Source organism: Cryptomeria japonica, chromosome 1 (assembly GCF_030272615.1).
Source record: "Cryptomeria japonica chromosome 1, Sugi_1.0, whole genome shotgun sequence".
Lineage (NCBI taxonomy): Eukaryota > Viridiplantae > Streptophyta > Pinopsida > Cupressales > Cupressaceae > Cryptomeria > Cryptomeria japonica.
The window spans coordinates 369668044-369812222 of NC_081405.1; the positions used below are offsets into that span (position 1 = coordinate 369668044).

Here is a 144179-nt window from a genome sequence, read left to right on the forward strand (position 1 = left end):
TCAAGTTAAACATTACATACATATACCCAATACATAACAATAGATCAAGCATAAAAAAATAAACCAATATTATATAATCAATTATTTTAATATTAGGATTTCAATTATAATTTCATCATATAATCTTATTAGTACAAGATTTAATTCAATTTAATTAATGAATCCTAAAAACATCCTTTATAAATATAAAATTAGGACAAGCATGATAACATAAACAAAAAAAAAAAACATTACAATAGACAAACATGACACCAAGTGGTATACATAGTTTGCACCTACTTTATGGATTTATTACAATTTAGTATTTGCATTCTTATTAAGTATACTTCTAATTCATGCATTTGTGGTACTAAAGCCATTATGCTTAATGACTTAGATATTCCATCTTTGTGTGTGTATTCTTTTGTGATATTATTTATAATACTACATACATATAATAAATGTTACACACGATCGAGACACTTCATGAGAATCAAAAGTATATGCATTAGATGATTTATGAGTATATGCATTAGTTGATTTATGAGACAACTAACAATACTCATAATAATAATATCATGTAACGTGTTTTTCATATGTTATTTGGTTCTCCATACCAATCTTAATAACTAAGATGCAAAGAAGAATTTAAAGGAAAATTTAAGCTTCATTAGTTAGGGTCCTTCATTATTATTTCTATGTATGGCATAAACACATTTGGTTTGATTATTATCGATGGAAATGGAAAACCTTTAGAAGTTCTAATTAATATTATGTATTTGTGTTGTTATTACTTTTGATTGTTTTTCATATGGAAGTAGTTTAAATAGTTTGTAGTTTCATTTTCAATTGATTTTAGGATAGAGGTTGTTGGTTTCAACACTAATATTTAGATGATTTACATGTTTATATGCCCATTTATTCTTACAATCACTATCCTTCACCTAGGTGCCCTCATTATGACACCCTTGACCATATGTAGTCCCACTCTTTCATTACCCATAGATGTACATGTCCGCACTCTTATTTGTTATATTATAACTTATAATGTTTACATGCTTGTATATTATATTTTACATGGCATATCTTGGGGCTTACATGTTATCTTTATAATTATTTTCTTCTTCATTCTACTCATTAGGGGCAACATTAGGGTTATCTTGATTTCCTTTTATGCACTTTCACATTTACATCTCATTTTCTTCTTATATATGTGCCACACAATGTCAACGATGACACTTGTTTCATGATTGTTAGGTTTTCCATGATGATATATTTTCTCCTTTCTTCCAATTCTTTGCATCTTTACATGCAACCGACTGAAGATGTATATATTATCATTCATGTTCCTTCATATTTTATGATTGGAGCAATACACTTCATGCTATTTTAGTTTCATAATTATGGCTACAATGATTCTCCAACGGTTCTACATCACATTCTCATAGTTAAAGTGGCTTGATCCACATGGTACATTGACTTTGTTTGGTTATAATGACTTGTAGAAGTCCCACACAATTTGTTGATACTAAAAGCATGGTTACAATGAGCCACCTAGGGATTTACCTCATCCTTTTATTTATCAAAGGACTGACTTAATGTCGTGTTTACATTTATTTTTTGCACCTACTTCAAGATTGTTGATATTGCTAAATAATTATGCTAGTGCTAGCTTTTAAATGATTGTTAGATGCCACTCATTGAATTTATTTGACTTTTGCATGTTTCAAGGTAGAGTGCTCATTACAAGAAGAATGCATTAAAGATATATTCTTGTGTATATCACTTTTATTAGTATAAAATGTATCTTCATGGTAGTCCGCAAGCAAGTTTGGGGGAAAATGTGATGGTGAAAAGTGCATACCTCACACTTTCCCATTTAATTTTGGCTTACTCTGACTTGATTTATTTTTTTATACAATGACTAGAATATAAATGGCATATTTATTGTAAACGTTGGCAAAATACTTGTCTTCATCTAGCCTAACTTCCTACAACCTAAAAACCTAGATTGAACTTATAGATTACTTATTTCTCACCTTGGTTTGAATTCACAACATGAAAATTGAACCTAGTTGAATACCCAGACATGAATGAAGCCTTGGTTTGAATTCACAACATGAAATTGAAACCAGTTCAATTCTACAACATAAAATCAAACCTAGTCCAATTCCATAACATGACTTCAACTCCACTACTTTTTAAATTGGGCCAATGCTATCACTTTCCAATTAGTGATTACTTGTTAACTTGAGCACAAAACATTTCAAATTGTATTAAAGAGTGTTGCAAAAAAGGACAAGCTCTAATTGACTAGAATCATCTAGGAATAATCAAGCATTTCTTACACACATCAAGATGAATCATTTGAAAAGTATTGTGCTAACATTTAACATCAAACATTTCAATAACACATGACTAGGCATATTGCATGATTTCTTTGTCTTTGATTATAGTTGACAAGTTGTTGGTGTGCCTAAGGGTTTGGCCAAGAGAGGATACACCTTGACTAGCAAGCTCCTTTAAGATGCTTATCAACACCACTAATATCTTTTTTTTAGATGCAAACATCAAGGCAAAATAATTTTATAGATTTTTAAATCTTTTATATTGATTTTGGGCACATAAGATCAATTAAGTAAAATCTTTTTTAATTTTGTAATATACTTTTTGATTTTATAATATAAAATTGACCTATAATTTTAAATAGTTTTTTTTTTTTGATTTAAAGATTACCATCTAATAGATTCTACAAACTTACCACATTAATTAACCATTTTACACCATCTACACATTCACAAATTTAATACTATATACTTGAAATATTTATTTGAATTCCACACATTTCTTATAGCATTTGAGCATGGATTCTCAATCTCAACCATCGGCTAGGGTAAATTTAATATCATGTTTATTTAATTAATTTATGTAATACATTTCTTTTCTTTCAACTACTCAATTGGGAATGTAAACATATACCGTTTTAATTTGGTGAACGCCAAATTAAAACGCGTGCAAGCTGTTGACAAGCATGAGGCTTTAAACTACTTAGTTGGAATTTGCTCTTTAGAAATGTCTCCCTGTAATCTTTCAGTTTGATCAAGTTAGCCTGCTTGAAACTGAAACTGAAATCCACGAGCACGCTTCTTGTTTTCGAATTGCATTGGCCCACAAACATATGATAGACCCATCTTCATTTTTTCAATTCTTGCAGACGAACGCTAGTTGATCCGAAACAGATGTGGTTTAAAGCAAATAAAGAGCGAGCTCTCTTTTTACGATGTGTCGCTTCAATGACCCAGACATCAAATGTTTGTAGATAGCTAATGCCGCGTAGACAATCAGGGTAAGTACACTGCTATAGCTGAGCAAAATTTTAAGGTCAGTTAAATCTCACTCCACGAAATATTGCATTAAGCGAGAAATTTCTTTAATTGGTTCTTGGGGCACTAAGTTTCCGAGATCATGCACTATAAATTGGAGCATTCGATGTGTTCAAGGAGAAAACATATTGCAGAATTGTGGGAATGAGATGAAACAGAGATTGCTGCAGAGTTCAACTAATCTTTGTTAGCAGACTCGATTGAGTATTGTGGGTTTTGCTGACCTGTGGGTTTTGCTGACTATTTACCTCGTGAAATAGCATTTTTAATCAAATAGGTGGGTAATTTGAGAAAAGAATTATATACCTCGACTTTAGGTTAGTGAAATGCCTTTTGATTATCACAAGGTGGGGTACAAGTGCTGGTCTTACTAGGTTGGACAATTGGAACAAATGGGCACAACAAGGTCAGACAGGTTTTGATCATTTTCTGCATTGAGTGGAGCTAGACCTATCAGAAGGTGTGTGGGCCTTTGCGATTTATCAAACGGTGTGTGCTAGATCAAGAAGCTACTGCGCTAAAAGAGGATCGTTTAATGCGGTTTTGTCATAGCCAGGCAAGTTTGGATCGGGCCTAAGTGGAGTTTTGAATGCTAAATCAAGCACTAAGTGGGATTCATTTGTGTATGTGTTTTTTGGCTTTGCTATGTGATGAGCTCAGTTGAATCTATTTCAGGGGCGAATTTAGGCCTGCGGTATCAGTGAAAAATTAATCTAGTTTTAGTGATGGGTCTCAATCCAGCTGATTTAAGAGGGGATGCCCCTGATTCGACCATGGTCAGAGAAGCTCCGTTGGAAGGTAATGATGCTGGTGCCCAAGAGTTAGGATCCTCTGCTTGGAGGGGCGATGGATCTCTTGCTAGAGGAAGCGGATATCCCGTAAAGCGGTTTCCTCACACAGATAACCAGAAAACTGATTCAAACGGGTTACATTCAGACAGTAATAGCATGCAGTCTGGGTGGAGGAGCAAATCTCATTTGTTCAAAAGTAAAGGAGAGAAAGGTGATGGTGGTTGTTTTAGTTTGAAACGAAGATCGTTGGTTTTAAGCATATTGATATCCATAGTTGTAGCATGTTTTCTGATAGAGACGATGCTACAGAACTCCATGTCAGTTCTTTTTAGGCATACAGAATTCTTTCCAGGTCTTACAGGGGAAGTCCTTGGCAGATTTGGAGAGAGAAGGCCGTTAGCTGAACAGTTATTGTTTGGGGCGCATGTTAGATTTGTTCCATCGAAGCTTGAAGAACGATTCATGAGTCATAGAAGCATTGATGAATTGCGTGAGCAAATGAGAAATCCCAACCGTCCTCCACAACTAGCAATAGTAAGTATGCTTGGTTTCTGGCTTTGTATGTTCTATGTTTAGGAAATAAATGAGCAGTTTGCATGCCAAAGGTGTAAGATTCACCTCTATTCTAAAGAGTCCCTACTCTCACCGGAACTAGCAAAATCAAGTGGAAGCTTAACATTTCAATGTGTCATAGTCTTGAGCTGATTGAAATAGTTGCTGCAAGTCTAGCTTGGCAGAATTCAAGATGTAGTTATACAAAGTTGACAGAAGACGTCACAATCAAGACACTTTATCAGGATACTTTATCAGGACAATCTTTGGATTTTTATACAGAACGTCACAATCAATACACTTTATCAGGATAATCTTTGGATTAGAAACTTAGCTTGACAGAATTTATAAAGAATCATCATAGGAAACATAGGATCCTGTATTTTACTTTTTGAAAGGATCTGATTGAAAAAGCAAGATAGCCCTGTAATACAGAAATTCATGTTGTAGTAAATACACTTAGAGGGGAGCTATAAAATAATACATTATCCGCCTTTGTTTTCTGTGCAAAGCATGTTAGAAATGAGTTTCGCATACAACATGCAATGAAATGATCTGTTATTTCCTTACAGAAAGTGACATTGATGTTTCCATGTAAATAGTTTCTTCTTAAAAGCATGGAATGGTTTCTGCAATAATCTAGCGGCATATGATGTCAGAGATAGCTTACAACTTGTATCTTGTTATGACAAGTTTTTTGTTATGTCTATAATCATACAAACAAGAGTCTAATAATTAGAATGATAAAATAAAAATAGAATATTGGCAATTCTATTTAGACCTAGGGGTCTGTGATCCATCAGCTGCTATACTTGCTAAACCAACATATCAAGGGAAGAGTTATGACTCTTATGACTTCTACAAACCTCATAGGTAAGACCCCCCTTAAGGTTGGCTACATTGACATCCAATGCCAACAATTTTTGTATAGTGGCTTGCACATGTTTCCACTTCCATGATAGGCTCCCCCAAGTTTCTAGGATGGGGACGACAGGACGTGTTAGTAGTATGAGGTTTTTTTTTGGACATTTTTAAGGGGACGACTATTAAAAAAATAGGGAAATTAAAAAAAATATAAAGACATTTCAAATATTCATATCATAATTTTGACAAAGCATCCATCATAGACACTATAGAAGTTTAATGCATAACATCAGACATGAATTGAGATTTCACATGAGAATTGACAAACAAATTAACAAAATTTAAATGCTTTCAATGTCAATGTGCATACATGCTATATAAGAATTATAACAAAATGACCAAAGGCCGCAAGTTTCAACTATAAAATCACAAAAATGTAGAAAATATATGACTGCCCCTAATCAGCAGATGCATTTGTTAGGTTTGTAACAAAATTGGAGCTTGAGTCTGGGTCACTACCACTATGAGGGGCTGCCTCAAACAATAGAACACCAACAAATCCCTTTTGTGTCTCCTCATCAATTTGTATAGCATCTTTTGGATCAACATTCCAATTTGAGGTTGGAGTTTGGCAATATTGAGGGGATTGTCGATCTTGTAGCAGCAAGGCACTATGTATGGCCACCAACTTCTTTGATTGTCTAGAGCTAGGGTTGTTCTTCTTGATTGACTCGATGAAGCTATATGTGGACTGATTCCTCTTTGTAGTAAAGGAACTAACAACATATGAGAGGAGATGAGTGGCAAGTATTCTCAAGTTAAGTGCATCCTTGCCATGCCACATCTACCATCCAATAGGGTCAATTTAACCTAATGTAGCTCTATCCATCCTTGCCTTTGGTTTTGTGCAAGGCTGGACCACAAAGATTGACAAATGCAAGCCATGTGTGCGAAGTAAACCAAATTTTTCATAAGTGTACAATTTTCAAAGGGCCTTCTTGAGCTCTTTTTTCACCTCTTCATCATGAAGTGGAGGCACTCTTCCAGGCTTAGTTACATATTATTTGGGATTTAGAGAATAGGCTGCCATGTGAAGTAGGATGTTCATTGTGTTCCACTATCGCATCACAATGGGCTTTATATGCTCCTCATGAAATTTCAAAGTAGAATCCCTGTGATGAATTGTTTGCTTCATCTTCCCAAACATGTTATCAATGGTCTCATAAATGGCTAGGTTTCACACTTTTTCCTTCCTAATGTAGCTCTATCCATCCTTACCTTTGGTTTTGTGCAAGGCTGGACCACAAAGATTGACAAATGCAAGCCATGTGTGCGAAGTAAAGCAAATTTTTCCTAAGTGTACAATTTTCAAAGGGCCTTCATGAGCTCTTTTTTCACCTCTTCATCATGAAGTGGAGGCACTCTTCCAGGCTTAGCTACATATTATTTGGGATTTAGAGAATAGGCTGCCATGTGAAGTAGGATGTTCGTTGTGTTCCACTATCGCATCACAATGGGCCTTAGATGCTCCTCATAAAATTTCAAGGTAGGATCCCTGTAATGAATTGTTTGCTTCATCTTCCCAAACATGTTATCAATGGTCGCATAAATGGCTAGGTTTCACACTTTTTCCTTTAGGTGTGCTTGCCTTTGACCATCTACCCCACTTTGAATTAACCACCATTAATTGTAAAGCCTTACAAACCTCAAGCATCCTGTCTAACAAAATGAAATAGTTGGATTTCTAGTATCCATTGACTTGAGGAATTCCTTCCTTGAAAAAGTCCTTAATGAAGCAAGTGAAGTGTGATGGTTGCAAATGAACATTTGCACATCTCTAGCCTTGACCTTGTTAAATTTTGATCAGTTTTAGCAAGCAGGTAATTTTCAATTTTTATGAGTACTTAGATCACAATCTGATATCAGTGGAGACTATGTGAATATATGAAATCCGAACCATAAGGAGCAGATGCAAATTTGATCTGTTGAATGTATATTCGAATTAGCTGAGTAACTATATAGGTTCATATTGCTGTGTGTATACCGATGTGCTATGTGTTCTTCAATATGCCAAGTTTACGTGTCTATGAATTCTCTGAATAATATGATCTGCCTGCTGTATATTATTCACGTCCTTTTTCTATTCCTATATATCCTTTCTAAGGAAGACGCATAATACTTGTATACACACCCGATGGCTTTCTTCAGAAAGTCGTGATTCTAGACTAAACCCGATGGCTATCACTAACCTTAATCGGTTGCAAACCGATTCATAAGCACAATCGGAATCATACACAAACCGATAACAAATACAATCGGTCATGTAATATAATTATAATAGCAAATCGGTAAGTACGGATTCAATCATAGCTGATTGGATAATTAATCTGTAAATTAAATACAAGAATAAAAAGCATCAAATGAATTGAATACAAATGTCTAAGGCCGATAGGCCAATTAGACATTTGTGTTAGCTAGGTTGGTTAGAGGAATCCGACCGTAGCTATAATATCATCAACACTCCCTCTTAGCTAGGGAGGAATCCTTCTTAACCTCTATAAGTCAGATCACCTCATCGTGATGACTAACACAATTATCACACATGTGTATGAAAGAAGCTTATTACCTCATCGTGATAACATATCACCTCATCGTGATATTAACCATCATGGCTGCACCCATGGATGGTGTAAGAATAGATATCACCTCATCGTGATATCAACCATCATGGCATATCCATAGATATCACCTCATGTGATATCAACCATTATGGCATATCCATAGATATCACCTCACGTGATATCCACCATTTTGGTTTATCCATAGATATCACCTCACGTAATATCAATCATTATGGTGAGATCGTCACCTCACAATAATGGTGAGATGTACAAGTGTTCATCATTGTGAAATCGTCACTTCACAATGATATTCACCATGGCCCATCCAGAGGGTAAACACACAAGTACTAGAAAATCATCACGGACTCTCTCACGTGATGTTGTCATGGCATCACACACGTGACATCCACCATGAACAATATTGGAGGGTGTAGATAAGGGCTTTCACCTTAAGTCTCTCTCAAAGAGAAATGCATTAACAAGAGTTTACACTTGAAACATCTTATAAAGAGAAGAATACATTAGTATAAAAATATAAATGAATCAATGATGCTGAGACTCAATCTCAGCTAGGGCTTAATTTTCCACCATACCAAGCTTACCTCGAAAGTACACAACTTTATTTTGGGGAGAGGTTTGGTGAGAGTGTTTGCTGTCTGCTCATCAATACTAATGTATCTTAACTGAATAGCATTCGTTTGCACTATGTCTCTAACATAGTGATACTTGATCTCCACATGTTTTGACCTATCATGGAATGCAAGGTTGGAGTCTGCATCACTCCAAGCTCACCAAGTATCATGAAGCTTAATCCCATGAATCATAGTCCTCTGACTGCTATAATTTCCTGATCACTAGAGAAACCATCTTGACATGGTCTACTCCCTGTGAACCAATATGACCAAGATCCTCGGATGTCAACTGAAGCAGATCCTTTGATGTCAACTGAAGCAGATCCTTTGATGTCAACTGAAGCAGATCCTCTAGCTGCTCCCTCTGTCACGGAAGCATGCCCTGCTCACATGGTCCCAATTATGGAAGGTATCTTGCTCCAAGAGACTCTCATCATCTGGCACATGATTATTTGTTCAATGATCACAACATTGTTCATAGGAGCAGTTTCATGTACACAAATGTACTTGTCTGATTTCACAGTAACATGAGTTAATGTAATAAACTGTAGATTTATCCCCAGGCTCCATATGTTGGTGATCTTGCCCTTTCTTTTGCAGCAGTATCTAGCTTTATAAGACTCCTGGTAGCCAAAATTGCTTCAAGGACCAGCTCAAGAGATACTTTGGCAAACAGTATTCGGGTGGCAATGGAGGCAGTATCCCTCGCTTCTTTGATGAGTATTTAGTATCAGATTCAGGCATGGAAATTCATTATATATGGCGCAGGTGAACAACAACAGAGAATGCTTTGTAACAACCACGTTGTATGGAGCTTTGGAATACTGGTCCATGGTACTCTTGCCATGTGTTGGTAAATGGAATATGAGTAAACCAATAACAACATTTCCTAATTCTCCGTTATGATTACCAAGAATTGTCGGCTTCTCAAGGGACTTATATCTATGAACGCCTTCTTTTCATCAGTAATATCTTGCCTTCAGATTCCATTCTGTCGAACCTACTCCTGGAGGCTTGCCCGTGTGTGTTATTACCGTCCACATTGATATTCCTTTTGACCTAGCAAGCACACCAATATATAATTCTGACAAGCAACTGGAAATCAATGGTCACAGAGAGTGAACTCCCATTATGGATATCGATGACCCACCAATCAATATAATATGTGTATAGATTACAGTCTTATAATCACTTGGATTGCAACTTCCAATTATCGCCGCATGATCAGTTACAGACTCCACTAACTATCAGTGTTTGGATACCCACCTTGACTCTCCGCAGAGGATATCTTTGGCAACGCACTTATATTTGATGATTGTCTGCGGTCTCAATTCTACATAGATTCATAACATACAGTTCCCCCTTTCAGACTGTTTCAGATAAGACGATATAACTTGTGTTCCCAGGTGCAAGCAACAGAGCCCTGGAGACGATGGTAGTCTGATTCACTGCTTATTCAATTGGCTTAATTGTTGTTGGTGTCCCCTAACATGCATGTGCCTGGTATGCAATCCTCTGATGTCGATGGTGATATTCGTGGCCTGCTGCCTATAACTATCTCGTCCTTATTTCCTTAGCACCTCTTTCTTGATCTATTTGATATACTAATGAACCGATGCTTTAAAACTCCGACTTTGCCTGTCAAAGCTAAGGCAATGACTATTCATGTCGGCTTGTCCTTATATCAGCGTATCGTTCTGTAACTCCTACTTTGGTCTGTTTCTGCGAATGCTTCAATCCGTACACCGTATATTTCTACCCAATTTTCAACTTCATTCACGGGTCAGGAATAATCAGCACCGCCAATATAGACCAAGGCCGCACTCAATGGTTTCGTCAGGAAGATGTCCGTGCTTGTGAGATATTTAATCCAAATACCATTCAATTCTTTGCAAATTAAATACCAAACATTAGAAGTGGCACATCCACATCTTAGTTATTCCCAGTAGAGAAGTCTGATTTTCCCCACCAATTATTATGTTCCATGGCAATAAGAAGGAAGCCCCGATTCCAATATTATTATTTATTATATTCACCCAGCTTAGCAGATTTAACATCTGGCAGTCTTAATTAATCTCCACAACGATATTAATCAACCAACCTTTCAATATCACAAAGGCTCAAGTGTTCACACCTCCGGCAAAGAATATCTTTCAAACAATTTATCACTCAGTAACAGAAAATAATAATCGGCCAATACACGAGCTAATCCCACGACTCTAGGAAATATTGCAGTATTATAAGGTTGCCAATCTTTTATATTACTCCACATCTGCAAATGTCTTTGTTTCTGATGTTCATATTGGGATGGTCAATTTCCTTTAATGATCGATTCCCTGTTCTCTTCCGTTAGATGTTCCCGGGTTTTGTACCCGCTCTGATATCATGTTAAATTTTGATCAGTTTTAGCAAGCAGGTAATTTTCAATTTTTATGAGTACTTAGATCACAATCTGTTATCAGTGGATACTATGTGAATATATGAAATCCGAACCATAAGGAGCAGATGCAAATTCAATCTGTTGAATGTATAGTCAAATTAGCTGAGTGACTATATAGGTTCGTTTTGCTGTGTATATAGGTTCGTTTGGCTTTCTTCAGAAAGTCGTGATTCTAGACTAAACCCGATGGCTATCACTAACCCTAATTGGTTGCAAACCGATTCATTAAGACAAACCGATAACAAATACAATCGGTCATGTAATATAATTATAATAGCAAATCGGTAAGTATGGATTCAATCATAGTTGATTGGATAATTGATCTGTAAATTAAATACAAGAATAAAAAGCATCAAATGAATTGAATACAAATGTCTAAGGCCGATAGGCCAATTAGACATTTGGGTTAGCTAGGTTGGTCAGAGGAATCCAACCGTAGATTAATATCATCAACAGACCTCGCCTTCACTCAATTATCTTCCCAATGTCCTTCAAGGTATTGTTCAATCCGTGAATACAAAATGGGGTCAAAAAATGTGCTTATAAGCACCCTCCACCATCAAGCCAGCTAACTTACACACACGGGCTGAATTGTCACTACCTATAAAACGTTAGATGCTCCAACCATTTCTATGGTTCTTTCAAAATTTGAAATTGGAAGTTTGCAATCTTCCTCTTTGCTGAACAATCAATAGCTCTTAGAAAATAAGAGCCAGCTGAACTTGTGACAATAATATCGATGAGTGATGGATATTTGATATTAGTCCACCCATCCATGATGATGGAGCATCCGTCCCTTATCTGAGTTTGTCTCATCTCTTCCATCAACACTCACCTTGGAATATTCTCTATGAAAGAGCATGGTGTGTAGCTTATGTTCTTCAGGTGGGACAAATGAGGGACCAACAACTATCACATCTTTGAACATTTGTTTAAAACTGGGTGAACCTGCCACATGAAATGGTATTGCAAAAGCATATAAATACTTAGCAATAGAAGAATCAGCCACATCTTATGATTGTATGTTAACCATATTTGCAACACTAGTAGTTCTCTTTTCCCCCTGTTAGTAGTAGAACCCTCTCCTCCTTGAATTCTAACAGCCATGGACCATGTAGGCAATGACACACTAGGTTGCAAACTCTCCAATGGGATTCTCTTTTTTTTTGCCTCCCTTCCATATGCAATCTAGTTGCCTCAGCCTTCTCTACTGAAGTTATAGTTTCACTAACTTTCACCCTTGTCTACCTATCCACAAAAGATGACAATAAACTCCAGTATAGCTGCCCCTGTAGTCTATTTTGAACAAACGACATAGCCATTTAGTGTCCCCCTCAAAGTTGTGTCTTATCTTTGTTTATTTGTGATGCAAATTGTAAGAGAGGTTTCTTGGGGTTAAATGAGCCTTTTCAATAGGTTTTGAGGAGTGTAATGTTCCCACTTCGAAATATAATTTAATAATAAATAATGATAATAATATTAAAATACAAAAGAATGAAAATAAAATTTAAATTAAAATATAAAATAATATAGTTAAATATAATTAAAATTTAATTAAGTTAATGAATGGTCAAAAGACATGGAAGGAAAAGTTGTGACTCCCTCAAACATAATTTATAAAAGGGAGAAGAGAACCTCATTTGAGAAGGGGGAGAATTTGGGAATCAGAAGTGCAGATCTGATTTAATAAGAAGGGCAGATCTGAATGTGAAAGGTTGTGTCCCTTTCAAAGGGCAGAAATAATGAAGAGTTGCATTCTTCCAAAAGCTGCTAATGATGAAAGGGTGTGTCTCTTGCCAAAGGGCATATATGATGAAGAGGTGTGACCTCTCCCCCACATTGGAGTATATAAAGTGGAGGAGTTTTCATTTGAGAAGGAAGGATCCATGGAATTAAACAAAATATCTGAAGCATTAAAAGCAGATTTAGGAGCAGACCTAAATCAGAATTATAAGAAAATCTGGAAGAATGATATGAACAATTATCAAAGAGATCAGAACACATACAAATCTGCAAACAATAATAAAGTAGGCATCAAAGGACAAGAAGAGCAAACATTAAATCAATAACTAGAGAATCAGACCTGATAGAATAGAAAGGATTCTCATACACATATATATATCTGAGTATAGGCAGCAGATCAGATTGATATAAACAGGCTAACAGCAGACTTGTGTATATAAAGAGGGAAACAACATTGAATTGAATCTGTCCAAATTACCACAGCAGACCAAAAATACATAACCTGCAATAATTCTACAAGTATATTAGGCAAGATTTAGTGTCCTCCCAAAAGGGGACATTACAAGGAGTTTGGAAGGACATTCAAATGGGTTTGTATTTGCTGGCCCTGCTACACTCCCATTCCTTGAAGAACACCCAGTGGTGTTCATACTTGTATGAGTTCTAACTCTACATTTTTTTTGCTTTTGAATTTCAACCTCGTCACTAATCACTGCTGGTCATGATTTTTTTCCTTAAGAATTTAAAAGAGATCTGCAAGTTTAAATAGAAGAAAAATAAAATCAGAATGCCCTTCCTATGTATTAAAAAAATTGAAAAAATATTCAATAAATTTGAAAGAACAAATTTTCGAGGAGAAGTTTACCTCAAATGTAGTGGATTTGATGTCCTAGTGCTTTCTTTCAGCTATTGTTCTCACCCTTTTTTCACTGTTGCTCTTCTCATGCTGCTCTTCTACACAAGTTTGGAAATGTTAAAATGAGATATTTTTTTCGTTTTTGGTTGTTTTGAAGGATGGATTAGGTTTATATGTTATTTAAAGGGGTGTGGGGTCCTTTTGAGTCATTTGGGACAGTCCTGTGTCATAGGGGATGGCTTGCTGTCCCCGAATGTGCCCTGTCCAATCTGAGACATTCTAGAAACGTTTTACCTTTCTTTTTGGAAGGGGATGGATGATTGCTTTTTAGACTAACTACAACAAAGATGAAGTCTTGCACAAGAAGTTTGGAGTGGACATTTTTTTAGGAGGAAATTTTAATCAGATCAGGGGCTGGACATAGTTTATCTGAGCCGCAACCATAAAGCATAAAGTTGTTCGAGGCAGAGAAAAATCTGGTAGTCCTCCCCGGGACTGCTAGGTTTGTACCTTTGAGCCCCTCATTTGTTGGTATTATGGATGACTTCGTCATTTGTTGCATTGGTTTTGTCATTGATGTCAACACTTATCTTTCTGGAGGTCTACATTGTTGATTTGGCACTTTGGTTATATCGGTTTGTTGAACCGGCACATTGTGGTCCCGGTGTGGATATTGGCTTATGCACAGTCACCGGTACATGTTTCACCGGCAGCTCAGGAAGTTGATGATGACTTGTTATCATCTGGAGATCATTTGGTTATGTCGAAGACATGGATTGGATGTTTGCATTTGGTGTTTTGCGTATTGGATTGATCGGGTTCACATGTTTGCCTTAACCGACAGATAGGTCTAGGTTATGAACCGGCATATGATATCATGTTCCAGATCAGCACAACACGATTTGGAAATGATTTATTGATTGGATAATGTGTAAATGTATTGAGGCCGACATATTGTATTGCACCAAGGCCTATTTTGTAATTGATTTAAATGTAATATCTTTTAGGAGCCGACCTAATGATGAAGTCTTAGGTTTTGTATAAATAATTGTAAGATCTTATTTGCAAGAAGTATGCGTACATGTTGAGATCATTGTGAAGAGCGAAAATTAGTAGATCCTTGTGCGAATCACACAGATATCATCTAAAAGTTGAAGGAAGGTTGTTAAAGGTTATGAAGGTGTTTGGTCCTCATGCTCAGAGCTTAAACCGGTACTGAATCCAGCATTGAAGATGTTAAATTGAAGCAGTACATTGTTATTGGATTTAACCATCCAATTGTTTAGTTAGTGTGACTCTTATTTTGTGATTGAGCAGTGAGCTCTAGGCGGTTGGCCTTTTTGCATGTGCAGACCCCATTATTGTATTCACTTACTATCTGTAGTAGTATCATCTGATTGTGGGTAAGGTTTCCCACTGTGGTTTTTCCCCTTACAGGGTTTCCACATCAAAATCTCTGTGTCATGTTTTGTGGATGTTGTTTTCCTTTCTGTTTCATGCATTAAGTTGTACCGGTATTAATATAACTGTTAATCTGTTTTACCGGCACTAAGTTTTAAGTTGGAATAATTTGTTTTGGGTTGCAATTTATTGACAACTAATTCACCCCCCCCTCTTAGTTGTCCTTCCCGGTTCCTAACATCGTTTACGTGTAGGTCAAAATAATAGTAACTATGCTTCTTTGTAGTGGATTTGCTAGGGTGTTTTTAAATTTCAAACATTCATTTCTTAAGTATACCCTGATCTGAGGGAGTCTTGTTCTAGATGCTTAGACATAAAGATTCAGAGATAGAGGAAGGGAATCTTCAATAGTCCTAACTCCTAAGTAAGCTTTTGTGGGACTGAAAGCCTTTTTGAGAATGGAGGTGTGATCTGTGATGATCCAGGAAAGATGGTACACCACTAGGAGAAATCACTTCTGAAGGTTCAAGCTCATAAATGCATCCTAGGATCCAGCAGGATGAAATTGTCGGTTCTACTAGGGGAGGGGTTCAAAATCATTGGTTCTCTAAAGGGGTGGCTCCAAAACCATCAGCCTGCTGAAAGGTGTGGTTCATTTTGATGACAAAATGAGAATGTGAAGTGAACACGTAGATGTTTGCTTGAGGAGAACCCAATTCTAGTTCTAGAGTCTTCCTAGGCTTGGGGAGAACCCGCCAGTATCTATCTAAAATTTTAAGGACATAAGAGCCAGATTGGATCAATTGGAGGCATTTCATAATGAACAAGAGTAGCATGCAGGAACAAGAGTGCAGCACAAGGAAGGAGTTCTAGGCAGATTACACAACTTGTATGGCTGAAGTATGCAATGGCTCCAATTGATCAAATCTGGCGTCCTTATGTCCTTAAATAGATACTGGAGGATTCTCCCCATGTATAGAAGACTCTAGAACTAGAATTGGAAGAGCAAATATCTAATTGTTTGCTTCAAATTCTCGTTTTTGTCATTAAAATAGAATTTCACCTTTCAGCAGATTGGTGGTTTTGTAACCAGTGTTTTATGGAAGTGATGGTCTTGTAACACATGGAGTGATTTTTTCATGCTTGAAATTGTTTCAACATTCCAAGTAAGCTTGAAATATGTGCATTTGCCACTTCCAACAGTTTCCCTCATCTTGAGGTTTCTGGGATAAGATTGTGTCTCTCTATGGTTTGATTTATGTCTGTTCTTGTTCGCTATCATCCTTCCACTTTGAACGGACACTTTTAACTCTTAATGGATGAGGAACTCTTAATGGATGAGGAATTCTGCTATCACTTGAATGAAGTTCAAGTATCATTGCATGAATTCAAATTTATTTTGACTGCTAATCTAAGTTCCCATCTTAACATTATCCTAATGCACATCCTTTTATCCCAAATCAAAATTTTATCATTCAAATCAAATCTCAACCAATCTAACACACACCTCATCCAAACCAAATCTCATAATCCAAAATAAATCATCTTTCATCTGATCTAAATCAAATCCATCTTCAAAGTCAATATTTTCATGTACAGATCAGTCTTCATCATCATCATCATAATACTTATGAACGAAATTATTCTTTGAATGAGCCTTATGCTGATTGTTCCTTATTGTAATAATATTAACACAAGAATAATAATGCTAAAGGAAATCACAATGACACAACTAATTAATGAATAAACTGTATTCTAATCAAGGAATAAAGGAAGTACCAAAATACATTATAGGCTTGTGCTTGTATAAAACAAGGTAATCCAGAAAAGGTAGTAACTGACTAAGGTTCAACACCCACAATAGATGGAGCTAACTAAAGCTAGACACGCCTAACAGGTGGAGCTAACTAGTGATAGGAGTTTAAGTCAACTAGGACTAGAAAAGTGGCAATCAGATGCACAAGACATAAGCATGTAACTGATTGACTTGCTAACTAGAGAAGTGGCAATCAAGTGCATAAGATTTGGGATCATTCTGATCTATTTTGGAAAGTTTGGAGTCAAAGTTGTAAAAAATTGTCAAAGTTGCTAAAAATTGTCACTATGGCAACAAAAGTTGTCAAAGTTGCTAAAAGTTGTCAATATTGTTTTAATTGTTCAAATGTGGTTAAATGGCAGTTGGAGAAGTTGTGTAATGATGAAAAATGTATAAATATATCCTCCAACTCGAATAACAAGGTTGGAGAAGGATTGAATGGAAAAAGACTTCTTTTGCATATTTTTACCTTCTATTTCTGTGTGTAAAAGTCTGATTTTTAATTGGTATGGACTTGTAAGGACTAGAACAGGTCTGAAACTTATATAGATAGAAATATAATTTAATGTTGGATATTTTTCATTCTTACTGGTACTAAATAAAAGGTTGTTTGATTGGTCTAATAAGCCAATCTTCCTAGGAGCCCTATTTAGAAACTAGGGTTTCAAGTTTTTGAAAAAACTCCATAAGTTTTGTTTCCACCATTGGATCTTGATGAAAAATTGAGGAAACGTCTATATCTAGGTTATATTCAATCTCACCGAAGCGATTGGCTTAGTTATATTTTTTGTGAATGTTATTAATGACTGTTCTTTGCATTTCACAGTGGGATAGTCTTAAAAACCTAGTTTCACGAGGGTTTGTTGAATCAATGTTTTATTTTGGATGTTCTCAAGTTAAAACTTGTTTGAATATATCTATAAGGTATTGTAGAAGACGTGTAATGCCTGCCCTTGGATGGGTTGAAACAAGATCAATAAAAAATGCTCTTCATGGGCCTAAAGAAAAGTTTTTCATTTGAAAGTCTTACAAGAATGTACCGTTTTGGTAAGATTTGAACAGTGTTTGTTGTCATTTGATCAAACATTGACACAACTAACTGAGTGAGCTTATCCTAATTAGGTGCATGTAAAGCATTATAGTAATAAAGTAAATACAAAAATAAATAATGCTCCAACAGTAACGCTAATTGTTATTGCACTGCAAATGATTCAACTTTTATGTCTTTGAATTGAAGAAATATATAGGTCTTATTTCCTTGTCCTTTTCATTGGTCTTTTTGACCTTTTGGAATCTCGTTTAAAGGGTGCCCTCTGTTTTGTCTCATTTGGATTTTTTTAGTATATTTTTACTAGGCCAAATTGGGTAACCTTTTCCTATCATTATATCCTGTTTATTTGAGCAACTGTTTGACTTAGTGCTCGATGTGACACAACTCTCCTTGTTTATATAGCATTTGATTATAATCTCAAAAGAGGAAAGCGTTAAAGGTCTAGTTAATTTACTTTATACTTGTTAAATATCGAAAACTGGGGCTATAATAATGAATATGTGCTTACATTAGAGTCAAAGTTGATGTTCTTGGCAATTGTGGCATTAATAAATTTTTCATACCTTTTCTCTTGTTGGTTAATTTTCATTGACATTTCTTTTCCTTTCGTTAGGAGAATGTAATTTGTGAACATTTTCCTCTTATGATGTGCATCTGTTGAACTCACATTAGAAAGCTCACTTCATTTTCAGGTTTCTCCAAATCTCGAAAAAGAACCTTCATCTCTTATGTTAATAACTATTACAAAAGGTCTTCAGGTGTTGGGATATCATCTTCAGGTGTGTATGTTTTGATTCTTGTTTTATGACATTGCTATAGTGGCAATTGGACCAGACATGTGATGCATGCTATTTTTATAATCAGGGTGATTGAGTCAGCATTGTTTTTACAGATCTAACTTATAAGTAAAATTACCTTTATAAATTAATTGACAGAGTTTTGATTTGACAAGTGAAATCTTACTCAACAATATTTGCAAGATCCACTACTATTCTTTATAATATATGATGAAACCAGTGCAGTTTTACAATTCAGTGAAGGCCATGTCATTGAGCTAAATCTAACCATGCCAGTATCATAGTTCTATTATTATTTTGAAAGTAGCATTCTTATTAAAGATTGAGAGATGTTGCTAAAACTTTTGTGCTTGAATATTTGTGAGTGATGGTGAGAACAGAGACACATTAGTTCTCAAACAATAAAATCTTTGCAACTTTTGTTGAAGTTTTAATGTAAGATAATGAAAAGAATGAGCATTATTAGTTGTTCAAATTATATGAATAGAATTGAAGATGCTTAAATCAGATGTTTTTCATCTTTGAACAGGTTTATGCATTTGAAGAAGGGCCTTTGCATTCTGTTTGGGAAGAAATGGGTTGTCATGTCAGCCTTCTAGATCTTAATTCCACGAAGGGTTTTACTGTTGATTGGTCAAAGTGAGCTTCTTGCTAACTTTTTCTCTAGTCATTTTAGCTATATGAAATTATAGTGTGATATACATAGTACATACACATGTACATGCTAGTTTGGACTTGGAGTAACTAACTGCCATGATAGTGTCATATGTTCTCAAATTTTTTTACTTTATGTAGTATTTTCTAATCAATTATTGTATTCTATTTTTCTTGGAGAACTCCACATTTTTTTCCTACAATTTGGAATTATAGAAATCTGCCTACCCTATTGTAGCACTTGTTGAGTTATTAGTTTTCAAGCTTGGCACAAGATAACGATTAATCATTATATGTTATAAGTTGAGCCCTAGTCAGTGACTTAGAAATTGAGTGTGTCTATGTACCTTATCAATATGCAAGCAAGCCTAGGGGTATGGGGTTGGTAGTGTTGTATTGCCTAATTTTCAATATGTAGTACATATCATAGATGCAAAAATCTACAAAAAACTGTTTAACTCCCAATTTATCACGAGTCATTTATGGCCACGATTTAATCTCCAAAAAACTCTTGGGCAAGTTTATTGAAAAAATCGAGGTGATTTATTGGAAAAAATCGCAAAAATTTGGGCCAAAAGAGTTATTGCCGAGTAAGAGTTTTTCATCTTGGCACATATACATAATAATTATAGAAGCAATAGTTGATAGTAATCAAATATCCTAGAGAAAGCATGTGCTAATGCAAAATTCGTTTTTGTACAAACCCAAAAAATTTCCAATTCTAACTTTAAAGCATGTTTCTTCTCCTTTGTATTGAATCTCCTTTGTTATATCTGCAATTTTTTAGGTGCCACGACCATGTTGTTCCTAGTTCTATGTTTGCATCATATCCATGGATGGTAAACTAGGCATTTGTTTGCATTATAAGGTGACTATAAATAAACACTTCGACTGTTAAAACAGATTCTTGTTATCTTGGTTTTTGGCTCAAGTCTAAACAATTGAGAAAGCACACAACCATTTCAGTAGGTTTAATCAGAGATACAAGTGAGTTCTAGGAAAGCCTATACATCATTTGTTAACATCAATGGTTTCTTAGGGTCTAGAGACTATAGTTTCAAATCCATCACAACTTGTATAATATTCCCCAATTTCAATGGTGCCACAACCATTCTTTGCCCGAGTTCTATGTTTACATGATCTACATGGATGGTAAAGTATGGTTTTGTTTATGTTATAAGGTGATGAATATAAATAAACACCAACCATTTTTTTGGTTAGATGAGTACTTTTGAACTTTGGTCATATTTGGAAGTGAATTCTAGGAAACAATTCTTGTTAACACCAACAATTTCTTATGCTTCATGGATTCATCGTACGTGTCCTTGTTGGTGTACGTTTTATCATTCACTGAACATTAGAATAAAATGTCAAGGACACTCTACCCTCTCTTGAACAAAATCATTACGTGTACCAAGATTGCAAAGAAAGACCACATGGCGACTCCAAGGTTTATGTGTGAACGGGCGACTTTATGTTGGATAGTTTCCTTGGTTATGTATGCTGAAATACAAGGGAGACTTACACTCAACTAATATTGATCACAAGATGGGACTAGATGAATATAACAATAAATGTTCTCTCTATCTCTTTTTTTTTTGGATTTCAAAAAAAGTATTAATGGATAGGGTTTTAGAAGTTCTATACTACTCCTAAGAACTTGGGAGATGGTAAAGATTATGTGAAACCTATAACAATACTCTGCTTCACCACACTAAGGACCAACTAAACAAAGTAGGTGCAATCTTCTAAGGTTGTGCTTGAAATTTTTAGACTATGAATGATACCATCCAATTAACAATATTCATCCACAGTAGAAGTTAAGCATCCACGATATAAGCTCAGGCTAACTTTACACATTGAATAAACTTCATCTATTCAAAGAAAGCATGAGCAATTGTTTCACCAACCTATACTATCAAATCCTTCATTTATTTAACAACTTTGAAAGCAAATTACTCTAAATAAAACTGTTCTATGTTGAAGAAAGATATGTAACTATGCAACCATATGATAATAATAAGGCTTCAAAGCAAACTGCAAATGAACTTGTATTATCAAAATAGCTCTAAGCAACAATTTGCTAAATCTCTCCACAACACAATGAAATGAGAGAATGAGAGTTTCTGAAAACAAATGAAAGGTCGAGATCGATCTAAGATCAATGTCTGAGATTAAGACAACACAACCCTAGATAGAGTTTCCCAAAATAAAACCAGAGACAAATGCATGCTAGACAAGTGGCGGGAGGAGCTATCTTTTAGGAAGGCGCATCCTTATCCTCTTGAGTGGCAGTATGTTTGATGAATCTGGACACAATCGGGCTGACCTCCTCCATTGTGACATGTGGCAGCATATTGACCTTGAATTCCAATCCATCCAATTCATCTGGATACACAGCAAAAGCAATCTCCCACTCCAATTCTTGTCTTTGGAAGGCATCCCGGATGCACAAGAAATTTGATACCTTAGTCAAATTCTGCTTCAGGACTGGTCCAACGATGGTGAAGAAAACCTTCTGAGTTTTGAGCTTTAGACTTTCCAACTGCAATCATTTTCTCGGATGGTCTCTTTCTCAAGTACATCCGTAGCTACAAGGAAAATCTTATTCTGAATCTCTCTTATTTGTTCCTCAACTCTGATACCATCAGCCTTCACTTTTTCTAAGACTTCGCTTCGTGCAACCAATGCCCAATGCCATGTGTTAAAATCGTATGCAGCTCTTGCTGCAATTATCTTTCCATCAATCAATTCTTGTTTAGAAATGCCTTTCAACATTTTGAGGCACGAGATAATTCTGTCCTGAACATCCTGAAGGTCAGCTCATGCTTCTACCATGCTCACAATTCTAGAGAGTAAAGAGGAGGTTTGCCCGTACATTAGCATCAATCTGTCCACGAATGTGGCTGCTTCTTCTCTTTTGCTTGCCATCCATTCTTTAGTCTCTCTTGCTGTCACTTTTTCTTGTTCAAAATTTTCAATTGCTTCCTGTGAAGATTTCAAAAGTGTAGCTATTGCATTGCCTTGGTTAAATGGCTTGGTCAAGTACTGAATGTATTCCTTTAGGCGTTCAATTTCCTTCTTGTATTCTCTCTTCTTTCCTACCTCTTTGTCGAGTATCGCCTTCATGGAAGCGATTGAATTGTCCAAGTCTTCCACCTCTTGACCCTTTGTAGTTGGTCGCAAGTCAAAAGTGGTAATTTCACACTCCTGATGAGTGATATCTTCTTTTGACTTGTCCACTTTTGGTACAACAATTTGGATTGTTTGACAACCTGTTTCATATCTCTAGATTGTGGAAAACTTCTTGGCTGGCTTCTTTGTAGCAACCTTTTCTTACCTATCCAAGAAATCGGCCGTGTCATCTTCTTCCTTTACTACTTCCATAGGTACCTTTATCTTCAACCTTTCCTTCAACCAATCAGGAATTGTAGGTTGTTCAATGCCTTTCTCTTCCTAATTACTTTCTTCACATGGAATATCCTAACCTCCTCGAAGAGCGGAAATCATTCCCTCCTAAAATTCATCGCCCAAAATATCCATTTCATTATCCGATTTCAATATTTTCATATCTGTAGGAGATGATGGTTCTTCTTCCTCCTACTGGATTGACATCACATTTCCCTCATGGATTGGAGAGGGAATTTTCAATTCTGCCAATGGATCATCCTCAATAGTCAATAATCGTTCACATTCTTGGATGTTGCAAAATGGGATGGCTTTAATCTTTGCTTCTTTTGAACAGGTTGGTCAACCTTCTTTCCTTTTCTTGTCGAAAAGCCCTCAATTGCTTCCTTCCTTTTCTGAGAGTTGATACTTAATTCGCTCGACATTTTGGGATGCTTCGGCATTCGAAGAATATGACTCTATTTCACCCATCAAGTTATAAGTGAGGGTCAAGTTTCTTCGCTTTAGCACTTGGACTTGTTGATCAACCCACCAATGTGAATACTTAACTGGCCGCATCAAGGTGGTTAGATCTGCAAGCTTTGGTTTTGACCATCGTACAGGAGGAAGAGGCCTATTCTCATCAAAGCGCGACTGAACATATTCTCCATCATCCTCTAATTGATCAGGCACACGGAAAAGCTCGGTTATTCTGATCAAGCTTACTGGCAATCTAGACCATAGTCTTTTCTTGATGTCATACTCGTCTACAACATTCGCCCAAAAATCTTCCAAATCAATCCTATGTATTTTTCTCCATTCATCGACCCAATATGATTGTGTGGATCGAAATCAGCCCTGGATCGGTAAAGTGTGAATGGATACCATTGCATCTCCAATTTGGCGCTCTCAGCCGCCTGTGTTATTGGACAACACTCCAGCATATTTCCAATGAAAAATGGAAAGGAAATAGCAACCTTTTGCTTTGTTCTTTGGAAGCCTTGATATGTTTCTAATTGCCTCAGAACTTCTAGCAAGATCATTCTATTAGTGGGATAGATTGGAAGTCGATAAGGACATCCGATAAATCCCTGGACTCTTATGTATGTGAATCTTGGAAACTGGATAAACTAGGATCCATACTTGCTTATGAAACTTTTGGCTTCCTGAGTGAGCCTCTGATGGGATACTCCTTGCAATAATCTAGTGATATACGTAAAAAACACATCATTTACCCACTTGAAGTGGGCCTTCTCGGTAAGCTGCAATTGCGGATAGCAGTCGTAGGACTTAAATTCATTTTCACGATTGCCTACTATGCCTTTACAAATTAATTCGGTGTATCTATAGTTTCTTGCCTGTAGATAGACAATGTAGGAACTCATGTAAAAGGACTTCGTCCTTTCCAAATTCTTCAGTTGCTCATTCAGGTTGTCGTTGATTATCCTAGACCAATTGAACATTTTGACTCCAGAGGTGATCTCGTCGATAAAATAATACATCCATGTTTCAAATGGCTCACCTTGAGGGCTGCCCATTACTCTATACAGCAGTAAAATGATATCACCATATTCCTCCTTGAAGTCATTCGAAGCAATTTCTTTGGCACTTTCTTGAGGCTGGGCCTTGGCTTCTCTAGCCATGACTTATTGACATTTGTCATGCAGAGCTCAAGCTGGTCTTCATAGAGTCTCCTAGTTTCTTCTTTAGTTTTATAGGAAGTCCGGTTGTAATTTGTAATTTGATATAGGAAGCAGACTTCATTTGAGTTTTTCTTGAAGGTCCTCCTTTGGTTGTCATCAACCTTTGAAAGTATATTTTTGTTTGAAAATCTGCCTTTAATTCTGAAAATTCTCTCTTTAACTCAGAAAAAGCACTTTATTCTCCTGGAAATTATGTCCTTCAACTCAGAAATTTCACTTTATCTTAAAAAATTCACCTCGAAAATTCACTTTATCTTCAAAATCCTCCTTCAAAAATCTATCTTTTGAAACCTCGAGAGAGAAAAACCTTCAAACTTCAATCCTCAACTTGAGAATGAATTGGAAAGGACAAGTCAAATTGATATAGAGTTGGAGGAGTTCGATTTTTAGAAACTTCATGTTTTTTGTTTTTTTGTTTTATGTTTTTCCTTAGGTTCATCGAACTTGGACTTGTTTTATTTCTTCCAAAATAGAAACTTAATCTTCCTTTGAGCGAGTTGGCATAGAACCTTGTAGATCCTTCTCTTGAATTTGAATTTTTTTCCAAGTGTTGGATATTTCGAAAATTTCTTCGAAGTGTTGGAAAAATACAAGAATATTCAAAGAGTTGAGTTTATTTTTCCAACCTTTTCAAACTTGATCACCTTCCAATTATGGCGAATTTTCATTTTATCCATGGCAAACTTATTATTCCTCGTGTCATTTTCTCTCTTTTGGCCAATTTGACAACTTTGTCATGCCATTTAACTTCTCCCTTATGGTGGACTTCATGAATGTTGTGTCACTTCTTTTAGTTGGGCGGACTTTGCTCTTGTTTGGACATCTTCATGACGGACTTAAACTTCATCATGTCATGGGCGGACTTGGAGTGTTCTTTGCCATCTTTTCTCTAGTCATGGTGGACTTGGCCAACCCCTTGCCATTCCCTACCTTGGCGGACTTGTCTTCATGTTGGACATTGTTTTTCATACCTAGGCGGACTTCATGGGCCTTTGGACAATTTGAATTTAGCCCTTCTAACCTTGAACATTGTTAGGCCATAGTGCATGGCGGACTTGATAGCTTGTTTGCATATGATAGGGCGGACTTGGCTTATGTCTTGCCATTCATATGGGCGGACTTCATACATCCTTTGCACTTACCTTGGCGGACTTTGAGGTTCTTGTGCCATGTCAAATTCATCAAGTGTTTGGGCGGACTTTGTCATTGCCAAGCCATGCTTGAGGGTGGACTTTACCTTGGTTTGGACATTGTCTTCTTTCTAGCTGGGCAGACTTTGCTGCTGTTTGGACATTGTCTTTGTGCTAGGGCAGACTTCAAGACCTTCATGCCATCCATTCCATATGCTAGGGCGGACTTGATGATTTGTTTGACACTTAACCTTGGCGGACCTTGCACATGATCTGCCATCTTTACCTTTGGCATGGCGGACTTCAAGGTTTTTCGTGTCATGTTCTAAGTGTTTAGGGCGGACCTTGCCAGCCCCATGCCATGTTCCTTGCATCTTGTCATGGCGGACCTTAGCCCTGGCTGGTCATGTTGTCATCAAACTGTCGGGCGGACTTTATGATCTTTGTGCCAATTTTGGTTTTCTTCCATTGACACTTAACCTTGGATTTAGATCTCGGTCATAAAAATCTGTGAGCCATTCTGGAGATCATCAACAATGCTTGGTGCAAGTTTATTTTGTTGTTGGTTGATGATTTCTCAAGTAAAATATGGGTATACTTTTTGAAGAAAAAAGTCTATTGCAAGGAATATCTTTTTCAAGTTCAATGCATTGGTTGAAAATCAAAAAGTTAAGAAGATCAAGACCTTGAGGTCTGCTAATGGGGGTTAGTTCACTTCCAAGCGATTTTGAGACTGTTGTGAGAGGGTAGGCATTCAAAGACAGTTCGATGCACCTTACACCCCTCAACAAAATGAGGTGGTTGTTAAGAGAAACACAACCATCATGAAGATGAATATATGCATGATTCACAAATATGATGTGATGTGTTGCATAGATATTCAAGTGAAGCAGTGAATATGGCAGAATATCTCCTAAACAAAAGTATGTGTAATGTTCAGTAGGATGTCACAAATGTAGAATTATAACCTGGGCGCAAACCAATGGTAACACATGCTTTGTTTTTGGTTCTTGATAGCAAACCATTAAACTAGGCTCTAAGAGCTTAAGATATTTCTTTACGAGGTGCAGTGAGCAATCTATGGACTCATTAATATTCTCACTGACATACTCGTAGTTAATTGGGATGTTGATGTTAAAGAAACAAACGCTTTCTTTGATTGTAACTAACAAGCTGTAATTGAACAGTTTGGAACTAGTGTTCTAACTCCTTTGTAAGATGAAAGCTCTAGAAATTTTTATACTTATCATATTCTCAAGTGTGTTTGCCCTTGGTTGAGATCTCTCTTGCAATATTGGTATTTCAAAGATGAAGAGCTGAGTTGACTTCAATTGCGATTCCAAATGTGGTTGCTTTGGCTCAAGTCTCAAGTCACTTAACAATGGAGTTCAAAGTGGTAATATTTCACTATTTAGGATGCATAGGAAGGTAACCTTCTATTCTCTTGACCTTGGTGGGCAAGGGACCAAATTGTTGGTTTAGACAAGTATGTTCATTTTGCAGCTCTACTCTCTTGTTTGACCTTTTTAAGGTGTTTGAACCATAATTATGCAAAATTGAAAGGTAAACTGTCCCTTGCCCAATTCAAAACAAGTAAACCAATTCAGGAGAAATCTCCTTATATTATATTTATAAAATATTAGTAGACAATATAATGAAAGCCAAATATAATAAAATCATAAATTGTCAATACAATTGCTCAAATTCTAATCCATAATCCTTTTTGTGTACATTTATGTTTGGTCGTTCATAATTTATCAGTACTAATTACTGATTACTATTTACTAATTACTAATTACTAATTGCTAATTACTAATTACTGGTTGTGTACTAACTACTAATTCATGATTATTACTGATTACTAATCAGTAGTCGATTACATCATACATTAATTTAAAAATAATAAATAAACATTTATATGGTTCTCCTATGATAAAAGAATACTAACCAAAACAAAATGAATGATAATCAAAAGACTATCTGAATTCACGATAACAAAAAGGGATAAGCAGCAGTTAAGGAGGGGAGGACGTGATTTTCATTACATCCACGCCTCTTCCCAAGGGACCCTCTTATCATATTTAAGGGAAGCCCGATACCTCTCACGGGGAGGGGAGGAGGAAAAATAAGAGAGGAGGATATACGGTAACAAGAAAATAAAATCAGCCATGGAGGTTAGAGGAATATACAGCGATTGCAAGCAAGGAAATTCTTAAGGCTGCCAGCAGAGATGAATAGTAGCCAGCAGTGACAGGTAAGCACTAAACTGACTTCTGACTTAACATTAGAATGTAACAGTCAGTAATATATATATATATATAACTGATATATGTTAAAATCTTATTCGTATATCATTAAATACAACTGTTGTGTGTAATCTGAATAAAATGGATGGCATCAATATGATATTAATCTAAGAGGGAAATTATACATAATTATTTAAGCAGCATTAAAGTGACAATACTGTCAGACATAACATAGATATATCTGTACATAATCTCAGGAATACATAATACAATCAGATCCAGATTACATAAATTATGGTAATACTGTAAATTCTTAAAATAAAAAAATAACAGACTGATTATAGTGAGATAATGACAATAAGTGGTTAATACTAATGCAAAGTAACACTAACAGAAAACTTTGATGATAATCCAATACACAGCACTTTGTAATGTAATGTAAAATGGTAATCATGTCAGAAATATCTGATTATCATAATGTGATAAATTGAATAAGTATAATGAATGACTAATTGTAAATGAGGGACTCTCTCTTGAGTACGCCACTCCATAGTGGATGCCTAACAACTGCCACATGGAGCCAAGAGAGGTGACGCATCTGCTCTTGGGCTTAAGAAGAGAAGGTGGTTGTGATGAGGGTAACGGCGATAGAACACCTCGCTGGGTACGCCACTCCATGATGGATGCCTAACACCTGCCATATGGAGCCAAGGGGGATATTGCTCTTGGGCCTAGGAGGGATGGTTTCTTGGACACCCTATCCAACTAATGTACTAAAGGAATTGATTTGTAACTGACTTACAAAGTGGCTTTATGTAGTAATTTGATCTCATCTAGGAAATATAATAATTTGATTATATTTAACAATTATGATTCTAACAGTCATTAATATAGCAGATTTGATATCATTTAATATAATTCATATTTCAGTTTTAAGTATTATTTCATATATGTTCTCGAATTTTGTTGCAGGAAAATACTATACAAAGGTACGCCTACAAAATCCAATTACTTATTTATAGATTTGGCCAAGTTTAGGTAACTAATTAGGGGACATTACATAAACTTGAATAGGAGGCTGCCATTTAGGTTGAATATGATGTCCTAATGAAAGATTGTACTTGGGAGTGGCCAAATTGCCTTCAGGTAAATAGCCCATTGGATGCAAATGGCTGTATAAGGTTAAATGTAATGTTGATGGTACTTTAGCCAAGTATGAGGTTCATCTTATTGTAAAAGTCTATTCACATTAAGAATGGATTGATTATGAGGAGGTTTTGCTCCAACAAAGATGGTCACATTTCAATTGCTTCTCTCCATACCAGCTTTAGCTTGGTTAGAAGGTGTATCAAATAGATGTAAAGAATACCTTCTTGAATGTGAATTTGGTCAAGGAGGTCTATATGGTGCACCTTGAAGGATTTTAGGTACCTAGTAGTGATTATATGCTTTTTCAGATCTTAAGTCTTTGTATAGGTGTAAGTAGGCTAGGCTCTAGGAGCTTGGTACATGAAGGTTGATTACCATCTTAAAGATTTTGGATTCAAAAGAAGTCATATTGATCCAAATCCCTAAGTCAAAAGCGATGGTGATAACATTGTGATCCTTGGTGTTGATGTTGATGATATTATTTGGGTGTAGAGTTTTGGCAACATAACCATTTCATTTCATGGATTAAGTCAAGCACACTTTGAAGCTTTTGGAATAGTTTCACATAGTTGATTGTAATCTTTCCACTAGACCTATGGAGGTTGGTTGAAGTTGTCAATCTATGATGACTCATCATTAGTCAATGAGTCACTCTATAGACGATTGGTGGGCAATGCGATATATCTTACATCCACACAATCAAATCTTTGTTTTGTTGATGGCTATCTTACTTCGTTTTTAGCCCAATTAAAGCTTGTGCATTGGTAAACAACAAAACATGTTATGATATGCAGAAAGTACTTTTGACTTTGGCATATGCTTTCAAATGATAGATGACTTTAGGCTGACAAGATATACAAACTTTGATTGGGCTGATTTAGTTGATACCCAAAAATCAACTATTGGCTATATTTTCAAATTAGGCTTAGGAGTTGTTTTTGGTAGATTAAGTTGACACATTGTAGCATTATCTTCTATTGAAGCAGATTGCAAAGCTATTGTTAGTGTGTGTTGTGAAGTAGTATGGCTATGCTGAATTTTAAGTGATTTTCAACTTCTTCAGATTGTCAAGAGTTTTAACCTTGAGTTGCTTAGCCAGATTTCGAATGGTGATGGCACAACTGTGACAATAGTAGATCAATATTTGTGTGTAATGTCCCCAAATTTTAAGGTGACATTTAATTAAATTGATTTTTATCAAGCTATCAAAATATAAATAAAATATTCACACGATGACTTAATATTAATTAATTTAATTAAATAGCAATAAAATAATAAAATGTTTTTATAAGGTCACTTTATTTAATAAAGTTCTCCAGCTGGCTTGATCTTCTAGATGTTTCTTGGAGGGCTTTATAATGAGGTTCTGGGGTTGTAACAAGGGCATGCTTGATTTGATAAAACGTTTTATGATTTGTGGAGATGGAAACCTTCAAAAGTTCGGAGAAGGGTTGGATGAAAACCTAGCTCTTCTTAAGAGGTGGATTCATGACAGAGTCTACATTTGGGCCAAATTTGTTAAGTTTTCGTTTGAAGACAAATTTGTATAAATAAGAGATATTTATAGGTTGAGCTTGTATTTGCGATTGGAGATATTGGCAAATGTTAATAAAGCCATGGCTTTAATATATATTGCGGATGTCATTAAAAGGAAGCCGTTTCAGTAAGAAGGAATAATGTAAGGATTTGGGAATCAAAGATTTATACTTGTGGTGCATATATCTTCCTTAGGTCATGTTGATGTGTTCTTTAGACACCTCTAACACAGAATAAAATATCAAAGTATTTAACCCCCTCTTGAACAAAATCACCTTAGATGCTAAATATATGATCAACTAAGACGACTCCAAGGTTCCTAATGTCAGTTCTTGACGTGTGGGTAACTGAATGGCGAATTTGATTTGCTGTAAACACAAAGGAACTTACACAATTGTTCTAATGGCTTTATGAATGGAAGTAGGTTTGCCACAATTTTCAAATGACTTATGATTTTGCAAGATGAGCACTTGATCTATTTAAAGGGTTTAGAAGTTCTATTCTAATCCTATCTTAAACCTAGAATGCAAGAGATAGTGAATGAGTCAATGAAATTCAACTAGGCTTAGTTTTGTCATACAACGAACAACTCCACACAAGCTAAGTGCAATCTTCTAAGGGAATAAATTGATATTCAAATTCATACTTACAACATCAACACCATCCATTCGATCAATATCAATGTGCAAATAGGAATCAAATTTAAGCTTAGATTAAGTTCCAATTGACCACACAAGGCAAATTTACAATCAGCAAATAGCTAGTGGTATGGATAAAACGAATTTCATATAGATTCATTCAACAATTTCTTTCATTCAACTAAAAATACCTAAAGTAAATTCTAAACTAAATTTGGAGGTAAGAGAACCACACAATGCTTCAAGATCTCATAAAAATCACCAAGTTCAATGATTAAATTCAATATTGGCGGCATATAAGCGACAATTCTCAAAATCTCTCTTTTATAAATGAGAGAAGGGGTTTATATAGAGTCTCAAAATGAAATGAAGGGCCAAGATTCATTTAGAATCAAGGGCGAAGATCATGCCCTAATTAGGGTTTACATCAAAAAGTGGAATCACAAAACTCAAGGAATGAGGTCCAATGAAATGCCGCCTAGTCATCAAGCAAGCTGTCTTCTAGAAGATTCCTTCATTCCTCTCTCTAACTGCATATTCAACGAATTTGGATATAACTAAATTGAGCTCCTCCATTGTGACACTTGGCAAACCATCAAGATGCATTTCGATCATATCCAAGGCATCTGAGCAAGCAATGCAAATATTTTCCCAATCTGGTGCAAGCTTTTGCATGTTGCTGATGTGAATCATGAGGGAAACCAAATCGTTTAGCTGATTCTTCCTGATGGACTCCAACTCTTTGAAGTAAACAAACCTTATCTTTTCCTTCAACCTTCCACATCCAAAGTGTTGGAAGTATGGACATCTTTTGTCCCAATAATTCTTCAATCAATGTGAGAATCTTAAATTGTATCTCTTGGATTGATCCTTCCATCTCCACACATTCATCCTTTGCATGATCAAATATTGATTTCTTTATGGCTAGAGAACAATACCATCCATGGAAATCGTACACATTTCCCATATGAATAACTCCCTCTTGGATCAATGTAGATGTAGGAATTTTTTTCAACACCTTGAGGCGAGGAATAGTTGTCTTGTATTGGTTGCAACTCATCCCATATTCCTTCCAAGTATTTTATTTTGCTTATGAGCAGCGTTGTTTTATCATAGGCTTGGATGAACTAGGCTAGGAAGTCATCTGCTTGCTTTGAAATATCCTCTATCCTTTTTCCAACCTCTTGGTATGTATTCCTCCCATAGTTCCCAAACTCGCCGCTAGTCGTGCGAGTTATCCGAGTCGCCGAGCCGAGCAGACCTCGCCGAGTTTTTGTGACTCGGCCCGATTCATGGAATATGATATATAATTTCATATATATATAATTGTAAAAGTATATAATTTCAAGATTGTGCCGAGTCATTGCCGAGTCGTTGCCGAGTTGTAGCCGAGTCATGAGTCGAGTTGGCCTTGCCGAGCCCGAGCCGAGTCTGAGTCTGGGAACTTTGATTCCTCCATTGCCTCATGATCATTAGGTGATCCATGAGCAATAGCAATAGGTGGAACAAACGTAGGATCCTCATGCCTTAGGGGATTCAACCCTTTAATGTACTCCTTGAGTCTCTTGTTCTCCATCTCTAGCATTTCTTTCTTCTCTTCAACTCTGTTTAATTGTGCCTCAATAGCCTTGGCAGAATCATTTAGTTCCTGAAACTCTTGTTGCTTCATGGATGGCCCAATATCAATTGTGGTAGCTTGGTAATCCATATGAGTGATCATATTTCTAGGCTTATCAATAGTTGGGATAGCCACCTGCACGATGCGTGCTCTTGAATCATCTCTAGTAATCTTAGAGAACTTCTTTGCCTTCTTCTTTTCTTTAGCCTTACCAATCTGGGCTAAGAAGCAACTATATCTTCAACATGATGTACCTCTATTACTTTCTTTTTTTTCCATACTATTCATCAACCAATCAGGAATTGTAGAGAATTCCATCTTATCTTTGAGTTGTTGATCGTCATCAAGTCTTTTCAAGGCTGAAATAAGCTTATCCACTATTCTCTTTTTACTTAAATCTACCACATCATCACCCAAATGGACCTCAAGTTGAATGGTAGGAGATCCTGGTTGCTGTTCTTCATCTTCATGTGGTGCTGATTGTGCTGATGCATGTTCATCTTGATCATTCTCTTGTAGGATCTCTGTATTGAAAACTTGCTCGGATTCATTGTCCTCTCCTAGCATATCATTCTCCTTAAAGGATGAGGAGCTCATGGTAGATTGAGGAGTGCTAGACTTGTGCTTCTTGTGTTTGAATTCTTGACTAACAATCTCCTTACCTTTTGCTTGTGTTCCTCCAAGCATACCCTTTCTTCTTTTAGGAGCTTGACCCTCCTCATCATTGTTTGCTCTTACATTGCTTTTAGTTATTTCAATCGTCATTGAGCAAAGACTCCTCACTCTTCATTCTCTCATAGGTCAAGGTGGTATGTTGTCTCCTTAGCTCATTTATTTGTTTGTCAACCCATTCCCTGGAGCAATCATTTACTTCTCTCATTAAAATATTCAAATCTACCATCTTAGGCTGTGACCACAATTAGGTGATGGAACTGGCTTGTCCCTCTCCTTCGCATATTGAGGATGAATATCCCATCAACCTTCACTTGATCAAGAATCAAGAAGAAGTTACACTTCCTCTTGAAGTCAACTAACATTGGAGACTACATCTTTCTCATAACTCTGAGCTCATCTATAAGATTCACTCAATAGTCCTTGATGTCTATATTATGTGTAAACTTTTCTCCTCTTGCTGTTGAAATTTTCGTAAATGGATCAAAGCGATTCCTTGCCTTGTATATCCCAAGATGGAAGAATTATAGCTCTTCATTACCTGTCTCTGCTGCTGCTCTGGTGGGGCATATCTCCATCATCTTCCCAAGCATTATAGGAAAATTAATACCTTGCCTATGCTTCCCTTTCTGAAAGCAATCAAAGTCCGATAGCTGCCTCACTACCTCAAGCAACACCATCTTGCTGGTCGAATACCTAGGAAGCTTGTATGGTTCAAAAGTGAATCCTTGAATCCTGAGGTATGTGAAGGTAGGAAACTGAATATACCATGATCCGTACTTCTTTACCAATGACATTGCCTCCTTGGACAAACTCCTATGTAATCCCCCTTGTAGCAACCATGTGATGTGCATGGTGAATGCATTGTTCACCCTTCTATATTGTTCTTTCTCATGTAGATGGAGTTGTGGATAGCATTCATACACCTTGTATTGTCCAGGCTTGTTTCCAATTTTGCCCTTGCATATCAATCCTTTGTATACAATTTGCCTTGCCAGCATGTAGACTAGGTAGGAAGTCATGTAGAAAGTCTTCGTTCTCTCCAAACTCCTCAATTGGATGTCCAGGTTGTTGCATATAATCTTAGCCCAATTGATCATCACTATTCCATTTGATATCTTCTCAGTTAAATAGAACATCCATGTTTCGAATAAGGCTCCTTGAGGTGCCCCCATAATCCCGTTGAGTAGAAATATTAGATCGCTATACTCTTTGAAATTTGAATATAGGAGTCACTTAGGTAACTTAGAGTGGTGATGCCTTGTCTCAAGGACCTACTCATTATTGATGAGCATCATACATGCTTTGGATCCTTTCTTGAACATAGCCTGAGCGTCCTCCTTAGTCCTTACTGACTTGTCTTGGTATCTAGGAATTCCAAATGCTTTGGTTATTGACTCCTCGGCTAGGTATGCAAGCACCAATCCCTTAGGTGTTCCGATTGTTCTTGATTGCAAATCATAGTGCCTTGCAAAGTCAACCATAAGCTCGTTGGATTGTATTGATGGTGGGAAACCAGCAGCATGGAAAATTCCACTCTTCATGATGTTGATTGCCAAGGGAGAAGGGTAGCTGGTTCTTTGTTCCATATATCCTTCGCTCCATCCTCTTCCTATACAGGTACACCATGTTAATGTCTCCAACTTTCTTCCACTTGGAAGATATCTGTAACTCCAGATAGTGTCCTTCAAGGAAATTATTCAATTGAGTCTTCCTTGCAGCTATCCCCGCCTTCGACATGGTACCTGTACGAAACGAGAAGTCAATAACATTATAAAAATAATTTTCCAGAATTAACGTAAGTTCTGATTTCGAATAATTTTCAGACTTGTAAGCTCAGTAAAATCAGAAATTCAACATTATGTAACATAAATCCTAAAAATAATGGAGATCTTGATCAAAAGATAAATGTTTTGCCCCAAGAAACCTGAATTTCAGACTTAGGATAAGTTTGACTTTAATGTCTAAAGTCTGAATACGCCCTTCAAAACTCAGAAAATGAGGGAAATTGCAATCAAATATGTTGTCTCAGCTCTGATTTTTGAATATAAATGTCTGAAGATAGGTCTGAAAATCGTGTTCTATTGGCTGGAAATGTTCTTCTTCATAGCGCAATCCAGGTAGTTGATGCGATTTGTGTCTGCTGAAGCTGGAAATGATACATTTCAATCTGAGATAATGGCTGGAAAAGACATCTCAGCAAATAATGATGGCTGGAAACACTGCGACTTCCCCTTGATGCAATGACGCTTTCAATTAGCAATGGCGTCAGCCCTCAATGTCCTACAAAATGTCTCCAAGGATGGTGTTTGATGTTCAATGGTGGTGCAATGTCCTCAACCACCAATGGCGCCTCCCTTCAATGCCCAAAAGATCTCCCAATGGTGGTGCCACTATAGCCTTAGACAAAATCAGACTTCTTCCAGCTACGGTGATTCGTCAACTCTCCTTCCAGCTCTCCAAGCGTTCAATCAGCGACTCAATGATTATTATAATGCTGGAACACGTGTTTTTATTCAGTACTTTGCTTTTCTCTTTCACCACACAGCGAATGTGGGATAAAAAAATGTGTTAACGAGCCATGTACGAAAATTGATTTGCATTGGGACATTAAAACTTAGTCTTATTTTACCTCTTACTTGTCCACCAAATGCAATGGTAGAAAATTGTTGATCCCCATTGGGACTGATTTGTCCCTAAATTTCTCATTCAATTTTGATTTCCAGCCCTTGGTGGAAAAACATGGGCGCCTTTGGGACACTTGATTTCTTAGTTGAATTCACCCCGTCTTGGTAATTATGCTTCAAGTGGAAATTCGATACCCATCTGGACTCATAAATTTGATCCAACCCTTACAAATCAGCCTCAGGTGGAAATTCACATTGCATCGGGTTTTACTTTCTTTTTAAAATTCTCAAAAAGCTTAATCAAATGCCCCTTGGTGGAAAATTGATGTCCATCAGGACTCACTAACTTAGTCAACTTCTAGCAATTTCATCTTAGGTGGAGAATTGACCTCCATCAGGACACAATGCCCATGTTATTTTTCTCATCACTTTCCATTTTCCCCTCAAGTGGAAAATCGAACCTCATTAGGACACTTAACTTTCACCTTAACTTGGTCATTTTACCATCAAGTGGAAAAACATGGGTCATCGGGATTCAGTTTCCTTGTGCATTTTTGCTCTTGTAATCCTGGTGGAAAAACGACCTCCATTGGGACTCACATTCTCCTTTGTTTTATCCTGAGTGGAAATTCTATAGTCATCGGGACTTTCCACAAAAACATCTTCCTTTGCTTGTAAACTTAGTCTTGGAGTAGAAATTTGACCCCCATCAGGACTTTCATGATCCTTAACATCAAATTGGTATCTTCATGCTCAAAATGGTGTGGAAAAATGACCTCCATCGAGACTTTATGAATTTCACCTTTATTGCCCAGTGGAAAAACACCTTCCATCGAGTCTTTGTGATTTATGACTTAACTGCTCGGTGGAAAAATGTTTTCCATCAGAACTAAGTTGATATTTACACTTTAAAAGTGCATACCCATTTTCATTAATTTGTGCATTGGAAATTCTATTTCCATCGGGACTTTTAACATTTTCTCAAAATTTGAGGGGTGGAAAATAGAAGTCTTTGTGCAATTTTGACTTATTTTACCTCCTAGGAGTGCAAAAACGATTCCTATAGGGACTTTTAATACTTTAGCACAAAATTCACGTCAATTTGCAACAATTTTTATCATTTTCGCTCATTTTAAGGCAAGTTGCAACTTAATACAATAGACTGACATTTAGGATCATTTTAACATCTTTTCAACACTTTGATCCTAATGACACCAAAAATAAAAAATTTGACATTGTTTGTATCGTGAAGACCTGGAAGCATGACCATATCCAAAGACAAGACTCAAACATTTAAAGTTCAAAATTGTCACTTGATTGCCCAAAACCCTAAACTAACAAAATCAAAAAGCAGGAAAGAGGGGGTCCTCGTTTGCAATCGGGTGATGTGTGAAAAGGTCACAATAGGTTGTCAAAGGAATATTAGATGTCTAGGTGGAGGCTTAATGAAAATTAAGCAATTATTATTACAAGTCGTGGCTTTCGTTTATCGGCACTCCCTCTATATTGATCACTGAAGGCGGGCTTCAATATTTCTAATGTTAGACAATTCAATCTACGACAACAATATGATTATTTAGAAGTCTTGTCGGGAGGAATTATTTGAAGGAGAGGAGTAATATAAGCGGAGCAAGAGTTATGATAATTGCAAAGGCATCATTAGTGGCTTGTGGAAGGAGAACGGACTGTTACAAAGTTTTTTTGTGAAGAACAAAATTGACCAAGATTAAATATTTCTGAGAAAACAAGGTCGACATAGCTCTACCATGGTCTCCTTCATTACCGCAATTGCTTCTTAAGGATGGTCAGGGCAATGATTCCAGTGGATACTGTTGTGACGTTTTCACACATCTCCCCATTGCAAATGGGGACCCTCACTTTTTTGCTCGTAGGTTAGTTCTTTTGTTTAGCTTTCTTATCTTGGCAATAGTTTCTTTAGTCATTAACCTTTTGCTTGTAAGAAGATGCAGTGCCTTGATTGTCAGAAGGTGGTCAAGTTAGGGAGTCATGTTTCATGTCTAGAGTACATGGTGGAGCAATGTAATTGAGTTTTAGAGATGAGTTAGTGGATAAGTGCAAAATGTTGTTGTCAAGTTAGGAAGGTTGTCAACGGTGTCAATGTTGCAAGGATGTCAAAGAATGAATTCAATGAAGTCATGATCATATAGAGCTTAAGTGGAGCAATCAATCAAGGAATGTGAAGTATTCCTAGAGGTAGATTTCAAGGAAAAGATAAGTGTGGATGAAATTGAAAATTCCATGAAGTGGTGAAATCCACGACCTCATGAAATCCATGACTTGGTGGAATCCCTGACCTTGAGGTGAGGTGCAACAATTTGTCCACAACTTGCTCAAATCCATGACTTGAAAGGCTCAATGATCAAGACAGGTGAGAGGTGGGATGATCAATCTATCCATGACCTTCATAAATCCACGAATTTAATGACTTGATGCCTAAGAGGAGGTGATCAATCTTTCAAGGAATAAGAGAGGATTATGATTTGAGTGACTTAATGCTTGGAGTGGCTATGACAAGGAAAGTTAACATCGAGTTACCCTTGCAGTAGTGTTATCCTTCACTTGGCAAAATCGATGAGTTGGAGAGATGTGATTAAGAATCCCCGACCTTGAGGTGAGGTGCAACAGTTTGTCCACAACTTGCTCAAATCCATGACTTGAAAGGCTCAATGATCAAGACAGGTGAGAGGTGGGATGATCAATCTATCCATGACCTTCATAAATCCACGAATTTAGTGACTTGATGCCTAAGAGGAGGTGATCAATCTTTCAAGGAATAAGAGAGGATTATGATTTGAGTGACTTAATGCTTGGAGTGGCTATGACAAGGAAAGTTAACATCAAGTTACCCTTGCAGTAGTGTTATCCTTCACTTGGCAAAATTGATGAGTTGGAGAGATGTGATTAAGTTTGTCCATGGATCCACGACTTGGTGGAATCCACAACCATAGAGTGAAGTGCTTGATGAAGATGATTCAAAACTTAGAATGATTGTGAGAAGCAATGCAACACCAAATCAACCTCGCAACCATGCTATCTCCCACTTGGTGAAAACAGTGAACTTAAGAGGTGACAATGAGTTTGTCCACAACCTCAAGAAATCCACGTGTAGGCAAAATCCACGCCCAGGGTGAATCCACGACTTGGTGATCTTGAGGTGATGGTGAGCAAAGGTTGCACTTAATTGAATTTAGCCTTATCCTCCAAATTTGCAAGCAAAGGCAATGGTCAACTTAGACAAACAATGAAGCAATCAACTTGAAGTGGAGGTCAATGAGTTTGTCCTTGAGTCACCAAAATCCACTACTCATGGAAATCCTTTACCTGTGAAATCCACGACTTAGGGGTCATGGGAAGCAGTGATGAAGGTAAGTTGCAAGGTCCCAATGTCTTGATGAGCAATAACGAATATGCCTCGAAGTGAATTGGATAGATAAATCAACATGATGAAGGTGAGTGATGAAGATCAACCCATGACTTGAGCACATTCATGACTTGCTAAAATCCCCTCAAGCATGAGAATAGCAAGGTTGATCCATGAAGTCAAGAAGAATCATTGAACTCGCTCAACCCTTGCTTGGAACGAATTGAAGGAAGATCAACATCATACTGAAGATTAAGTCAATTGATCAACTAAGTGATTGAAGTCAGCAAGCTTGTAGAATGATGATGACTATCCTCCACTCACCAAAATCCATGACCATTTGAAATCCACGACCTAGTAGAATCCACGATCTAGCAGAATCCACGACCTGGGAAAATTCATGACTTGGGCAGATTAGACCTAAAAGATGCAAAATCAGAAACTCAATTCAGATCAGACCTTAAAACATTGCAAAACCAGGCATAGAAATCAGAGATCAAGTCACCATTTTACCATCTTTTAGGATGCATATTAGATTGGGGGTTGGTCAAATCTGTCTGTACCATATGTGTTTGATGCTATCCTTGTTTATTTTGCAAGTATTACAAAGGAAGAGGGTGATGGGGCAAGATAAAAGCATTTCAAGGAAGCATTGCAACAAGGAAAGAAACAAGGAAAGAAAGATCTCCACAACACTTCAACAAGGCTAGGAGGCGTGAAGGAGGAAATTGCAACATCAAGGATGAAAGTCAAGACATCAATTCCAGTGCAGATCATGATTAGGGCTAGGGCTTCTCAGCATTGTACAACACTACATGGGGGCCGCCTTACAAACACAAGGAGGATTGAATAATGAAAGAGAGAGGACTTCACATTGGGAGAGATCAAGCTAAGCAAGGAAGCGAATTGCTCTACATGAGGAACACACCAACATTCATCAACATTGCGAGGGAAGAATAAAGACTTATCACACAAGATGAAGATCAACATCATGAAATCACAAACACTTGTGATGAGTTACAAGGAGTAAGCTGTGGTGGTGCCTAGTCATTTTCAACCCAATCACATCATTCCAAGTCAAAGTGTCTAGATTCGATGCACTTGACTCATCTAACGAGGAGGATAACCACCGCATGTGGAGGCACAAAGTTTGATGTACCTAACCTCATCATTCATTGGTCAACATTCAAAGAAGGACATGTGTCCTAAAATGTAATTTTATCATTGGTCAAGCATTAAATGTAATGCAAAGTTAGTTGTAACTAACCCTAATTAGGGTTTTCTCATGTAATCTTGGCCATTAATGTGGATTTGATCTTGGCCATTCGATTGTATTTATAGCACTATATAAGGCTTGCTCTCCTTATTTGTAAAGGTTAATAGAGAATAGTTAGTAGAGTTAGCAACCAGATCATTAGAAGTAGAGTAGAGTAGGAGGAGAAGGCAGAAATTGTTACCAAGCTTGTAAATAAACATCCTTTTCATTGAATTCATGGTGGATAGTGGTGTTTCTTCTACATATTGCATGGTTTCTTGTTATATCCTCATGTTAGATGAAGTTCATTGATTGTGATAGAGTAATGTGTGGATGTTGATAATTCCTTGGTTCATACTATTTGTGGTTGGATGGTTTTCGATCGTAGTGCATAGTTAGCTTGAACATTAAAATGTGCTAAGTTCAATTGTGGATATGCTTGTTCAAGTTTCACCAGTGTATTGGGTATTTGGATAAATGATTAATGATATGAAAACCTTTCAATTCCCTTGGAAGATATCATCAAATTTGTGTAGTTGTTGGCGACATGGCGAAGCAAAGCTCGGTTTAAGGAATGTGTCTGTCCTAGCATGATCCAATGCTATCATTGATCTTAGGAGTAGTGCATCCTTTTTTATCGTTTTTCCAAGACAATGAGATCTCAAGTTCCAGCCGCATTTAAGCAAGAGTTCAAATACAAATGTAAGTCCCCCTTGTGATTCCAAATTTCCAGCAATATCACATTGACCATTGAGCTTATCCACACGTTAAGACTTGACATTTGGAATCTTGGAGTCATCTCGTATGATCTTAAAGTTTAGCATTAGAGGAGATTTTGTTCAAGTGAGGATACGATACTTGGTATTTTATTCTGTTTATGAATTCCATAAAAAACACATCAACAGATACTATATAGGTTCGTGGGCAAGAGAGGGATATCAGCAAAGGTCTGGCTTATATTGGGAGAAGGTTGGAGTTGAGTCGCAGCTGAGGAATTATACATGAATATGCTGTATGTGCCTGGAATAATCTCTGTAATTTATAGCCAGCGACTTTCAACGCTGGGTATTAAACAATTCCATCGAATGTACCTGCCTTCTCAATGCAGGGGTAAAGCCAATATTATTACTGCTAAACATATTAGATTTGTATTGTTATGAGTTTCTGTTGTTTTACAATTATTTATGTTCTCAATGCTTCATATCAATACAAAACTTTTGATTGCATGCATCCAACAACAAATGCAACAAGTCTGCAATTTCTGAAACAATAGACAGTAGTCTGGAAATTTGAAAAGTTCAGAAATAGTTGTTTTTTTGTAGAAATATTGGAGGTTCCTAGTCAGGGATATTATATTGTGCATAATAGCGAGATCATCATGGAGAGGATGAAGCTCTAGTCTTCTTTGCAATTAGCACCCAAATATGTAGGAGCGGGCTCATGCATGCTCCAACATGCATGCGCCAATCTCATTCTCTTGTAGAATTAGATTGCTTTAAGATTAAAAGTCTATGTTTAGAATTTACTTTTGCTCCCCCTCCCTCCCTCCCGCTCCTGCCCCACCCCAACCTCGTTCATCTATAAAGAAAGATAGGGGTGTGACTAAGATATTCATTCTAGTCTTGACTTAGCATACTATATTTCTTCTTAGATTTAATGAGAAGATAGTTGTAGGTTTTAGATGTCAATATTGTGTATGCTTTTGTATATTAGCACATTTAGATATGATTGTTTTGATTGAAGTTTTCATGTTTTGGGGTTAGATGTTTTGAGTACAGATCTGCTCACAATGGCCAGAAAATTTAACATGGTATTAGAGCATGTTATTTGATTTTTTCTAGATCCGTTTATGGAGTTGACTGCTACCTGTGAGAGGGAGTTGTCGGAGGATTTTAGTGGGTGTGGTTCCCTTGCTTCAACAATTGGAGCAATATAAACTTGTGAGAGCTTGTAGGGTGGTGTGCCCTAATTGCCCCAATGATTGGAGTGTAAATCCACACCTATGATGAGTTGTTCATCTAAGTTATTCATGTCTGACTTGTTTAAGCATGTTCTAGAAGCTATAGGTATGACTAGTCTTGGTCTCAAAGAGTGTGATTATCCAAAGGGTGCTTCCAACATTACACCTTGGAGGTGTAGATTTCAGATACTACTAGAGGAGTTCAATCTTTGGAGTTTTGTGGGGATGAAGGTTGTAGCTCCTACCAACCTTGTTTATTTGTTCAAACATTAAAAAATTTGGCCACAGTTACTAGAGGAGTTCAATCTTTGGAGTTTTGTGGGGATGAAGGTTGTAGCTCCTACCAACCTTGTTTATTTGTTCAAACATTAAAAAATTTGGCCACAGTGAAGCAAATCATCCTAGATTGGGGAAGGACCATTTGTTCTCACATCATAGAGAAGAAGAAAACAAAAGAGATGTATGATCTATTGATCACTCTATACCAAAGTTTGAACATTTCTTGCAATATGTTGCTAAAGAACATGCTAGTGGCACACACATGAGCAGTTTAGACATAGTGGCTGCTTATCTTATGAAGGTTATTGAGCTATGAGTTCAACTTTGGCATTAGGGTGGAGATGGAGGATGATGAGTTGGCACCATAAATATAAATGGTTTCTCTCCATCTTGAGACCTATTTGTTTAGGGTGTTTGTACTTAATGAAGCATAGGTGCAAAACTCGTTGTCCAAAATTGCTCATGACTTGTGGAATAGCTTGTCATTGTCTCACAAGTTGCTCACCAATTTTTGGGCGAAAACTCTCTGGAAAAAAAAACTTGGGCACAGTTCTATAACTATCTTTGCTTGAAAAAATTTCCATTTTGTTTATTTCAAATGTGTGTTTTTTGAGCTCAATGTTTGGCTAGGGTTTACAAGCATTTGACTAGGGATTATAGGTGTTTGACTAGGGTTTATAGGCATTTGACTAGGGCTTATAGGTGTTTGACTAGGGTTTATAGGTGTTAAAGAGATTTTTTTTTAACTAAAGGTAAACAAGTTTTTTTGGAAGGGGCCTTGAACCATTTACAACCAAACAACAAAAGCACAACAAGCAACAACTCAAAACTCCCACATGAGAGAGGGTTACAACAAAAATTTTCAAGCCAAGACACAATGTTGCCACAAAGCATTAGCAAAACAAACAACCGAATAGCTATGATCTTTTTTATTTCTTAAGTCAGATTTCCTGATTCTATGGTAAAGTTTCAAGTTTTTATCCAATCCAGGGTTTCTAATCTATAGGATTTATGGCAATTTTTAGAGTTGTGTTGAGATTATAGCACCACCTTTGTACCTTCAGTATCCTTCATTTTGTGCATCTAACAGCTAAATTTAATGACATGGAAGAGCTACAGGGTACTTTCAGGATTTTGTTCATCCATACATATGTAATAAGTAGCAATAGCTTAAGCTTTTGAAGGAATATATACTCTTAATCAATGGTCATTGTATTGTAGATTTTGTATTTTTGGTATAACTTGAACTTCCCAATTTGAAGCAGAGAGGAGTTGTAAATTGTAATAGTATGGCATGTTGCTGGCTTTTGCAGTTTTGAAGGCGTAATTGTGACTTCAATTGAAGCCAAAAAGGCAATATCAAGGTAAGCATCTTTTCAGTTGCTTGGTACATTGTTTGTGCTTTCTTGCTGTTTCGCTATTCTAACTTTTCTTATTTCCTCTCCATTTTATATATCAAATCTCCTAATTAATTTGGAAATCTTTGCGGTATTGTTCTGCTTAAAATATCTGGCATAATCAGCGTTTGGTACAAGTGATTGGTAACAGCTATTATGAATGGACCTTTTTCTTAGGAATTTCCTGATTTAAATTGTGGGAAATGTCTCATAGGCCCATGTTCTGCATTGCAAGACCTTGCGCAAACAAGGGATAATTCAGAATACCATGAAATGTTCGTGTCCAGATCAAGATTGGGGATTAACTGAAAATGTGAAAAAGAAGAAAAAATGCTGTTTTTAAAGAAAATCAAAACCAAATTGCTTGCATGAATTTTGAAATATCTATTTTTTTCATTAATTTTGAGATTGCTGATTGCATAGTTTGACTTCAATGTTTGAATTTGAAAATCAATTACAAAATAAAGTCACAAAGTCAACCTCCAGAATACAGAGTAACAAAATGTCAAAAAGTGAGGGGGGCCAATGAGGTAACTCCGACAAACAAGCAATAATCCTAGTAGCAAGTTTTAAGAGCATATACTTCACTAATGTTGACAAAATAGAGGACTTGGGAGGAAAAACAAGGTAATGCAGTCATTGGCATAGGAATTATTGGAAACATTGTCATAATGAGTGATACAGAAGGAAACGGTATCATCATTGAATGCAGAAGATAAATTGGAAAGGAAAGAAGTCATAGACACAGGAATAAATCTCTAGACTGGAATATGGGTTAGAATTCTGAAATGAAAGCCTAAGGGGGAAGAAAACAGGTTTGGAGCAGAGCCCCAAATATTTGTTTTTTGTCTTGTAGGAAAAGAGCTGTATAAGAACATGTGGTTCACCATAATGAAAGTAGTAATAGGATGTGCAAGATGCGAAGCTGCTGAAGACTCTGCTTGACCTGTTTTGATCAAATATAATACTGCTCCCCCAAATTAAGTCAAACTGTCAAATTTCGTCTGAAATTGCTCTGGAAAAATCTTCAAAATTCACTTAAGAAATGAGTGAAAATACCAAAAATACAGATTTAATAGGTCCAAGAATCCTATTGACTGATTTTTTTGGCATTGACCTATTAAATTAAGAAAACTATTGTTTTTTGGGGGGTAGATTGGCAGTGGGGGCATTTCCTGACTGATTGTGATTTATCATGATTAAATTTCTGCAATTATGACCCAATCTGTGATGGTTTCTGTTGCAGTTGTTGAATCTGCATCTCTTTGCTGTCTACTCTGTTTTCCTTTGTCTTGCATATTCTGCCCTTGCATATTAGTACATTTTTTTTTTTAATTTTCTGCTAAGCTGCTGTAGTTTAACAATGCAAAAATCTTTGAGCACTATTTAACTTGTCTTTCCGCTTTCTACAGTCTGCAAATCATTTGGAATCTATTGGCAAGCGAAATTATCCTACAAAAGCTTAAAGAGAGTGATTTTCCCTCTCCTTTCTTCCTTCCTGTGCCAGAACTCATAGCTCGATGCTTTTTCTTTATTATGGATTCTCTTCTGGGCTGTGTAGGAATGTGCAACACCATTTGCAAGATATTTCTAAGTTGTTTTGAACATCCAAATAATACACTAGAAATATATACACTCAAATCTGCATTTTATTTGCATGAATGTTGCTCATCATGATACCAAATGGCACCAAGGGTCCTCGATTCTGGTGTTGACAATACATACATACCCAAGGTCTGGATAAGTTATGTCAAAAAGTTAACAATAAGAAGGAAACCAGGCTAGTTGTGGCATACAACCATATAAGAAAAAGAAAGAATATGCACATTCATACAAATCCTAAGATTGCTCCATTCATATATTCATATACTTATATACACAATGTACATTCATACCACAACTATAGATGTATACAATGCATATCCTTGGGTGATATATCTCTTACAATACATTTATTCATCTATTTGTCCTCCTTTCCTTTATCTCTCTTTGCAGTATAGAAAAATGCTAATATAGCTTACAAAGATATAGGGACATGTCCCTCTGTTTGTTGTTGTGTCTTATCAGCCGTTAAGAGGTATCACACATTGCCAGATGCTACTGCAATGTACTTCTTGAGTCCTATGGTACGTCTCACTTGTTCTGTTTGGCTTTCGGTTCAATGCTTGCCAACATCCACCTGTGACCTAAACCATTGTCTTGACCTCGGGACAACCTGACTTAGAGTTGTTAAAAGAGAGATACCATTTTCTGCAAAAAGTTTACTAAGATAGATCCTCTGATATCTCAAAGTTTATCTGTTGCCAAATTTTGAAATCCAGGTTATGGTAGTAAATTCTTGTAGGCATTCTTAACCTTCTCATAAGAAGTTTTCTAGTGTAAGATACTCTGTTGAATACATTGCACCAACATTGAGATGCCAATATAGGATTGTTTGGCAGATGCCAGGGTAGTGGGTTTTGCAAAAGTAGGAACTTTCTTGTTGATGTTTAATAGGAGATTTGACAGTATAGAAAAGTCATATTATTTTCTGTACCGAACTCCTTTGCCTATTCATTTGGCTATATTGTGGTTGGAGGCTTGATAATTGATGTTGTTGTGAACCATCTAAGTCATCCATAATGTTGTAGTTCCTAGATAGTTGTAAAAGAGGGTCTTCATATTGTCTATCTAAATCGTTTGTTGCATGGTGATTTGCAGCCAATTCATGTAGTTCTAACATAGAGTTGAAACATCATCATAATTGTTGTGTAATTTCTTTACCTGCTTATCCAATTCTTCCCTTATATTTTTGAGTTCTTTTGTACTTGATCTAACTTCGTTGCCGTGTAATCCTTGACTACTTGATCTATTAGTTGTTTGTATTCCTGTTATCAAATATCAATTTTTCTAGTATTTGCTATACTGCTCTGTCTAAGTGTGTTGTCATGATTATAGAGTGATCGAATTGGAGTTGCAGTTGCTTCTGTTGTGTTAAGTATCTTGCCCATGCTTTCTTTTGTAGTGACATGTTTGTTTATTAAGTCCTGCTTGGCACTGCTGCCAAATGCTTCACTAAGCTCTAACCTTTGCAGTGGAGAAATCATAGTGAAGTCAACAAGCAGTCTTATAGGAGAGTTGATAAATATATTTAGGACCATGGTCATTATTGGAGCTATCTATTTTTGTCTTGCCATGAATTCGCTTATCTCGCTGAAAAGATTACTGAATGGTTGTTTGGCTGGAGTGACTATAGCTTTGCAGTATCTTCTTTCTCCTGTTCTACTTTCTCCTCCCCCGTTTCTTTTTGAAGACCCTTCCCAGTCTCTGTGTCAAGTATTTCATTTGTTGCTGACTGCCTTGTGCGTACTACCTGGTCATCCGCTCCCTTCTCAAGACTCTTGAGTTGTACTTCCTCTTCTACAACTGTTTGCTAGACTGTGTTTGTTGTATGTAGTGGAGATGGCAGTGACGCAAGGTCCTTGGGTTTGTTTTGCGCTTGTGTTTATCGAAAGACTATGTCATTAGCATGTTTGGTTGATAAAATTGCTTCTTCATATAGATTTTGATTCATTTTGTCATGTTGTAAGTTAGTTTCTAGTGTATCTACTTGATGGTTGGTTCTTGTTAATGAAGAGTTTGAACTTGACTTAGTGTTTCTGGTGAGAGATTCAATTCAATACCTACTTCCTTAATGGTTGGTTCTTGTTCACGAAGAGTTTGAACTTGACTTAGCGTTTCTGGTGAGAGGTTCAATTCAATACCTACTTCCTCCATTGCTCAACTTTAGATTGATATGTCAATTTTACATGCTTCCTCCCATTGTGTGGTCACTTGGTTTTTTAGTCTTGTCCTTAGTTCTATTGGAAAAGCTTCAGTAATTTGATTTATAGAGTATGGGCTATTGGATATGAAATCCATCATTGCTTGGAATATGATCTATTTGTTTGTTGTGGTGGCAGCAGGATACGTTTTTGTGACCTTGTGATTTCCCAGCCTTGGAAAGAAACTTGAGTAGTTTTTGAGCATCGAAGACAATTTCTTCTGAGTTTACCTTTTCTTTTGCCTCTTGGCGCTTAGTCATTCTTTTCTATGGTGAAACTGTTGCAAGTGTTTTGTTAGTTTCTTCTTTCTCTTCTGACGAGTTAGCATATTGCACTAACCACTTGTGTGCCTTTTGTTTCTGTTGCTTTGGCTTACTTTGTTATTGCTTTTCCTTCCTTTCCTTTACTGAACATATTTGTAACAAGGTTTATATGGTTTCTTCTAGAGGCGTTCTTTGTGGTGAGAGGGTTGGGTTCTACTAGACTGGGCTCTTCTTCTTGCTGCTTTCATTTCTTCCCTTTCTATTCATACTGTCTTGTGTCTTGCTGCAGTTCTTCTTGAACCACTTGTTTCTTTCATTTTGTATCCTAAATTTCTACCTTTTCTTTTTGCAGTGGGGTGGTTCCACTAGTTGACCCTAGTTTTTCTAATCCTCTCTTCCTTTCTTTGCATCCAGTCGTACCTACTTGCTTTGGTATTCCAATGGTCAATGTAGAGGTTTAGTGTGGAGGTTGGGATTACCAAATCCTCAAACCCATTATTTATTGTGACCCTATGTTGGAACTATATAGAATCTTCATTGCTTCTAAGCATCTCCTTTTTCATCGCATTTGCAGTGACTTTCATCCAATGTTCTAACTTCTAAGTCATTCATACTTTTTGATGCCTCATATTCTTTTACTGCTTCATCATTTTGGCCAAATTTTCCTAAGCTGTTTGAATTAGGGCTATGGACCACTTTGGTTCCTCAATATTGGTGAGTGCTACGTCCATTGAGCATTCACCTAGCTTTGTCCTAGGTTTCCTTCAATTGTAGTCCTTTTGGGGCACTCTCCAAGATGCCTCACACCTTCTCTGTCCTTTTCCTGTACCTTTCCTTTCTTTCTTGCGTCTATTCATCCTTTCTTCTTCTCTCGTCGTCTCATCCATAATCATCTTTTGGCTTCCAACTTCATCATATTCGCAGAAATAATTTCTTTCTCTCTTACTATCACTCTTTGCCTGAAATTTTTTAAGTTATTTTATCAATGTTTGATCCCTTTTTATTCATCCTAAGTTTCAGACTGAAATTTTCTCTGCAGTTGTGTCCTTTTGGATCGCCCTCCATTCCATCACCATCTCCTAGGTGCCTAACCGTCACCGAGTATTAACACCTAGTATGTGCCTCTGCACCCTTCTATCATTATCATATTTGGCAATGATACTCCTTTTTCTTGTAGTATTCCTTACTATGAATTTTTCTTCCAATTTTTGTACTGTTCATCCCATGCAGCAACAAATTGGAATCTTGGCAATGAAACCAATTGTGGACAAGGGTGACATAACAAGAAGGAAACTAGAGTAGTTGTGGCAGGGAAACATATCAGCAAATGAAAGATTATACACAATCATACTCATCATAAGATGCTTCATTCATATACTTTTTATATACAATGTACATTCATACCACAAGCATAGATATATATGTCACATATGCTTGGGTGATATATTTCTTACAATACAGTCATTCATATATATGCCCTTCTTGTTCCCTCCATCTTTCTTTGTGGTATAGCTGGATGCTAATATTATAATATTGTTTAATAAAAATGCAGGGACACATCTCTCTGTTTGTCTTTCAGTTATCAACTATTAAGAGGCATCACATATTGCTGGATGTTACTGCAATGTACTTATTGAGTGTTGCAGTAATTGTGGCTTGTCTTGTTTTTGTTTCTTGCTCCATGGCAGCTAATATTTGTTTTCCATTCACATTGAAACAATCTCTTAATCTAACATTAATTGTTCTCTTTCAATGTCTAGCATCTGGACTCAATGCTACATACTTCCAATCATTTTACCTTGCCATGATTTTAATCATAGTAGGTCTTAAACTAGAGGTCTGAACACCTAGAAATTAATGTGCAATATAATTGTAGAATAGCTTTTTTGATATGGTATGCATTGTGTGTTCCTTTTACAGGGAATTGAGTTTCACAAATCTAGGCATGCTATTTTATTTTTTTCATTATTTAGTATACATTTATAAGTACTAAGTTTGTTTCTAATATATGTAACCAGCTAGCATTTCAAATACACTGCCTTTTTGAGCATCATTCCTCTCTCTGTTTTTAGCAATCATGCAAGGACATAAACGTAATTGTGTTTATTTACAATTGCAGCCTTATGCAAGAGCCTTTTAGCTTGGTACCTGTAATATGGATAATTCAGGAGGATACTCTTGGAAAACGTCTGAGACTTTATACTTCAAATGGCTGGAAGCATATTATTTCGGAGTGGCAGCATACCTTTCAACGAGCAGATGTGGTGGTGTTTCCAGATTATACCCTGGCAGTAAGTGGACAAATTTTTCGGTGTGCATTACCATGAAATGCTAATGGGATCAAAATCTTTTTACAGTTATAATCTCAGTTCCTATATTCTACAAAGTAAAAGATTGCATACAGAGTATGGTGGTGCTTAACTTTTAATTTCTTTTACAGATGATGTACAGTCAGCTTGATACAGGAAACTTCTTTGTAATACCTGGTTCTCCACATGATGCATGGGTTGCAGAAAGGTTCTCCGCATTACATGGAAAAGAGGAATTACGAATGAGTCTAGGACTCAATAAAGAGGATCTTGTTGTGCTTGTGGTTGGTAGTCCTTTCTTCTACAGTGGTTTGTGGTGGGAACATACCATGGCAATACAGGCCCTCCAACCGATAGCATTGAAGTTTATCAAGCATCATCATAAATCATTTAAACTTGTTATCCTGAGCAGGAATTCAACAGGTGGCTATGCTATTGCTTTGCAGGTATGGATTTTCTATATTTGGATAGTTAAAGGCTTGTAACATAAGGGCAATGGCTGTTTCCCATAAAGTTTTTATTTTATTTGTTAATGCGTGTAATGTCTTGCTTTAGATTGATTCATCGAATTCAAGACTATTTTATTGTAAAATGAATATCGTTTCATTTTCCTTGGAAACTTTACTCAGCAGATCTCTTATGCCAGAATAAAGTAGCATATGTTTAGCTTGTTTACATTTGGTTTAAATGACAAATAAAAAATGACACAATCATGACTGCTGAGATGCATTCATAATGTATAAAGAAAATATTACATAATATTTGTTGGTAAGAACGGAAATAAAATACAAAATAGTAATGAGAAGGTGAGCAGCCTCCCAATACCATTTTGCAGTCAACATTAGGTATTATCCAACTAAGAATTATAGTTGCCAAGATATTAAACTCTAAATTGAAATTCCTAATATTAAAAAAATTTGATGCAGGGTCTCAGAAGTTCAGTTTTATACATCATGGTTTCTGTTATTTACCAAGCTGCATTTGATTTAAGGATCTTGGACTAGTGAACCTTGCAAACTTTGTTTTTTCATTCATAGAGACTGCTAAATTCTTGAGATGTAGCTGTGCACCATCTTGAGAAGATGAGGGAGAATTTTTAAAGGCTCATCAATTCTCCCAACTATTCTAGGAACTCAAATGTTCAAGGAAATGCAAACAAGATAAAGTAAAGAAGATGTTGGTTCAATATTTTTCAATGACCACTATACTTATTTTGATAGGGCACAAGTATTTTGGGTGGAGCAGTATCCCAAAAAGATAAAATTTAATGTCGATCGAACAACATGATGGGAGCTTATATGGGAATCATCACCACAGGAGCAAATGGCACCCGAAGACCACAAAAACTTGCAGAGAGCAATGATATTTGATACAAATTTTTGCTATTTAGTTTTCACCCGCTCACCTCCTTTGTAAGCTGGGCACCCTGGAGGCCTGGTTTAAATTTTGTTTTTTCCATTTGGGCACAAAAACTTCTTCAATCATCACAAAAATGGAGCTGGAGACTACTAAGGGAAAATTAGGACCTGGGCAATTGCCAAAATAGTGAGATACCAACTTTTTTATGGGACCATATGGACCCACATCAAAACAATGACACATAAAAAATCCCCTTCAAACCTGTCCTGAAGCCACGAAAATGGGCATGCTTTTGCTGCCCATTGCTTCCCTCTTAAATAGGAATCTTGTTGGCAATTCAATCTGAATATGGATCGAGTCTCCTTCCTCTACATCTTTTTGACATGAAGACATAGGTTGTAAGGCTCACAAAAATGAGGTTATCGAGGTGCTGTATGGTTTATTGTACTTATTTGTGTGAAAGGCCTCAAATATATTTCGTATTCCTATTACACTCACACCTAGAAGTATTATGGGCCTGACATAAAATGCGGATGTCTAGGCTCCAAAGCTTTGACTTTTTTTGCACCAAATTTTCCCACTACAAATTTGCAAATAAGAAATTAATAACTTTATAGATAATTTAAAATTGTTGTAAAAGAACACTATTAATGAGAATATGAAAAGAATTCTATTAATGAGAATATGATTGAACTTGTGAAGGAATATCTTTTTAACCAATCTGTTGGGTCAGTCTCCTTTGTATGCATAGAGGTGAAGAAGACAACCTACGTTGCACCCTTGTAAATCTGCAGCTCTTCAAAAATTGTCTTTGAGGGTGTTGCCATTTGTTGTCCTCTCTATTCATGTGTTGAGGCCCTACCATAGCATCCTCAACAGCTTTAAAGGAGCTGAAAAAGGGTTTAAGTAGTAGGCTATTGCATGTATGGGTTGATGGAGGTGCGTATTCCTAATGATTAATTATCCACCAAGTTGTGTCATATATATATATTTTTTTTTCCATATTAATGTTGTATGGCATCCTACACCATGTTCACAAACTCATGTACATAACCCATTGGATTTTCTCTATTTTCCATGTTTTTAGGACACGGATGTCAGGACACATTTTAGGGACAACAATTGAGCAGGCCATTCTTGTTAAGCACCCAAGGGTGTTAGTATACATTTGGTGATGTTTGTAGCTTCTTCAAACACAATTTTGATCTATCCAATATTGCTTATGTCTTCAAGTAGTATATTCAATGGACATTACAAGGGCTCCAAAAAATTGTTTGGTGCATCTTAAGAAATTTTCTTGCTCTTACGAATGTTAATTGTCCTCACCCAATTCCACGACCATCTCCAACATATTACATAAAGTCTGAGCATTTCTCATTCATGGGAGGCATCAATAGACTTAAAGAACACCAACTGGTCACTTGAAACCAATAGAAAGCTAATCAATGTGTGCTTTCTGCCATATGTCCGCCCATCAAACACAATACTGCAGCGCTTTTCATGCCAAATTTCTTCTTTATATTCCAATATCACCTCATTACTTACTCGAACGATGCCTCACTCAAATAATGCAGGTTAGGTGGTTTGAACCCTTTCCTGTCAATAGAGCATTCACTGACCAGTGACTTCCAATATGTGCTCTTCACATCTTGAAATGGTATGTTATTATATTACCAAAAACTTGCAGCTATCATCCACTCTTCATGTGTGATGTCTCCTATTAGGAGGCTGTTAATTCCTAAAGAGCAACATATATTACTACATATTATATTACATTTATCCAGATTAAATAGTTAAAGTTGCAAATAATACAACTTAATATTGTCATTTCCCTAGTCCTAATCCTAAACCTTTTTAATTCTCACTTCTAGAAGAGGGCATTGGCTTTTCTAGGGCGCTTGACACTACCTCCCTAATATAGCCCAGATGTCAGGAACATCAGTCCATTCACCCTTGGGGCTCCTTCCTTGGAGTGGATTTACTCTGCCCCTCCCTAACAGCACCCATCTCCCTTGGGGAATAGAAGGATTAGAATAGATTTATGACTTAGGACAAAGTTATGGCAATAACACATTGTACTATGGATGTATATTATAACTGTCATACATATTGCACTCTATATTAATATTACTATTAAATTCTGCATAAGAACATTATTGGGCTTCATATATTAAACTTACATGTTAAGCACATTCTCATGCATACCACCAAGAACAAGGATGTTACTGCCTGTAACTTGGTAACAATTCTGATCTGATCTGATCTGATCGATGGTGGTGTCAGTGGATGCTTTTGTTTCCTTTCCTTTATATCTCTCAATGTGAGGGAGAGGTCACACCTCTTAATTATGGATGCCCTTTGGCAAGAGACACACCCTTTCACCATTAGCACCCTTTGAAAGAGTGTAACTCTCCATTACTTCTGCCCTGTGAAAGGGATACAACCTTTCACAATCAGATCTGCATTTCTTATTTAAATCAGATCTGCACTTCTGATTCCCAAATTATTCCCCCTTCAAATGAGTTCTCCTCTCTCTTTTATACCTCATATTTGGGGGAGTCACAACTTATCATTTCATGCCTTTTGACCATTCATTAACTTTAATCAAATTTTAACTATATTGAATTATATTCTTTTATATTTTAATTCATTTTTTATTTTTGTTCTTATGTATTTTAATTTTACTATTATTATTCATTATTAAATTATATTTCAAAGTGGGGACATTACATTGTTCTGCTTCTCTGGTTCCAAGCAGAACCTTCAGGTGAAGGTTGCATTCCAAGAGTATTACAGTCAACAAAAAAGCCCTTCAAATGTGACCTAAGTCATGAAGTTCACCAAATTTTCCTACAAATTCAAAAGAATTGCCAAGCTCAAAAACAAAATTCAGGAACACCTTACAATTTTTACAGAATGTTAGGACTATTATTGAAAATAATTTATTCATTTTCGCAAGGGTTTCTATAAGGTCAAATTATTTAGAGATATGAGAGCAGTCATTATTTACAAAATATTTCACTGCTTATATTGGGTCATGCCAAGGATTCAAGGAGGAGATTATAGCTGCTGTTTACTGGTTGCTGCTGCTGCCATGTTTGCTGCAAGGTTTGATCTCAAGTTTGTTGCTGCTGTTTAAGTTTGGGTGCCTAGTATTTGAATTTGAGCATGAGTTGTTGTTGTTCAATCATGTGTGAAGGGTGCTTATTTCCATCAAACTGATTTCCATTTTCTCTGCTGCCACCACTCCTTCCTCTCCTCCTACTGCTGTTGTCTTTCTACTGCTGCTATTTTTTTCGATTCACAATTTTTAATTGATTTTTTTGGCAAAGGGTAAAAGGCATGTTTTTGAAATTGGCTAAACCTTTGTATACACAAAAACAGAGCCTACAGGCCCAACAAGAGGTTGCCTCACACAAGGCATAAAGGAACAGGACTACACCCTTGCAGAATTAGATTTTGTTTTTGGCTTAATGGTACAAAAGGGTTTTGAAAGGGCTCCCCTCCCTTTTACAGAAAGAAACCAAAAAGACAATAGGACATCAAAACATAAAGGCTTCTTATAGAAGATCGCCAAAAGGAAAAGTCATGTTGCAACAAAGCCACAACACAATGAAGAACAGCAATACTGTAAACTAGAATCAGGACACATAATTACAGAGTTAAGGGCCGCAATTGCCTACCATTTGTCTCTTAGATATTCAAGGTGCTTGACCTTGAATTCCATGGCCTGATCACCAGGAATATTTACCTTACTCATCTTTCTGCTGCAGGTCCTTGTACTAGGCCTCTTTCAAGTCAAATTGACATGGGACTTTAGAGGTTCTTGAAGCATCTTAATGCTTTCGGCACAGTTGTTAATTGTGGGCTTACCAATGTCCACAACTTTCTGAAGGTTTTGCTTAACTGATGACAGCCTGCCTTCCAAAACTCTAATCCTTTCCTCTTGCTTTTCCTTGACTTCCCTAAGTCTACGAATCTTCTCCAACACATTCCAGTCCAGGTGATTGGGATTCACATCAACTTTATCTCTAGTAAGTCTCTGATGTTCATGTAACACAAATTTTCAGATTCAATCTTTTTATCTCCAATAAAAGCACTTCAAAATATTGTGCATAACAATTTCCTTTTCCATCCTAGAAGTTCTATCCCTCAACAACTCAATGATAGAAGACATAAGTAAAACGAATGGAAAACTGACCAACTTATTGTGACAGAAATGATTTAGGAGCATAAAGTGAAAGGAAAAGATACATTAAATCTTCTCGCGTAATATCTTATTTGCAGGGCAACCTCATCCCACAGCTTTGGGAGGACTCTGATATAACTAATATTAGATCTATGATTTGTAATTGAAATATTTGTAGAAGATGGGCAAGACAGCTTAATTGAAGTGTCAAACTGCAAACAAACATGCTGTTTCCTTTTTAAATAGAGTATTTATATGAATATGATTTAGTGAAGATAAAAAATTTCCACTAACAAGCATAAAGTTTGTTGGGGATGTTTACGGAATACCAATTTGTAGGTACCAGAGACATACAATGAAAAGGACTTTAAAGGGTACAAAAGTTAAGCTCTAAGGAAGAAATAGATATTCTGATCTAATTTTTCTTCTAGCTGTTAAGAATAATAACAGATGCATTTGGACTCTGAACATAATCAACAGAAGAAGATGACCATCCTTAGCTTCATGTGTTGTTTCTGTTGAGGTTGCAGTGTTGTTTCCCATTGTGAGGTCCAACAGGTTTCTTTTCTTTCACTGCTTCAAATCCACCACTTGGTTGAACTCCGTGGCCTCCTGGCTGCATGTTCCATTGTTGTCTAGTGCCTGTGGTTTTGATGAAGGATACATCTTTGGAGCTAGGTGACCTTTGTGGGTTTTGGAATTGCTGGACTCTGACTGGTTACTAAGTTATATCTCTATAGCTGCTCTGCACTGAGGATTCTTTGATTTGCTTTTCTCTTGATTGTTCATGTGGCTTTTTTTTTGTAATGCCCCTTTCTAGGATACCTCCGAATTTTGCCTTCAAACAATAATCCTTACTCAAAATGATAATGGCTTTGTCAAAAATTATGAATTTATTATGACATTCAGATTAATAATTCATGGCACAAATCTGAAAATAAATCATATCTTGAAATTCTTTGGAAATGCTTTCAAACCTGCTGAATCAGAGGTTTTCACCCCTAACTCAGCAGTGGCAAGATTAAGGGTTTTCGTCCTTAACTTGCCAAGAGGATTTAAGGGTTTTCGTCCTTAAAACTCTTAGTTCACCTTGGAGGGTCTTCAACCTCCTTGGCTGATCAAGATTTGGGTCTTCGTTCCAAACTTGATATGAGAAATAAGGGTTTTTGTTTTTAAATCTTATTATGAACTTGGGAGGGATTTAGTCCTCCTTATTTGCAAATCACTTTATTAAAATCAAGATTGATTGTTTGATAGATAGATTGATAGATAGATTGATTGTTTGCTTGATTCCCTGATTCCTTGATGATTGATGATTTCCTCTCAAGGAAATGGACTCTTCTTTATACCTTATTGGTGAAAGAGACCACCACCTTTCACCATCTCTGCCCTTGAAGGGGTTACATTTCATCTTTAATTGCTTCCATAAAAACTATTAATTTAATTTTCACTAAATCCTTTTATAGAATCGCTAGCATCTTGTTGTCACCTTTATTTAATTCGTCTATGTTTTAATTTAAGTGGCTGTGATCATGGTATTTGGCAGGTGAATGACAGTCCGCCCTTCCCAAGATTAATTGCCCTCGAGCAATTTTAAACTGGGATGATAAAAATTTTCTGCTCCTTCTCAAGTGGTGTCGTCCATAGGAAGATTCTTCCATTTTACCAAATATTCCAGAGTAACCCTATTTATTAACTTCTTTTCTCTCATGTCAATGATTGCCTCAGGTTCCAAAATTAATTTACGTTCATCATCAAGTAGGGGTAACTTTGGACATGGTGTTATATGTTGACCTAACACCTTTTTGAGGTGAGATATGTGAAAGACGTTATGAATTCAACTGTTTGTTGGTAACTCCAATGCATAAGCAACTTTGCCGATCCTTCTTGTAATCTTATAAGGTCCATAGAATCATGACATGAGTTTTTTGCACCACTTCCCTTGAGTGGGGATTGTTTACAAGGTTGTAACCTTAGTAAAACTAAGTCTCCAACTTCAAATGTTCTTTCAGATCCATGATGATCGACATACATCTTTTGTTGATTTAGGATATTGTTCTAAATTTTCTTTGAGTGTGTTTAAAATGTCCACACGTTGTTGCACTAAGACTCTTGCTACAGGGACTGCTATTTGTAAAAATCAAGTTCCTAAATGATATTGCCTCATAATCATATAGTGCCTTGAGGGAGTCATTCCTATTGACATATGATGGGCTGGAATTGTAGCAATATTCTCCAAGATGTAATCATTTGACCCATGCTGTTTGTTGCCCTCTGACATAGTTTTACAAATATCCTTCAAACCACTTTTCACAATTTTGGCTCGCCCATCCATTTGTGGGTGGTAGTTATTGCTTGGGTTAAGTTCTTTATCGACTAACACAAATGGTTCCTGCCAAAATAAATTGAGGAATTTATCATCTCTGTCACTTATGATGTTTCTGGGTAGTCCATGTAGTTTGAAGATTTCCCTAAAGAAGATATCAGCTACTTGTGGTGCTCTACATTTAGAAGATATGGCATGAAAATGAGCGTACTTAGTCTATCTGCTGCCACAAATATACAATCCTTGTACTTTTGGAAGCCCGGTGAAAGTCCATTGAAATATTCGTCTATTTCTGATTTGTTATTGGTAATGGTTGTAACAGACCGGCTTGAAATGTTTGCTCTATCTTGTTTCTTTGACAAACCATATAGTCCTAATATGATTCAAAATGCTTTGAGGCCATTCTAAGAGAACTTTCCCCCCTCTTGTATGTTTTATAATAGCCTCGATGATCTGCTAATGGAGTATCACGGTATCCCTCAGAATCGTTTCTTTCATTTTTGATCGTGGGATCATATATATTTGGTCTTTGTAGACAATGAGCCCCTCCACCACTTTGTACTTGTCATCTTGTATTTTGCCTTCCAATATATCATTAGCCACTGCATCATTGGCATATTCAGCAAGTATCGAATTTTTCCAATCGGCTTAAATATTTGGTCTTTGTAGACAATGAGCCCCTCCACCACTTTGTACTTGTCATCTTGTATTTTGCCTTCCAATATATCATTAGCGACTGCATCATTGGCATATTCAGCAAGTATCGAATTTTTCTAAGAGAATCGTTTCTTTCATTTTTGATCGTGGGATCATATATATTTGGTCTTTGTAGACAATGAGCCCCTCCACCACTTTGTACTTGTCATCTTGTATTTTGCCTTCCAATATATCATTAGCCACTGCATCATTGGCATATTCAGCAGGTATCGAATTTTTCCAATCGGCATAAATATTCATCATAGAGTGTAAGTGAGGTCTTCGTGACAAAGTATCGACCACACCATTATTCTTTCCCTTCATGTACTCAATATTAAAATTGTAGGCGTACAACTTGCTAACCCACTTCTGCTGTCTATCATTTAAATACCTTTTGTTCAAGAAGAATATCAGACTATTATGGTCGTTCTTAGCAATAAACCTTCCACAAACACGGTATTCTCTAAAGTTGGCTAGTACATGCATAATAGCTAGCATTTTTTTGTCATAAATAGAATAGTTCTTTTCCATTTCCTTAAGCTTCTGATTGTTGAAAGCTAATAATTAATATGGCTCCAATACTTTCTCCTGAAGTATCACATTCTAAGTCAAATGGAATAGAAAAATTTGGAATGGCTAAAACTCAAAAAAAATTAATTCCTTTGTGCTTGTCAAAAGTCCTTTGTGCCTCTTTGCTCAATGGAAAGGCACCTTTCTTAGTTAAATATGTTAATGGGGAAGCTAACCCTAAAAATCCATTGACAAACCTTCTATAAAAATTGCAGAGTTCGAAAAATCTCCTTAATTGTGTTAAAGTTATAGGTTGTGGCCAATCTACTATTGCTATGATTTTCTCTTCATCTACGCTAAATCCTTGGGCATTGATCTTATGCCCTAAATACCAAATTTTAGATACTTTGGCAAATAGGGTATTAGGGATTGTTGGTCAAGTATCTCCAATACCTCATCAATATGATTTAAGTGATCTCGGGTTGCTTATGCGATCCCGATGGTATATTCTTGAGATAGGTCTTGTTTTTAGGTGTGGTGTCTTCCAAATTTAAAACCTTTCGAATATTATCTTTGTAGAGATGATGGTTCAGAAGCTTGGACCAGTCTACTAAGTGATTTTGAGAGTCCTTCAATAAATAAAAACTTTTCTTTTTTTGGTAATATTTGGCACCGTAAGAGATTCTCTGAAATTCTGTTTTATATTCTTTTACTATACTTCGTTGGGTTTTTCTATCAGACCTTTCTATTAGTCTTTGTTTGAAGTCGTGTATGTTACAATTAGATGATGCTCTTGTGTAACTAGCCCATGATGCCACCATTCATGTGCTGTTCCCTCTAAGTGTAGAATGGCAAATTTAATGGCTTCGCCTTCTATTATGGGACTAAGAGAAAGATAAGTATCTAGTTTTTGGATTCATGCTTGTGCAGTGACCTTCCTTGAACCATCAAAAGTGGGGAGAATCATCTTACTTAATCTTTGGTACAAATTTTTGTTGGGTTTTCTATTTTCTCATCTTGAGAAATTTCTTGATCTTGCTTTATGATATTCTCTAAATGGAAATCGTCTTCTAAGGTCTGGATCAAGTCTTGAGTATGCTACTATACATTCATTAAAGTCATTTGCTGCCATGTTTGGTTCTTCTTCTTCTTGTGACTGCTCATCTCTAGGCAAGAATGTAGGCTGTGTTACTCTACGTTGTTTTTCAAATGGAGTTCTATTTTTATTTTCGCAATGGTTTGAATTAACATCTCTTCCATGGGTTTGTGTAGGCCTAAGAGAATTGATTGTATTATTCATATTTTGAATCGTTTGGAGAAGCAATTGTGTTGATTGTTCTTGTTGCTGTAAAGAAGCTTTCAATTCAGTCTCTTGATCTACCTCACGGCCACCCATTTTATTCTTTCTTTTACCTTTAATTTGGCTGTTTGTTCATTGTAATGTTGCCTCTAATTTTTGCCTTTCTCTTTCCAAGCTCTACTGATCTCTTTGGCTCATAAACTTTTTTTTTTGTTTTTGAACCACAGGCTGGCAGGCCTGCTGCTCTAATACCAATTGTAATGTCCACTTGTAGGATATTTCTGAATTTTTCCTTAGAACAATAATTCTTACTCAAAATGATAATGGCTTTGTCAAAATTTTTGAACATATATAATATTCAGATTGATAGTTCATGACATAATTGATAATTCTGAAAATAAATCATATCTTGAAATTCTTTGGAAGTGCTTTCAAATCTGCCGAATCAGATGTTTTCGTCCCTAACTCAGTAGTGGCAAGATTAAGGGTTTTAACTTTTGGTCCTTAACTTGCCAAGAGTGTTTAAGGGTTTTCATCCCTAAAACTCTTAGTTCATCTTGGACGGTTTTTGTCCTTCTTAGCTGATCAAGCTTTGGCTTTTCGTCCAAAACTTGATATGAGAAATAAGGGTTTTCGTCCTTAAATCTCTCTATGAACTTGGGAGGGGTTTCGTCCTCTTTATTTGCAAGTCATTTTCTTAAATTCAAGATTGATTGTTTGATAGATTGATAGATGGATTCATTGCTTGCTTGTTGGATTGCTTGTTTGCTTGATTCCTTGATGAAAGATGATTTACTCTCAAGGAAATGAACTCCTGCATAGCTTATTGGTGAAAGAGTCACCACCTTTCACCATTAGTGCGCTTGCAAGGGTTACAATATTTATAATATCTTTAATTGCTGCTATAAAAACTTTCAATTTAACTTTAACTAAATCCTTTGATAGAATCACTAGTATCTTGGTGCCACCTATAATTGATTTGCCTATGTTATAATTTTAAGGGGTTGTGGTCATGGTGCTTGGTAGGGGCATGACATTTTAATACCTTGTTGTCTTGTGTTTTGTTTCTCCCACCTAAGCTCTCTAATTGAACACTCATGTCTTATTTATGTCTAATGACGGTCAAAGTTTTTTGTTGTCGGCAAAATCCCTAAGTTTTAATACTTGTGTTAGTCTTTGAGGAAGTTGTCACAACCTTTTTGGCCTCCGACAAGGTTATCCTAACCATGCCAAAAGGAATGATATAATGGTAACTTGAGGAAAAGTCCGATTTGTGTTATGTCTTATTGGGGTTATGTGAAAGTCTAGTTTAGTCTTTGTTCAAGTCACAACTTTTATTTCAGCCTTCATAGAGGTTGATAGGGTTCTATAACGAAGCTCAAGTCCGAAGTATTGTGCAATCTTCATGTGGAAATGTTGACGAAGGGGGTTGAAAAGTTCAAGTATCAAATAAGATGGAATGAAGTTCAAAGAATATTGATGGTTTTAAAATCTATTTTGGTGTTCTTAGACGTTTTCATAATCTTGTCAAAAGTTGATATAGTTTTCAAAATTAGCCTCAAGCTCAAGGCATGTTCTGGGAAGATTTGGTTAATGACAAGGAAGTATTTTGGAAGCTCAGGTGATCGCAAGGATGTTTTTGGAGAAAATGGATGGTTTCAAAACCAGCGGTAGAAAGCAACTGAGTTGTTAGAATTGCTTTGATGCCGACAAATGAATTATAACCTTTGGTGGGTGTGAATTTTGAAAGAAACTCTCGTTGGTGTTTAGAAAATCTGTTTGATACAAAATGATGGTGTTAGGGTTTGTAGAAGATTTGAAAATAGGAATCGGAGGTTGAGAAGGTTCTTAGAACCATTCAATTTTTCGCTGAACAAATTCAAATTGGGACAAGTGTCAGTTGGAGGGGAAAGCTCGCATGCACCAACATTGAAACGTCATTAATTACATTCGCAAAGCTCAAGAGCATTAAAAGTTGCCCCATTGAGTAGCAAATTGGCAATTGGTTGCAAAAAGACCCATTTTTACAAGCTGTTGTTGGAGATTTGGTGAGAGTGGTGGAGAAGAGTTATAGATTGGATTCGAGAAGCATTATATGGCAATCTTAGTTTTTCACTAGTGTAGAGTAGATAACTGGGAGTAAAGGTACATATTTTCATTCAATTAGCAGCCTTTAGAGGAAAAATTTACTGTTGTAGAGAACACTTCATGTGTAATTGTGAAATATGGAATTGCATTTTCAAATTCAAGCTTCATTCGGATTTAATTTGTTGCCTTGGGAAGTGTTGTGACCTTTTCACACATCGCCCCATTGCTAACGAGGACCCCCTCTTTTACGACTTTTTGCATTGTTAGGTTAGGGTTTTGGCTGCTTAGTGGGCAATTTTGGGTTTCCTGTGCCAGAGTCTCGGAGTTTTGATCATGCCTAGTGTCATTTAGGGTTTTGAGGTTATAAGATCAAGTGCATGAAAATTGAGATTTTAATGATCCTACTTTTTGTCTAAGTGTTGACCCCTTTTGAGCGTTAACATGTTTTTAAATGTCCTCATCGGTGATTTTAAGTGCTGAGGTATTTTTAGGCCTTTTGGAGTTGTTTTCTCTCTCCTAGAGAATTATTTAGGTCGATTTCACACTTTATCCTGATAGATTTCCTTGTTACGCTCCAATTTCTGATGAATTTGCTTAAGTCCAGTTGAGTTTTATTAAGTTTCAGAGTTTCAAAGTGGTTGAGTGGAAAAATCATCATTTTCCGGAGTAAAATCCATATTCTAAGGGTTAAAAGGTCAAAATTCCATGCTAGAGGTGCTTTTCCCCTCATATTCCTGACTACCCATGGTTTTCCCCTCTCAAAATCCAGACTAGACATGGATTTCTATGGATTTCAGGGGAAATCCATACTTGCTCCATTTTTCCACCACTGTGAATCCATACTAGGGTCGTTTTTCCCCTGGAAGCATTGAAATTTGGCTAAGTGTCAAGATTTATTCTGACTACCCACCTTTTTCCACCAGGGAGGTATGGATAGGTTGCTGATGATGTTTGCATTCATTCCACACCTGGGTCGTTTTTCCACCAGGTATTTGTGACATGATTTGAGGATTTTTGTTCGGATTTTCATCTAGACTCATAGCGATTTTCCACTGGGAGTGCATTTCATAATTTTGAGTCTGGATTTTCATCCAGACTAAGGTCAATTTTCCACCTGAGGGGTATTTTTGGGTGATGACTTAAATTTTGAGTGGAATTTTCATTCCACACTCATATCAATTTTCCCCTAGCCCATTTTTATGCACATTTGATAATTTTTTTGTCTGGATTTTCATCCAGACTAGGATCGATTTTCCCGTAGGGGGGATACTTGGCGATTTTAAGGTGATTTTGTGAGGATTTTTTAATCCTAATGTGAGATTTTGCCAAGATCAAGAGCTCAATGGAATGTACAAATAGAGAGACGAAATGTAGGACAAGAATAAACTGTATTCTCATCAATAGATAAATGATCAATAGATCAATAATTGTTCAATAGTTACATACAATGAATATAAGGCTGCATATATAGGCAAGGCTATATGGATATGTGAGCACACAAACATGACATGTGGCTCAATAAGAAACAAGGGTAGGTAGGAAGTAGGTGTGGGTAGGTAGGAGAAACAATAAAATATTCCACATGAGGTGGACCACCCACCGAAGGTGGAATTATCACTCCACAATAAGTGAATATGATAGAGTAATAACAAGATCACACCATAAAAGGTGGAAATTCTCCTACACATACTATCCCAATGTGGCACAAACACCCAAGTGTCTCATACCCAAACTACTATGAAATGCATCATCCTAAGTAAACTTAAGTAAGGTGTAATAATATCCAACATGAATAATTATTTATATCAACACCCCCCCTTAAGTGCAACTTAGGGGAATGCACTTAAGTCTACAATGCAATTAAGCAATGCAAGATGGGTCCCGGCTACAAGGCCATGTTAGCTACCCATGTACAAATGCAAATGCAATCTCCCTAAAACGGAGAAAGAGAGAAAAACCACATGGGAAAAAACTCCCCCCCAAAAGAGAGATAATGAAAGCACACGATGCTCTCAATGATGAATAAGAGAGAAGAAGAGACCATGAAGCCCCCCCCAAAACGTAAAATCTCCTGCAAAGATGATCCAATGATGTTGACCAAAATACCTCCCCATTAGGAAGAAAGAGAGCCAATGCTGCACCAATAATGTCAAAGTGTGACAAACCAGGTACCAAGTCGATGACGATGAATCACTCGTTGCAACAAAATGAAGATTAGGCATGGAGACAACTTGCTTTGAGCATCATCTAGATATTCGTAAATGACAAAAATATTGGTACAATCAAAGTCTCACGAGAGCCATGCACAAATGTGTACAATCTAAGTCTCAACTGGAGCCATGCACCAAGTCTCACAAGATATTCCTAATCTACGTGTACAAGAGGATTACATCAAATATGTCATCAATGACAAGATACAAAGAGGTGTGACACTTTACGATAGTGCGAGTACAACATTGCTCATGCAAAAGCATACAACATGATATAGTGCAAATTTGGAAACATGAAGATGATGCCACCAAAGAAGCCCTGTAGAATACTGTAGATGAAGATGCCTCTGGTTGGGATGTTGCCAAGCAAAATATAGGAGCAATAGGTCCCCCCCCCCCCCCCCCGGCTGCCGGTTGGAATAAGCAAAAATGGGAACACAATTTTTTCTTGTCACTTCATACTTGTATGCAATAAATTGTATTCTCATCAATAGATAAATGATCAATAGATCAATAGTTGTTCAATAGTTACATACAATGAATATGAGCCTGCATATATAGGCAAGGCTATATGGATATGTGAGCACACAAACATGACATATGTGGCTCAATAAGAAACAAGGGTAGGTAAGAAATAGTTGTGGGTAGGTAGGAGAAACAATAAAATATTCCACATGAGGTGGATCACCCACCGAAGGTGGAATTATCACTCTACAATAAGTGGATATGATAGAGTAATAACAAGATCACACCATAAAAGGTGGAAATTCTCCTACACACACTATCCCAATGTGGCACAAACACCCAAGTGTCTCATACCCAAACTACTATGAAATGCATTATCGTAAGTAAACTTAAATAAGGTGTAATAATATCCAACATGAATAATTATTTACACCAACACCTTACTGGGATTGATTTTCCCCAATTGGCCCATTTTGGTTTAAATTGAAATATTTTAATAAATGAGCCCCATTTTAATTGTTTTTAATAAGAGGCAATGATTATTTAAAAGATGAAAGTAATTAATAAATGATTTGCAATGAACATTTAATGTTTTCAACCTTCTAGAAGCAAGTTAGTTTTACCCAAGCAAGTATAAGAGCAAGTGTTTTATCCTACATTGCTTGTGTGGTGAAATTTGGTGATGAAAGTTAGTTTAAAGGAAGAAGTCCAAGCAATATTTTATTATTAAGTTTGCCAGGTGGATTCCATGCAAAGGCAATTTTCTCCATTGTTGGCAATTTTGGAGTTGGTGTTTTGGTGAAGTGTTAGACTAAAGACTTATTCCTGCATTCCAGCTAGCTGGACAATCCATTCCTTTGCTGCCATTGAGGCTTAGTGACTCCATTGTCTTTAGATTTTCGATTTTGGGAGATAGTGATTTTCCAAGTTTGCTGACTTTGATGGCTAGGCGATTTTCAAGTTTGACGATTTTGTAGAGGTCCGCCATTTTTGCTTGCTGATTGGAATGCCATTGAGACCTCTCCCATGCCACGATTTTGATGAAGTCCGCCATTTTTGGTGTATTTGGTGATTTTGGTGGAGGATAGCGATTTTGGTATTGGTGAACTTCACGATTTTTCCTTGACATCACCATCATTGCTTGCTGTTCTCAGACCATTTTCAGACCTTCATTGGCAGATTGGGGTATGCATTGAAGACATTTTCAGATTTAAGTGTTTGGCGCCATAGCTGGAAAATACGATTTTGATTTGGCAAGTTTTGTGCCTATTTTGGTGAATTTCCTTCACACTTGGTGGCTGCCATTATTCCTACTTGCTGTCATTTGCTTCAGATCTGAGCCTAAACGACATTATCACAGCAAGGTGACCTCCATTGTTGGCTGTACATTCATTTTTCAGACTTAATGTTTTGCCCAGCCAACTGCCATTTTAAGTGATTTGCATTTGGAGGCATTTTTGGAGACATTTTGGGATCATTTTCAGACCATTTTAAGGCTGTTACAGGTCTGCAACTTCGCCATGGCTGCTTGTCCTCAGAAAATTTATTTTTTACCAGCCATACCTATGTTCCCAAAATTGATTTGTTTCATCATGAAGACTGATTTTTATCAAGGTTGTGCACATATTTAGATAATTGCAACATGTTTTGAGAGGTTAATTTATTAGTTGCAGGTTGTCTTCAGATTTGTGACCTCCATTGTTGACTGCGGAAGGTGTCTTCAGACATTAATTTGGTGAAAAAACAATCCTTCACACCTTTCCCTAGTCACTCTTAATTTGGTATTCTCTTTTGCACTATGATTTGCACGAAATTTCCAAGTATAAGGAGGTGTTGATTTCATGAGGGTTTTATACCCTAGTCTTGTCACATTTTGTGTTTAAATTGTTAAGATCTACAAAGAGTGTGGACTATTTTCCTGACTTCATGCTTTAATTTAGCTTAAAATCATTAGGAAGTCAGGAATTCTAGTAAGAATATTGTATTTTTTCCTAAGTTCTAACTTCAAGCTTCGTACAGGTGTGATGTCGAAGTCTAGATTTAAGGAAATAAGAGAACAATAGAAGTTACTAGAGATTGGATTCTATCCAAAATCCAAGATGTCATCCAAATGGAAGGAGATTACGGATACAAACATGCATTTCTTGAGCTTGAACCTGATGCGACAGCGGATGTTCGGAGTCGGAAATCAGATTCGTTCCCCAGCATATGTAAACATTATGAAAAGTGGTATTTTTCAAGCCGCTGGATTTCCACAGTCCATACAATGCAGTGAGCTTATCTTGGAGTGTGCACGATGTTATGATCTTCGCTCGCGAATGATCAAAACTCCTAAGGGCGTTGTCATTGCCTACCTTGTTGAGGATGCTATTGCTGAGGTGTTTGGAATTCCATGCGAAGTAGATATGAAGGATGCAACTAAGGATGAATATGAAGAGCGGTACACGAAGAAGATGGATGCATGTAAGAGTATGATAAACAAAGAGTGGATGATCGAGCCTAGGCTTCATCATTCCAAGGCTCCCAAGACACTCATGTGCATAGACTTCAAAGAGGAATATAGTGACTTAGTATTCCTGCTTAACAGAGTGATGGGGATGCCGCAGGGTGCAATATTTGATGGATGGATGTTCTATTTCATCTAGGATTGTCTTAGAGGGACATTGGTAAATTGGTCTAGAATCATAAGTGACAACTTGGATTTTCAGCTGAGGAATGTAGAGCGGTCCAAGTCATTCGCCATGACTTCCTACTTGGTATACTTGCTTGCATGGTTTGTTTCATACAAAGGATTGATATGCAAAGGTGAAGTCGGCAATGTGCAAGGACAATTCAGGAGTCATGAGTGCTACCCCCAGCTGAACATGTATAGAATTGAAGATTATAAGAGAGTGAATGACGTATTCACAATATACATCACGCGGATGTTGCAAGGCTGAATCCACAGAAGATTGTCCAAGGAGGCAACAGAGCTAGTAGAGAAATATGGATCGTGGTATATTCAGTTTCTCACTTTCATGTACCTTAGGATTTGTGGGTTTCAATTCGAACCCTACAGGCTTCCTAGGTATCCATCCGATAGAATGATCTTGTTGGAAGTGGTGAGATAGCTTCTAGAGTTTGATTCCATTCAGAGAGAGAAGCATAGGACAGGCATGGCATTCCCTATTTTAGTTGGGAAGACATTGGAGGTTTGCCAGTCTGCCTTAGCCGCTAGCACTGTGAGTGAGGAGCTTGCATTCTATCGATTTGCAACCTTCAAGAAAAGAGAAAGATTCGATCTCGATAAGAGAGTTGGAAGGATGAGGGGAGAAAAGTTCATCCACAAGGTAGACATAGAAGATTATTGGGCCAACCTGATGGACTAGCATGCAGTGAAGAGACGAATGTGGTCCAGAATGTCAGTGGATTTCATGAGGAAGTGTGGACTTTTTCTCATTTTTGATCAGGTGTTATATGACAGGGATCATATGCATCCACAGTATGAGAATGAAATGAAGAAGACAATCTTATTGCCTAATTGGTCAAAATCAGAAGAGATTGATCTGAATGTATTGATGAGAGAGGTCTTGAGTTTCTCCCGTACATGGGTAGATATTCAGATGAATAAGTTAGTTGATATGGGTGTTTCCTTCACTTATGAAAAGATGAAGCCGAAAGAATCTCCTTCCGAAGATGATCAGAGGACTATTAGTGATGTCAGGATTCATGTAGATGAAGAGAGTCAAGCTCCCAAGAGAAGGAAAAACATGCCAGGAGGAGTCAAGGCCAGAGGGAAGAAGATTGAGGAGGTGAAGAAGAAGAAACAAAAGACTATCATTCCTCCACCTATCATTCCTTCACGGCCTCTCAGTGTCTCATCAATTAAGATAATTGAAATAACAGAGCAGAATAAGGAAACCGAGCAATGTTCCAACACAGTGATACTACCAGAGAATATTCAGGAGTTACATGCCACAACGACATCTGCACCACCAAATGAGAATGATGATCAGCCGGGATCCCCTACTGTCCTTTTGGAGGTTAGTTTGGGAAATGAGGTATACGATTTGACCAGGAATAATCCTGATGATGATGATGATGTTATCTCGGCATTGAGAAGGCTTGATCGAGAGATGTATCTCGATGATGGTATGGAGATGGCCGCTATTCCTGATTGGCTGATGAGAAGTATGGAAAAGAGTAAGAAAATGATAAAGGTACAACCTATTGATAACATTGATGATTACCTAGCTAGGAGCAATAAGGAGAAAGAACCCAAGAGAGATGAGATTTTGTCGCACATAGCTAGAGATGAGACAGGAATGCGGATTGCGCAGGTTGCTGTTCCTATTAGAGGTGTGACAACGGATATTGCTACTCCTATGGATATCCAGATTACTTTAGTTGCCCTTGGCCGTACATCAAGAGAGCAAGAGTTTCAGGAGGTTGGTGATAACCTTAAGGCGATTAGCGCAAGGTTAGATAGAGTAATTGAAGAGAAGGAGAAGTACAGAGAAGAGAATATCATACTTAGAGAGTATATTGCGGGGATAAGGCGTGAGAATCCCACCCTTATTTCCCCTATTGTAGTTGATCATGGACTACATTCACACTATGAGGCAGCGAGAGATACACTCTTGGAGGTGGAAAAGTGGATTGAGAGTGCAAGAAAGAAGGCGGATGATTTCCTTACTCAGTTTGTCTAGGCATATGATAGGACAATAGGGCTCATGTTTAGAATCCAGTATTTGGAGGGAGTTTGGGAAGAATTCCGGCCTATTCAGGAGAAGACTATTACACGCCTCAAGGCTTTGAAGAAGATTCCTAATTCCACTTTGATCAGAGAGAGCATTGTGCACAGTGGAGACAGATACGATTTCCATGGCTGGTATTGTTCATTGGTTGTGAAGAGATCAACTTATGAGAACGCCCAGTCAAGTTGTATGGAGATGGAGGGATTGATTCAGGACATTCAGATGAAGATCCTTGCCTCAATTGAGTTATTGGGTGTTGATGTTAGTGATGCTAGTGGTTTACACTTAGCCGAATTAAGAGACAAGATGAAATTTATGTATTTTTGTCAGTTAGACTCTTTGAAGAAGAGTCAGATGGATGACTTGGTCTCTTTGTTGATTCATGTTCATAGTTCGCAAAAGCTCATGTCAGATTGGGAGAACACTTTGGACGCTTGCTCGGATTCATTGGATGTGATTGATTTACGGCAGGATACCTTGTCTAGCATTTCGACGGAGGAGTTAGATTCTGTATTGGCTAGATTCTTGGAATATGCTAGGAGAGAGAGAGATGCAGGGAAGAATCTTCTAGAAGATTCTCTATTTGATGACTAGGTATCTTTTTATTGGGCCATATGTTGGTGGCGCCATTTTTGATGTAAACCTTAATTAGGGCAATTCTAGGGTTTTGTTGGCATTATTTTGGCCGTTGATCTTGTATCAATCTTGACCATCCATTTTGTAAGAGACTCTATATATGCCTCCTTGTCTCTCATTTCTAAGAGAGAGTTTTTGTAGAATTGTTGTTATATGCTGCAGCTATTTGAATCTAAATCATTGTTCAATTGTTGGTGATTTTGCTCTTCAAATGTTGTCTTTGCATTCATGGTTCTCAATTCCTCCAAGTTAGATTAAAATTTATTTTCATGTTTGTTAGATTGAGTGAAAGATTTGTTGAATATATTTGTGTGGAATCCTTAATCCATACCACTAGCCTCTTGCCGCTGGTAAGTGCGCCTTGTGTGGTCAAGTGGAAATTTGAGTAAGCTTAACTTCAATTATTATGCAACCTTTGACAAGCATCAACTTGGATGGTGTCAATGTGTGATGGTAATAGTCTGAAAATCCTTAAGTATACCTTAGACGATTGCACTAAGCTCATGTCAATACTTGTTTTTGAGACCTTGCCTAGTTTGATTCCACTGAACTTGTTCATCATTTCCTACATTCTTAGGCTTAGAACAGATTTCCTGAACCCTATTCCTTTTGCCCATTTTTTTAGTAAGAATTAAGTCTAGAGCCATATTGTTAAATCCTAAGTTGTCAGCACACCTATTCCGCATATTTCATGATCGAAGAAGATAATCCTAACATTTGCGTAAGTCCGCAAGTGAACACAACAATTCACATCGACCATTGAGTTACCCACTCGTCAAGCCCTGACATGTAGAAACCTTGGAATCATTTTAGTTGATCTTATCCTTAGCATTTGAGGTGATTTTGTTCAAGAGAGGGTAAATTACCTTGGTATTTTATTCTGAAATGTTATGTGCATAAAAAACACATCAACAGGAAGGTATAACTTGCCTTTGCTGCTATTTATTTCTAGTTAAAATGAAATACAAACATCTAGGGGTATGAACATCTTTCTGGCCTAGAGAGTTCTTTACTTGAGATTGGTGATACAAAGTTGGGGCATGTAGATTTGAATGATTTATGGGAAAGGGTGAATAAAGAAGACATGTCGGGGGAGATGAATCAGTGCAAGTGATTGACTTCCTTGTAGTAGTACGTTGTGTAGAATTAGTGATGGAATGTATGAATCATTACGACCCATAGACAAGGGAAGTGTAAATGGACAATAACAAATCGTTGCCATATTGGATAGGGACGCTTGTAATGTCCCCTACGGGAACCCTACTCAATTTGCAATTTTGCCTGAAATTTCCCTAATTAGGGTTTAGATGATGCTTGGAAATGTGTATTGTTGAATAAGTATCTCAATCTTGAACCTGCAACCAGGTTAGTATCACAAAATAAACATAATATTCAACAATGTACACATAATTTCCATGCTCATGATATTCAAATAATGCCTTTGGAGCTCCATCCAATCAATCCATTGCTAGTGTGAAGTGCTGTGGGAGATCATACAAGGCGCCTTTGAGCCAATCCAACAGTTTCAGGGGCATGGAAGTACAACCCTCTTACTTCCTCCTGCTTAACTCTTTGGAGTTTAGGGGTACGGAAGCACATCCATCATTTGACCTCCCTCTTAACCCAAATGGACCTTTGGCTACTTGCCCTCCTTACATGTACTGTTTCTCCCCTCCACAATAGACCATCTGATTGGTTGGGGTTTTAAAGGATTTGTTCATTTTATCTTATTATGTAAATATACAGATTTAGAAATGTATAATCAGACTTAATACAGCAGAGATGACATTATTAGGATTATATGAAGACTGTTTTGCACATAAATGTATATTTACTCAATGTAGATCGTGCCACCAAAATTAATATGAATACTCAAATTGTTGATAAAATGATATGTATATGTATATCTCTGTCTGAAGGGTACGTGATTGTTTCCCTTGCTGAAAATGCAGATACTTCGATGCTCCTCTTGCCTTGCTTGGAATTTTCTTTAATACTTCTCCATCTGTGGAGGAGAGTGGTGTCTTTTCCACGTGGTGCCTGTTAGTAATGGTAATGACCCTTGGTTCAATGCATCCTTTCACCATAACTAATCCGTCCTTAACTAATGCCAACCAATGCTATCTCATCAGACTGGATATGATTAAAAATCACACATTTAGGCACTTACACAATATTATCGATCAGACACTACTGTCAAATATTGTCTTCTATGTTCCTGTCCCTGAAAGCAGACGATGCAATGTTCAATTAAACTCCATTCGCTGATTAGGTTGTCATGGGGGATTGTCAGATAATGTGATCACTGTAGGGGGCATTACAGGCTATTAAACTTTCTTAATCTTTATAAAAATCTGCTGTTAAACTTATCATTGCTGTTCCATACTGTTGATGTGTTTTTTATGCACTTCGAACACAGAATAAAATACTAATTATTTTATCCTCTCTTGAACAAGGAAACCTTATATGCTAAATGATATGATCAAGTAAGGTAATCCCAAGGTTTCTTTAGTCAGGTCTTGACAATGCAAATGGATAGACTCAGTTGTAATGATGTGATATGCTGGTATCACAAAGGGACTTACGCTTATGAATCGTAGCTGGAACTTGCAAACTAACTTCTCTCAAACAAAGAAAGTTCAAAAGGGATAAAGGGTTTATCAATGTATTTTGGCTCCTAAGCTAGAATTTTAATCTACTTTATAAAACTACATTAGCTTTTAGCGCTTGCAAAGACACTGAAAAGGACTCTGATTGGAATGCCTATGTAATAAAGTTGTATAATTTGACTCTCTTGTATATAATTGATTCCTTGATAATAACGGTAATAAAATTACAAGAGTCAGACGATGGTCATTTAATACCAGGTCAATGTCAAACACTCTTGTTACTTAATTATGATAGAGATTTCCGTTTCTCTCTTTGTTGAGAGAACTCAAGGAAGTGCTTGAATGATGCAAGATTCTTGATGAAAAATAGTTCCTCAAATGTTGTAGCTTGCAAATTTTCTTATTTAGATTCTGTTTTTGATGGATGCATCGCCAAGGGCATTCATTGCTGAACGAATTTTGAATGCATGATTTGGTCCAATTGGCTGTACTTTGTTTTGCAGGCAATTGCTTCTCATCTAAATTTTCCAGATGGAGTTGTTCAGCATTACAGTATGGATGATGATGTAAATGCTATGTTAAGGATAGCGGATATCGTTCTTTATGGATCAGTCCGAGAGGAGCAAGCATTCCCACCGATTCTTATTCGTGCCATGTCGTTTGGACTTCCAGTTGTTGCTCCTAATCTGACTATTATAGAGAAGCATGTAAGAATAAAAGATTCAAAGGATATGAAAGACATGCTGTCATTTTGTTATCGTTTCTCTGTTAATATTTTACTCGTTTTTGTGGTTTCTATATTCATTTTTTTGTGACAGTGAGATAAATATTTTCAGATTGTAGATGGAGAACATGGCCTCATTTTTCCTTCTGGAAACATAAAATTGATGACACGGACAGTTTCTCGTGCAATATCAAATGGTAAATTATCTCACTTGGCACGCAAGATCGCATCTTCTGGCCAGGTGCATGCTAAAGATCTTCTAGCTTCAGAATCTGTTCTTGGTTATGCAAACCTTCTTGAGAAGGTCCTTCAGTTCCCTTCTGAGTCCATGCTTCCTAAACCAATTTCAAGTATCCCAGAGAAAGTGAAAAATGGGTGGCAGTGGGATCTTTTCATAGAACCAAAGTCAGTAAAGGATGATCAAGTTGCTGGAAATATATTTGCAGGGATGGATCAGCCAACTAACTCTAGTATAGTGTTCAGTATTGAAGATCTACTGAAATCAAGGCCAGTTTCCATTGATAGCTCACAATATCAGACCATGACTACAAAAGATGAAATCCCTGGTCCAGTTGACTGGGAAGTGCAGAAGTCCATGGAAATAGTTGAAGAGACTGAGAGGCGAGAGGAGGATGAGGTATAGAATTTGCCTAAGAGAATTCAATACGTACATACATACACTACACAGATGCACACACACACACACACATATATATATATATATATGCTTTTAATATTCTTGAGATATTTTTTTTCCCCAGTTTACAATAGATTGAGTTGTAGAAATGGTATAAACTTAAAGTAGTAACACTGTATTTGTTTTGTAGCTGGAGGAAAGAATGGAGACTCTCAGAGGCACATGGGAAGATGTGTATCGGAATGCAAGGAAGGCCGAGAGAATAAAATTTGAGATTAATGAAAGAGATGAAGGCGAGCTTGAAAGAACTGGCCAATCATTATGCATTTATGAACTTTATTATGGGTCTGGTACCTGGCCTTTCTTGCATACTGGTGCTCTCTACCGTGGATTAAGTCTTGTGAGCTTTCCAAACTTGTACACTCGCATGCCCATTATTTGCTTAAATCTTATTATGTACATCATTTACTTTATAAAATTGGTACATTTTGATCTGTAAAATATGCTTCAATTTATCTACTCTAGTTAAGTGTTATGGTATAGTTTTTGGATGAATTTTCATCTAGATATTACTGTGTTTCTTCTCGCTGCTAAGATTGTTACTCCATTCTTTGTTATCTCCTGGTGGAGAATGTGCTTTGTTGCACTTGAACTTGTCTTGGTTGCATATTGAAGATCATTTAAATGATGGTGAATTCCTTGTTCTTTAAAACAATTGTAGAGTAGTTTATGTTGAAGAATAGGATATATTGAAGGGTGCAGTGTGTTTTACAAAGGTTTATACTTTGGGCACTGAAAAAAAAGTCCTTGGATATTTCTTTCTGCATATTTCTTTTTTGATTCTTGACAGTGTTCGAAATCACTAAATTCTTAACTGGGCCTATTTGATGATAACAGAATTTCAGTTTAGACATTTGTCTCATGTAGCAATGACAAAGTATTGCCATTTTTTTCATTATTACATATATTTTTTCTTTGCAAAGTATTCAAATCTAATTACCATGTAAAATTTGGTTAGTCTGTAGGAGGACGACGGGTAGCAGCAGATGATCTTGAGGCAGCATATCGGCTACTGCTTCTAAATGACAGCTATTATAAAGATGTTCTTTGTGAGATTGGAGGCCTTTTCGCTATTGCAAATAGAATTGATAACATCCACAAGAATCCATGGATTGGCTTTCAATCCTGGCGTGCGACTGGAAGAAAGGTACAAATAGCGGTTGTTAATTTTCTGTGGTAATGGAGTTGCAATTTATACAATATATCACAGAGGCTGGATAGGGCATTGCTTCCACTACATCTTTAGGAAAAGAGAGGAATCATCTCAGTTGAAGGCCTTAATATCAGAAGATAAGATATTCATATAGATTATAAGAAAATGGAGCATAGCATACACCTTAATTGTTCTTTCGTCATTGAATAACTTAGTCATTGCATTTAGAAAACAACAATTGAATTTATTTTTTAACTGAAGTATTCTGCAAGGGTGCATTTGTCATTTCTATAATTTAAGATTTAATAAATACTATAAGTGATACTCCTTCATCGGATGCCATCATGTGATGCATTCTGACATTTGAAATTTAAATAGTCTTGATTGCTTGCCTTTCCCAATCATTGTCGGAGAATCTATGAGGATGAAACATTTCAAGGATCTCCTAATTTGACACCAACCATAGACTTCTCTGGCTGTTAAATGCTGAGATGGTGGTCAATAGTTCTAAGTGACAGCCTTGAATTTATGTAATACTGTTTGAGAACATTCAAAACTTTTATACCAGGGAATATAGTTCTCATTCAATTCCATGTCATGGATTCAATCTTATTAAACCCTATACCTTGAATATCAGAATGTCAATATTAGCCTTGATGGGAATTGATGAAGTCAATATTTCTGCAGATTCAAAATGACAAGAAAAAAAAAACTCAAATTTTTAGGATACAATCAATAAAAACATGTCTGTTCAATCTGTAGATCATTAGAATTATGGTTATTAGCATTTTGAGTTTATGAATGTCAATTCGACCTGGATCACATTTTCTCAGATTTAGTTTCCTCTCTCTTTAAACAGTGGATTCACGAAGAGAGCAATATTTCTTATCTGCTACTCTATGTTCTTATTGAGAGCTTTATGCACTATTTATGGAAGCTTTTGTTTGTGAATTTTGAATCCTTCATTTTGCCTGCAGCCATATTCCACAATTCTCAGGAAAGTGGTATTTGTTTAAATGTGTTTTCTAGAAATGATTTGAGTTCCGTGGGAGTAATTGCCTAAGGTTTGAATCAAATTGCTTGAGAGAGCAAGAGAGAGAGAGAGTCTTACAGTTGCAACTCTGTAGCCCAAGTGCAAAAATGAATAAAAATTATGCTTGCTTTCGACACATACTATTGTTGGTTTCAGGGTTGTTACAATACCAATTATTGCAAGGATCTGCCTTTAATATCTGTATGGCAGCAAAGTTATGGTCGTTGCACATGTGATTTTCATAGCTTGGAGTTGATGTAATTTGATTTCACAATCTCATATGTCTAGCAATCCCCAATCTAGTTGTAAATGTACAAAGCTGAAAAAGGTCTAAATATTTCTGCATTTGTCACATGTTGATTACGGCTAGTTTCAAGGTGGGGGCTAATAACAACTATTACAAGGATGGTTTAATGGAATGAAGTATGCTGTTTGTACATTTCTTGGCCCCTAGAATTTTCATGGCTAGCAATTGATGCGAATTTGGTTTCCCATCTACATGGATCTATTAGCCTTCACTTTTGTTACTTTGTCTATTTCTTAGTCTTAACACATTAAATTCTATTTGGGTCAATAGGTAGTAGGCATAGAATTACTATGCAGCATTGTAAGCTACATATTATGTGTATGTTCCCTGGTGTTTCAGTGCAGGAGATAGTGGGACATATTTCAGGGATGGTGATGGCAGGACATGTTTCCGGGATGGCAATTTTGGGGGCTGGTTGGGTGGTGGTTCATTTTTCAAGATGGTGGAGGGATGGTAGTATTATACACATATGTACTATGTATGTAGGTACACACGTACACATGAATGTATGCATGAATGTATGTATGTCTGCGTGCACGCGTGTGCGTGTTTGCATACATATGTACTTATGTATGTACGTACGTACGTATATACACAAAATTACTTCTAGCATGTTGTTGATTTCATATATATATATATATATATATATATACTTATGTATGTACGTACGTACGTATATACACAAAATTACTTCTAGCATGTTGTTGATTTCATATATATATATATATATACAAAACTACTTCTAGCATGTTATTGATTTCACTTATATATGTATTATACCATACACATATATATACACACACATTTATATGGTATTTGAATGTAATATATATTTACAAAAATTTAATCTAGCATGTTGTTGAGTTCGTTTGCTCTCATCTATTTGCTAACGTTGGAAGTATATCTATACTATGAATTCTAATTAATTTCACTATCAAATCCAATACATGAACTAGATTTAGATGTGTATGTACTTTAATGCATATTCCTTCGTTGTGACTAAAGTTGAATTTTTGTGATCTTACACCAAATTTGAAAGAGCAATATTCCAAGAGTTCACACTGGTTGGAGGATTAACCATTTTATCTCTAAAAAGGATGATAAAAATTTATTAATTATAATTTTCCATTCAAAGGAATTCCTTTCTTGTCTTGGTTTTGTTTAACTTGTAGTTCAAATGGCATGGAACTATAGGTCTCTTTTTGATTGGCAATTTGATTTATGGACATTTGTTGTTGTTTGCATGCAATCAAAGTATCTATTTTTAAAAGTTGGTGGAATTATTTTCATGTTGGGGACACATGGACATCCTTGTGATCTTAGATGTCCTTGGAAGTCTCAAGGATGGCCAAACATCCCATTGGCATTCTGTGCATTCTGGCATCCGTGCTTTTCTCATGCCTTGCAGCAATTGTGGAGCTACTTCTCAATATTGTGGTATTGTTAAATGTTCTAGGTAACATAAATATCCATATCCATTCTCTAGCAAATGCTCCAATAGCAACACAACACACTTTGAAGAGAGATACACTTTTGCAACAAAGATGCTTCAACCAATCAACTTGTGGTTTCTACTAGAGCTCCACCAAGGTCTAGTACATCTTGAAAGATCACAATACCTAACTCATAGATTTACTCATCACATCATCCAATGTGTCATTTTGTAGTGTCCAGACATAGCTATTAGCACGACAAACAAGTTGGCACCCACAAGGCTTATGATAGACCAATTCACATGCTAGCTCATCAAGACATGCTAGCAATTGGTTACACTTAACCATCATCAGAAGATGAGGAACTCATCAAGGAAACAATTCTATTTTTCAAGCACACGGTTCAACTTCCCGACAACCTTTTGATCTCCAAGACATGAATCATTGTAAACTATTCAAACATATCTTTATAACATAGTTTAGACATCAGAAATAGGTAGAAGATACACAACTAGACACCTTTCTCAGAGGTATGCCATGTATGGGATTAATAGATGCATAAAAATATATTTTTGTTTAGTTGTACATCTCCATCTTTGTTTAGTTTAATTGTTTAACAATGTTTACATAGGCTATAACTTATTTGGATTCTCATTGGAAGTTGTTTATCAAGATCATAACCATGGGCCCTAGATTAGCAATATTAGAGTGACTTATTGCACCTTGCATGTCCTTCTATATGTGGTTAAAGTACCCGAGCCTTGGCATCAAGCCCTAGTATCCATTAGAATACTTGCCAGTCTGTGTTAAGATGGCCAAATCATGCAAGAGGAGATACATGTGATGGTCAAGGATGAGATTGAAGAAGCACTCATGGATCAATGAAAGCTCCTATTTAGCCACTTTGTAGAGGTCCTCAAATGGTTGACTTCATAAATCCCTTCATTAAGTGGAGTCTTTGGTGATTGAGTTCCCCATAGATTTTAGGTAAACTTGAACATGCAAATATTCAAGGGTAAGATTGATGCAAATTCTATAAATAATTGGATTGATCACATATAATTTTACTTTTCCACGAATGATTTCACTAATGAGGAAAACATGAAGATGAATCAAATGGAAGATCTGAACCAATTTTAGAGCAATTAATGGAAGCCTTCAAGGATGAGTTTAGTCGTGAGGATATTTATGACTACTACATTTAGGGGTCACAGCTGTAGTAGAGGCATGACTAATTTGTCTAGGTTTATATCAACATCTTTCATGAGCTCTATGCTAGGTTGGGCTCATTTGAGTTAGAGCAGTACAAAGTCCTCAAATACCACAATAGCTTTTGTATAGCAATCCAATCTAGATTGAAACTGAGGAAGATAAAAATGATGGGGGAAGCTTACTGCTTTGCCTCAACAATTGAGGAATTCAAGCAAAAGTGTAAATAGAAATCAACCTTAGCACCCAAAAAAGCCACCACATTTGGACAAGAACAAATTTTCCAAGAATGTTAACTCCTAGTGGGTGAGGAGGGGCAGTGCCCTCAATATGCTTGAGGGGTGGTGATCCTCATGGGCTTCAAGGGCAGTGCCTTTGGTGTGTTCCATGTCATGGTATAGGGTGGGGTAGAGGGGTTGAGCCTACATCACCAATCCCAAATGAGGGCTTTCAAGACTGCATATACCTTCATGGCACATGTCACTTTCATAATTTTTTAAGAAAGCAAAAGCAGTTTTTTTTTTTGAGTGCGTGAATCACATTTTTTCAGTATTTTCCGGCATTTGCTGTGTGGGTGAGTTGCTCGCATGAGCTTGTTGATTCAGTGAGTACTCACCAATTTTTTACATTGTGACTCTGAGTACCTGGGCCACGTAGACTGTAAGTTTTCATTGAGAGTACTTGGCCAGGAAAAAAATTGCAAGTATTTGGCCCATTTGTATACTATGGGCAGAAGCTACACAACCATACACCTTTTTGAAGGGTTTGTCATGTATGTGACTGATAGATGAATAGAAATATATTCTCTATTTATTCTATATTTCTGTCTCTGCTAATTTAATTGTCTAACAAGCATCCATATACACTCTTATTTGGATTCTCATCTGGAAAGTTGTTTATTGGGATCATAACCTTGGGTCTAGATTGAAGAAGCACTAGTCCTGATTCATTCTCTTTTTGTGAAAAGTTTAACCTACTTCTTATCTTTCTTTGTTCATGTCATTTGCTATCAGAGACTGGTTCTTATTTGTTAGTGGCCAGTTGTGACTGAGATCAAGATTTGCCTTGTTTCCGTGTTTGGCATCTCCAAGTCCCTCTTATGGAGCTTCTTAACCTTGTCTACAAACTGAATAACCTGTTATTGTTCTGATGTTAAATAGTTTTGTATTTGTTGTCATCTATTTGCTTTTTCCAACCGTCCAAGGTTTTGAATTCAGACAACATGGTACCCCAGCTGTCTTTTTCATCACATAATAATAAACATATGCAGTAGTTCTTAAAAAGTATGCACACTGTTAACCTCCTGAACCTTCCATGAAGGCATCATTTGTTTCCATTAGCGAAGATTATTTCTTATTGGGACCATCACAAGTAAATGAGTGTAAGTTCTTTAACTTGAATTTAAATATGTGGGGATAAGTAGTAGGCCATGTGTGCAGGTTGCCACAAGAGCCCTGCTAACAATGCTATTATTACAACAGAGGAATCCGAAGGCAATAAAAAGGAACAAGTAGGACAAAAGGCTAGGCTTCATCAAATAACATTCACAGACACATTTTATTACATGATTATAAACCTTACGAAGGTTTGTGTTTGATCATAATAAAATGAATTTCCTGTGAATCAAGAATGTGAGGCAATAAGCTAATAGATTAATTTGATTGATCTTTTATGCCACTTTGACCTGTCACAGTTACTTTCTGAACAAAACATTGCTCAAATTGCTCAAAACATAAGTCATGAACTTGGTCAATTTGAACTATAATTTGGACAAATGAATGCTCAACCTTGAGTCATGGACTCATAAGTAAATAGCAATGCTTTTTAAAATGTATACATGAGGAGTTAGTCCTGGAAAAAGGCAATTTGTAGTAAAGAGGATGTTAGTGGACTTATTTTTCTCTAAGGTCCCGTATGAGTAAAAGTTAAACAACTTTAACCAACCTGATTTATTTACTGGCAGGAGAAAAAATATCGGCACATGGTAGTAGTCCAAGGATTTTTTCATCTAGCAGAAATCTAATTAAATTATGTCAAGTTTACCCCTTTTGTTTTATTTATAATTTTTTTTTGTGCATCTTGTTTAATCATCTTTCTTAACGACAGGCTTTTTTGCCCTTGTACTTTTCTATTGTAAAAGGTTCTAATATTTGACTCCTTGTAACCTACTTTGGTCATATAAGGACATCTGTATAATTACTATTTTTTTTTTCATTCTTATGACCTTAAACTATTGGTTTACAAGCCTTCAAAGGTTTTTTAAATCCTGAAGCAAAGGAAATGATGTTTGCTACAATGTGAATAGCACAATCAATTCTCCTGTAAATATTTTGTCATAGCTTTAGAGTCCACCTTGAGAACAACCTGGCCTTTTGTATATGAAAAAAGAAAAAATGCTAATAGGAAGTGTGCCTTGTAGGTTAAGAATATAAACGAAGCTTCGGAGCTAGAAGTAGAGCAAGTTATGCAATGTAAGCCCATTGAATTTGGGGATGTGTGGCCCATCAGTTGACATGCTCCCCAAACATCACCAGTGGAGAAAAATTTATGACTTACATTTCTCATCACTTTTTGTTCAACAGTTGCGTACACGGCTGCAACCATATGTCAACTCTACAGGAGTAGGATGGTTCACATTAGTGCATTGAAGACCCCCTTGTGAAAATGTAAGAAAGGGTACTATGCATGCTAAACTGCGTATTATACATTCAACCAGGTACAGGATTATCCACCGCAGCTCACCATGTTCTAAATCAACTCACACTCGGAAAAATGGTCTATCAGAGGTTGACTAGCAACTGGATATTTCAGTGCCAAAACTATGCAAAAGATTTGACAAATTAGAAACTTCTTGGTGCCAGGAAACTCCATTATAGGAACATGGACCACATACCTGTCCATATGTAACACAGCCATCTCCTTATTCATTTACTTTCATACCCTAATTTATTAGTCATCCCCATCCCCATCACCATACTGGTATCCCTACATCTCGCAGTTCCCATGTAAAAAACTCAAAATTTTGGAAGTTCAATTTTTTTAGTCTCTCTGCTCATCCTTTTACAAAAGAATGCATTTAGCTTGTCCATTCTATTCGAGTTTGTACCCTTTTTTTGCACCATATGAGATTAGGGGAGCAGGGTAGCTGTGTTTCATTTTTCAGTATAAGATATTTAGAAGAAAAATTCAAAAAATTGAAGACCCCTGAAAAAAGCTAAAACAACCAATGTGCTTGAAACTGGTTTGAAAAGGAAGAAAGCTTTTTTGTAGATTTATTACTGCCTCATGAAGCCTATAAATTTTGGGAAATGCAGCCCTATAATCAATTTTTAATGCAAACTGGAAATTTGCAACCTGAAATACTTTTGAATATGTTCCCCCAATATGCTAAGCTTTTTAATCATTTTGGGCCTTTAAAATCTCCTGATGTGGACTAGTTTTGTATGAGGAAAATCACCCATACTAGTGAAGGGTGTACAATATACTGAGAGGGGGGGAGGGTGTGGGGATGGGTTGGTTAAGCATTAATTGCCATTAATAACTTCTCCAAATATGAACCTTAAAATGCCAATGCAGCACTTACAAATCTTCTTATTGATATAGCAATCAAACAACACATAAAAACGCACATCCACACAAAGAACACCGGCTATACATGGAAACCCAAGATGAAAAAAACCACAATGAGAATAGCTGCTTGGATCTGCTGCCCAAATCCAACCTCACAAAAATAATGAATCACTTACAACATGAAGTAGGCACCAACCTATTGGAGACACCAATCCCCAATTGTGTTTGCAAGCACCAACCTATTGGAGACACAAATCCCCAACACAAAGTTTTGAGCACCAATTCAATAGGTGAGACACAGTCCTACCGGAACACAAAGATATGAATTGCGGACCTTTAAGACTGAAAACTAAGCTTGCGCTTGATCTAATTAACCTTCAGACTCTCTCACACTGCATATGATCTTCTAATGATACTGTACAATGATAGGAATGCAACTCACATTACATCAAATCTGATTGTATATCAATCATTCTGATATTTACATTGAACCCTAATTGCTTAGCACTCCAACGACAACTACTACCTAGGACAGATCCTAAATCAATATAGATATGCATTATAGTTTCAGTTACATTCATATGTTGGCCCAAAACATAGAAACAATATTTGCCAGTCGGCCACAACAAATTCCTTAACCAAATATGTATTAGCCCAGGTCTAATAGCCAAAACGCCAGTCCAGAAGAAAGAACATGCTATGCGGTTCCCAATGTAGCCCTATCTGGTCGCAATTGACATCCACACACTACCTCTAGTGAGCACACACTACAAGCCTTTGCTGCATCAAATCAGAACAACAACTTGGTTAATTAACTCCAGAAACTTTGGAATATGATGAAACATGTGTAGACAAACTCTCCTTTCAAACCGGAGGATATAAATCACAACTGTGAAAAAATGCAGAACTTAACGAGTTACCAAAGCAAGCTCATACATTCTGGATCATAATTCCAGATCACTAACACCAGCATGGATAGATATAATATGATACTAAAGACATTCGTCAACTGATTCCATCAAAATAGCTAGCCACAATACTTCCGCAACTTAAAATGCTCTGATATGGCATGACAATATTATGCATTCTTCATTCTTCTTGATGCCATTGCATCAATGACGGAACTGACCAGCATATCTGACACTCTTTTGATGTCAATGACAACACTCCTTTGACATCAATGACAACATATGTTCAACAACTAGGAGCACATCGCTGAATATTAGGCAATTCTAATCTTTATTGAGCAGAGATACCCTGGATTTTGATGGATTGAACCCTGATATTTGAGTTTTCCATCCTTCCACGTCGAGCAATTTTCCTTGCTTGTAACTTTGCTTTATGCATCCTACATTCACCAAAAGGAATTAATCTAACCATGCATAACCATGCATTAAATGATGGATGCGTATAAATGCAAATGTATGTCAAAGGTCCAAGTTAAACTTGCATAATATCCATGCCTGTCCACATGGATGCAAATCAAATACAGAATGCTATATGCAATGCTGTAAAAGGGGTCTGTATCAAATACAATGCTTTCAACTGCCACCTGTAAATATTCAACTGTTGTTTGATGTTCTCTCATGCTCTTATCTTTGTTGTGTTGTAATTCCTTGAGGTTGAAGGATGCCACAAATCTGTGGTGAATATTCTGCCATGCAAACACAGGCAGATATTGAAGCCAATTTGTATTTAGAGAACCTAGGCAAACTGCATTCTGTTACAGCTTCTGTAATGTACAGAAAATGGAATACTCTGAAGATTTTCCTGCTGCAGCTACATCTTTTATGGATTTGACATTTAATTCACCATGTTTATACATTCCTTTGATAACTACTTGAAATGCCATTTTTATCAGAGGAGACTTCTGCAAGTCTTTCAACTTTTGAATAAAGTATTACATATCCATTCTGAAACTACTTGGCATCTGTCTTGGTGCCTCTGTTTCTGAAACAATGCCTTGTTACCTCAATTCATACTTGAATTTGCATGGAGGATAAACTATACTGTATTGCAAAGCCAGTCTTGCTCAATGTGAGATTTAACAGGGTGGCTTTGTTATATCAATGTAGTGAATGCGAAATTTGTTTTTTGTGGTTGTGTACATTTGAGATTGATTTAATAGCATGCATTAGTTTGACATTGTGTTGGCACATTTATTGAGAGGGGTGGAGTGCCAACAAGACCTGGAGGAACTAATAGATTATGCCTGACTAGTTTATGTCTTGATGCAGGTTTCTTTGTCAACTGAAGCTGAAAATATTCTTGCAGAAGCAGTGCAGTCAGAGAGTAATGAGGATACAATGTATTTTTGGGCCCGAATGGATAGAGACACTAAAAATGGAATTCAGGGAACAGGGCATGAGGATAATAATGATTTCTGGTCATTTTGTGACAGAGTCAATTCTGGGAAGTGCAGGTGCTTTTTTTTCTTGATGAGTATATGCTCTACTGACAAATTCTTGCAGTTTTCATGTTTTCATACCTATAGTTATAACATCTTTTTTGCTTACTCATTCTATCTTTCTATAAAAAGGCTGATTTTAGAGTTGTAGCATTGCAAATTAGTTGAAGCATATACAGGTATGTGAGAGATGAAGAAGTATTTGCTTGTCTTGTGTCCAGGTCTCTCTTTTTTCATTTGCCATAATCTTAATTGAGGGGCTTTTCCACATAAGACTATTTTTGCTTGTACTTAGTTCTATTATTTGAGGTTCGATCGTATCGGGGTTACTACTCTTCTATGAATACATTCCAGTAGTGCTTAGTGTTGAATTTAGCTATGGAGTTCGCCCAAGAACCTCATGGACAAAATCCATCTTGCCAATATATTGACACAGAAAATGTTGCAGGAATAATTTTAATGCTTCTAATCATAGTTGAACTACTCGCGACTCGGCTCGACTTGCCAATCCCCTGAGAAAAAAACTCGGCAAAAACTCGGGAAAAACTTGGAAAAACTCGGCGAAAAACTCGGCAACGTAAAAACACACTTAATTTTAATAAAAAATGCATTTTTTTTGCAAAATTTAATGAGAAGATGCATCTAATGAGTCAATAAATGAAACAAGCTGATTCTAGATATATTTAAATGCAAAGTGTCTACAAAATCGCATCCTCATGAGAAATGCCGATGGCTGGAAGCAAAATAGTAAATAGTTTTTGTAAAACCAAAAGTAAATACAACTTCCTCTTCCCAGCTCTAGCTAAAACTAGTTTCAAATTTTCATCATATTTGAAATTTCATCATTCATACTCATAGTTTCAAACTTTCAACTCTAAAATGTATAATCCCAGGATTTCTTCAATGCTAATTATGTTGTTATATGGAGCCTAATCAGACTCGGAGGTTAAATTTTCCCTACTTCCATCAGTGCTGTTTCCCCCTATATTTTTCGACGGGGGTTTGGGGGCAGCGCCTCTAAGTTGGGGTCAAGGGGAATCGCCGAAGGATCCTGAAATTTGACTAAGTCTGGAAAATTGAAGAATCCTCCAAAAACTAGATTTTGCATTATAACTCCTGGAGGTCCGAAACCACTCTCAAACATCCTGACAGTATATATGGAATATAACTTAAAGTATAAGAAAGAAGAAAGATATTCTTATACTTAAATGTTATATTCCATATATGAATCCTGTCGGACAAACCAAAAAACTCGGCGATTACTTGACGGCATAGTGGGCTCTCGGCGTGGCCCTTCCAAGTGAGTTTCCCCCTTCTCAGTCCAAAACCATATCGAAAAACAAAAAATGCATGTATTTTTTGCCATTTTTGGTTGTTATGCTAACGCGGGCGAGTTTTTCTTTAAAACTCGCCGAGTTTTTGGCAAAAACTCGCCAAAAACTTGGCGAGTAGAAGTCATTACTACTCGCCATGCTCAAAAACTCGGCGAGTTTTTGAAACTCGTCGAGTTTTCGGCGAGTAGTCCATCTATGCTTCTAATATCAAATGATTGTAGTCCCCATGGCGTATTATATGAGTACCTATTTATAGGCCAAGTTAATGCTGACTAAATTTAATGAGTTAACTTGATTCATTGAAGGTGATTGAGAGATAAACCCACAATATGAATCTACTGGACTCAGTTATCTTATGTGATGTTGAGTTGAGTTAAGGAGTGAACACGGGTAGCAATTAGTGATTCTAACCAGGACCAACTTCTTGAGGCGTGAATTACAAATTATCTACTTGTTGATGTGTTTTTTATGCACCTCAAACATAGAATAAAATACCAAGTATTTTATCTTCTCTTGAAGAAAGACTCCTCAAGTGCTAAACATTGTGATCAAATAAGGCGAATCCAAGGTTTCAACTGTTAGGTCTTGACGTGTGGATAAACTTAGTGATGTATGATGTGATAATGCTAGAATCACAAGGGGGACTTATGTTGTACATGAATGCTGCTGGAACATGGAAACTAACTTGACTTGAGAAAATAAAAGCAAAAAGATAAAGGGTTGAGAAATCTAAGCTACTTCTAAGGACAATGATGACAATGGATGATACTTGGATAGACAAATTCCTTTAAATCAAGCTTTGCTTCGCTATGATAACAACTACACAATGTTGATGCATTCTCCCAAGGAAGTGAAAGATTTTCATACTGCGAACCATTCATTCGAATACTTAATGCTGGCGCAATTCAAATAAAACATTCACAATCAAACTTAGCAACAATAAGGTTCAGGCTAACTTTTCATTGTAGCTTACAATCAGCAAACTACAAAAAGTATGAACCAAAGATGTAAATATCTTAATCGGCAATAAATCTTTTGGCCAAAATTTAAAAAAAAATCGAGAATTGGGAAAATTTCGGCAAAATTATCGAACATTTGAAAATATATAATTTCTTAAAATATTCTAAAAAAACACATGTATACACTAAATTTATAGAACACAATAGCATATTACTGGTTTCCACCATATATAAATCATAGTTTGAGTCAAATACATACCATATAGCAAACTGATATACCAAAAAACAAGTTCAAGTTCTAAATAGTAAATACGTTTGAGTCAAATACATATTGTAGAGTCTAGACCACAAAACAAATCAATTTGTGAAGTCTGAATACATATTAAGTTCATGGTTTCATATCATTGAAAATTGGAAATCATAGATTGTGTCTACGACTAAAGCTCAAAAAACTCTGTTGCCGCTGAGTGGGTGCTGAAGTAGATGGTGTTGCAACAACAACTGCAATATCCTCAATAGGTGAGGAATCTGCCTCTTCTAGATCAGCAAACTCATCTCCTGCCTCACGTTTTGCCACCTCTGCCACCCTTTCAGCTACCTCCCTCTCCATCTCATCTAACTGAGCATCAGTGAGAAATGCATCCACAACAACATCACCAGTAGCACCATCAGGCTCAGCAATCCAATCCATTGTGTATGGATCAATCTCATCTATGTCAAGTGCGTCATATGAATTTTTCCCTTGTACCCTCTTTTCATGCAATTGATGGTTGTACCGCACATATACAAGGTCATTCAAGCGCTTTGAGTCAACCTATTGTGCTTTTTTGTGTGAATGGCCTCAAAGACACTCCAGTTGCGCTCACAACCAGAAGCACTACAAGGTTGAGATAATATGCAGATTGCAAGATTTTGAAGATTAGGTGTTTTGGCACCATAATCTTCCCACCACAGATCTGCAAGCATACAAATTGGCATTTATAACTTGCTAAAGATTTCTATAAACTTAAAGATCAAAATAAATGGTAAAATAGATTTAAGAGCACATTTTTTTTACCTGGCAGCAGGGTGTCTCTCTTACAAATACCAATAGGTGAAAAAAACAATGGCCCATCTTCCTTCTTGTATCTCTGCAACTCATCAACAATGAGGTCTTGAATATTTTCATCAGGAACCAACCTCTGAATACATGTGTCAAGGCCAAGTTGAACCTCCTCATCTAGTTTGAAAGTGTAGGAGTAAAAGAACTTGAGGTTCAAATAGTAGGCAGAAGCATGAATATGTTGGTGGAGTTGTCGGTTCCACCTTCGATCAATTATGTGCCATATTGGTTCATATTTGGTCCTATCTGACCCATACAAGTGTTGAATTGCCTCTTTGGCCTTATCCATTGCCTCATATAGATACCCTATGGGGTTTTTATCCCCATTCACCATCCGTAGAACCCTCACCAACGGTTCTGACAACTAGACATGACAAATTTAACAAAAATCAGCAATGTGTAATATTAGAAAATTAAAAAATAAATCATCAATTGAAATTTGAACTTTGAGTATGAACACTTACATTGATGATCTCCTGCATGAGTTTGGTAAATCTATCATCAATAACAACCTTCACAACCTTCTCTGCTTCAGGCTTCCTACAATAAGGGCTCTCCATCCATCTTTCACTCACAAACATCCTCTTTAGGTTGGGCAATGCATGCAATATGCTCTGTAAGTTGAGGAAATTAGTGGTAAAACGGGTGACTCCTGAACGTACAAGATCCTTACCATCATTGTGTTGTTTCATAAGCTCCAAGACCCATGTGTGGTTGTAGATTTACTTTGTGATTTCCCTTCCATCTTCAACCATATTCTTCACCCAACTAAGTTTCCCTATGTCCTCGAGGAGAAAAACAAGGCAATGAGCAGCACAAGAGCTCCAAAATAATGTTGGATGCCTAGCTTGTAGAAGTTTACCAACTGCCACATATGAAGCTGCATTATCAGTCACAATCTGAACAACATTTTGCACTCCTACTTCGGTCACCACCTCATCCAACATGTTGCACAAGGTTTCAACATTCTTCACTTCATTTGAGACATCAATCGATTTTAAAAATACCACTTGTCCCCCTGAAGCAACTAGAAAGTTTATGAGTGTCCTATTCCTACTATCCGTCCACCCATTAGATAAAATGGTGCAGCCATTCCTTTCCCAATTCTTCCGTTGTTGTTCCACCAGCCGATGTGTGTTTTGGACCTCATCCTGCAATAATGGCCCACTCAACTCATAAGGAGTTGGGGACTTGAAGCCCTTACCTGAAATGGTCAATCCATTGACCATTTGCTCCCAATATGGACTCTCAACAATACTAAACGGAATATTGTTGTAAAACCAAAATCTAGCCACTGTCGCTCTTGTCTGTTGATGCACTTCCTTATTCCATGAAGTACCTAACAATCCAGGTTGTGCACCAGGAGTGGTACGAGGAATGAAAAAACCAGATGTATTGCTGCCCACCCCAATATTTTCTGACTGTGTAGAATTGATATTTGTCATTGGGGCTGCCATTGCCTCTGCTGTCCTCTTTTTTTCTACCTTCTTTTGCTCAAATTCTGAAAGCCTTGCTTTTGCCTCCCTTTGAACATCTTCAGGACAATTGTCACATACCGTAATATTTTGTCCATTGATCTGTGCAAGGTGAATTTTGAGTCGGTATATGCCACCGGTCATAGTTTTTGTGCAATGGTTACAAATAACCTCTCCTGCCACTGCAAACATGGATGATGGATGATGGATCAAGATTCAATATAAAATTATAAATAAATCTATGTATTTAGTCTACAATCAGAAATATAAAATTATAAATTATTAAATAGTAATACTAAGTGAACGAATAACCTGAAATGGTTTACATTTTGGTGATGTAAAGACCTATATGGCACCTGCCTTTTTTGAAATTGTAATAAAATTTACTGATGAACTACATGATTCTTGTGATTTGCTGAAGTTTGAGTTTCTCAATTCTTTATGTTCTTAACTTCTTAATGCCCAAGTACACAAAGATTTCTGTTTGTTGATCGATTCAAATTTACTGATGTAATGAAATAATGAATAATGATAATCAATAAATTTAATAGATATAAAACAGTTTTTACTGTGTATTAAATTAATACAACAGTAAATACTAAAAAATGTTATATATCAGATATCTTACTGTTATTAAATTTATAACAGTAATTACTAATTACTAATTAGTAATCAATACGATTATATAACAGTTTAATAAATTTTTGATGATAGATTTTTATTACCATTTAAATTTTTATTACCATTTAAATGTGACATGAAATTTTTATTAAAAAAAATCTCACTTTAGTAACCAGAGCTATTAGATTTAATATCTGTAATAGCTATTAAAATACAGAAAGTTTGACATGAAATTTTTATTAAAATGAAGGAAAGAGCAGGGTTTGTTCAATTAATTTCATGATAGATTATTAGATAAAGCTTTGTAATTTAAAATTTATATCTCTCACTATTTTTAAATTTAATAATTTACAACACTTAAAACTTAAATTAAAATGTAAAAAATGTTAAAACTAAGATATATTCTTACGTGCCTTACCTGCTAAAAATGTCTGCTTCTGTAGATGAAAAACTTCGATGTCTTTAATGTCTAGACTCTGCGTAGCTCTACCTGTTAAAAATGGCGGGCGTAGGGCGTCGTCGGCCGTCGGGAAATGCAGCGTCAGGCGTCGTCGGGAAATGCAGTGTCAACTGTCACTTTATTTTTTCCACTTGCGTTTATTGTATTTCGGTTTTTACTTTTAGGGTTTGGCGAAATTAGAAGGCGTGGTTTTTTATTTTGAAATCGCGATTTAAACCGAAAAAACCCTGTTTTATTTTAGAAAAAACTGCGATTTTTTAGGTAAAATCGTTGCCGATTTTAACGCCGATTAAATCAGCCGCCCATTTGGATCCCGATATATCGCGATTTTTCCGATTTTTATCCGATATTTTCATCCTTGGTATGAACCAAGGAATTCATCACAATATCTTCATAAGCATCCACTATGATCAATGAACTTTAATTAATCTTGAGAAGTAACAAAGAAATCATGCAAAATGTAGAAACACAACACATACATCCACCATAACTTCAATGAAGGTGTTGAATTGATTTCAACATAATTTGGCAACAATTTCAGGTTTCCTCCTCCCACTCTACTTCTAATTGCTAATTGCTCCTGCTACCAACTATTCTCTATTATCGAACTCTTAACCTTTATAAATGAGGATAGCAAGCCTTTTTATAGATTACAAATGAATTGCCAAGATCAAATCCAAATCAATGGCCAAGATTACATGATAAAACTCTAATCAGGGTTAGTTACAACTGACGTGTTTTGGCCAATGAAAAAATTACAATACATTGGACACATGTCCTTTGAATTCTAACAAATGAGTGATGAGGTTAGGTATGATAAACATTTTTTTATGAAGTGACGTGTCACTTGCTTCATCCTTGAATGAATCAAGTTCATTGAACTTGGATATGTTGACCTTGACTAGTGGATTGGCTGGTAATGAATAGGATGCCACTTCAACGTACACCTTTGTAGCTCATCACAAGTGTTTGTGGTTGAACAATATCTCTTGATACTCAACATTTCAAATCGCTCCATGATGAATGTGATGATGGTGAGAGATATTCCCAAATTGCATCATCTTTGTTGATCAAGTCTCTCTTTGATTAACTCGTTTGAAACTATCTCCTTGATTCTCTTGCACAATTTCACCTTCTAATTTGAGAATTTCGTCCTTGTATGCTGAACCTCCATCTTGAACCTAGCATTGATGTAGGGGTATCTCCCTGCTGTCCTTGAAGATAGGTTTCCTTGACCTGATGCTGTATCTTGCACATCTCATCCTTCATGCTTGTGAATCTCGACCCCTTCACCACCTTGTTGAGTCTTGCATCCGGGAATGAGCTTCACTTCTTCACTTGCTATGTTGAAATCTTTCCTTTGACCTTGTGTTGTTGAATCATTTCTGCCAAAAGAGGGAAAACACCTTGGATTCCAATAGCAGCTGAAAACCTAAAATGCAAAAGAAACTAGAGTTTGAAATCATGGTTTCTTATTTCATATTAAGGAATTTCGTAATAATCATAACTCAGGAAAGTTGCAAACAGATTATATTCATCAAGAATTCTCAAGAAAAGGGCTTCATAAATCCGTCCAAAATCCTAACAATGAACTTCGAATTTCTGAAAATTACATCTCAGACCTGAAGATGCCTTAAAAGTTCTGGAAATGAGGTCTTCAGTTTTGGTAAATATTTAGTTTGATGATGAAATTCCTTCTATCTAGATTTGTGAATTCCTGATTTTTCCTCACAAATTCATTCTCCCTTAGGTCTGGTCCTGATTTAACTTGGTGAAACCTGCTTCTCAATCTGCTGATATGGAATTCACTCATGTTTCTGTCTTAGACTTGACTGGAATTTGCTTGGAATCTTCTTCATTTTGGTTGTGATCTGATTGCCTGCACTTGGACATGCACCTTTCTGCTCTTGTTTGCCCGCTTCTGCTGGAATTCACATTTTCTGTTATTTGGAAATTCGCTTGAAATTACTTGTGAATTGATATAGGAATGATTGTTTGATCCCTCCTCTTTATATACACTCAAAACTTCAAAAGACAACTTCATCCTTGATGAGAGAGGTCAGCTGGGAGGTTTTTACATTCCAAATCAAGTCGGCTGTCTTCCTTATTCATCATTTCACATGTTTTGTGAGGGAAATTTTACTTGGGTTGTCTTTCTCCAATCCATACGTTTCAATTTTGAATTTCCATGCCTCATTTTAGGTTTGACCCTATCTTACATGTTTGCTGTATGCCTTTACACATTTCAAATTGATCTGTCTTATCTCTATGTTACATTTAGGTCCATACATTTCAGTTTTGAGTCCACGTGTCAGTTTTGAGCCACACACCATAGATGAGATCTAAACCCTTACACGTCTCACTTTAGGTCCACCTTCACACGTTTTACCTTGCCTTATGTTAAGTGTGATGAAGATAGGACTACATGTTTCACCTTGCATTCACCCCAATCAAGTCCTAAAATGGCGTGGAATTTCTCATGTTGTGGACAAATTGCACCTCAACCTCAAGTCGTGGATTTTGGCACTCCATGGATTATATTGATAACTTCATTTTCATGTTGTTAATTCAGCCAAGGCAAAGGCAAGACTCATTTTCACTCCCAAAGTTGTGGATTCTATTGTTTTGTGGATTCTAGCACTTAATGGATAAATTTGTTGATCACCACTTCAAGTCATGGATATAATCATTCACATCTCTTCAAGTCAAATTTAAAATTGATCGCATTTATTGTCTTCAGCTCTCATCTATCACCTTGTTTGTGAGATTCAAGGACAAATTTGATTATTGCAACTCTCCTCCAACATACCCCTCAAGACCCCTAAGTCGTGGATTTCTTGCACTCAAGGACAAGTTAGAGATATCATCCCAAGGTCTTGGATTTGCCAAGGTTGTTGATTTGCTTGAGTCGTGGATTTTGTGGACTCATGGAAACGTGCCAATCTTCACCTCAAGTCAAGGAAAGAGTTGATCACTTCAGTTCTTCTTCATCATCAAAAGCACTTTCTTTGCAGATTTTGAAGATTTAAGGATAAATTCGATTAATGCCACTTTCACTCAACATCACCCTCAAGTCGTGGATTCCATCAAGGCATGACAGAATGAAGGCAACATGCAAAATCGTGAATTTCACCAACTCATGGATAGAGTTGCACTTCACCATTAGATCGTGGATTTCTCTAAGTCATGGACAAACTTGATCACACCTCTCCAACTCATTGATTTCGCCAAGTGAAGGATAGCATTGTTGCAAGGGTGACTTGATGTTAACTTTCCTTGTCATAGCCACTCTAAGTATTAAGTCACTCAAATCATACACTCCACTTATTCCTTGAAAGATTGATCATTTCCCCTTGAAGTCGTGGATTTGTGAGGGTTATGGATAGAGTGATGATTCCACGTTTAGCCTGATTTGAGCATTGAGTCCTCCAAGTCATGGATTCCAGCAATTCATGGATTTCAGCCAGTCGTGGATTCCTTGAGGTCAGGGAATCTCTGATTGCATCTCGACTTTGTCTCCTCATGATGTTGATTTTGTCTTTGGTGAGGGTTTCACCCTTGAATTTCCTTTTGGAAATCCAAGGAAAACAACTCATACTTCACTTGAAATCTCCTTTCATTCATTTCTCATCATCACTCATCATCTTCTTGACATCCCTTCATCGTTCACTTAGGCTTGATCGATCCTTGCCTCCTCATCCTACCTTTAAGATGACCTACTTGCCTTGAGGATTATTCATTTATCAAAGAACTCATATTTTGACTTAGCCTAAAGGTTGCATTGTGAAGCCTTTGCTCAATGAACATCTTAACTCCCATCTAACACTTAAGCACTAAAGCTGAGAAAACTCCAAACTAGCCACACGGGAGACCTGGGACTCCCAAGACTCTTTCCACCTTGGACTAGCAAAACCAAACCCTCTCATATGCAAAGGCTAAAGACTCGAATTATTGCCAAGCTGAGATGACCAAACCAAGATACCTAATCTAAGCAAAAAGTGGGGGCCCCCATTTGCAATGGGGCGATGTGTGAAAATGTCACAACACTACTGTTATAAATTAATTATTTGTATAATCAAATAGTCTAACTTAAGCTATCTAGATAACTTATATAAAGTTAGAATACTAAGATGTGTAAATTTTACACACCAATATACTTCCTTAAGTTTGACTTGTGGTAATGAAAGAAGGAATGAGAAATGAGAAGTCTATCCCCCTCTAAGAATTGCTTTTTTCAACCCAAATTGAGATCTAAGGTGCAAATTATGTGTTTCAGTATATCACAGAGAGAAAAGATTTGCAACAAGGCTATTAGAAGGTTCATGAAGTGCTGTGCTGCAACAAACTTGGTTTTTGGAACCTAATTGAAATAATCAACTTTTCTAGGGTGGTAATCTACATCACTTTAATCATATGTCAACAAGAAAAGATCTAATGTCTCCTATTATGTGTCACTGATGGTCTCAATAAATGGAGTCATAGTGGCTTGAGCAATGTGGTCTCCATGTAGTGGCTTGTAAGTAGTTGCAGATACAAGAGTTGATGGCTCAAAGGTGGATGAAGATAGGTAGCCTCATACAAACTTATTATTCAATCTGTCTTCATCCTCAAAAGTAGTCAAGGGTTGAAAAAGTCTATTCACAAAAGTAGAAGAGGTGCACATGCAAGCTTAATCAAAGTGACCAAAGATGGTGGTGAAGGCCCAAAGATAATACAATGGAACAAATCACAAACCCTGCTAGTGGCAATTGCTCAGTGGTCTTTCAAATCTCAAATTGCAACCCCATCTAGCAAAAACTCAATCATTTTGCCATCTCTTTTATGGGTTTTTTGAAGAATCAACAAAATGTATTATGACAATGTAGGTGCACAGAAAACTTCACATTTAAAATCTTGAATAACAAATTCCATTTAGCAAAAACTCAATGCTTTACATCTCTCAAATGTATTATTTGACAAATTGACAATTTTTTGTTTTTTGACAATGCAGGTGCATAGAAACCTTGTGAAACTAACATCTCTTCAACATTGCTCACTCTGAAACATCTTAAGAATAGTTATCACCAACAAATATTTTGTTAGTGCTGCAATAATTGAGAGTAGAGTAATGGAATTTTGAATTGGCCATATGATGTGTAGCCTTTGAGTCAATAATCTAATCATATGTAGGAAAGAAATGAAATGAAATAAAGAGTGCAAATTCAAATCGACTCTAGAACTAACAAAGACGATTGACTTTTTCTCATTTGAAAAGGATTGAAGAGGGTTTAGGTTTTTTGTCCTGCTTAATATTGTTCTTGAATTTAGCTCCCACTTTTGCCATCTGCTTATACCATGTGGAGTTTGTACAAACTTAGTTTGTGGTAGGTGCATGTCTTAGGTTCCTTCATCTTTGACTTCTGCAAGCGAAATCTGACAGATGGCCTTTAGATTGACCATTTTCGGAGCCCTGTTAACTTGTTTGATGGAGTTTTGGCTAGCTTTGAAGTCTATGAATTATGTATTACAAGTGCATATACCTTAGAATTATGAAAAGAAAGTGTACCTATCTATACAAGCTTTTGCTCACAAAAAAGAAAACACCAAATATAGGCATCTTGGACTTGACACTAGTTCGAGTTTGGGGGTTTAGTTCACAGATTCAGTCAAATTTATTTTTGAGTTTAGGTTTGGTTTGTTTTCTTCCATACAAAAACATTTAAAAATCATAAATATATACATATTTGCAGCCTCAAATCAGAAATATTAAAGCTGTGCAGTTTTTTTGATGTACAAAAATATTTATAAGCTTTATACAATATTAATAAAGTTAATATGTAATATTATGATAGAATAATAAGTTAATATTAATAATTATTAATTACTATAATACCAATAAAATATGCAATTTGAGATGTCAGGCTTTACGTCTGCCAATTGCATTTGCTTAAATGTTTCCAAGGTCTCTTCAACAAATTCTTTTTGGGCATATCCTGCAAGCATGGGATTCCAAGGGACATGTTATTGAAGCATTTTGTCAAACAATTCATGTGCCTTATGCGTGCTTCCACACTTGGCATACATATCTATCAAAGAATTGGCAAGTTCTAATACCTAATAAAGATCCACTATCAATTTTCTTTGATAAATATTCATACTATAGTTCACATACTCAAGCTTGACTTAGATTCAGAAAACCAAAAATTTCTCAGCAACTCACAAAATACTTAAATTTCCTTAAAATATATAATTTTTATGCAAAATACAAATACAAAATGTATCAAATGAGTTTGGTGGGGATTTGGGAGTAGTGCCCTAGCAGGTTGAGGGGATACACCCCTTATGGCACGTTCCTTGTCGTGGTATAGGAAGGGTTGAGGGATAGAACCCCTACCACCAAGCACAAATAAAGGCTTTCAAAACTACACAGATTGTCATGGTGTGTGCCATTTTTACAGTGTGAAAATCACATTTTTTTCATGGTTTTTCATGTCTACCGCATTTGTTAAAAACTCTCAACCACCATTTTATTCATGTCTTGCAATCATCATATTCCATGGTACCACATTTTTTTGAATACGAATCTCCCAACATAGAAGTAACACTAAATATGGGTCTCCCAACTTGGAAATAACAACAATATTAGTTTCTCACTTTTTCAATCTTGCATTCTTTCTGTTGAAGGTTGATTATTATATGAAATTCAAATCTTCAATGGTCCTAAAGTCTTGATGATTCAAACTCATGAGATGATTCTTCAATTTGTGTCTCCTTATGCCATGTGTCATTTCAAACAAACTTGAAAGTTTCTGACAAGCACCAAAAGGAGAATCTAAATCATGAATGGGAAAGTTAAGACTTGGTGAAACCATGAGGCTCAAAAGACCAAGGTATTCATCGCATTGGTTAAACAGTTTCATCTTTTCAATTTGATTAGTTGACACTTGTCTCTTCCTGTTGTCACACAGTACAAATCTCTGCTTCTATGTCGTTCCACCATAAACTCTTTCCACAAATGGAAGTTGTGACGAGTGAGAAGAGTAACTCTATAGATTGACATGGTGATCAAATTTAGAAATCATAAAAAAGGCACACACACTAGGTAATTGATAGGGATTTTGGCCCATCTCATTCCCAGTCAAGCTTTTAGGTCACTGGTACCAAACATTAAGAAAATAATTCAAAACAATTTAATTACAAGTTGTTTTGGTGTTGATACGATTAGAGATCTTGTGTCTATTTCTTATCAATATTGGCATCCTTAAAGATGATAATGGCGTTATTCCAAATGCTTCTTGCTCAATTTGTTGTTTCTTTATATTTATTAAATAAAGAGACACTACTATTTCCTGTTTGCATCTAATGCACTGATTCTGTATGCTTTTTTGTAGAGTTGTTTTTGAGAATGCATTTAGGAAAATGTATGATCTCCCATCAAACCGGACTGTGCTCCCACCCATGCCTCATGATGGAGATTCTTGGTCTGTCCTCCATAGCTGGGCCTTGCCAACACCGTCTTTTCTTGAGTTTGTAATGTTCTCAAGGTAAGAATATCTTCATGCATAAGAAGACTGTAACATGCTCATCAGAAATATGAATCTAAATATTAGTAATGCGTTGCATTGCAGAATGTTTGTTGATGCTTTGGATGCTCAACTTTATGAAAAACATCATGAAAATGGCACATGCATTTTAGGAACTTCGAGAAGAGAGGTACATATTTTTCCTGATAAGCTATGCACTATAAGAGGAGCAAGGTAGTGTGATATTTTGAATGTTGGAAGATTATTACTCAAGCACATGATGCATTTACAAATTTATTTCAATATATAACCAAATATTACATACAAGAAAAGTACTTGCGTGGTTGTTCAAAATTATTTTCTACTAATCTAGCTTTTGGAAAGTTTGCTATATGCAATGTGTGGCCTCTTTGAGAACCTTTCTCATGGCCAGAGATCCCCACTTCATCTTGGTTTTTATACTGATTTCTAGGTTAATTTTGTTTATTTCTGATTTAATGCTGTTGACACCCTTTGTCCATGATAAACACTTGCACTTTTTTCAGTCACATGCCCAATGTCTTTGGTTTCTGCATTTTAAGTGCTTTAATTGTTTTAAGGTGTTAGCTGCTTGGTTGATGGTTTCTTGTCATAATTGCACAAATCTGTTATCTGTATTACTGACACAGGTAAGATACAAATATTTGGTGAACTTAAATTAATCCACAATGTTGATTTGATACAGCTTTTTTTTGACAGTTGAACACAAGTTTAGTTGTACTCCCAGTAACTGACAGTACATTCTTGTTAAGGGAAGGTTGCTTGTTTTACATTTAAAAGTGTTTATCTCTCCGGTCCTCCTCAGTTTGCTTTGTTTGGTATTATCATTTTGTCTTTACTTCCATGGATAATTGATATATAAATTTAACAAAGATACTTATTAAAATATCTGAATGTTCTGTGGATATGTTCAACATAAAAGAAAATCATTAAGTTGTCTTTCTGTTTTCTCCTTACTTTCCAAATTGTTTTATGGCCAATAATATAGGAGTAATATATTCACATAACCTTATTTTCTCTAACCTGGGAATTTTTTTTTGAGTTTTTCTGGTTTTGGAATCAAATAACCAATTCTTGTGTCATGTGTAGCTTTTGATAGGTTCATCATCTTGATTTGGTAAGCTTTCCTTATTGTGAGAAATAAAATAGTTTCTGGTCGTGTATGTTAGGAAAAACATTGTTACTGCCGTCTGCTGGAGCTTCTAGTCAATATCTGGGCTTATCACAGTTCCAGGAAAATGATATATCTTGATCCTCAGACTGGGTTAATGCAAGAGCAGCATAGTTTGGCTGATCGCAGGGGTCATATGTGGGAAAAATATTTCAATTTTACATTGTTGAAGACCATGGATGAGGATTTGGCTGAAGAGGCAGATGATGATCATCCAAACAAGAGGTGGATATGGCCCTTAACAGGAGAGGTCTACTGGCAAGGGATTTATGAAAGAGAACGTGAAGAACGCTACCGCTTGAAAATGGAAAAGAAAAGGAAAAGCAAGGAAAAGCTACTAGAACGCTTAAGATCTGGGTATAAACAGAAATCACTTGGAAGAGTTCAGAGGCCACCTTCTGATATCAATGCAACTGATCACTGACATTGTGTGGCGACCCAGAGTATCATTTGATTCTTTGCTCTATTCAGGAAATTAACAAAGCACCAGATTCTTTATGTTGGTTCCCAAAATTTTCCTCTCATTGTTGCCACATGGCAGTTTAGCATTCAGAAACCAGAGGCATCTCACAAGTTAAAGCTGTGTGGAGCAACCTGGCAATATATGCTCTCGTTTCTGAGATTTTGTATTATAATAACCAATGGCTGTTTTATGAAAGATATCAAGAATTTAATTTTTTGGTTGCAATTATTTTGGCAAGATAGCATCAGAATTAGATAACTAAGGTTATTCCTACAACCTGCATTAAAGCATGAATTTAAAGAATGGAAACATCATAAAGTAACCTTAGAGCATTACATATTCCTTTTGTTACAGATTATGTATAAAGTTTCAACTTCAAAGGGTAATTCAAATAATGGATTTATCTCCAGAAAACCTTGCAGAAAGTGAGCATTTGGTTAGATATTGTTGACCTTTAATCTGTTGATTTATGAATTTCCAAGAATGTTTGGAAAAGCGGCTGCCAAAATAGATTACTAAGCTACGACTTTAGTGTTGTTTTTCAATAATTACTAAGCAGAACCCTTTTTTTAATAAGAGATGTACAAGTAACATTATCACTGCATTATCATGGGGTCTGTGGGGCTGCTTGGTATTGAACCTGGGTAAATGGGGTCAGCAAATCACCAATTCACTGCCACACCTAAACCCTGTGGGCTTTGTATTTACAACAATAACAAGTTGAGTCCATCTTTCTCCCTTTTGAATTGTACAGATTTTGAGACTTACCTTTGGGTTTGCAGCAACAGTATGAGACTTTTCATCTCATAATAAGATGAGACTTTTTGTCTTAGAAATTAGTATGATCATGTGGTGAACATAATGACACAAGAAATTGTTTGATGCATCACTAATTATAAAATCCTATATATTTGAGGTGTAATATTACAAAATATGCAAAATTGATGCAGTTCAGGATAGGGAGCCAAATAAATTGTTGCCATGTACGTGCAGCCAAAATCGATATTTAGTGTCCACATCCTTGATGTAGTATAAACACAAATTTTTTTGTTGTTTTAATTTACAATTAAAATATTAAGACGTAATTGTTAATGGGAGTTTTCACTCACCAACACAGGTAGAACATGATGTATATATCACTTATCCTGAAAGGTACTGTGACCATTTCACACATCGTACTATCACAAATGGGAACCCCTCTTTTGCTTTCAGTTTTAGGATTTTGTTAGATTGGAAGACTGATCCTTTTGACAATGCGTAAGTTTGAGTTGATCTCACATTCAGCATTTTGAAGGTCAAGAATCCACACCATTCATTGGCTTTGATTGAAATGATACACAAATTTGGCTAAGGTAAGTTGCTTTTGGAAGGTAAGTATTCTAAGTTTGCATTTTAAGGCTCGGTCATTGCCACCTTGAAAGTGCGACATAAGGATCAAGGCTCAGTCATTGACCCCTTTGAAGTGTGACATACGGATTGGATGATTTCCTTTGCTATGTCAAAAGCGCGACATAAGGAATCACGTTATTTCCTTTGCTACCCCAAATGTGTGACATAAGGTTTTAAGTCACTTCCTTTGATAGGTGAAAAGTGATTTAAGAAAAAGGGCGGTTTCCTTTGATAGGTGAAATGGGTGACTTTTTATGACTTCCTTTGATCCCTTAATTGTGCGACCTAAGGAATCAAGGCATTTCCTTTGATGGGTCGAATGTGCAACTTAAGGTTTTTATGACTTCCTTTGCCCTCCAAGAAGTGTGACTTAAGGGTGAGCGCCTGTCATTGATCCCCAAGATCAGTGACTTAGGAAATAGTGTTTGCATGGGCCCCACGATTTGAAAGAGAAACGTTTTATTTAAATTTGAATTTGATGATTCAAGTCAGCCTTAGAAGTTTTATTGCACATCATTTAATGATGCCGGCCTTGTGATGAATCACCACACCCCTTCAAACAACTATAAAGATATGTTTGATCACTTTCTTTGATCAAAGTAAAAACGATTTTTATTGAAGGCAGCGATTCCTTATATGCTACAGCGAATTCATCCCTTGAGCAAAGACGATTTTGATTGAGAGCAAAGCGAAGTCATTGGAGGAATTGAAGGCAGCGATTCCTTATATGCTACAGCGAATTCATCCCTTGAGCAAAGACGATTTTGATTGACAGCAAAGCGAAGTCATTGGAGGAATAAAAATTGACTATCTTTTACAACGACTTTGTCTCCAAGCACAACGATTCTAATTCTGATCAGATATTGTCAAGACCATTATTGCAAATAACAGTAAATTCACTTCTAATTGAGGGCGATTTTGACTTTGACTGAGGCAAAGACATTCAAAGTATCAAACTTGATCATCAACCATAGCGAATTGACTTCTTCCAATCAGTGATTTTGTCATTAGACAACAACATTGTTTCCTTCAAATATCAGCAAGCTGATTAACAACGAATTCTGGAAACAAATTCATTACCTCTGCATCAGCGATTTGATGAAATTTAGCAGTTAGTACCCAAGACGCACTTATCTAGAAAGACAATTTTGTCAAAAAGCAATCGAGTTGAAGTTTCCAGTCTGTTTTGAAGCAATTCGCTGGTCTGAAAATAAGGTTCATTTGATGGTTTTTACACAAAACCTGACTTTGTTTAAAGGCTGATCTAGCTCCTTGCATATTGCTTCCATGAGTGTTTTTTTTTTTTTAAAGTTGCATGAGAGGCTTTAATTCATCACATTCTAATCATCTAAATGTGTTTCAAGGCATAATTTATTTATTTAGATGATTTTGTTTGAGTTTTGCAATCTAAGGTTTTTCATGAGTCTAGCGTTTTAGACAATATTAGGATTTTTAATGAATCATTTAACTCATAGAGATAAATTCATACCCTAGGTTATTGATTTACACTTGCAAGTGTTCATATCACACCATAAAGCCAACTTAGACAACTCTCACAGGTAGGTAGGACATGGCTGGAGCACAACAAACTCTCATCAAGGAGGACTTAAAGGGAGATGCAATGGATTCCAAGATTGTGTTGTTCTGGAGCAATGCAGGAGATATCAACTTTGGTCAAATCAACATGAAGAAATTCCAAGGACTTCTATACACCACCAAGCCTTTTGGATACTCTAAGATGATGATCGAAAGTGGGATAGTCAAAGCTACAGGCTTCGCTCTAGCAATGCATTTTTTGAGTTGATTGTTGAGTGCGCCAAGCATTATGATACAAGCAAGAGGATGATAGTGGAACTTGATGGAAGAGAACTTGCCCACCTCTTTGAGAGAGCTATTAGTGAAGCCTTCCATATACTTGAATTCAACAACATGATCTACAAAAGCAAGGATTTGGCCCGAGCATTCTATGATGATGATCTTGACAAATGCCTAGGCATAATCAACAAGTACTAGCTATTAAAGAGTAGGCCTGACTTATCCAGGATACTCGCCAAGCTCTGCAAAATTGACTTTAAGGAGAATTCAGTGATCTAATCGCACTACTCAATTGAATTGTAGGAGTTCCTCAAGCATCTTTGTTTGAGAATTGGATGTTCTATTTCATGGAGGTCATATCAACTGGAAATGAGAGAATCAATTGGGCAAGGATTATTAGCAACAACATTGATATACAACTCAAGAGGCTTGACCGAACTAAGACATTCTACATGAGCTCGTACATCATATATTCACTTGCCAGAGCTCATGAATATGCATGATTAGCCTATAGGGGTCTAGTTGGTACAAGGACCAGAGAATTGAGAGCATGTGAGTCATATACACAGTTGCAGTATCTTGGCAAAACACATTACAGAATAGTGAATGATGCCTTCCTATGCACATCACAAGGACTTTATAGAGTGGTATTAATCAAAGGCTATCTACACAGGCAAAAGAGCTAACAGAGAATTTTGGTGCTTGGTTTATCCAATTTCCCAAGTTCACCTACATAAGAATACAAGGATGCTCTTGCCCACCCTATATGCTACCGAGATATCCTACTAACAGGATAGTCTTTCTTGAGTTGGTGAGGCAATTGATTGCATACAACACGATGCAAAAGAACCAACACAAGACAATGATCCCATTTCTGATCTCAAATGGACAGTCATTGGAAATGTGCCCATCCTTGCAAGTGACAGAGAAAGTGGATGAAGAGTTGAAGTCCCTCTATCTCATTCCATACTTTTCCAGAGATAGCTTCGATCCTTACAGTAGCATCAAGAGATCAAGTGGAAGAAGACATAAGCATAAGTTGCAATTGGAAGATCTTTTTGTGAATGCTAAGGATGATCTAGATATAAGGAAGAGAATGTGTTCGAGACTACCTATTGATATTGTTAGAGCAAGCAAGGTCTTCGACGTTCCTGATCAAGCACAAGACAATGGAAGGCGTCTCTTACCGGTATACAAGCAAGAGAAAGACAAAGAAGTAAACATCAGTTGGATTGATGTAGAAGTCACTGACCTGAAGGAATTAATGGGAGAGGTAGAGTCTTGAAGACCCAAGACACTCTATTGACAATTGGATTGATGGGAGAGGTAGAGTCTTTTGATGATGAGACAGAAAGTGAAAGTGAGAGTGGAAGCACCAACCAGTTAGCTCATTCCAAAGGCTCCAAGAGGAAAGAGATGAACAAAGAGGAGCCTCCAAAGAAGAAGCATAGGCCAAGTTCAAGACATCACCCTTCCTTCAGTACTTCTTCCATTCATGAAATGGAAATGAATCAAGTAGTTGTCCAAGAAGATCATCCATCTAGAGGGAGCATTGATCATGCCATGAATGAGTCCATGGAATCTATAATTCAAAACAATAGGCATGAAAGGATAAACAAGGTAAAACACCCATTGCATTAAGACAAGGAAGTCCCACCTAAGCCAGTCAACGATAAAGCAATCAATGATGTACATTTGAGCATTGAAGATGAAGATCAAGAAGTTACATCCCCACCTTGAGAGGGTCATCAATTGAATGAAGTGCAAGTCAGAGAAGAGAAATCAACTATTCCGGCATGGTTAAGGGGATGATTGACAAAGGAAGTGATAGTGGAAGAAGAAGAAGATCCCATAGAAGCTAGATTGCCTCTTGGAGAGAACTCAAGAAATTGAGAAGAGGAAAGCAATAAAGACGTTAAAGATGACAAGAGATGGTGAAGGATGCAGAATAATACATATTGCCACTACAAGAGTAGACAAGCTCCAAGATGAGATCATAGCAAAGGCGTACGACTTGGAGACTATTGATTTAGGTCCTCCTACCACTGATCGGGCATTAGAAGATATGAATGACACAATGAAGACAAGTCTTGACATGCTTGAGCTAGAAGTAGAGAAGAATAAGAAGTTAGCGAAAGAAAATAGTATATTGAGAAGTCACCTCCAACAACTCAAGCAACTATTAAGGCAACATGATCCTTTGGCTACACCACTGCCATTGCCTCCTCCAGATGCAGTTGATGATTTTGAAAAGATGAAAGCCTCGACAGTTTATGGATACTTGGATCAACAATACTTTCAAAAGAGTGAACATATTCACAAAGGAACCTGTGAAGATATTTGATAGAGCTATGAGCATTCTTGAAAGAACTCAAGTCCTCTTGATGACATATGATACTTTTGTTTACACTAGAGACTTCACCATACCCATATTGCAAGTAATGAAAAACACGCCAAGGTAGACTTTGGTAAGCAAAGGAATATTGAAACACGGGCAATCACCTGATTTCCAATGGTGGTGTAATTTGCTTTGCATGAGAAGGGTTATATTTGAAGATATTACTAGTGGATGCACTCAAGTTGATCAAGCCATAAATTTGATACATGACAAGATCTTGGAAGTAGTCAAGATCATTCTTAAGAAGAAGAAGAATGAAGGAATTGACATTGTTGCTGAGCAGCTAGCTGGGAGAGTGAAAGCTATCTTCTTTGGAACAGACAAATCACCTTCCGAGAGGCAATTGGATGATATTCAATCATTCATCGTACTTGCCAACAAGACGAGATTTTAGGCTAGGATGGGAAACAACATTTGTCTCAAGCTTGGATGAAATCAGCTACTTAGAAGAGCAATTGAAGAACTTGCCTGTAGTTCCAATAACTGAGATTGAATCAATGACGTCCTGATTCATTGAATTTGCAATAAGAGAAAAGGATAAGGGCAACACGATTCCAGAAGATAATTTGTTATGATCCTATGTGGCATCAATTTTCCTATAGGAGGATTTTTCCTCGTATTTTGTGCCAAATGGATGTCACCTTTTGTTGGTGTAAATTACATCTCATAATTACACTTTACTTGAGTTGACTTATGGTAATGCATTTCATAGTAGTTTGGATATGCAACACTTAGTGAAGTGTGCACATAGGGATGAGATATGTAGGATAATTTCCACCTTTTGTGGTCTCAAATTGTTACATTCCACCTTCGGTGGGTGATCCACCTCTTATGGAATATTTTATTATTTCACGTACCTACCCTCACCTACCCTTGTTTCTCATTGAGCCACATGTCATGATTGTGTGCTCACATATCCATATGGCCTTGCCTTTATAAGCATGCTCATCTTACATTGTACGCAATGATCTAGTTGATCTTATTTTGCATCTTGATTAGAATACAATTTATTCTTATCAAATCTATTGTCTCTCTTTTGTACTATTCATTGTGCTTTAGATCTTGGCTATATTTGACAAATTCTTACACATTCCCATTGGTTGATATTTAATAGTTTGCAATAATTAGGTAATTTGGTTGTTACAAACCTTAATTAGGGTTTAGGTGGCAAAATTTGGGCCTTCGATTCTAGTTTAATCTTGGCCATTCATTGTAATTGAGAGCTCTATATAAGCTCAACTCTTTTCATTTGTAAAGGATCAATTAGAAGAGTTTTGAAGAATTGTTGCTCAATGCTATATAAACTAATAAAATCATTGAAATGTTGGTGACTTATTGAGTTTTGAAGCATTTCCTTGTTTCTTCATCCTTTTATGAAAGAAGTTAATATTTGAAAAGACAAAAATTTAGAATAGAATTTTTTTAAAGGTTTTTTTTAGATGAGTGAAAGATGCATGTGCACGATTTAGAGTGAAGCTCGTTGTTCATACTACTAGTACTCCATCGATGGTGAAGTATCTTGCGTAGTCAACTGAACTTATCTTATCCAAAGCTTAATTTCAATTACTATTCCATCATTGATATGCTTCAACTTGAAGGTGTCTATGTTTGTGGTAGTGATTTGAAAATCACCAAGCTATCCCTAGAAGATTGCACTAGTGTTGTGGAAATGATCATAGCATGTCAAAGCAAGGATTAGTTGAGCTCACTTGAAATTGTCCATTATCTTGCATTCCTAGCATTATCGTAGTATTCCTAAACCTTACTCTTTTTTCATTTTTTTAAATTTTTATCAAAGACCAATAGTAGTAGAAAAGAGAGCAAAATGCAACATCATTCGAAGACTGTCATTCCATTGAACTTGAATCTAGCAAAGAACAACTACACAAGTCCCCTCATAGGTACAACAAATCACATCAATACCATTGAAGCTATCCAACACGTAAGACTTGACATTGAGAACCTTGGAGTCCTCTTGAGTGATCCTTTTTGCTAATCTTCAGTATTTGAGAAGTCTTTGTTCAAGAGAGGATAGAGTATTCAATACGTTATTTTGTGTTCGATCGTGCATAAAAACAACATCAACAAAACTAGCACTAGAAGGAGGGCACTTCAAAGAAAATCATTCAAGCCATATGGTTTTTATAGAAGAAGAATTACCCTTGGGTGAACAACAAGATGTTATCTCATAGTTCAACACTCTTTCTTGGAAAAACAAGAGCAATGCGACCGAATTTAGACAAGTAAGGCGTGCCATTGATAAGGAAGAGGAATTGGGACAACAACCTCCAGTTGTGATTAGGAGAGCAACCCCTCCCACATGTCAGTAAGAAGATTGAAATATCAAGATTCAGAGATTATTTCCAAACAAGGATTTAGCATGAATGACAATGGTGCTACCACATAGAGGCATATTTCTAGTGTTACAACTGAATTTAGGATTTGACAACAATCAAGAAGACATTCTTTCAGAGTTGAACAATCTTGCTTGGAAGGAAAGGAGAAGTAATGACGAATACATAGAAGTGCATTTTATCCTTGAAGAAGAGGAAGAGAAATCTATCGAGATTGGCATTTCCATTGAAAGGGCACTCCTCGATCAAAGGTTCCCACTCCCTCCTCATATCCCTGAAGGAGATTCAAGATTACATGCTGGAGTGCATCAACTCATTTTCGCCTGAAAGATTTCAGAGAATTCTAAGGTTTACTCTAGGAGAGAGAGAATATTAGGAATGGAGATACACTCCCAAGCCTAGGTGAGGGAAGAAGGATGCTTCATCCAGTCAAGACACACCAAGTGGTGAAGACATCTTTGGCTTATTTGCTACTCCACATCAGTATCAAGATCAAGACCAAGGATTCGATCAAGATCAAGGAGCTAGTTAGGCTAACACAACTCAACCAATTGTGTAGGCAACTAGTCAACACGTTCCCAATCAAGTTCTCAACCAAGTGGAAGAACGATGTAGAACAATCCACCTCCTTGCCTCCACTAAACGGTGCGACTTGGATGGTCAATAATCCATCTCCACTACAATTTGCTAATTATAATGATATGGCAAAGAAATTGGACAATTTTTGTGCCAAGTTCCATGTCAATGATCCGAACCATACAATAGAAGATCATATTAAATCGTTTGAAGACCATTTGAGAAACATACCAATCCGATATGGAGATGTAGCTTGCAGACTCTTTCCCTATTCTTTGGGAGATGAGGCGCTTTCTTGGTTCATCCATTTACCTACATGCTCCATCACCTCATGGGAACTACTAAAGGATACATTCCTTGGCAAATATGGCCTCCCAATTACACCCACAAAGTTGTATAGATAGTTTATCGAATGTAGAAGGGCAGAACATAAACCAATCAACTCATTTAATAACAAGTTTCATAAGGCATATACAAAGCTGAAGGCTCCTTACCTTGTAATGGATGCAATACTATTCAATTTTAGATCCTCTCATGACGATGTTTGTAAAATCTCACCTGGCTTCAGCGGATTTAAATGCAACATACACCAAGGCTATGTAGGTGAGCAAAGGCTTAGGTCAAAACATAGCAGGACCTTTACATCATATGGGATCACCAGTCATGACAAACTAGATCCAAGGAATAAACCAAACTTTGATCCATAAAACACTAGTATTGAATCCACTCCAGTTATCAACATATCTAGCTACATGACTATCTAATAAAATGGTCCTACACACAGGCAATACAAATCCACTAGCACCCCAGACACATTTAGTTTTGTAGTGCCTCTCCTAAAGCCATCTAGCTCTTTTGAATAAAAATAAATCTCTTTGATAAAGCGTAGTCTACTTAATAATGATTTGATGATTTATATGCTCTTATCCTATGCATTGTTTATGATGATCTGATGATATTTTATGATGTACTAACCCTATTTCATGATGCAAGATTGATTATGACATTGCTTGATTATTTGTGACTGTCTTCTACTGTCTTCATGATAGGGACGATGTCACATCACTCGTTGCGAGCGGGATGTGCTGTTGCGATTCTCTACCACTTGCCTGTTATTATATATTGTATATGTTGTATGGTGGCTTTGTGGACGCGAGATTTGCAGGGACCAGACATCGACTCCACCTGGCTTCACAGGTCTGAGCGTGTCTTATCCCAATGGCAAGTTGATCGGAGTTGACATAAAATCTCATTCTACACTCTAGGTTTAAGATTGATTACCCTTGTCAGTCTTTGTATGAGTTGTTGTTCAGTGTCAAGTGATCTCTTGAGTTGCCTTTTGTTGGTATGCTTGGAGTGTTGTATGTATTGATTGATTTAATTATTAATTAATTAATTAATTGAGTTCTATAGTTTAATAAGGTTAAATTAAATTAATAGACATATAATTTATAACAATAAAATAAATATATGGCTGGTAATAATAAGATAAATAAATAATTGGGAGAGTAATATTGGTAAAATTATTTTATATCATTGGATATTTATTATTTATTATTTATTATTTATTAATTGGCTTTGGAATCATTATCCATTTATATAGTTAAGGCTTTAATATTAATTTGAGATATTTAATTATATAGCCTTTAATTATTTTATTGTGGCTTTAATTTATTTATAGCCCTTGGTTTATTACATTTATTTACTGGGCTTTATATTTAATTGTGCCCATGAGTGTTATTGGTTGTTATATTATTATTTGTTATTTACCCTCTTGGGTTGATTAAATAAATATTTATCCTACCTACCCTATTATATGGCTGGTTAAGTTTATTGGGTAAGTAAATTGAATATTATTTTATTAATACTTACCTTGGATTTTGGTAAGGGTTGGTAAGAAACATATTTTAATTAATCAAATTATTTGGCTGACATATTCTATAGTTTGATATTCAGATTTCTATTTATTTTCTTTCTTGTGAGTTCACGAGGGTTGGCTTTTGGATGCATTTTCTAGAATTGGATTTTGGATTGCTTGGAGGAGTTTGGATTGCTTGAGCTTGTTGGGTTCTTTCTTCATCAATTTTCCATTCAACATTTACTAGGATGGAAGATTCTTTCTCTTGCATTTTCAATTTGAAAAGATTGTCTGCACCGTGTGTGTTCTCGAAAAATTTGGGAAGAAATAATTTATTTGTAAAGTTTGTATAGTTGATTTATGATAGTTGGGGAAGAAAATTATTGTTTGAGATTTTTATTCTTGCCATGACTAACTCTGTGAGTCTAAGTTTGGGATTGTTGGCTTTCCTGTATTTTAATTCTTGCTTAGGATTTGGAGATTTGGTTTTGCTCTTGGAGTTTCTTTTATGTATGTTTGTTATCGGGTGTGACTGTGTCTCTTTTTGAATTTTGTCTTCCCAGATGCCATGTCGTTTATCTCGTGAAATCTTTTATTATAGTTAATGGCTTGATTTTTTATTATTTCATTCTTTTTCTTTGGTCTCGACAACTTTATTGAATGTATTTTCGAGTCTTATCATTACCTCCTTGATTTTATTTTGTTTCCGTAAGTTTATCTTTCCGTTTTTGCGAGTTTCAACAAATGCATGACCGAATTTAACAAATGCGCAAAAACAACAAATGCACGACGAAATTTAGCATATGCGTGAAAACTTTATGTAAATGCGCCATAGGAATTATTGAATGCATTGCAGGATGTTGTAAATGCGTGATTCTAGCTATTTCTTGTGTTTTTGTTATTTTTCCAAAAAATTTAGAGTTTCAGATTGGATTTTCTGGTTTTCTCAGATTGTGTTGAGGTCTTTCCAGAGGCTGAATATGTTCGTGAGTGCTCTTGGAAGTCCGAAGTAGTGTTTTGATGCATTATTTGATCATGTGTATTATTGTAAGATGAGTAATTCCTTGCTATGTTAATGGTTCTTTTCTCTATGATGTTGTGTGATCTATGTGACCTATTTGATATATGTTGTTGGCTCATTGTGCATTGATGAGACTTTATCTTGGTTAGCTGGATTGTGTTTTGTGAACGTTCTTATTTGATTTCATGTTTTGTTGAGGCCTAGATGCATGATTAGGGGGAGTGGGCTTCCATGAGTCTATCGAGGTCACGAGGAATAGATTGCTACGATTCTTGAGTAATAGAGCCGAGGTCTAGATCGTTTGGATAGCTCATTGGAGGTTTTCTTGTAATTTAACAAGTGATAACATAATAATTAATCTTAGGTGGGTTGGGTAGTAGTAACTCATCTAAGCTAGATAAGAAATGTGTTTTGCCATACCCATTTCATGGATCAGAGACTAGAGTGAGGTGGTAGATCTGGTAACCGGATAAATCGTACTACCTTGATTTCCTCAAAGGTTGAGATAGTTCCACATGTTTATCAAGGATGTCGGGCTGAGTTCTAGGATGTCCTCTAATAGCATGTGATGACACTCTTTTCTACATGTTGGTCCTAGTTCCTTGTGCCTTGATGTGGAGTTGCCTCTGGAGGTTTCTTGGTTGTCTTGGATGTTTTCTTGTTTTGTGTTTTAGAGTTGTTTTCCTCTTTCATTGTTAGGTGTCAGCTTAGATCTAGAGTGTGTGTGGGATCTTGTGTCATCTCCTAGCACGGGGGGTGGTTCCTTATGGTTCCACATGGTCGGGTGGTTTGATGCCTTCTTCCATTGGGATGTTCTTCTTGGATTCTTCATGCGTGGATTTGGATTCTTCTTTATTGCGTCACTTGGATGATCATGGTAGCAGATGGATGTAATTGGTATCATGACATTGTATTGTATTTCTCATGTAAAATATGTAGATGAGATTATGTATTAGAGATCTATGCTCTTAATGTATTGATTATGTACTTGTAGTTGTAGGAGTTGTATTAGGACTTGGTGTTAAGTAGTCAATGGAATATAATGTATTACATGCATTTGAACTCAAATGAAAATAAATTGATGTTGCTAGATGTTTTGCAATAAATAAAGGAATCTATGGTTAATGATATTCTTGCCATGTTGTTCATGTTCATGCTTAAGGAAAAGGAATATGAAAATATGATCATTATGTTGGCTAAGGAATGATTATGGTTTATGCATTATGAGTAGATAATCATGATAGATGAAATGGATTCATGCTAGTATATAAAATGGTTAAGGGATTAGGAACACTTGGTATTGGTGCAATAAAATGAACTTAAGTAATGAATTGGGTTGCATCGAAAAGTATAGCATATCATGTTGACATAAAAGTTAGTGAGTTGCATATCATGAAGATAGGAATTAACTGCATAAAGTGGGAAATGAATATATTAAATGTTGTAGTGGAAATGAGTAGAATGTGTCACTTGTGTTGGTATTTTAAGTAATGACGTTGAGATACCTTAGGGAGATGTTAGTAGTGTTATGTTATTCCGCTTGCGTAATTAGTTCAATGCGTTTATAATTCATGTTCATAATGATTAGATGTTAATGGCTGAAATTTATGGATGGTGTTATTGAGTTGGTTGCATGTGTGGATTGTTAAAAAAAAATTGTTATCTCTGTTTTTGCATTTTAGTTAGTGTATTTCTCTAGGATATTTTGGCAAGCATTACAAGTGTACCTACAAAAGGCTTCACTATACACAAGGATGCAGGAAGAAAATGAGGAAATGAAGGAATCAATTGAATAATTAAAGAAATTATCATTTGATGTCACGCATTTACGAAACCAAAATAGTCAATTGCAAAACATGCAAAGAAATTTTCAAAACTATCAGGGAAATTATCAGAACTATGAACAATCAAAATTTTCAAGGAAACAACTAGAATTATCAAGGGAATAATCAGGGGTTTCGTGATAACAATCAAGGATTCCAAAAGAGAACATGGAATACCGTGCCCAACAATGGAAACGTTCACCCTTAGACAACCCGTCAGCAATCGAAAATCAATCGACAGACAAGGTGTTTTTGGCTAAAGCAGTTCTATCAAACTAGTGTAGATTGCATAACACAAGCCAACATTCAAAATTGCAATGTCTTGAATTTAAGATCGCTGATGATATATTCCAACAGGAGGTGCACAACAATGAGACAATAGAGAATCCTCCAACGACAAGATATTAGATAGTCCCTACAGTAAGATATGATTAAGCTTTAATCATTGAAGATTTCCATTTTCCTCCCATAATGGACGAAGAAATGCCAGATCAAAATGGTAAATTTCCACCCACATCAGTGAATGCTCCTATAGTACCACTTGGGTCCCAATTCCCACCTTTGTCCACTGATGTGTTAGACACAATGCACCACTGAGAGGGGGGTGAATCAGTGGTTCTCAATATTTTCCCTTTTACTATCTTATGAGGGTATACCGGTTCATAGATCTAACTCAATGCAGACATACAGGTTAGTGGGGGGAACCAACACAAATGCAATCACACACAAAGGGACATCACATAACACCAACATGTACGAGGAAAACCCAAGATGATAAAAACCTCAGTGAGCAATGCTACTGGAGATTACTGTTCCAATCCAGTCTCACAATGAAATTTGTTACAATGTTTAGGGCACCAACCCAAGGAGCTACAACCCCTGCAACGAGCTACAACTCAATGATCACAATGATATCATCAAATACAAAAGTAGTTATTTTGTTACAAGTGAATCTTGTAACCATTTCATATACCTTACTCTGCCGGTGAGACACCTTCTCTGCTACATCGGTACACCTCTCTCTCTGCTGTTTCTTTACCAGTTTACACTACCAGTTCTCTCTGCTAGTCGCCTCTTCTCTCAACTGCTTTGTTGCTCTCCACCACCGATATTGATAACTCAGTCAGATATCTATCATCGGATTCCTGTCGGTCCTCAGCTTCCTTTCTTTGTAATCTTCTATGGCTCTTCTATGCCGGTCTAGTCACCACTGGTTTCCTCCTCTGTTAGACTCAATGGCCGACTACTGCTTGCCTCGCTCTCACCGGTTGAACTCTTCAATCTAATTCTCTCTCTCCCACTTTGACTCTCGATGAGAACTTGACTGATTTTCTCTCTTTTGCAGTAGTACTCAAACACTTCACAGTAGCTATATCCTATCCCAACCAGCAACACTTAACAATATCTTTGGCTTGCATATTTATAGCCCAATCTTCCCACCAAAATCCATATTCAAACTTGGCGCCTTAGGATTTTCTTCTGAGATCACGAGACACACAGAATCCAATCAGATCTAATTGGATCTCAACATAGTGATGGCCAACTTGCACATCTCCACCATCTTCTCACCTTTCAGAACACACCTTCCTTTTTCAGCAACCTGCAATCAATCTGTCGGCACACCTCTTGGTCAATCATCATTAATGGGTCGATGGATTGCTTCAACAACTTCGATCTTCATCCAGATAATCCACATTGATTAGTGCACGCCATGGATATGGTCAGATTCATCTTGCCTCGATTTGCAACCCCTCTGCAAACATCCCTCGAGCTTCACAGTCACCATTAATGTTGGACCAACTGCTAACTACCTCATCGTCACTCTACACCGACCTGTGCAATTTTTCCACCTTGACTCCACATTGCATCCATGTCGATATCCACCTTGACACACTACTCTATCGATTCAATTTTAGTCACCGACCACTCACATAATCAGTACACACATACCGATTTACTGACCCTACCGACACAAATCAATTTGTTGGTTATCCTTCTTGCTATCACCTTTTCTATACTACTGGTGTAACCCTTATGTCTGCACTTCACTGCTCTATCGATGAAACACCTCTTTGAATATGTTCACTTGCTGACACCATAGCTACTTTGACAACTCTCCTTATCCTTCAGTTTGCTGCACTCCTCTTTATCAGGTGAGAACCTTATCTTCCTTGTCTCTTCTCTGATGTTTCACCGGTTGACATAACATGTCAACTATCACCAATGCAGATTCCGATAGATGTGTCTACCGGTGGACAACATACTTTCCTTCTTGCCGGTGAGACACATTGATGACACCAAGTCATCACACTCCAACTGTTCTGCATCAACCTTCATCGACATCCCGGTATCATCATGTATATTCCTGCACTCACTAGCGCCCTTCTTCAACAAATTGGTTCTCCTCTCAACTAGTTTGTCAAGATGACAAACACACCATCTCAACTCCTCATTCTTCGTTCAATGTCTTGATAGTACACCTTGTTTCCACATGCTTATCTAATGTGTATCTCTGATCACACTCTCTGGAGGCTTAACCGTTCTCAAACTTTGGAAGCATTCTCATCTTCCACTTGTACATCCAGTCTCTGCATTCAATCACCTGCCTATCTCAGGGAATCATTCTGTCGGTACAAGTGTGAATTTACCGAGGGGAGGATACATCTTCAACGTGACATATGTCCCGCTAGTTTTCCATATGTCAGCCTGTGATAGCTTCTTTATCCGGTGGGAGTCTTGCTAGATATCCTTACACTAGCTATTTGGTGTCCTGCACATACTTCACCTCTGGTGTTGATGTGATCCAGATAGCATTCCACCTCTTCAACACAATAAATACCCATCATGTAGTCTCTTCAATCCGGTTGTATGCAACACCATATCAACAACCCTTTTACTGAGTGGTCACTTTACTACACCTCTAGCATATCGGTACATGCCGGTTCTTCCTTTTGCATGAAGATGGTCACCAGGTTGTCACCAATGACATCACATCGTTTCTTCTCCCATGCCAGTCCATCTTCCATTTCGGTTGACATCAAGCTCTAATGCCAACAACCTCTTGTTCACTAGTTGACATCAATATCAGTGATACCGGTAACATCCTATCCTGGTTGACATCAATGACAAGACAATGCCAACATAATGGACTAGTAGAAGAATCACATTATGTATTTCCTCTACTTTGCAATAATGTCTTAGTGGAAGGAACCAAAGAGGTACAAACATATCAACAATCGTTAAGCAATTATCAACCAAGAGTTTACCAGAGGAACAATAGGACACAAGAACTGCTAACTTCATCAATTCTTCCCAACAATTTCTTGATGTTGCCGAATCCAAATGCGAGTGACACCCCATGTTATCTACGAGATACATATGAATATAGACAAAGCATAACTTCTCCTCAAGTTTAGACGAGAAACACTCAAGGACAAGCAAGCAATACTATCCTCCAAGGATAAAACATGAATCAGACTGCTACTCAAATGAAGTGAAAAGATAATTTTCATGTGCTTCACATGTTCAAGAAGGTTAAGGTAAGTCTCTCTCTAATGGAACTAATGAGGGTGCTCAAAATTGGAATCACTGATAGGAAGTCTAGATGACACGAATACAACAAAGACTACCACTCATAATGCATCCAACCTTCCTAGAAATCAGATAAGTGCTTCCCAGCCTAACATGACTTAGAACACTAATGTGGGCCAAGAAGTATTGTTTGCTTCTCAATATCAATTCGATGATGCTTGATAGTCGCCAAACATGATATATATGGTCTAAAGTTCATCTGATTCACGAAAGAAAGTTAACGAGCCATAAGAGACAAGCATACCCGAAAGTGAGTCAACTAAGAAAGAAAATAATGCTAGAAGTCAGAAAATGCCTATTGCAGATACAAGTGCTACAACTAAATATGGCTGGGTAAAAGCTGAAAAACCCATTAGAAATGAAGAGATTATTACAAATCAAGATACCACAAGAAAATAAAGCCCAAAAGCTATTGGAAGTGGGTTGCCACTATTGAGGAAACTCGAAGAGAAGCTAGAATTCCGGAAGGAAAAGCCAATTATTTTCTACCAAGGAAAATATGAACCAGATCCATTCCTCCTATCCATCAATTTTTTTGGCAAAATGTTACAGAATTTCTTAATGGACCCAGGTGCGTCCAACAATGCCATGCCTCTAGCAGTATATCGAAGACTAGGTCTCACACCCACACCTACAAACAAGAAGATCACTTAGCTTGATAAGACATAAGTCCTAGTCGTAGGAGAGCTAAATAACATTCATATGCAGCTAGCCACTAATCCCAAAACCCAGAATTACATTGAGATTTCAGTGGTAGACATCCTTCTAAGCAGAGACTGGTCTCAGTGATTGAATGGATATGTGGCACCAAACTTTTCACAAGTGGTTGCCTTCAAAAGGATTGCCCAACCAAATCAAAATTGATAGTACACCAAGGTTAAAGTTGATGATAATAGAGTATGGAGAAAACAATGAGATCCTCTTTTTAGAAGCAGATATGGGGACTTATAGAATTGGAGTTCTTATGCTTAAAGGGTCGATAAAAGATGAAAACATCCAGTAGATACCCGAATCAACCGAAGCTATTATTGAAAGTGATAGCGACTCTTTCATCAGTGATGGTGAGGGCACGTTTGAAAATTTAAAGAGATTTGTTCTCAAGAATGTGAATCAATGAATTGAGTTAAGAAACAAGATGCACATTGAACACTTCCTATTACCAAATTGGTGTAGGATACACAACACCTTTCATTCAAAATTTATATGTGCTATGTGCAAGATTGCTTTAGAGCAAGTATATAAGAAGATCCCACAAGCACTTGAAGAAGAAAAGTTTGAATTGCTTGAATATCATGCAAATAATTTAGAAATGATGCTTACAGTAAAGAAAGATACATTGCCGGAAGAACATGAAAAGCCCCCTAATGCTCAAAATCAATATTAGCTTCCACAAAATGAGAGTCAAACTTGGACTTTACGGTTTGATGGATCCAAATCCAAGAAGGGAGTTGGTGTCGGCTTTGAATTAATTAGTCCATTAGGAGAAGCATACATATATTACAATTTCCATGTACCAACAATGTAGCAAAATATGAATCTTTGATTCGTGGGTTGCTTTTGGCAGTCAAGAAAGGAGTTAAGACACTGCATGTATTTGGAGACTCTGAGGTAGTCGTCAAGAAAGTGAGAAGAAAATATATCTGCCATGATAAATGAGTGACTCGCTATCGCTATAGAGTTTGGGACTTCATAAAAATTTTTGAGGCCTTCAAGATCAAATCAGTTTATCACTCAAAAAATCAAGTGGCCATTTCACTAGCTCAAGATGCAATCTCACTTGAACCTCTCAACATGGAAAGATTGAAAAAATTCATGGTCAAATTGACATTAGTACCATCAGTTCCAGATAACATTACCAACTTTCAAGTATTTGATGATGCCAAGCATATCCTAGACTTCCTGACAAATCCAGATATATCCCTTACCCAAATAATTGATGATGAAGAAGCTGAGGAAGTTGAGTTCGATCTATAAGGGATCATGAATTTAAAGACCAACACTATTCCTAGAGGGATGATTCAACTCGAAAGAATTTTTGATCTAAACAATTTGAAATCACTCAAATACTAGAGTACCCAAGGAGACATGTGTGAAATGGTAAATTTGGGCACCAATGAAGAAATCAAGGACGTATACATTGGAAAGGTTTGTACACCTCAAGAAAATAAAATATATTGAAAAGCACGAGAGAGTTCTCTGATGTGAATGCATGGGGATATGAAGATTTGAAAACATATGATACATCCATCATCACTCACACCATCCCTCTCAAGCCGTATAGTAGACTTTTCAGACAACACAAAGGAACAATGAATCCTCTGTGAGAACCTTTAATATATCAAGAAGTCAAGAAGTTATTAAACACCGATATCATATTTCTAGTCATGCATTCCATGTGGGTCACCAACTTGGTTCTAGTACGAATGAAGAATGGCGAAATCAGATTATTCGTAGACTTCCGCAATCTCAATAGAGCCTCTGAGAAAGACAATTATCTACTACCTTCACTTGACAAATTATTACAAATTGTGAATGGTTTACAAATGATGTCATTCTTAGATGGATATTCAGGCTATAATCAGGTCATGGTTGAACCAAAAGACAGGCTAAAAATAGCTTTTACAACTAAATGGGGCAAATTTACATACCGAAGGATGTCTTTCAGATTGATAAATGCTAGAGCTACATTTCAAAGAGCTATGGATATCACATTCCAGGAATTGGTAGGAAAATGCATCATTATTTATATGGACGACCTCACTGTATTCTCAAAGAAGAGAGAAGACCACATGCCAGACCTCAAAAAGATATTTCAAAGGTGCTAGAGATATGAAATTTCACTTAACCCAAAGAAGTGCATGTTTGGGGTTACCGAAGGCAAATTGCTAGGACACGTAATATCAGAGAAAGGCATATCCATTGATCCCGATAGAATAGAGGCTATATCCAAGATCAACATGCCTGCTAGCAGGAAATAATTGAAATCATTTTTTGGAAAGATCAACCTCGTCAGAATGTTCATAATGGGATTCACTGAGATAATAAGACCACTAAATGAAATATTGAAGAAAGATGTGAAGATGGAGTAAACTCTGCAAGATAGGAGAGGATTTAAAGAGATTCAACAATCGATTGTCAATGCTCTCGTCCTCATAAGTCTAGATTATAACATAAACTCTATTTAAACACTAACCATAATTTTACCCTAACTCTAACCCTAACCAAATTCTTACTTAATTGAATCATAGTCCTAACTTTAACACTAATTAAACCCTAACCATAATAAACTCTATTAATAACCTTAATTGAATATTAATCTTAATTTAAATGAACCCTAATTTTAACACTTATTAAGCTACAACTCAAGTTGAACATTGACCTTAATCTTTACCCTAGCCTTTATTGAAACCTCACCCTAATTTAACCCTAATCCTAATCCTCTCTAATTCTAATTCTAACCCTAACTTTAATCCTAGTCTAACATTTAATTTACTCCTAATTGAACCCTAATACTAACCTTGTTTAAACCCTAGCCTAACATTAATCTTAATCCCAGTTTAATGGTAACCCTAATTAAACCCTAACCACAAGCGTAATTAAACTCTAATCATAATTGAAATATTTCCCTTAATTGATCCCTAATCTAATATTAACCCTTTTCTTAATTGAATCCTAACCCTAATCTAATATTTACCCTAATGCTATTGAAACTTTATTCATAATATAACCTGTAGACACCCAAAATTGTCATGTCTAATTAAATAAATATTTTATTTATTTAATTACCTAAGCCTAATTCTTCTATTAATTAAATAAATTTTTATTTAGTTAATTAATTCATTTATCCTCTTCTAGCCTTATTTCTCATTTAAATAAATACATTTATTTATTTAAATTATCCCTTTCCTAAATTAAATAAATATTTTTATTTATTTAATTATCTTATTCTTCTATTAATTAAATAAATCTTTATTTATTTAATTAATTCATTATTTTTTTCTACACATGACACATGTCATTCATCTCTTAATTCCTACACTACCTACCTCTTTCATTATTTTGGTATTTCTTCTACCTACCCTCTAATCCTAGCCGACCTCTCTTTTTACACCTCTCAATCTTAACCCTCCATTTCTTATTGTGTCTTCTATATAAGGAGATGCTTCCTTCATTGTCAAACCCTAATGACTAATGACTAATCTTGAAGACTTGGCTACACTACGATCCTACTTGCAACCACATTCCGTTCTTTGTTGAGCTCTTGTGCATACAAAAATCTGAGAGCAAATATATCAAGCAAGATCAATGGAGATAGGAAGAATGGAGATCAAAACCCTATTGGATATGTGATGGTATAATCTTTGTGATTTTGAGTTATTTGCATGTCTTAGGTAATCTTCATATGTTATGGTGGATCTTTGTTCATTGTTAGGCTAGGGTTTAGTGGTTGGATTCATTTAGCCTTTCAATATTGTTAAATCTTTAGAGGGCCTGTCTTCCCGTGTGGTCATTAGGACTACTAGTGAGAAGAGAACGACCCAAGTGGTAGCGAGGAAAACCCACCTCATCCGAACCACTATAATCAAATGTATTCATGGTGAAAACTATGAATAACGTGTGCTGATTAGTTCATACCGACACTATGTCTCCCCATAAACCCGTTTGATCAAATTTATTTGATCATTTGTAGGGCGTAACCCCTACCGGCTGGGAGCCTTCTGTATTTACAGAGCTGAAAGTGCCGCATGTATGGCCACACGATCGGATGCCCTTACTAGCACCTTTTTGTTTTAGAAGCCCAAATCCTTCTAGTTGTTGAGGCAGGAGGTCGGACCTCTGGTAGCGGCCCACACACATATGGTTCTTAGTAGAGATACAAAGTTCGCCATGGGGAGTTTTCATGGGGACTGATGCTTGGCTGACCCGAGAAGTGAGTGCCGAGGGTGGAGCCAGTGAGGTCAAGCATCTAAGTATCCGCTCTGAATAGCGTAGCCTCGGGGGTAAAACCCTATGTGGGATCAACAACTATTGTCTTGGCCAGCCCTAAGATTTGTGCTTGTCTTATGCTAAACACTCAAACATTCAAGACTAAACAACAAAACATTGTGTCTTTTGTGTCTTCAAGTGTATGCAAAACTTTTTTACATCAAACAACACACTTTTGGAGTCTAGACAGTTTGCAAACATTGAGTCATCAACATTGTGTCCTCTTGTCACGAAAAACAGTCAAACAGTCGGATTTGGTCACAGCAAAAACAACTTCACAGATTGGAAAAATTGCACAAAGTTTACATAAACGCGTCTGTGTCTGTTTTTACCGCGTCTGCGTCATCTAAGCGCGTCTGTGACAAACAGAATAGCATCTGTGTCTGTAACAGCGTCTGTGTCAAACAGAGACACATCTGTGTCTGGGAATCACGTCTGTGAAGGGCAGAATAGCGTCTGTGTCTATAACAGCGTCTGTGTAAAACAGAGACACGTCTGTGTCTGGGATTCGCGTCTGTGAATTATACAGAAGCGTCTGTGTCCAGGATTGAAAATTGCACAGTCCAGCAAACAAAAGAAATCAGTTTCGGAATACTTGAGCTTCCTAGGTTGTCTCTTCAGGTTTCATCTAGCATTCAACCTGTCCTAAGGTCTCATACAATCCATCATTGCTTTACATCTCATTTTACATTCATACTTGTCTAAAAACTTGAGTCAAAAAGGTCACTTGCTTGTCCTTATCATACTTTGTCAACACACTACATACAACTACACTTTGCTAAGTGGTCCCTCATCAAGGTTTCTTACCTTTGGGTCTCATTTGGTCTTACTTAGAGTCAAGGTCAGCTTACCTCATCAAGAGAAACGATCCTCTCTTTGGAAGTCACACCTACTCTACTACTTACATACTTGGTCTTACACTTTGGACATTGCAAGTACACCTCAAGATTCATTTACATTCCATACAACTCTTGGTCTTCCATACTCTTTTCACTTTTCATCTAGTCTCTCACATCTTGGTCAAACACCTAGTTCATGGTTGAAACCCGCCTTCAAAAATCTAGGAGAATAGCTAAAGAAGCTCAAGAGTCCGCAAACATGAGTTCTTATGAGTATGACAATGAATTATTCTATAATCCTGAGCACACTACATTACCAGACATGAAAGTTTATAGAAACAATCCAAATGTGGAAAGCGCAAATACTATAAACAACAATGCTACACACAATGACAATGTTGATAACTCTTCAATACTATCAGCAGACATAGAAGAATCCATAATGAATCCTCATTTCAATAGATTGGTTGAAGAGATAATGAGGAAAGATCGTCAGTACTTTTTACACATGATGGCACAAAGTGGAGCTAAAATACTGCATGATTTTGACTTATCTCAACTTATGGAAAGTTGACCCTCACAACAAACTCAACCCAACATGGATCAAAGGAGACCAAATAGTGGAGGAAATAGAGGACCGAATAATATGATGCCCGAGTCACCATCAGTTTTGCTTCAAAAACCAGCAATCCCACATACACAAGCTCAAACGTATGATACTTACACTCAAAGACCATCATGGAGGCCTTATGCAGACAAATATGCACAATTATATGCTCAAGGTATGGATCAATCAAAACAAGTGGATACTCAAAGACATCCTCAAAATTTTGACACAAGGAGACCTCATGTCAAAATTGGGGGCAACACAATGGAAAATGAAATGCCTATTGAGTATGGTATATATGCACAAAACAGATATGGGGTCCCTCAACATGAAGTTATGCCAAGTGCTCCATATATGCTGCAACAATATAGACCTCCATATGGACATGTCTACGATCAGTATCATCCATACATGCAACAAGCTCCTCCTCAAATGGGTGTTTCAAACATGGGGTATGCTACAAGAAATCAATCTCCTCCCAAGAATAATTTGGAACAACAAATTAGAGATCTACAAAAGAAGATGGAGGACATGAGTACATCAAAACCAACATACACTATGAGAGATATATGTCCTTATCCCTTTGATAAGAGCATTCCAATGCCCCCATTTCCTGCACACTTTGTGACGCCAAAATTTGACAAATATAGAGGGAGAGGAGACCCCAAGGCACACATAAGACAATTCTTCACAGCTTGCATTGAGGTAGCGGCAGAAGAAACATACTTGATGAGGTTGTTTCCACAAAGCTTAGGCGATCAAGCTATGGAATGGTTTTCTCAATTACCTCCCGGTATTAAGTCATGGGGTGACTTGGCAAAAGCATTCATTCAGCATTTCTCCTACAACATAGAAACAGATGTCTCAGTTACTACCTTGTGCAATACTAAACAAAAGGAAGGAGAATCTTTTGCAACATTTTTACAAAGATGGAGAAACTTAGCTAGCAGATGCTCTTGCGAAATCCCGCAGAAACAAATGGTGGAAATGTTCACACAAAATGTTAACAAGGCTATTGGCTATGATCTCAGAAAAGCTTGTTTATCTACATTCAAGGATGTTATTGAAAAGGGACTAGCAACAGAAAAGGTCTTAATTGAACAAGGAGTTATCAAGATATTTAAAGAAAACAAAGATGACTTTAAAGGAAAAGACAAGCCAAGATTTTGGAATAAGAACAAGAATACAGTTAATGATGGTGTTGTTGATGCCAATACGATGCGACCCAAATTCATCTTTTCAGGATCAAGTTCTACAAACAATCAAGTGAATACTCAAACAACTTCTAGACCATGAAGGAAGTACACTCCATTGGGAGAACCACTTGAATCAGTCTTCAAAAAGCTAGTGGCAAACAAAGTGATCACAGTTCCAGATTTTCCTCCATATGAACCAAAGGTCAAACCAAATTGGTGGAATGATGATGAGTATTGTGAGTTTCATAAGAGCAAGGGTCATAAGACGGGAAATTGCCATCGACTGAAGAATATTGTGCAAGATCTCATTGATAGAGGCGACATTGAGATTGAGGGACATTCATCTAATCAAGAGCATGAGATGTTTAAGGAACCGTTCCCAAAACACGACAAAGGAAAAGGCAAAGTCACAGATGATCAAGCCAATTACACTAGAGCACCTTACAATTATGATTCTACTATCAATCACATCTCGATGGACAATCATATTTCTACTATTACTTTCAAGAACAAAAATCCTGAGAATCCTTCTCAGAGACCCAAGATTGTCCTAAAGGGTGTGGGATCTTCCTTCGAGTCTACTTCTGAATGCCATGTTACAACTCATCGAGGTAAGATTACGTTGCCAGGTGCCTCAACTAAGAATACCAATTCTTCATCAATCAAGCCTGAGTATGACCTTGTAGAACAGTTAGGGAAGACACCCGCACTCATCTCCATTCTTGAGCTTCTACGCATATCCCCTGCTCATAAAGCTATCCTTGACAAAATCTTGAGAGACACTGCCGTCCCTACTGATCTGAATGTGGACCAGTTCCAAGCCATGGTGGGATACCTATCCGTTCCACACTCCCTCACATTCACAGAAGCTAATGACGCCTCCATAAGTCAGCCACATAATGCACCTTTACACGTTGAAGCCTTTATACATAAACATCGAATAAAGCGAGTCCTGATAGATGGAGGAGCAGGTCTAAACATTTGTACTTTGAGCACCATTAGACAATTGGGATATTCTGACAAAGCTGTGAATTCTACAAACCAAATCACCATCAAGGCCTATGATGATGAAGAGTGTTCATCCAAGGGCACAGTTACCTTACCGCTAAGAATTGGGCCAGTCACAAAGGATGTGGTTTGTCAAGTCCTAGATCTGGATCTCACATATAACATATTGCTAGGACGTCCTTGGATTCATGAAATGAGGGCAGTCCCATCGACATACCATCAATGCATTAAGTTCCTCATAATGGAGTCGAGGTAACGGTCAACGGTGATCCAAATCCGTTCATATATTGCAATAACTTGAGATCACATACTGAGACTATAATTCCCAGTAATCGTGAGGCTACTCCTTCTTCGACTTACATTGATCCTGAGTCATTAAAACCCTCGACATCCAAACAAGGTGAACTTAGAAGCAAGTTTCAAGACAAAGGCATGGGAGAATACACTTTGAATCAGACAATGTTTTTACGACAAGTCATGAGTTCTCCAAAAGAATATGGGAGGCCACATCCTAACAAGCAAATCTCCATCATGATACTCAAATGGGATCCTACTACCTTTCAAAGATGGGGTGAACTAGAAGAGGAAAATTTATACAAAATGCTCTACAAAGATGTTGAAGAGGACACACAAGATCAGATTATTATACCCTGTGAGAACTATGGCAAAGGCTTCAAAATTCTGCAAAGATTCGGGTATGATGGAAAAAGCCCTCTCGGGTTACGCAAAGAAGGCGTCATGGAGCCCTTACAACCTGAGTTAACTACAAGAAGGGAACGCTCAAAGGGACTTGGTTTTCTGAATTCCAAGATACACAATAAAAGAACAAAAGAGGCATTGCGAATCAAAGTTGCCGAAATTCAACAAGAGGACTACTATTCCACAGATTCTAATGAGTGGGAATGGGGTTCAGACAAATCCTCCAGTGACTATGAGCTCACCGAGACATTCAGAGAACCAGATGAACCCACAAAAGAGGAGGAATTTTACAAAAAGTTCAGAGTTGGTCAAGAACCAACCCATAAGGATCCCGCACAGTCTTCGTTTCAAGGTCCTAGGTTGAAATCGCATAGGATGAGGACACCTGTCCCTGAAGGCGCTACTAGTGACGATAATTTGGATTTGCTCGCGATCGAAACTGATGAGGAGAGTGCCATCGATGACCTCGACGATTGTCTTGACATACCTGAATATAACCACATCTTCACTCTTCGCCCTGCAAACTCTGAAAACACTAAAGAACTTCCCCTTGTTCACCCCCAACTCATTGACTGGGATCATGAAGGACCAGCACAATTTGATACATTTCAAAATGACGAAGCTATTATCGACTATCTTGGCATACGAGATGATATGCCCCCTGGAGACCACAAAGCAGGATACACCATAGAACTCAACAACATGGCATATTTTGGTGAGGGTGTCGGGCCTTCTAGTCGCAAAAATGTGAAAATAAGAACAAATCAAGGGTCTTATGGCGAAAACCACACTGTGGCGCTATCTGACTCCAAAAAAGTAAAAAGAAAGGACGTATCTGAGGGCGAAAACCTCTCTGAGGCACCCGAAGATGGAAGGCTCGACATTCTCCCAGCATCATATGAGGAAAAATCATCCATGTTGGTAGAGGAGACTATAAAGACAAACATTGGTACGGAAGAGGTTCCACACAACATATTCCTGGCTCAATCCTTGACAGAGTCTGAGAGGGCAGAATTCATAAGCTTCTTCAAGAAACGACAAATCAACTTTGCATGGTCATACGCTGATATGCCTGGATTAGATCCGGATTTGGTAATGCATCATTTGACAGTCAAACCGGGGGCAAAGCCAGTGAAACAGAAATTAAGGAAAATGCACCCGCAAGTGGCATTACTAGTCAAGGCAGAGCTGGAAAAATTATTGGATGTCGGTTTCATACGCCCAATTGATTATCCCGAATGGATCTCCAATCTAGTACCTGTCAGTACACCAGATCGCAGCATAAGGATATGTACAGATTTCAGAGACATCAACAAAGCTTGTCCGAAAGATGACTTCCCATTACCAAACATTGACTTGATCGTTGATCTCACAACAGGTCATGAAATGCTATCTTTAATGGACGGATTTTCTGGATATAATCAAATCAGGATTGCGCCTGAAGATCAACATAAAACATCATTCACTTGTCCATGGGGAACCTTCTGTTGGAATGTCATGCCTTTTGGGCTGAAAAATGCAGGTGCTACTTATCAAAGAGCAATGACCACTATTTTTCATGATCTCATGCACATAACAGTGGAAGATTATGTTGATGATCTCTTGGGAAAATCAATAGACAAAGATACACACTTGGACATACTTTCAGTTGTCTTTGATCGGCTGGAAAAATACAAAGTAAGATTAAATCCAAAGAAATGTGTCTTTGGAGTAACCTCAGGGAAGCTCCTAGGATTCATTGTGTCTAAAAGAGGAATCGAGGCCGATCCAGCAAAAGTCAAGGCTATCTTGGACATGCCGCCACCGAGGAATATCAGTCAACTTCGATCTTTACAAGGGAGACTCCAATCCATATGAAGATTCATAGCACAACTTGCAGATAAGTGTAATCCTTTCCAGCACCTGCTACACAAAAACATCAAGTTCAAATGGGATGAGAACTGTCAACAGACTTTTCAGGCGTTCAAAGACTATCTTTTGAACCCACCAGTTTTGATGCCACCAATTCCAGATCAACCTTTGTTACTCTACATATCAGCTACTCCAATGGCACTGGGGGCACTCTTAGCACAACAAATACCTGATGGCAAGGAAAAAGCAGTATACTATATCAGTCGCACACTAGTGGGATATGAGCTAAATTACACACCAATCGAGCGTGCCCGTCTCGCTGTGGTCTTTGCTTCACTAAAATTACGCCATTATATGCTCACTCACAAGACTAAGTTGATTGCCAGAATTGATCCACTAAAATATCTTCTCAACAAAGCTACACTTACTGGGCGGCTGGCCAAGTGGGTAATGATTCTGAGTGAATTTGACATCGAGTACGTAGACAGAAAAGCAATAAAAGGAAAAGCAATTGCAGATCAATTGGCAGATGCTCCCATGATAGATGATGTTCCTATACAGTCAGAATTTCCAGATGAAGCAATTTTAACAATGTCACATGTAAAGCCATGGCAACTATACTTTGATGGCTCATACACACAGCATGGAGCAGGAGCGGGTATTCTCTTTATAACTCCCCAAGGCGATTCTATACCAAAGTCATACCGCTTATCATTTCCTTGCACCAACAATATAGCGGAATATGAGGCATTAACAACTGGATTAAGAATTGCAGTTCAATGGAAGATCCAAGAACTTCGCGTTTTTGGGGATTCTCAACTGGTCATCCGTCAAGCAACTGATGATTACCAAACAAAAGATGAAAAATTAATGCCTTACAAACAAATGGTGGATGATTTGAAATAACATTTCACAAAGATAGATTTTGAGCAGATACCGAGAGAGCAGAATCGTGCTGCAGATGTCATGGCTACAATCGCTTCACTAATTGACCTGCCTCAAAATGAAACCTGCTATGAGTTTCTGGTAGACAACCTGTTGGTTCCTTCATATGAGATCACTCCTACTGAAATGATATGCGTTGTCGGTCCCGAATCCCAGTTATATGGTTCCATATTCACATACCTTCGCGATAATATCTTGCCTCCTGATCTATCAAACAACCAACGCCGCACCTTCATTCGTCAATCCTCTCGATATGTCATTCTAGCCGATATCCTATACTGACGAGGTCTAGATGGCACTCTTCTTAGATGTTTAGAAAGCGACGAAGCTCAGATTGCGTTACGTGAAGTGCATGAAGGGATATGTGGTCCGCATACTAGTGGTCCTACCTTGGCCAAGAAACTCATCAGGACTAGATATTACTGGCCCAATATGGAAAAAGACTCATATCAGTTTGTCAAGAAATGTAAGCAATGTCAAATTCATGGAGACCTCATACATGCACCAGCACAAGAACTACAACCACTCGCATCTCCTTGGCCCTTTTGTCAGTGGGGACTCGATCTCATAGGCAAGATTCACCCTCCTTCTTCCAATGGTCATAAATTCATTATCACAGCCACAGAGTATTTCACAAAATGGATTGAAGCCGTACCTCTCACACAAGTCACTGGGAAACAAATTGCTACCTTCATCCTGAACTACATCATTTGTCGATATGGTATTCCTAAGTCCATTATTACTGATAACGGGCGTCCCTTCAAAAATCAGGATGTTCGTGAACTCTGTGACCGCTTCCATATCTCTCATCGTTTCTCCACACCATATTACCCCCAAGGTAATGGCCAAGCTGAGGCATCTAACAAAACAATTCTCAAAATCCTTAAAAAGACAGTCGACGACGCTGGCCGTAACTGGCATATCCAACTCAATCCTGCACTTTGGGCCTACCGTACAAGTGTCCGCACACCTACAGGAGCTACACCTTACTCACTTGTCTACGACGCTGAAGCCATCTTGCCTATTGAGGTCGAGTTACCTTCTTTATGGGTCTCTTTGAGAAACATAATCAACGATGAAGATTACAGGGTCTCTCGCTTACAAGAACTAGAACTGCTGGAGGAACGAAGACATACTGCTTTTAATCATCTCAAGGCTTACCAACAATGAATGAGTCACAGCTACAATCACAAAGTCAAGCCTCGCACATTTGAGGTAGGTGACTTAGTCCTCAGAGAAAACCCCAAGAATCAGCAAGACAGAGATAAGAAGGGCAAGTTCGAACCAAACTGGCTTGGTCCTTACATCATCACAACGATATATGGATCTAGAGCATATCAGCTCTCAACTACAGAAGGTGAACCCTTGGAGGATCCTATCAACAGCATGCACCTTCGCAGGTTCTACACATAGCTCATCAGAGTATCCTAATTCAAAAAATACAAAAAAAATTATAAAACAAAAAAATCGTTACTTGGTGAAAACCTGGCAAACAGGCGCCTTGTGACACAGAAAACATTGAAAATTTGAAAAAAGTAAAGAAATAATTTCGTCCAACGGTGAAAACCACTTCGGTGGCGCCCTGGGCAAGTACCATGGTGAAAACTGGGTTACCAGCGCCATGCGTAGAGACATTGCTCCTTCCTCCTTCAGGATTCACTTTCATCCTTTCACTTCGCACACACTCACAACCTATTCATCCATAATAAAATTACCCAGTCCCATCATGGTTTGTTATTGATCTACCCAAGATTGGTTAGCCATTCATAATAAATCTCCCTTTTCACATCCCTTTCTATCCATAATAAATCCGATCCTATCTGTGGCTAAGGCAAAATCCTACGTCTAGTGATGGGTGTGGAACTGAGAACATCACATGTTTTGAGGAGTATAGTTTCTTCCAGCTTTCTTTAGTCTATCCGCGCGCAATCCGCAATAAAGCAACATCTGCATCACAGATCCGCAATAAAGTTTCGTCTTCTCCGCAATAAAGTATCAGTTTCATGGATTCAGTCAGTTTCAAATGAGACACAGCAGCAACAATGAGCTTCAACAAAATCAAATTTTTCAACAGACTCAGACAACATATGGTTTAGTGCTATCTATCCTTTTTGTGAAAGTGAACATTGTGACCACAATCGAATAAGACTTAAACAAGTGACAAGAGACACTAAACTTGAGGACTACAGTGGATGTTGGTGTCGAGTCTTGGTTTTCTTTTGATTTTATCTTTTGGTGACATGTCTTTTAGCTTTTCCAGGATGTCTCTGACTAGAGATTCTATCTCCAGGATGTTTTTGACTAGAAAGGCGAGGATGGGGTATCGTCACCTATTTGCATTTGCTGTCTGTGGATTGTCTTTTAGTAATGCTATGACTTGTCCAAAGATATGAGGACACTGTGAGTCTAGTATGAACTGGGGCATTCCTTGTTTGTGACTATCTTATCTCCATGCAAACAGGTACAATGACTTTCTGGGTCAAACATATGCCTCGATTGTCATAACCTGCTTGCCATAATAAAGCTCAATGATGATAATGCACAAGAAGCTCTTTCACGTTCATATCTTCTGTCTTCCATCCCCCTTTCTTGATTGACTTCCATCGTCCTTCTCGAGTCCGCGTAGCCCGCTATCACATGACTGAGTATAATGACACACCAAAAACATTTGCATTTCATATAGTTACACCTGCATCACCACATATAAGCATTTCAGATATCACAATTGCATCACATCCTGCATACAACACATGTTAGCACATCTCACATTTTCATCAGGTAAATAATCATTTGCATTATCATATTCATTTGCATTACATACATTCACATTTGCATCATGCATCACATCTAAAACATAAAAGAACAAAAATATTGCATTCCATCATATAAGCATCACATAAGAACATACATCACAAAAGGTACGCATGCATATAGCTGCCGCAAAAATGATGAATCATCTCTCATATATAATCAAATGTGTCATGATACAATGATGTCAAAAGAATCATATGGCTACAATCACCCGCAGGTGTCTACAATACAAAAATGGTACATATACTGATACAAAGGGGAGTCCTCTATGGCTATGATGAACTCCCTCCCTCGGAGCCGCCTGGCCTCGACGGACGCTGAGCTGTAGAAGGACCCGCTCCAGGATCACCCTGCCTATCTGGTGGTGGTGGAGGACCCATAGATGCCTGCCTCCTCCGACTCCCTCCCGTAGCCGTCGCTGTCTGCGATGGTCTATGGAAGCTCCTCACCCGCTGATCCGCTGGCACTGCACCATAGTACAGGTCTCTCCAGTAGCCAATCTCCTCTCCGGCTCGCAGCACATATGCATAGCCTGCCCCTGCGTCCTCTGCCGCCTGCCTCCCTGCCCTCAGAGCTGTCTCAGCCTCAGTATATCGCTGAATGGCCTGATCCCTCTCTCGCTCTGTATCTCGAAGCCTGATCCTGAGGCGATCCCTCTCCCGCTCCAACTCCTGGATCTCGTCTGCCTGGCCCTGACAGATCTCTCTCAGCTCTAACAGCTCATCCTCCTCAGGATCTCCACCCTCAGCCTCTGCCTGTGGTTCTCCCTCTGTAGGTGCCTGTATATGTGCCTCCCCCTGTACCTGTCTGGGTGCCTGAACCGGTGCCTGTCTCTGTACATGTCTGGGTGCCTGCACCTGTCTCTGTACCTTTGCCTGTACTGGCACCTGTCTCTGCACCTGTCCCTGCCTCTGTCCCTGTGCTGCTGGTACCTGCAGGGGCAATCCACCTCGCCCCCTCACTACCTGGGCTGGTCCCTCCTATCCTCCCTCCCTCCGAGGTGCCACTCTCCTCTCTCCCACTACTCCCCTCCGCCTCCATCGGCCCCTACCTCCATCCCCTCCATCATCATCATCATCATCCCCTCCAACCTCCCCCTCCAGCAGCTCTCCCAGATCTGTCAACCGCGGAAACGGATGCTCTGCCCAATATGCAGCGTACTCTGCATCCATACCTGCATCCTCAACCTCTGGCCACATATCCCAGGGTAATGGCATCATCTCTATCAGCTGTGTGACGGCCTGATCATACGATAATAATGGCCTGAACTGTGCCTGATCCCTGACTGTACGGGCATACATACCCGATCCTCGCGACATCCTCTGGATCCGGCCGAACTGTCTGCCTACCCTGTCAACCAGCTGTCTCTCCAAAATGTAGGGCGTCCGCCCAATCAGATATCTGCTCCTGAATGTATATGGCAGCTCCACTGCGTCATCCTCCCACTCCTCGCACCCCAGGTACGGCCTCCAGATGACTGTGTCAATATCATCTATAACACGCCTCCAGTGCTCCAGCCGGCCAATCCGAGGCTGTGACGTAATCATATCATAGAGGTGTACAAAGCTCCATCCATGCCCTCTACCTCTGAAGTGAATCGGCCGTGTGATAGGAAGGTGCTCATATGCCCACACCTGTAGGAGTGTCACTCCACAGCCCAGTCCCACTGATCCGTGATAAACGAACTGATGCAGCTCATAGTATAAATGTGCCAAGACACATGGCCCCCATGCATATCTGGTGTGCTCAGTCACCAATGTCTCCAGTGCTCCTCCCCAGCCCACTGCCAACCCCCGTGTCACCCTGTCCGGACACAGGAAACCACTGATAACTCCTCCAATCACAGCTGACAAAGCTAGTCCTGTCGCGGTCATGGTATCCCATGCCACGTGCCTTGCTCTCATCTCTAGCCCGGGATCCTGGAACACCCGTCTTAGCGCCTCCCTGTCTCCGTCACGATCGTATGGGATCAACTCTCCATCGATCGGTATCCGCAAAATCCGGTATACATCCTCGAGGGTCACTGTCATCTCCCCCATCAGTAAATGGAACGTGCAAGTCTCGGAGTGCCATCTCTCTGCCAGCGCAGTCAGCAAACCCATGTTTGCCCGAAACTCAGGCACATACAGTACATGTCTGAGGCCCATCTCCTCAATAGCTGCTATGTCCTGAAATGACAACTCTGGTCGCAGTCTCTGTGTAGACGGGAATCTCTCCCGTGACTCCAACATAGGCAGATACTCCTGCAGTCAAACAATCAATCATGTCAGTTATCGTGGCATTCACTGTTTATCACAAAATGCTACTTGCTATCTAAATGCATATGGTTATCTATCCTAGTGACACTCACTGTTCATCACAAAGTGTTGCTATCTATCCTAGTAGTGCTCCCTGTTCATCACAAAGTACTACGTGTGTGACATTCCCTGTTCATCACAAAGTGTTACTCACATTCGCACTCCCTGTTCATCACAAAGTGCTGCCTATCCTGGTACTCCCTGTTCATCACAAAGTGCCTTGATCTATCCTAGTCTTCCTAGAGGACCTGTTTGAGTGTATCCTCTCAGCAGCTTATCCAATCGACAGCGTATGTTCATCACAGAACTGTCGATTTGACCTAGAAGACTAAAACCATGCATTTTGACACATAAACGCGCTTTAAACTCATAAACGCGCTTCTAGACTGCACAAACACGCTTTTGCGACATAAACGTGCTTTCTTAACACAAACGTGCTTACATTATGCACAAACGCGCCTATGGAACCTAAACGCGACTTCATGACACAAACGCCTCTACAATACCTAAACGCGCCCGCAATCAACGCAAACGCGGTCCCAGGCATAGACGCACCTGGAACCGACACAGACGCGTCTGGCACTGACACAGACGCGGTTGCACGTTTTTGCATCTTTCTGTACCCTATTCCTAAGCGCATTTATTGCTACCTACTGAGCATTAATGACAAAAATTGAAATGCGTGAAAGTATGAGGAGGTTTGGTGGTACTTACCGGCTCTCCTGCCTTTGCTGGCCTCTGAAATCGTCAAACGCGGTTGAATCTGTGTACGAAGGCCATCGCTGCTGACTGCTGCTGCTCTTTTCTCGCTCTGCACTGTGATCTCGTGAAGGTGTAGATGACAATGAGGATGTCTTTTTCCCGTGGTCTATCTTATAGCCTACCCTAGCCCTCGCCTTCATTTCCCGAGTCAGTCTTCTTCATCTCGTGACTCTGTCACTTTATCCGGTCAGTCCATTCTAGCCTCTCTTTCTTATCGAGAGATTGTCTGCAATCTTTTCACACATTTTCATCCAATCTCTCGAGGGGGCATATCATTCCCATTCTGGGGCAACTCTGTATCAGTTCATCTTATCTTCTTTGAAACAACGCAACAAGCCGCATTGTCTCAAAGAGGGGCAAAATGTAGACACCCAAAATTGTCATGTCTAATTAAATAAATATTTTATTTATTTAATTACCTAAGCCTAATTCTTCTATTAATTAAATAAATTTTTATTTATTTAATTAATTCATTTATCCTCTTCTAGCCTTATTTCTCATTTAAATAAATACATTTATTTATTTAAATTATCCCTTTCCTAAATTAAATAAATATTTTTATTTATTTAATTATCTTATTCTTCTATTAATTAAATAAATCTTTATTTATTTAATTAATTCATTATCTTTTTCTACACATGACACATGTCATTCATCTCTTAATTCCTACACTACCTACCTCTTTCATTATTTTGGTATTTCTTCTACCTACCCTCTAATCCTAGCCGACCTCTCTTTTTACACCTCTCAATCTTAACCCTCCATTTCTTATTGTGTCTTCTATATAAGGAGATGCTTCCTTCATTGTCAAACCCTAATGACTAATGACTAATCTTGAAGACTTGGCTACACTACGATCCTACTTGCAACCACATTCCGTTCTTTGTTGAGCTCTTGTGCATACAAAAATCTGAGAGCAAATATATCAAGCAAGATCAATGGAGATAGGAAGAATGGAGATCAAAACCCTATTGGATATGTGATGGTATAATCTTTGTGATTTTGAGTTATTTGCATTGTCTTAGGTAATCTTCATATGTTATGGTGGATCTTTGTTCATTGTTAGGCTAGGGTTTAGTGGTTGGATTCATTTAGCCTTTCAATATTGTTATTATTGTTATCCATTTTCACCATATACATAACCTAACCCTTATCATAATTTAAACCTAGTCCTAACCTTAACTGAAAGATTTTTTCTATAATCCTAATAGATATCTAATCATATTTAACCTTAGACCTAACCTAACCTTAACCCTAATACTAACCCTAATTGTAATGGCAACCCTTATTCTAATTTTAATCTTAAGTAATTAAACTTAAGCCTAAACTCTAGTAACCTTAATGGTAACTGCAACCTTGAACCCAAGCTTTATTCTATAACTTTTACACTAACCCTAAATCTTACATAATGATATAAGGAATTCATTAAATTTCATGGGTATCAAGTTTAACAAATGTAATACTAACCCCAACCCTAATTGAACCCTAACATTAACCTTAATTCTAAATGAACCATCACACTAACCCCAACCCTAAACTTGACTTTGACCCAAACTTTATCCTAGAATCTTAACCCTAACCCTAATCAAAATGTGACCATAACCCTAATTAAACCCTAACCTCAACCATAAGCTTGACTTGAATTATCCTAGAACCTTAACACTAACTCAACTGAAATCCTAACCTTAACCAAAACCCCTAATTGAACCCTATCTCTATCTTGAACCCTAACCCTAATTTCACCAAAACTCTAATCTTAACCCAACACAGGCAAGACTTTAAAATAATGAGGGTTGGAGTTAGTGTTAGGATTCAGACATTACGATTAGAGCCATAACCCTAATTTTAATTATAACCTTAACACTAACTTTGATTCTAATTTTAAGTCTAATTATATTCTAATTCTAAGAGGTTAAATATGACCCTTATATTATTAACCCTAATACTAACAAGGTAACCTTAATTAAAATCTAATCTTGATCTTAACTCTAACCCTAATTAACCTTAATTTATTTTCTTTACAAAAAAAACAATTTCATTTATAAAAAGTTATTAAAGATAGCCATCAAACATAAAATTTAAAATTGAATTAAAATTATGCTTATTCAAACTATCTAAAATCAACAATGTTGCAACCAACAATGAAGTTGAGCTTATGGCTTTGATAAATAGCTTAATGGAGTGTGTAAGAAACAATGAATGCAATGTCGACATTGAGGGAGAATTCTTAATATATATAAATGTTATTAGAAGAAGTATATCTCAAACTAGAAATTAATGATGCTTGTTGACAAAGTGTGGGATTGTTTGGCAAAAATGGATTTGTCCATTAAGCACGTTTATAGGGAGTGTAATGTAATTGCGGATTTTCTTGCCAATTTGGGTGCTAATGGTGGTCTCTTTGAAGTGGATTTGATTGACTGTCTCTAATGCAATGATTTTCTCACAATTGTGAGTAAGGAAGCTTAGGGACGATTGGTCTTTGGCTATTTCAGATGTGATGATTTGATGTGGGCTTTTGATGGTTCTCTGTGATCATTTTGTGGTTGGTTTACCTTGGTCTTGTTCCACATTTGTCCTTATTGAACTAATGTGATGTTTAACATAAATCTATTTTTAGTATGCCTTTATATATGGACTTGTGATGCTTCATCCCAAAATGAGCGATCGATTGCAAGTATTGGCGGGCTGTTATGCTCATTGGATATGCTCAGACATTGTTATTTCTAATTATATTTATAATGAGAGCCATCCCCTACGATGACACTTATCTTACAAATTTTTTCATCTAAAATTAAAGATAATATCTCTATGCATGTCCCAATTTAATTAGAAAGTATACTTTTAAAGTTCAACAAAATTAGTTAATAATATATTTTAAAAGCAATTACTATCAATTGAATAGTATAATGAATAAGTAACTAGTGTATACTCAATGAAATTTTATTTTATTTCAAAGAAAAAACAATTTCTTCTATAAAAAGTTATTAAAGGTAGCCATAAAGATATATATTTTTTAATCTAAAATTAAATATAATATCTTTATGCATGTCCCAATTAAATTATATAGTATAATTTGAAATTTTAAATATATCAGTTAATAATCTATTTTTAAAGAAATTTCTATTAATTGACTAACTAATGTGTACTCAATGATTTTTTATTTTATTTTAAAGAAAAATTGATTTAGATAGTATAATTTTGAAGTTCAAGAAAATCTACTAATAATCTATTTTTAAGGCTATTAATTGAATAGAATAATGAATAACTAATGTGTACTCAATAATTTTTTTTTTTTGAGATGACCCCGCAACATGACGGTAAGTCACAAGCCCTAACAAGGCACACACTGGCAACATGGAGACACAGATGATGACATGGAGGGAACCGCTGGCATAAGCAGTGTGAGGTGTGTGCGATGGATGAGAGCTATAAGGAGAGGGCACTGCCACCATGGAGAGATAAGGCGATAACTCTGCATGGCAATGGAGAGATAAGGTGCATGCAACAAAGTGATAAGGTGGAGATGCCATGCTTGCACAATGGAAAAATAAAACATCTCTAAGGATGAGGTCCCTAAAAAATATGGCCTCATTGGTTCATAGCTCCAGTTAAAAGCATTAACAACTTCAACCCCTTATCGATAAAAATAAGCTATTTTCTTTTAAAGATAAAATTTAAAACTAAATTAGAGATATCATTAATTAATATATCTTAAATTAAAGATAGTATCTCTATGCATGTCCCAATTAAATTAGACTGTATAATTTTGAAGTTCAACAAAATCAACTAGTAATCTATTTTTAAAGCAATTTCTATTAATTGAATAGTATAATGAATAACTAACTAATGTGCACTTAATAATTTTTTATTTTATTTTTAAAGAAAAGTGATTTACTTTATAGAAAGTTATTAAAGATAGCATCAAACATAAAAATATAGACTTAAAATTAAAGACATTTTTTTTTAAATTTAAAAAATATTTAAAATTAAAGATAACATCTCTATGCATATCCCAACTAAATCATAGTATAATTTTGAAGCTCAACAAATTATATATATATATATATATATATAGAGAGAGAGAGAGAGAGAGAGAGAGAGAGAGAGAGAGAGAGAGAGAGAGAGAGAGAGAGAGAGAGGTAATTTCTATTAATTGAATACTATAATGAATAACTAACTAATGTGTATTCAATGATTTTTTATTTTCTTTTTAAAGAAAAAGTGATTTATTTTCTAGAAAGTTATTAAAGATAGCATCAAACATAAAAGTTTAGACTTAAATTAAAGACATTTTTTTTCCAAAATATTTAAAATTAAAGATAATATCTCTATGCATATCCCAACTAAATCATAGTATAATTTTGAAGCTCAACAAAATTATATATATTTTTAAGGCAATTCCTATTAATTGAATTTTTTTTTTTCATTTAAACAATTTCTATAGTACAATGAATAACTAACTAATATGTACTCAGCAAAAAAAAAAATTCTTTTAAAAACAAAATGATTTCTTTTATAGAAAGCAAAATGATTTCTTTTATAGAAAGTTATAAAGAAAAATGTTTTCATTTACACAAAATCATTAAAGGTAACCATCAAACATAAAATTTAAAATTGAATTAACCACATTTTTTCAAAATATGTAAAATTACAAGTATGAATAATTTTTTTTTTCAAATATGACAATTCTTCAATCTATGTGAATATAATGCATAATAAAATAATTAAAATTTAATAAAACTCCCTTTTGTAGATTTTTCAATTAATTTTATTGTGCATGAACCCATCTCACATGCAAAAATCAATAACCAATTTATGAAATAATTTATAAATTAATCGTATTTAAATTATTTAAAAGCTCTAAATTTATTGAATGAAATTGAAAATATGAACAATTCTTAAATATTTTTATAAAGATAATTATTATAATTATAATTTTATTTGAATTATAATAATTTTAATTATAAAATACATAAAAAATACTTAAAACCAAGGAAGTAATAATCGTTTGGGGAATTAATGGACAAAACAAAAGTATAAGATTTTTTTCAAAAAAAGGGAAAAAATCGAAAAAAAAATCAGATTTAAAAAAAACCCTAAAAAATTGTAGAAAAACAATCAAAAACTACTTTAAAAAAAAAATATTTTAAGGCATTTCCATAACATAGAGATATTGTAGGCAAATGAAATAGACACTTGAACACATGAATTGCAGGAAATAGATTTTCGTTGTTTATATTCATATCACTGATTAAGTTGCACATCTTAATTGTTTCATAAGATCTGCCTTCTTTTGTTGGCTCCTGGACCTCAGGATTTCGGAACTATAAAGCATCTCAAAAATTGAAAGAAAGCATGGATTTTGTCCCAATATTCCTCTACGACTTGAAGTCCTCAACTTAACTTTGCTTCTTCTCCACTTTTGAACCTGCAACTAACCTTATTGGCTCTATCTTATGCACCAAATTTTTACTTTACCATAGTTTGGTTTGGTGTGTACTTCTTAGTTTAACTCTTTTCAAATTGAGGCTCTATAGAACACCCTCTTGCATTTGCTAAACATGCAACATTATTAGAGCAATACAGGTCGACATTAGCAGATAAATTGAATGGTTTTCTTTTGTTTTTCTACATGATCACTTTATAGTGGGAGCCAAATCGAACTCCTAACTACTTGTCTCCTTTCTATATCGCCTTCATTAGCACAGTTAGTATGATGTGCTTCACTATGCCTCATTGCACCTACTTATCTCAGAAAATGAACACGCTACATATTGTATGGGAAACCCTACACAAATCCTAGTTGTCTCTTTGATATTTCTTTCTTACTCAATTACAAGATGACCCTAATGTAGAGGCCAAGATGTGCATTTCTTTATGGATTAACTTCTTCTTAAATGTTTGGACAAGGAGGCGGTGCCCTAAAACATAAACATTCTCACTCAAACCAATATTCCCTTTACAAGTATCAAGTACTAGGAGCGCCACAAAAAAACAGACAGGCGCAAACTCAAAATTGCAGAGAATTGAAGCTCTCCTTTCCTGGATTCACATCATCATTCTTGTATGCCCTAAAGTGCCTTCAATTCCTCCTACGCTAATCCAAATCATTGGTAAATCTACATATAAGTTTGAATATAACCCTCATCAATGACATTTTTCTTATCATTTTACATTTTACCGCCGTCGATTTTGCATATCCATTGGAAAATTTAGTTTTAGATCAACTCTTATGCAAGGACTGTGCTCTGCATCGGACTGCCGGACCATGCATGTTGTTTCTTCAATGTCGAAATTAGGGTATGAACCATTTCTTTATGTTTCCCAAAATCTTTATTTTAGTTGTTCATAGCTTAAAATGTGGGAAATTTGGTTTAGATTAAGGTTTGTAATGGGATTTTAATAATTTTAACATTTTAATCTTTCTACGATTTCAGGTTTAGGTCACTTTGGGACTTTAGCTTAGTCCAAAATTTCGGGATTTTAGGCTTTCTTATCCATCTTGGGACTATTGAAAGTTGAGAATTTAGGTGTAGGAATGAATTTGGACTTATGATAAGTTTAGGTTTCTATTTGGGACTTGAAAACAATTTAGGACCTGGGTGCTGGGTACTGGGTACTTTTCGGGGATTTGATGTTGTTCGAATTTCATAATTTTGGGCTTTTGAGAAGTGAGGGCCTTAAATATTTTTGAGACTTATCCCTTGGTTCTTCTAGGACCCCAAGTCTTAAAGGATTTCAATTTCCTCCTTTTTGCCTAGCTTAAATTTAATATTTAAACTTTAGCTTATTAAAATTCAAAAAGTTCTAATTTCATTTCTTTAAATCTTTGAATAATTTTTTTGAAATTTATTAAAATTAACATTTAATATTTAAAACTTAAACTAACTTAAATTTTTGAAATGATTTAAATACTAATAACTATTTTTATTTAAATAAAATTTAAACTTTTTTTTTTCTTTTCTTCTCTTTTTTTTTTTAATTTTATAATTTTTTTTTGTATTTTCAAAGATATTTTTCATTTTATTTGTTTATTATTGCAACTTTTTTGTTTTTTTATTTATTTTTGCATGTTTTCAACTTTCTAGGTTTCGTCAAACTTTTTCACTTTTTAGGGTTTTGGAAAGCCATTTTTTACTTTTAGTGTTTCAGAAGGCAATTTTTCACTTTCTTTTTTGGTTTTAGAAGGTCATTTTTCACTTCCTTTGTTCATTTTAGTTGGTTTGATATGATTGGTATGATTGATATGTTGGGTTGAAAGAAAAAGAAGGTTGACATGACCCTAATATTGGTTGAATTGAAGTAGGAGTGATTTTGTTGGAGAATGAAGGTTGACATGTTTGAATGGTTTCACAAGGAAAATAAGGTTGGCTTAATAATGATTCCCTCGTGGTTATCACTTCCCTCATCATTTTTTATAACCAATCCCTATGGTTGTTAGGACTAGTCATGTCTCTCATTTGTTGTTGCAAAGTCTTGATTTGTTGAGCTAAAATCTCTATGGATGATGATGGAATAGGAATGGAAGGGATGAATTCTTCACCTTCCCTATGAAATGCATAACACCATTCCACGATGTTTGCTTTATTGGTTTGGACTTAAGATCACAAAAGTTAAGATGTTTTCTCCATTT

General features: G+C 36.8%; 1 protein-coding gene across 1 annotated transcript; it reads left to right on the forward strand.

Moving 5' to 3' along the window:
* Nucleotides 1-2972: 2972 nt before the first annotated feature.
* LOC131069107 (uncharacterized) lies at nucleotides 2973-101942 on the forward strand. Its single transcript, XM_059218142.1, has 15 exons — nucleotides 2973-3918; nucleotides 4038-4687; nucleotides 18822-18908; nucleotides 19456-19565; nucleotides 44476-44526; nucleotides 50745-50916; nucleotides 51066-51380; nucleotides 74562-74765; nucleotides 74895-75419; nucleotides 75610-75819; nucleotides 76438-76626; nucleotides 86422-86606; nucleotides 99913-100065; nucleotides 100150-100234; nucleotides 101253-101942. The coding sequence occupies exons 2-15, from the start codon at nucleotides 4088-4090 to the stop codon at nucleotides 101676-101678; spliced, it is 3312 nt and encodes a 1103-aa protein (XP_059074125.1). The 5' UTR covers nucleotides 2973-3918; nucleotides 4038-4087; the 3' UTR covers nucleotides 101679-101942.
* The last annotated feature ends 42237 nt before the right edge of the window (nucleotides 101943-144179 follow it).

What these genes read in the sequence shown, in the direction of transcription:
- LOC131069107 (XM_059218142.1), top strand. Translation starts at nt 4,088, where the DNA reads ATGGGTCTCAATCCAGCTGATTTAAGAGGGGATGCCCCTGATTCGACC. An exon ending in TTCCAGATTATACCCTGGCA is followed by an intron (nt 50,917 to 51,065) that starts GTAAGTGGACAA and finishes TTTCTTTTACAG; the next exon opens with ATGATGTACAGTCAGCTTGA. An exon ending in GAGTTTGTAATGTTCTCAAG is followed by an intron (nt 100,066 to 100,149) that starts GTAAGAATATCT and finishes GTTGCATTGCAG; the next exon opens with AATGTTTGTTGATGCTTTGG.